The sequence below is a fragment of the Mauremys reevesii genome, unplaced genomic scaffold (genome assembly GCF_016161935.1).
Source record: "Mauremys reevesii isolate NIE-2019 unplaced genomic scaffold, ASM1616193v1 Contig16, whole genome shotgun sequence".
Taxonomy (NCBI): Eukaryota; Metazoa; Chordata; order Testudines; family Geoemydidae; genus Mauremys; species Mauremys reevesii.
Window position 1 is genome coordinate 209,004 of NW_024100782.1, and position 128,844 is coordinate 337,847.

Genomic DNA, 128,844 nt, shown 5'->3' on the forward strand with positions numbered 1-128,844 from the left:
TTGCTGAAAGCCGCTTGCCTGCTGCCCTCACAGTGACTGGCAGGCCACCCCCCGCGGCTTTGCCACCCCGGGTATGTGCTTGCTGCACTGGTGCCGCCTCAGTGGCTCCAGCCATGGAGCACCCACAGGGAAATATTACTAGTGCCAAGCTCCCCACCCCACCCCTGAGCAAACTCTGTCCTTGCTCCTCTGCCTACCTCCACCAAACAACTGTAGCAAGCTCTGGGAGGGAGGGGGCAGAATCATAGATTATTAGGGTTGGAAGGGACCTCAGGAGATCATCTAGTCCAACCCCCTGCTCAAAGCAGGACCAATCTCCAGATCCCTAAGTGGCCCCCTCAAGGATTGAACTCACAACTCTGGATTTAGCAGGCCAATGCTCAAACCACTGAGCTATCCCTCCCCCCAGGGGGACAGGAGCGGGAACGTGGCACACTCAGGGGAGGAGGTGGGGAAGAAGCAGGCCTGGGACAGGGATTTGCAGAAGAAGTCAGAATAGGGGCAGGGCAGGGGGCAGAGGGAGATTGAGCACCCACCAGCGCCAGTAGAAGTCGGCACCTATGCCTCTGGTGATAGACCCTGATAACAAGACCAGGAGCCCATACCTGTAAAAGGGAAACAGAGAGGCAGATTGGGGTTCATTTTGTTTTGATTTTTCCCTGGACACACAATCACTGTGAACAGCAAATTCTCACCTAAAACCCTTGCTAGAAATCACACACCTGAGAGACAAACCAAAATAGTCTTTTCTTGGGGAAGAGGGGTGGGGAATGAGCTGGGCTGGGAGAAGGGCGGGGGGATGAGATGGGGGATAGGCAGGGGATGGGGGCTGAGGATGGGAGGGGGATGGGGCAGGTGACAGGGGAGGTCTGACCACAGTGATCGATTACTCAGGCGGCTGAGCCAAGCACCCACCGCACAACTGCACCTGCCCGGCTGTTTACAGGCACTGGCACACAGGGGCGGCTTCAGGCACCAGCACGCCAAGCACGTGCTTGGGCCGGCAAGCCACTGGGGGCACTCTGCCGGTCACCGCGAGGATGGCAGGCAGGCTGCCTTCGGTGGCATGCCTGCGGAGGGTCCGCTGGTCCCGTGGCTTCAGCGGACCCTCTGCAGGCAAGCCGCTGAAGGCAGCCTGCCTGCCGTGCTTGGGGTGGCAAAATGCCTAGAGCCGCCCCTGCTGGCACGGGTCTGTCTGCACGAGCTGCGTTGCACCTCCCAGTTGCTGTGGACACGAACTTCCCCATCGTGTCCATCATCTGTGGGCCCTGGCTCTGTGCACACACTGGTGGGGTGTCATTTCCGTGGCTGCTTTCAGATTTGGGCTGGGTGTTAACAGCCTTATGAAGCGCACAAATGTTCTAGATCCAGCTTAGAGAGGGGCAAACTGAGGCACCCAGACAGGAGGGGACCTGCCAAAGACAGCGGCAGAGCTAAGGCTGGAACCCAGGTGTCCAAGCACCCAGACCCCTGTGTAGCCCCCAGGATCATTCTTCCCACCCTCTGCAGCGGAAGGGCCGGTGTCTGGTCAGTGCCCTGAACAAGCATCAAAAAATCAAAATGTAACCAGAGGCTGGAATCTGTCTGGATGAGGTGCAGCGGCCGTGACACCAGAGCTAGGGTTGTGTGCAACACCTTTGTGTTTGGACAGTGGCAAAAATGCTTGAATAGCTCGTGTGGCTGAGGGAGTTTTAATAAAATAAAACCTGAGTTGTCAGTTTTGGCCCACGATGGACTGTCTGGTGAGTTGATTGTACAATTTGAGGATCTAGAACAGTGATGAGCTGCCAAAATATTAACAACCGGTTCCCTCCTCCTCACCTCACGAGGGGGTCTTGCCCCCCCGGGGGGGTCATGCCCCATCCAACCCTCCATGTTCCTTGACACACCCCCCAGGACCCCTGACTCATCCCCCCAGTCCCTGTCCCCTGACTGCCCCTTGCAGCCCCATCCAACCCCTCCTCTCATTCTTGATGGCCCCCTGGGACCCCTGCCCCATCCAAACACCCCTTCTCTCTGTCTCTGACTGCCCCCACCACCTCATCCAACCCCTGCTCCTTCCTGATTGCCCGCCGGGACCCTTGCCCACATTCAATCCCCCGGTTCCCGGTCCTCTGACCGCCCTGACTCCTATCCAACCCCCCACAACCCACCGAGCACCCCCTCCCTGCTCCCTTCTCCCTTACCACACTGCCTGTGGCCGGGACCGGGTCCGCTCCGCCAGGACCTCGACCGGCGCCGCAGGGCCAGACTCCCCGGGCCGGACTGGGCCGGAGCCGCATGGCCGGCACCGGGGCCAGAGCCATGGGGCCCGACTCCCAGGGCCGGGCCAGGCTGGAGCCACTCAGCCGGCGCTGCGGGCCCGACTCCTGGGCCGGAGCTGCTCGGCCGGCACTGGGGCCGGCGCCGCGGGCCTGACTCCCGGGCTGGAGCCGCTCGGCCGGCACCAGGGCCAGAGCCACGGGGCTCGAATGTCCGGGCCAAGTGGGAGCCGCTCGGCAGGCACCGGGGCCGGAGCCGCGGGTCCCGAGCTGGGCCGGGTCCGAGACGCTCAGCCGGGACCAGCCCGAGCCGGCAGTGCTTGGCTGGGGCGCTCAGCCGGGGCCAGGGGGAGCTGCTCAGGTGGAGCCGGACTGGGCCGCACATGCCGTCCCCCCCCCCCGCCGCACCAGGCTTACCTGCCTGCTGCGTGTTTCAGGCTTCCCGCGAACATTTGATTCGCGGGAAGCAGGGGAGGGGGAGAAGAAGAAGGGCGGAGCATTCAGGGGAGAGGGGGAGGTGAGCTGGGGCCGGGGGCCGGGTGGACAGCTGCCCGAGCCTTTGTTAAATTTAAAAGCTTTTTAGAACCGGTTGTCCTGGAACAACCGGTTCTAAAAAGGCTTCTAAATTTAACAACCGGTTCTTGCGAACCGGTGCAAACTGGCTGGAGCTCACCACTGGTCTAGAATGTTTACAATAAATTGTTGAAAAACAGGTGTGTTGGTGATGTGTGTGTGTGTGTGTATGCGTGCGCTATTTTCTTCATACTCCTCTAGCAGCAAGATCCCATCGCTGACATGGTCCACATTTGCATACAGCATCGTTCACATACAAGGTAAAAAGCAACAAAGAGTCCTGTGGCACCTTATAGTCTGTTTTTACAGATCCAGACTAACACGGTGACCCGTCTGATACTATACAAGGTAAAGTACTTTAAAGTGATCGTGGTAAATTTTGTGCCTCAGTTTGAAGGTGCCAAATTTTAATTTGATGGCCAAAATGTGGTGTTGGAAAAATGGCTAAAAATGAGTGAAAGGAGGAGCAGCCCAGGACCCAGGGCTCTAAAATGACAAAATCCACTTTGATCTGCTCCAGTCCGACACTGTTTTCAGAGTGATTAACCCAGGTTGGGGGTCAGGTTTCTAACCAATAAGCCATGCTCCCCTCCCAGAGCTGGGGAGGAAAATCCAGGATTCCTGGGAACCAAAACGCTGCTGCTGACAAGTGAGTACTTGGGTACATTGGCGCCAACTCCATGGGTGCTCCAGGGCTGGAGCACCCACCAGCAGCCCCTCTATCAAGACCTCTCCCTCCCCGCCAGTGCCGCCCACCCACCACCCGCCAGTCAGCGCCTCCCCATCCCTCCCAGAGAGCAGCTATTTCGTGGCGTCAGGACAGGAGGCGCTGGGGGGATGAGTGAGGGCACAGCACACTGGGGGCAGAACTGGGCAGGGAAGAGGTGGGGCAGGAGCAGAGCCGGGGTGGGAAGAAGCAGGGCAGGGGTGGGGCACTGAGGGAAGGGGTGGAGTAAAGGCAGGGCCTGGGCAGAGCCGAGCTGTAGCACCCTCGGCAGTTTAGAAACTCAGCACCTGTGCTTGGGTAACCCACTGAGAAAACATTGCTCGTGTCCGCCTCCAGTAGCTACTTGAGGAAGGGGCTCCTGGAGCTCAGAGAAAAAGCTGGAGATCTGAGGGATTGAAACCCTGCTGCTGATCTGTGTAGGGCCTGAGTGTCTTTTCTTTTGGGGTTTGTACAGCACCTAGCACAATGGAGCCTGGTGCAGGACTGGGGCTCCTAGGTTTGTGCTTCACAACTCTGACGCTGGGTCAGTTACAGCGTGAATCCCACACATACACACACGTCAGGTGTTTGTTGCACGTTTTGCCTGTGGAACCCCCCCGGTGTGGGGGTGTGGTTGGCTCCTGCCCTGGGCCCCACATGCAACCCCGCTCAGCCCCTTCCCCGCTGCTCCATGAACTTCTGTCCCATCTGATCCAGCCAGTGGGGGCTGGCAGGAAACGTAAACTAGGGTCTGCTCCTTGTGCTCGTGACATGTCTTCCTCCCACTCACCAGCAGATGGCAGCAGATGGCACTGGATACCCAGGTTAATAAATCATCAGAGGGGTAGCCGTGTTAGTCTGGATGCAAGCAGAGAAGAAGTGCATCTGAAGAAGTGGGTATTCACGCACGAAAGCTCATGCTTGCTGCTTCTACAGGTTAATAAACAGCGAGCTCGGCGCCTCGCTCCAGCACTATCCGGGTTGACTCCGGATTCACCCCCAGCAGGAGTCCAAGTAGGGCGGTACACCCCAGAACCCCCTACCTTCAAGAGATTTCTAGCCGGTATAGGGTACCGGAAAGATGTGGAGCTAGCCCAGCCTCCCCGCCCCCACCTCCCATTGGAGCACACTGGTCCATTCTTCCTTCTTTCATTTAAGACGTTTTCAATTTGCGGTGCTGCTGGATCCTCAGTGACACCTGGAAGTACAGGTGGCCACCTGAGGCCCAAGGCATCATTTTATCACTGATGCAGTTGTAAAATTTTAGACAGGTAAAGGGGGTGTCAGAGGGGACGGGGAGAGCGTGGGGGCCCCAGGCTGGGGGTGGGGCAAGGAGGAATCACATGAAGGGTCACGTGGGGAGGTCACATTCCCCCCTTCCTGTCCCTCCCATCACGAGTGCAGTACTGGCAAGAAATGATTTTTACATGCACCACTGGAGCCAGACTCCATGGGGGGCTGCCCTTAGGGAGCCAGCACCTCCAGGGGACAAAGTGAGACCCCCTCCCCCCGATGCATGGACGGAGATAGGAGACCCAGACACATGGACAGAGACATGAGGCTCCAGGATGCTCAGAAGCTTTATTGGTGTCAATCGCATGGCAGCGAATCGGCAAAAAGCATCACTTGCAAAAGGGAACAACCCCAAAGCAGCCCCCAGTGACAGATCCCTGCGCTCTGAGATCCCTACTGCCCCAGTGTGGCTATGGTCCATGCCCAGGAATCCCCTCACCACCATTATCTGAGTAAGGGGCTCCCCCACCTGATCCAGCCCCAGGACACTCACCAGAGACAATGTGCCCTGCTCCCATCCACTCCCTTCCCCCCACCCCCATCCTTGTACAGGAATGGAGGTTGGGTTCTAGGTCCGAGTTCTGAGCTCACTGGATGTGGGTTCTAGACTGCAGCTCAGAGATCACTGAAGGATGGGAGTCATGTTCTCAACTGTAGCTTGACATGCATGAGGCAGTGATGAAGGTTTAGAACAGAGCTTGAGATGCACTGTGGTGATGGTGGCAATTCTGGATTGGAGCACGCTTGGGGAGAGGGACGGGCTTCTAGATCAGGACACACACACAGGACTGAGGTTCTAGATTGGTGCTTGGTGCCCAGTTGAGACGTGTTTCTGTTACACTCGGTGAGCCAGAAGCCCATGCAAGGAGGACCAGTGGCAGAGCGAGCCCCATGCGCTTCCTGGCTCATCTCCATTGTCTACCTCTTCCCAGCCAGGCAGGGGTTGTTTCGGGGGTCCTCCAAAGCGCAGCGCTGGCAGATGTTGTTGTCGCAGCGCAGCAGGGGCACGTCGGGCAGCCGGTGCCAAGCATCCAGCAGGTCCTGGCGGGTCACTTCAGGTGCCGTGTCGTCATCTTCAAAGATTCGCTGGAACACAAAGGCCTTGTAGTTGTTGTCGATGTCCGAGAAGGCGATGCTGGTCATGCCGAGGATGTTGTAGGGCCCGTTTTCTACCAGGCACAATGTCATGCAGGGCGAGTAGCGGGTGAATAAGATCAGGCAGCAGTTCAGTCTGCAGGTCCTGGCCTTGAGCTTGCCCACCAAGCTGTTCTCGCCCCCATAGAGCAGACGCCTCTCGCTGTGCTGCCAGTGATTCTTCAGACGCCTAGGCCGGGCAGCTACGATAGGCCAGTCAGCTGGGGCGTACGGCGCACCTTGCCTAGCGAGCGCCTGATTCATGTCATTCAGGGCTTCCTCGGGCAGCTGCTCCTGCAGGTTGTTGGGCTGGTCACACGTCTCACGGGGCAGGCTCACAACGAATGTATATTGAGCTTCACCTAGTGTGAGGGGCCTGAGAGGGATCAGAGCACAGCGGGGTCAGGGGATCCTAGGCTCCCAGCAGCCAGGAGATGCCAAGTAAAAGGGAGAGAAACAGGAATTGTCCCCCCCAGATACCCTCCTACCTGAAGGCTCCATCTCCCACTACACCCCAGAGTCACCCCTCCCAGCTCAGGTCCCCATCTCCCCTCTGTACCCCCAGAGTCACCCTTCCTCAGATATGGGCCCCATCTCCTTACACCTCTGAGAATCACCCCTCCCAGCTGTAGGCTCAGTCTTCCCTCTGTACCCCAGAATCACCCCCTCCCAGCTCTGGGCTCCCTCTCCCTCTGCACACCCCAAATCACCCTTCTCCCAGCTCTCGGCTCCAATTCCCCCCTGCACCTCTGAATTGCCCCTCTCCAGGACTAATCCAATTCAGGGGTGAGTTCATCACCGGGCACGCTTGGTGCTCTCCGACTACGGTCAGGATCTGGGCAGAGCCGGGCACAGTGGGGCCCCCTGACCTTGCTGGGCGTCCCTACAAGCCAGTGGGATCCAACCAGGACCATTCTCTGCTGCTCTTTGCAGCTGGGCTACAGGGGCAGGGAAGGACACAGACAAACCCCAGGCTGGTCACTCACTGGTTCACATAATTCACGATCACGCTGAGTGCGGCCGGGTCAATGCTCCCGGCGGTCTCTGGCCCGAAGCAGAGGAGAAGGGGCAGCAGCAGGAGTCCAGCCCTGGGCATCCGTCCTGGCACCTGCACAGGACCCCGCAGTGTCAGCGCCCCTGAGCCTGGGGCACAAACCCAGAGCCACCAACCCCCATCTCCTAACCCCTGCTGTGCTACCGACAGGAGAGGGGGCAGGGGATACACCCCTGGGGATCCATGGGGCAGCAGGCAGTGGGGGAAAAGGGGGAGTCACCAGGGTTTCCATGGGTAGTGGAGGGGCATGAAGCACTCCCCTAGTGAGCCATGTGGCAGGGGATGTGGGGGGCAGAGGGGACTCCCCTGGGGATCCACGGGGAGGGGTATTTGGGGGGAAGGGGCACCCCTAGGGCTGCATGGGGCAGGGGTAATTGGGGGACAGGCGAGGACTCCCCTGCTGCTTCATGGGGCAGGGAAGGTGGGGAGAAGGAGTGCTCACCTGGGGCAGGGAAGATGGGGGGCAGAGGGGACTCCTCTGGTGCTCCATGGGGCAAGGGTGGTGGGGGAAAGGTGGGGCTCACCTGGGGCTCCATGGTGGGTGGTGGAGGGTCCGTGTCTCTGCTGACAGATGCTCACACTCACTCCTGGTGCAACAGGCTCCCAGCCCTGCTCGGTGCGGCCCCTGGCAGACCAAGCAAGCGCTGTGGGGGGGCGGCTGGCTACAGACACTGGGATCTTGGGGCAGGGAACAGGGTGAGGAGCTGAACAGGGGCTCTGAGAACTTCCTCCTGCTCCTGAATTGGGGAGCAGCGCTGGGCGGGGGGGGGGGTGTTCACTGCTTGAATCAAACCTTGGCGAGTTAACTCCCTGGGCTGGCACTTCCCACACCACCCTGAGAAAACTTCGTGGGGCTTCTGCGGTCAGCGCCCAGACAAAGACACGTCCCCATCAAGGAAATGTGGGGCCAGACCCCCACCTGGTGTAAAGCAGGATCACTGCCTTGCAGTCAATGGGCCTACCTATGGGAGAGGGAATTTGGGAAATATGCGTGTAGGCGCGCCTCAGTTTCCCTCTGGGCTTTGCCTTGCTCTGCACGGAGTATAAATCGTTCTTGGGGCAGAGCGAGAGACTCGGGGTGTCAGGTCACGCCGCTGTCTGGGGTGGAACCAATGGGTCAGTAAAGGCCTGGCAGAAACCGACCCAGATCAATGAAGAAGCTGGGAAAACAATGGGCTAGTAACCAACGAGCAAGAGGAAGGGGATTTTCCCACCTCTCTGCAGGGAAGCCGGGCAAAGAACTCAGCTGGAGAACCGAGGGGAAAGGCATCAGCTGGCTGGGTGAAGAACCGGCCTTTGCAGAGAGAGAGAGAGAGAGAGAGAGACACACACACACACACATACACCCACACACACACACACACTCCACCCCAGGAAATCAGAGCAAAGGGATGGAGACAGGGACAGACCCAAGGTGGTTTTGACAGTCTCATGGTTCAAGGCAGAGTGGGCCAGGCTGAACTCTCTTATCTCTGCCTCTGACAGCCTGAACAGTGATTACACAGGTTGTGTATTGGGGGGTGACCTGCCCTTGTCACAGACAACAGGTTCTTTTCCTAGGCGGATACTTTACAGTTAACTGAGAAGCTAGAAGCTGGTGAAACACACCCAGAAATGGTATTTAATACAGACAATATCCTGGGCAAGGATCAATACACAGAACAGGTAGAATAAGCACAGTAAAGTAGGTTCTGGCATGGCTCATACTTCCCGTCCTGCATTGCACATACTTACAGCTTACGGAGCCGAGGGGGAAGCAGAGATGGAGGGGGAAGAGAGCGGTGCCAACCAGAAGGTAGGTCCTGATTCCGTTTACACTGTCTCGGGGACCCGACGAAGCCAAAGAAATGGGAAGTGGGGATGGTATTTTATACCTTTTCTTCTGGTAATAGCACAGCCATGAACTGTATTTGATCTTTAACCCTGATTATAATAAGGTCACTAGCTGGCCCGATCCATATGAGGCCTTTGGGGTGTCTGTAATTAAGCATCAAGCATTAATATTCATGATTCGCAACACTTATTTCTTAATTCCTGTATGTAAATGTGGTCTAACGGCTTAGCCATTGCATGGCAACCTAACTGCTAAAGGCCCCCAGCACTCCCATCTTGCAGAATCCTGTGGTGAGCTGGATCTGTTTGTGGTTATCGGTTTGTCTCTCAGGAGGAGAATGCAAAATATCTGACCTGGGGCAGGTCATCTCCTTAGATCTGCAGTGTTCAGCTCCCTCCCAGCCTTCAGCATATCTGTACATGGTTTATTAGGTATATTACGGTAGTGCTAGCAGTCCTAGTCATTCCCCAGGACCCCACTGTGTTAGGTGCTGCACAAACTCAGACCAGCTCCATCTCACCCCAGGATCTCCATTCCCCCCGCCCTGGGAACATGAAATACAGCAAAGCAACCTGCAAAGACATGGCAGATGATTCCTCCATTGCTGTTGTGATGCTGGCAGACCAGGTCCCAGCTTGTGCCAAGGTCCGCGTGTCTCAGCCAAACTGTGACGAATACTAAGTTGGGCTCAGTCCGGCTCGCCTGTGCATTGGCGCTGGTCATGCAGGTATTAGAATTCCAAACAGCTGTTTGGGGTTTAGACTTTACCGAGTGCTTGTCCGTTGCTGGGCACATTAATCTCACTTAAAGCATCTGGACCCCATAGTGTACAGGAATATTTGAGCATGATGGTGCAAATCACCAGACAGGAGAAGTCTCCAATAGAAGGTGTCATGTCCTGCCCAATAAGAAATGTCCATTTATACCCATGGACCATTGTGGGTTGTTAAAGAGAACAAAAGCCATTGGTTGTTTTGCCTCCCTCCTCCCCCACGAAGATGAGTCATGTAAGTGGATTCTGTCCATCAGCAGAGTTTGCACAAGGGAGGAAGGGGTTAAAAATCCATGACAAGAAGCAACTGGAACTCTGTGCTGCTTGTACTCTGGGGTGCAAGATTTTCATGGCATAAGCAAGAGATCCCCAGCTGCTTAGCTCTAGTTAGCCTTAAAGGTGACACAGAGCTTGCTTATTACAGAAGCTTCTATGACCTTTTGAAACTGAAAATTGTAACTCCTTTGTGTATCTATGTTCACCTGCTTTAACCTTGAAAATAACTCTTGTGTTTCCTGTTCCTAGTTAATCAATCCGTACATAGTTTATTATGGAACTGGCTACAAGTGTTGTCTGTGGTGTGAGATCTAAGACGTTCTTGTCACAGTCTCTGAGCAGGCCCTGCCTCTAGTCACAGCCTGACTTTGCTTTATTGTAACAAAGCTTTGACCACAACTTTAGCCCAGGCCTCATGCCTTATACCAGGCCTCTGATACAAGGGCTTATGTTTCAGGCCCTCTTTCTATTACACCTATTATATCAATATCCTCATTTAATGTGAGGCGCTCTAGTTCACCCACCTTATCATTTAGACTTCTAACAAAACCTCATCTAGACACAACGTGATCTGCACAAAGCTACTCCAGGGCGGGCAAGCAAATTGGCTATTTACTCTGGAAAATTGAGGCTGCCACTCATGGTGGGCTTTGGGGCAGAGAAGTGGGGTTGTTAGTTCCAGGGATGGACGGTAGCAGGGCCGGAGATGTGCAAGGGACTGTCTCAACCTGCGAGGGCTCCGAGCATGGAGCAGCGTAGCTGCCAAGGACCGATGTGTCTCTCAGACAGCCATTGTGCTGCAGGGTAGGCCAGGAGACCCTGTGCTGAGCAGGCATTTGAGAACAGCCCCCAGCAGAGCACACGGGGTGCATGGAAGGAGACTCGCAGTTGGCACTCTGGATGGAAAGCAGCCTAACCCTAACCCTCTATTTCCTCAAGGGTGATGGGGTAAATGATGCCTTGCCATAGGGACCATCCACAGGCTGGCATATGGCCCTGCCCACTCCAGGGCAGAGTGATGGCAGCACCTCCATGGGAAAAGTCGGTTACTCACCTGTAGTAACTGGTGTTCTTCGAGATGTGTTGCTCCAATCCATTCCAGTTACATGGCGCTGAATATATCCCAGCCGCCCGTCCGCTCCTCAGTTCCTTCTTGCCCGACAGTGGGGAAGGAGGACACATCTCGAAGAACACCAGTTACTACAGGTGAGTAACCGACTTTTCTTCTTCGAGTGATTGCTCCAATGCATTCCAGTTAGGTGATTCCCAAGCCTTACCTAGGCGGTGGGGTCGGAGTGAGACGTGGCAGAGTGAGGCTGCATCGTCTCTTGATTGTTGCACCAACGCATAGTGTGCCGCGAAGGTGTGTACGGAGGACCAGGTGGCTGCCCTGCATATCTCCTGGAGCGGAATATGGGCCAGGAAGGCAGCCGAAGAGGCCTGAGCTCTGGTACTCGGAAATCCTCTGTGAGAGGCGTGTGGCCTGAACACAGGAGGAAGATGTCCTGGTTTATATGGAAGGCGAACGACCTCGGGAGGAAGGCCGGATGCGGTCGGAGCTGGACCTTGTCCGTGTGGAAGACCGTATAAGGAGGACCGACCGTCAAGGCACTGAGCTCGAGACCATGTTATCGCGACAAGGAAGGCCGTCTTCCACGAGAGATGGAGCAAGGAGCAAGATGCCAGAGGCTCAAACGGTGGACCCATGAGCTTGGCCAACACCAGGTTTAAGTCCCAGACCGCGCCGGGTGTCGGACGGTGGAAACATGCGGTCTAACCCCTGAGGAAGCGGGAGACCATATGGTTGGAAAATATGGAGCGCCCTCAACCGGGCAAACGCAGATAAAGCTGCCAGGTGAACCCTTAAGGAGGAGACCGCGAGGCCTTGCTCCTTAAGAGACCAAAGGTAGTCCAGGATAACCGGAATAGGGACGAGAAAGGGGTTGTGGCCTTCTGGTTTCCATTTTGCTAGATAGGTGGACCCGCTGAACAGCCCGCGAGCAGGATTGCTCGGCGCAAGTCAACCAGTCAGGTACCAGGCTGTAAGATGCAGGAGCGGAGGTCCGGGTGGCGGAGCCGGCCGAGTCTTGTGTGATAAGGTCCGCCACAACGGGAGAGGAATGGGTTCTCGGACGGACAGCTCGAGCAGCAGGGTGAACCAATGTTGCCTCGCCAGGCCGGAGCAATCAGGATGAGGAGGTGATCCTTCCATGAGCACAGGAACGCGTCCGACAGGGACCCACGGAACGTCCTGGAAGGAGCAGAACCGGCGCACTTCCTGTTGATCTCCGACGCAAAGAGGTCTAGTTGGGGAAATCCCCACCTTCGAAGATCGTATGCAGCACGTCCGGCGAATGGACCACTCGTGCGAGGAAGGATCTGCTGAGGCGATCGGCTATTGTGTTCTGAGTGCCCGGAAGAAAAGGTGAATGGAGCGGCTATGCAAAAAGTCCCACAGGCGGCGCAAAGCAGGGAGGAGCGTGCCCGCCCTGCTTGTTGACATAGAACATCGCGATGTATTGTCCGTCAGCACGGTGACACAGCGCCGGAGATGGGCCTCAAGGCCTGACACGCCCATTGATGTGTAGGGCGAGGGACCAGGTGCCTTGCGTGTGAACATCGCCCCCAACCCATGTCCGAGGCATCTGTGGTCAAGGTAATGGAGGGACACGGCGGGCGGAAAGGTACCCTGCACAGACTACCTGAGGGATCAGCCACCAATTGAGGGTGTCGACTGTGACAATCAAGTCCATGGGGTCGCGATGTGGACGGTACACAGAGGCCAGCCACGTCTGGAGTGGGCGAAGGTGCAACCGGGCATAAGTTGTCACAAAGTGCACGACGCCATGTGGCCTAGGAGGCGAAGACAGGACCGGGCTGTCGCCGTGGGAAAGGCTTGGAGCTCCGTGATGCAAGCCGCGAGTCAGGTACCGAGGAAGATAGGCCCTGGCCAACTGGGAATCCAGGACGCTCCGATAAACTCCACCCTTTGAGCTGGAGTTAGGCAGACGTTGATGAGCAGACCGAGCTCCCAAACAGCGACAGGATATCGGTCACTTGGTGTGCTACCAGCTGACGTGATGGACGCCACCACCGCCATACACTTTGTGAACACTCGGGCGGTGGAGAGGCCAACTGGTAATGTCTGTCGTTCACCATGCATGGAAATAGGCGGGCGGCAAACCAGTCTCCCGGATCCAGGAGGGAATAATAGTCCCCAGGGATACCATGCGAATTTGAGTTTTATCAGGTACCGTTGAGCTTCCGGAGGTCCAGGATGGGACGGAGGCCTCCTTTGGCTTTGGGGATGAGGAAATAATGGGAATAGAAAGAGGCACCTCCTCTATGGCACCCAAGGTTAGGAGAGTCTCGATCTCTTGTTGAAGGACCTGCTCGTGAGCAGGGTCCCTGAAGAGGGATCGGAAGGAGGCGGTACCCTGACTGGACCGTAGACAGGACCCAGCTGTCCGATGTTAAACTGGCCCATGCAAATAAGAGAGGCGGTTCAAACAAAGGGGTAGGATCCGATGGAGAGACTGAAGAGTCCCATCAAAACGCCTGCTTAGGCCCTTGGGGGCCTTAGCGGACGACTGGGACTGATTGCGCCTATTGCCTGATGGTGTTGTTCGATCTGGCGTGGGTGAACGTGGCTGTCTACGGAAGGGTTGCCGCTGTGTCGCCGTGTGCATCCCCAGAGTCCGGATGGCTACGCCGACCGTCCTTAGGGTTTGTATACGGGCGTCCGTCTTCTCTGAGAAAAGTCCGTGCGTTTCAAAAGCAAGTCCTGCAGAGAGTACTGTACCTCCGGGGCCAAGGTGGAGGATTGGAGCCAGGAAATCCTCCGCAGTGACGCCAGAGGCGAGAGTGCGGGCTCCTGAGTCTGCTGAATCGAGCGCTGCCTGGATGGAGGGCGGTGAACTCCTGACGCGAGGACGCCGGGACAAGATCTGCAAACTTGGAGAGGAGAGCAGCATTTTGTATCGGGCCAGCAATGCCGATTGATTGGCTATGCGTAGCTGCAGGCCTCCAGCCGAGTAGATCTTCCGACCGAAGAGGTCCATACGCCTCGCCCTTTGACTTACTCGATCATTTACCGACTGGACGACGAGGAGTCTGGAGTCGGGTGAGTATACAAATACTCGTATCCTGTAGGGGAACCTGCCAGATGGTATTGGCATTACGCTGAATTGTCCGAATAAAGGGAGCGCCACCGACTGGAGCCTCTGACCCGATAACGTTGGTAACGGGTCGTCGTTCTCAACTACCTCTGCAATCGGAGGTTAATGGATTGCGCGACCCTGCGAAGCAGGTCCTGCGCGCTTTTAAGTCTATGGGTGGCGGGTCCGCTGTTGGAGATGAGGCCGACGACAGGCCCTGGCCCGTAGGCTCTGGAGGTGGTTCGTCCACCAATGGGGCAGGGACCTCACGGCTGGCTGCACCGACGGGGTGGCTCCTGTTGTAGGTGATGGTGGGGCCCTACTAACAGTTGCTTCGCGCCAGAACCCGGAGGTCGAGTGGGCAAGGGGTGCTGTGCCCAAGGGACCCAGAAACCCCACTGCTGTGGGCCATAGGCTGGACCTGGGGTATCCGCTCTGAGGCCCGCTGCACTTCCACCCTGGGACACGACCGATGCTTGGCGTGACCACTCATGTCTGTTGTCCCGGTACCGAGCATGACCGGGACCAACGCGACCTGCTGCGCTTCTGTATCGAAGCACTGCGGTCGTGGCGCCTGGAGTAGCTGGTCCCGTCGCCTGAGTGGCTGCGGGTGCCGAAGGACTGCGGTCACGGTGCCGAAGGACGTGCCGCGACCTGTCTCTAGAGGCCGACCGTACCGAGATGGGGAGCGGTGGCGAGGTGTTGATCGGCGCGGAGCGAGGTCGCCGAGATGGTGATGTGATCGCCGGTGCCTGGGCGCTGCATCATGGCTGGCTTCCCAGCCCTCTGTCAGCGCGTGCCGGGAGCAGGGGTGGCCGGGCTCAACGGCTCTTCTGGCGCCGGAGCTGCCGGATCTATGCACTGGAGCCACGGGAGTTGACAGTGGCTGGGCAATCGGTCCCCATCAGGATCTGCTTGAGCCTGGAGTCTCGCTCTTTCCTGGTCCGCGTTTAAAGGCAGCACAAATTGGACACTTGTCCGTGCGATGCGATTCCCAGACAGCGGAGGCAGGAATCGTGGGCATCAAGAAGGAGGACCCTCCTAATTCCTTAACTACTATTCTAACTAACCAACTATGAACTAACTAATAACTATATACAAGAAAACCGGAGAAACTGCTAGTGGAGGACTAACAGAGCACTCCACAGTTCCAGCTAACCGTCACGGGCGGGAAGAAGGAACTGAGGAGCTGGGATATATATTCAGCGCCATGGCGGCGCCACTCCAGGCGCCCAGCCCCGCCCGGGCTAGCTAGGGTAAAGTTCGGAACCGTACCCGCGTGCGCGCACACCTAACTGGAATGCATTGGAGCAATCACTCGAAGAAGAACCCTCAGGGCCCGGGGGATGCTGGGCCAGTCGGGGCTGGGCTGCGTCAGGCAGGCTCATGTGTGTCGGCAGCTGGAGGCAGCTCCTGGTCGCTGCACCTGCCCCAAATCCGCGCTCTGCCTTGGCAAAGCGAAGGCGCTAGACGGAGCCGTGTGCTCCCTCCCCTGCATGCTCTGTAGCCCCTGTGAGAGCCGGGTGCCGGTGTCGTGGGGGTGGCGTGGCCCTCACTGCTGTATTCCCTGGGCTGCAGAGTCTGAGTGTCGCTGAGCAAGATGTTCTGTGCAGGCACGAGGCCGCACCGGGCACCCTTCACTCTGGGCAGTTCATTTCCGTGGTTTTCTTGCAAATTGCCCCACGGCTTCCCCAGGTCCCACACCCCAGCTCTCGCCTGCCCCGGCCTCTGCCTGCTCTGGGAGGGTCACCCCGGGCTCAGCAAGTCCTGGCTGCATGCAAGTCCCTTCGCTGCCGCAGCACCATCTCCTTGTCTCCTGTCTCTGCCTGTCCAGCCCAGCCCGGTCCTCCCCCACACCCTGCGCCCCAACCAGGGACAGGGTCATCTGGGGTCCCACAGGTCCAGGAGCTGGGGAAGGATGCAGGAGCAGGGCAGGGATTAATGTGGAGTCAGCAGGGGGGACTTTGGGGGGGACACTAGTGGGGGGGCACAGAGGTGGGGGTAGGTGACACCAAGCTAAAGCCTTCCCCCAATCCCCCATTGCACTGCTCTGACCCCCCATTTCCATCCAGAGGTGGGGGAGCCCAGAGCCCCCTCCCTTGGCCTGGGGCAGCAGCGATGGAGAGGGACTGTGGGGCGATGGGGGTATCAGTCGAGGAGGGAGGGGAAAGGGCCCAGCTTCCCCACTTCTGTCTCTGCTCCATCGGCGCGTTGGAACCCCTGGAGCAAAGGCCCTTTGAGGACAGGCCCTAGTTCACCGAGGGATTGTAGAAAAACAGCACTTTTCAAAACCCAGTTCCTGGGCAAAGCTGCAGCCGTTGAACTGGGATTTTCAGAACCCAGTGGTGCTGGGATGGTCCCTTCCCCTGAATAAGGGTCCTGGTGCCAGAGCACAGCCCGATGGGGTGAAGGTTGGCCCAGGGGGAAGAGACTCCACCCTGCACCAACCCCCACACCATGAGTGCTGCTTGAGCACCCCCCACACACATCCTTTTCATTAACGCACACCACACACACACACACCCCGCTTTCCCCAGCTCGGCGCTTACAAAGTTACAAGAATCGGAGCGTGTGGCTGAATTTGGGCTGGTTGCCACCAGCTGGGCCCTGGCCCATTGAGTGGGTCAATGGGGCACAGTTGGAGCGGGGCAGTTTATCAAAGGCAGGGGCCAGGCGCCAGCCTCAGGGCTGGAAGAGGAAGATTTGCCTCTCCCTGCACACCCGGGTGGGTGGAACAGAAACATTGTGCAACCGGGCAGCTGTTAGCAGGTGGCTCTGGGAGGGGCCCACCTGGCGATTCCATAACGGGAGAGCGACTCCAAGGGACGCCCAGCGCGAACCAGGGAGATGCCATCCAGCGGGAGGCTCCTGGCTTGGGGCTCAGTCGCCCTGGCCCTGTGCAGGGTAACGCCTTCCCCCTGGGTAGCCCCAGGCTGTGCCCTCCAGGACCCCAATCTAACTGCTCCCCTGGGAGGGGGCTGGGGGAGAACAAATGAGTCCACAGTGTGCCCTTGTTGCCAAGAAGGCTAACGGCATTTGAGGCTCTATAAGTAAAGGCATTGCCAACAGATCAAGGGACGTGATCATTCCCCTCTGTTCGACATTGGTGAGGCCTCATCTGGAGTACTGTGTCCAGTTTTGGGCCCCACACTACAAGAAGGATGTGGAAAAGTTGGAAAGAGTCCAGCGGAGGGCAACAAAAATGATTAGGGGGCTGGAGCACATGACTTATGAGGAGAGGCTGAGGGAACTGGGATTGTTTAGTCTGCAGAAGAGAAGAATGAGGAGGGATTTTATAGCTGCTTTCAGCCACCTGAAAGGGGGTTCCAAAGAGGATGGATATAGACTGTTCTCAGTGGTAGCAGATGACAGAACAAGGAGAAATGGTGTCAAGTTGCAGTGGGGGAGGTTTAGGTTGGATATTAGGATAAACTTTTTCACTAGTAGGGTGGTGAAGCACTGGAATGGGTTACCTAGGGAGGTGGTGGAATCTCCTTCCCTAGAGCTTTTTAAGGTCAGGCTTGACAAAGCCCTGGCTGGGATGATTTAGTTGGGTTTTGTCCTGCTTTGAGCAGGGGGCTGGACTAGATGACCTCCTGAGGTCCCTTCCAACCCTGATATTCTATGATTCTATGAATATAGAGGGGAATCATCCGGAAGCTTTTCCTTCTTGTGGAAAAACTTTTGCTCTGATTTACTGATCTGCTGCAAATAGCTCAGTGTGTCCAAACTCAGCTGCAGAACATCCAGGAGGCAGATACAGGGTCTCTGCGCAGGGCTGGGGGAGTGCAACATAAAGTACAGGCAATAGCTAATGGGTGTGTAGCTTGGACACCCCAGGGCAGCTCAATGGGTGAGGCAGCTGCCTCTGCACCCCCCCCCCAAATGGTGAGCAGAGGCAGCGGAGAGTAACAGCTGCTCCCTGTACTATACAGCAATGTCGGAGCCGTGTCAATCCCAGAATATTGGAGAGACGAGGTGTGGGAGGTAACAGATTTTATTGGACCAGCCTCTGCTGGTGAGAGAGACACACTTTGGAGTTTACAGGGCCCTCATCTTCAGGTCCAACCTGTGCAGCTTATAAAAGATGTTACCTCACCCACCTGGCCTCTCTGACTGTTCTATAGACTCTTCTCCACAGCTTTAAACCTTTTATGTAGGGAGGGTAAATAACAGATTTGTCATATGGGGAAACTGAGGCAAAACCTTGCCCAAGGTCAGCAACGGTATTAGAACACAGGTTGTTAGCCTCCTAGTCTAGCACCATCTCCACTAACTCACTCAAGGGGTCATCGCTTTCCTCCCAGCATCGATTCCCCCTGCCCCCAGTGCACATTGGGGAAGAAAACTACTAGAGCTTCCCCTGGGATAGTGATTGGGGTGTGCTATAGACCGCCGGGATCTAGCCTGGATATGGATAGAGAGCTCTTTAATGTTTTTAAGGAGGTAAATACTAATAGGAACTGTATGATCATGGGAGATTTTAACTTCCCGGATATAGATTGGGAAACAAATGCTAGTAATAATAATAGGGCTCAGCTTTTCCTAGACGTGATAGCTGATGAATTCCTTCATCAAGTAATTGCTGAACCGACGAGGGGGGATGCCATTTTAGATCTGATTTTGGTAAGTAACGAGGACCTTGTTGAGGAAATAGTTGTAGGGGACAACCTTGGCTCGAGTGATCATGAGCTAATTCGTTTCAAAATAAATGGAAGGATAAACAAAATTGCATCTGAGACTAAGGTTTACGATTTCAAAAGGGCTAACTTTACTAAATTGAGGCAACTAGTTAGGGAAGTGGATTGGACTAACATATTTAGGGATCTAAAGGCGGAAGACGCCTGGGGTTATTTCAGGTTGAAGTTGCAGGAGCTGTCAGAGGCATGTATCCCGAGAAAGGGAAAACGGTTCATAGGTAGCAGTTTTAGACCGAGCTGGATGAGCAAGCGTCTTAGAGGAGTGATTAAGAAAAAACAGAAAGCGTACAAGGAGTGGAAAATGGGAGGGATCAGCAAAGAAACCTACCTCATTGAGGTCAGAGGGTGTAGGGAAGCAGTGAGAAAGGCAAAGAGCTGGGTGAAGATGGACCTAGCGAAGGGGATTAAAACCAATAGCAAAAGGTTTTTTAGCCATATAAATAGGAAGAAAACCAAGAAGGAAGAAGTGGGACTGCTTAAAACTTTAAACGGAGTGGAGATTAGGGATAATCTTGGCATGGCACAATAGCTGAACGAATATTTTGCCTCGGTCTTTAATGAGGCTAATGAAGGGCTAAGGAATAGTGATAGAGGGACTGATGGGAATGAAGATATGGGGGTAGACATTACGGTATCTGAGGTGGAAGCCAAACTTGAACAGCTTAACAGAAGTAAATCGGGGGGCCCGGATAATCTTCATCCTAGAATATTAAGGGAATTGGCGAGTGAAATTGCAAGCCTGTTAGCGATTATTTTTAATAAATCTCTAAACTCGGGGGTTGTACCGTTTGACTGGAGATTAGCTAATATAGTTCCTATATTCAAGAAGGGGAAAAAAGGTGACCCGGGTAACTACAGGCCTGTTAGTTTAACATCTGTAGTATGCAAAGTCATGGAAAAAATTTTAAAGGAGAGAGTGGTTACGGACCTTGAGGCCGATGGCAACTGGGACAAATTACAGCATGGTTTTACGAAAGGTCGTGCCAAACCAACCTGATCTCCTTCTTTGAGAAAGTAACAGATTTTAGACAAGGGAAATGCGGTGGATCTAATATATCTTGATTTCAGTAAGGCGTTTGATACGGTACCGCATGAAGAATTACTGGTTAAATTGGAAAAGATGGGGATCGAAATGAAAATCCAGAGGTGGATAAGGAGCTGGTTAAAGGGGAGACTGCAGAGGGTCGTATTGAAGGGTGATCTGTCGGGTTGGAGGGGGGTTACCAGTGGAGTTCCTCAAGGTTCGGTTTTGGGTCCGATTTTATTCAATCTATTTATCGCTGACCTCGGAACCAAAAGTAGGAGTGGGCTGATAAAGTTTGCGGATGACACAAAGTTGGGAGGTATTGCCAATTCGGAAAAGGATCAGGATATCCTCCAGGGAGATTTGGATGACCTTGTAAACTGGAGTATTAGTAACAGGATGAAATACAATAGTGAGAAGTGTAAGGTTATGCATTTAGGGATGACTAACAAGAATTTTAGTTATAAGCTGGGGACGCACCAGTTGGAAGTAACGGAGGAGGAGAAGGACCTAGGAGTCCTGGTTGATCGTAGGATGACTATGAGTAGGCAATGTGATGTGGCCGCTAAAAAAGCTAATGCGGTCTTGGGATGCATTAGGCGAGGTATTTCTAGTAGAGATAAGGAGGTGCTAGTCCCGTTATATAAGGCATTGGTGAGACCTCATTTGGAGTATTGTGTGCAGTTTTGGTCTCCCATGTTTAAGAAGGATGAATTCAAACTGGAACAGGTACAAAGAAGGGCCACTAGAATGATCCGAGGAATGGAAAGCCTGTCGTATGAAAGGAGACTTGAGGAGCTCGGTTTGTTTTCCTTAACCAAAAGAAGGATAAGAGGAGATATGATTGCACTCTTTAAATATATCAGAGGAATAAATACCAGGGAAGGAGAGGAATTATTTCAGCTCAGTGCTAATGTGGACACGAGGACAAATGGATATAAATTGTCAGTCAGGAAATTTAGGCTTGAAATTAGACGAAGGTTTCTAACCATCAGAGGAGTGCAATTCTGGAACAGCCTACCGAAGGAAACAGTGGGGGCAAAGGACCTCCATGACTTTAAGATTAAGCTAGATAAGTTTATGGAGGGGATGGTATGATAGGATAACGGGTTTAGTCAATAGGTCAATAACATGCCACAATGGTAATTAGTACAAAGGGTCAATGATAGGATATTGTTAGCCTTTTTCCAGAGGGTCTGGCTGGAGAGTCTTGCCCGCATGCTCGGGGTTCAGCTGATCGCCATATTTGGGGTCGGGAAGGAATTTTCCTCCAGGGTAGATTGGCAGTGGCCCTGGAGGTTTTTTGCCTTCCTCCAAAGCATGGGGCAGGTGTCGCTTGCTGGTGGATTATCTGCTACTAGAAGTCTTTAAATAATGATTTGGAGCATTCAACAGCAGAGTCAAGGGAGAGAATTATTTCAGGAGTGGGTGGATTGGCTTATGTGGCCTGCATCTTGCAGGAGGTCAGACTAGATTATCATAATGGTCCCTTCTGATCTTGAATTCTATGATTCTATGATTCTATGATAATAGTTAAATGACAAAAAAGTTTGGGACCCACTGCGGTCAGCTGTGCCACTAGGCAGATGCAGGGGCTCCTTGCCATGGGGACTGTCAGCAGTGAAGTGGGAGAGGAGGGCGGTGGGTAAGTGAACGTAGAGTGATGGTCTTGTGTAACCAAAGGGAGGCAAGAGCTTTCACATTCAGTAGTTGTGGTTGTCTTTCTGTGGTGTAGGTGAAGGATTTGAGTGTAGGGAGCTGCTGGTCAGTGCCAGGTGAGGACGTGGTGCAGGTTCACTGGAGGCATCGCTGCAAGAGGGCAGGGTTTAGGTGGCATGGGCACTTACCTTCACTCCATGCTGCCTGGTGCTCACCAGTTTGAATTTTGCTGAATTTGACATCCTGAAAGGGCATGAACTGGTGCTGGACAACTTTAACGCTGCGTTAAAAAAACTTTTTGCTATTTAATTTCCCAGCCTTTGGACCAGAAAGAGAAAAGTTGTTGATTGGAGCTAGTGGTCCCACAGGTTGTTGTAATTATCATGTAGGCAGGTCAGACACCTCTGCGGACAGGCAATGACAACGCTGAGCTCTTACAGAGTACTTTTCAGCTGTAGCTCTCAATCAGGGGAAACAGCATTATTCACCTAGTTATGATGGGGAAACTGAGGCACAGGATCATTCAGCAGGCCAGTGGCAGCATCCCAGGCTTTCTGAGTCCCAGTGCGCTGTTCTCTCCACTAGGTCACACTGCTGCTGTGAGGCATTGTGATTCCTAAATATGCCCCCATCCTCTGTACACATTGCAGTAGCAGTCTGAGGATAACAATCGTGTTTTAAAACAGTTGGAATCTATAACTGCTAATAGAGCCAGTAAGAGAAATCTCTGATGTGATCCATGTCCCAAGAAGGTGACAGTTTTATTACATGGTGGTTACAGTCACTTTATGCCAGCAGTTCCAGCTCAGCCCCCTCCCCGCCCCCCGTCCCATTAAACCATTTGTATTTGGGAATCCAGATGTGCCTCCCAAAATGCTGGGAGAATCTGTGAACTTTAAGACCAGCCTGTTTGGGGTGATGTCTCAGGAACTTCTTGCTCAAATGACCTCAGACTTGGCTCTCTAGCCTTGTCCCACACACCCCTGGAGGCAGGGCAAAGTTCTAGACAATCTGGATGTGCATGTGGATTTTGCAACACTTAGGGGAAAAAAAACCTTTAAACAGAAAAACATCCCCGGCATCACCGGGGCAGGGCTGGTGCAGAGGCACTGCACTACGATACTGATTAAATTAATTAGCAGCAACTGCTTTGCTCTCTGCAGATCCCCAGCCCGGGGTCAGCCTGGAGGCATGGGAGTTAGGTGACCCATTCAGCATGGTGAGGTGTTGTCAGCGGAAGGAGAATGCCCCCTGGAGGTGAACACAGCTGGACACCAGAGCCCTGAGATGCTTCTGTTCATCTCCATGGGTGGTCCCCCTCCCCCACCCCAGTGCTAGAGAGCCTGTGAGATGCACTGAGCACACCCATCCTCAGCTCCTCACCCCCGGATCAGCTGTGTGTTCTTGGGGCATAATACTAGGGTGGCTGTTCTTGGTTCCCCATACACAGGGGTGGGGCTCCCCCACATACTGGTTTTCATGGGGGGGGGCAAGGAGAGGATCTCAGACACCCCAAGAAGAGCAAATCACCCAGAACCTGCTCACATGAGCCTGCCACACAAATGGGTTGCAGGGAGTGGGGCTCAGACCCCCCTTAGGGGAACAGGGGTTCCCCACATACAAGCACACACACAAAGGTAGGGCGAGGGGAATCAGATCCCACCCCCAGATCCTGACACACACATGGGAGGGGAGAATGTGGGGCTGACAGCACCTATTTCTCCTCCAGTCCCTCAAACCATGTCCACTTCCCAGTGCCCCATTCCACCTGACCTCCCACCCACAATCCCCACTCCCCTTGCTGTCCCCCCAAAATCTTCTTTATTCCAACTTTCTCTTCCACCCCTAATCACCCTCCCCTCCCAGTGGGGATTTGCACCTGTAATTTATTCTCTGTTCAAAACTCCGTTCAGCACTACCTGGATATTCGGCTGTGGTCAGATTTCATCTCCACTGTGGCAGAGGCAGAGCATAGCATGATGCCCCCTTGTTTAACTTCAGATTTCTGCCTTGGGTTTGGTTTGAACTCATGGTGCTAATTCTGTGTTGCACAGATCCAGTGGCTGCTATAGTCCATGCTGACCTAATCACACACATTGCAAAGTGTTCCATGCATGAGCCTTAAAACTGCTCAGCACGTGACTAACTGGAGACCCAAGCTTTGGCCAATGACACTGGACTTAGATTTCTCCCCAGAGGGCTAAGTGGTGCCGTGGCCTCGGTTGGGAGTGATCCTCAAGCGGCTGAGGCCCCGGTGCGATGGTCTGGGCCCCGGCTTCATCTCTAGCCGCATGCAAAAAAAAAAGTTGCCAAAAAAGTCAACTTTAAGCCAAGCTGTTTTTTTCAGGGAGGCTGTAACTTGGGGACTCCTTGGTCAAGTGGGACCAAGTATGGATCAGAAGCCGAACCCCCTGCCCCCCATTAGACACACCAAGTTTCAAAGCAATCTGAGTAACTGTGCAGATTTTAGCATAATTAGAGTTGAGCTTTAGACAGAAAGCTGGTCTGAGCCTTCACGAGAGCAGAGTGTCTCGTTTGTCTGTTCCTCGATCTCTCTCTGCTTCCCTCACAGGCTCAGGCTCCCCACGCTGCACCTTCCCCTTTATTTACAAGGGGAGATCGGTACTCCTCATGCAGACAAAGGGACAAAAAGCTCTGGTGCGCAACCACCAGCAGCTATGCCAAGGACGGCCGGTGGAGGTTCTGCTCTCCAACAGGTGAGGCCTGGCTGCCTTCGCTTCTCGCTCTTTTCCTCTGCCCGGCACAGCAGCCGTTCCGCTGGGCCCTAACAGCAGGGAAGCCATCCCACTCGCTGCAAGGAAACATCCCAGCTCCAAATCCACTGGCCAGCCTTTTCTGAGACCATAACTTCCAGCTGGAGCGAGGTGCCTTGGGAAACGCCCCTGCCTACGTCTCTGTGAGCCTAAAGACCTTTGAAAATTTAGCACCGGGCAACTAAGGTCCGGGTATGCAAAGGTATTTAGCAGTTGTTACCTCCGTGTTCCAAAGTCAACTGATTTAAAAGATCCTAAATGTCATTTCCAAAAAGCATTTTCACATTGACAATGTGATTTTGGTATCCTAAGTGCCTAAATCCCTTTGGAAGAGATTTAATTTTGCACCTCAGTCGGCTTTGCAATGCCGAGTGCAGCAACGCCTGAATACCTGTAAAAATCTGGGCCTAAATGACTTGGAGAATGGGAGTAGGCAACCAGCAAAAACAAACAAAACCACAAAACCCTGTGGCAGCAAGTCTCAGAACCTGGGTTAACTGACTCAATGACTTCCTTGTGCCTCGGTTTCCCCTCCCACCCTTTGTCTGTCTCACTCAGCTATTTTGGCTGTGAGCTTTCTGAGGCATTGTCTGTCTCTCCCTGTGGGTCTGGGCAGCGCCTGGTACAGTGGGTTTCCTGATGGACAGTTTAGTTGCGGAAAAAAAGCAGTGTCAGCTGACCTAAAACTATTCACGATTTTGTGTCTAGGTCCCAAGAATGACTCTTGCCGAGGCTGTGGGAGATTCAAGACCGTGCTCTAGTTATTTCATTCCCATTCGCTTTTTCCACTTTTTTCAGGCTGCCGAAAAATCTGAAACACGTTGGTTTGGGTTCGACCCAAAATGAAACATTTGCAAAACACTTTCAGAACTGCCAGCGAACCGAAAAGCCATTATCGGACCCGCTGTGGGGGGAGAGGGACGACAGTAACAATAAATCCTGAGATCAGAACATGGGTCTGACTCCATTGTAGTCAGGGGTGCCTGCAAACTGATTCTAGAGTCACAGTGCTCGGCTTCTGGCCCCTTGTGCCGAGCTGCAGTTAAATCCCTGGGGTAGATAATCTGCACTAACAAACCAGATCAAAGCCAGTTGGCACGGGACAGAGAGGAGTTGGGGGTCAGATCAATTCTTAAATGAGAACGGAGAACTCCCTGTGAGTGGCAGTGTAGCTGTCTCTGGGAATCTGGGTGGTTCCTTCCCCCACCTCCATGTTACCTAGGGCCAGATCCTCAGCTGGTGTAAATTGGCATCACTCCGTGGGTTTCACTGGATCCACACTGCTTTACACCAGCTGGGATCTGGCCCCATTTGCACCAGTGGAGCGGGGCTGATTAACACCACTCCTGTCACTTGCCTTTCCTTGCTCTCTCCCCATTTCACTCTCAGGTCCAGACTCTCTGCCCTGCACCTTCCCCTTTAAGTACAAGGGGAAATTGTCCTTGGCCTGCACCAGGGATGGAAGCACTGACAGGTGGCTCTGGTGCGCGACCACCAGTGACTACGACAAGGATGGCAAATGGAAGTTCTGCACCCGGAAGGGTGAGTCCTTGTGTCTGTGCTGCCTAGAGCGGGTCGCAGCTGAGAACGCCCAGACTCAGGCCAGATCAACAGAGAACAGGGCAGACACCCCCCAAACTGGTGGGCTATTCTCTCATTAGATTCACCAAGCCGGTAATAACGGAGCACGCCTTGATCACTAGGCTAGTTTTACCACAGAATACAGACAATCCCCTTGACATTCCAGCCCCTGTTTATCACCCAGACAAGCTGGACTTTATGGTGTAAGGTTATTAAAACCCCGAACACCATACAATAGGTTCGTCTAACCTCAAGGGGTTCGTCACTTACCACAGGTCACTGGATACTTTAGGGTCTCACCAAAAGAACAACGCAGGCAGCCAACCCTTAGTAAACTAACTCAAGATTTATAAATTAAGAAAAAGAAATGAGAGTTATTACAAGGTTAAAAACCGATAAAACACATGACAGTGGGATCAGAATAGATGAGTCCAGCTGTCTGCTAATTCCCAGTACATCTCTTAGAGTCCCTTCATGCATTATACAGGGCAGCCCAAAATGATTATTTGGGGGATCTCAGTCCAGTGGCTCAAACTCTCCTATGTAGGTGAGCTGTGATGGCAGGATGGTGCCCAGGGCTTCTCTTTTATAGCTGAAGCAGGCCCACAAGCTGACTGTCATCACCTCCACGTGAGAACTGGCTTTGATGAAGAAGGCAGCCATACAGAGAGCTTGAGTTTCCATTGGTCAATGCCATGACCCTTGCTAGTGTTCAGTCCAACTCAGGCAGCCATTCAAACTACAAAGCTGGTTTACAGGTGGGTTTTCAATGTAAATCACATGTTTCAGATACACCAAGACAGAGGTTCTCAATCTATTTACCACTGCGGGCCTCATATGCAACTCTCTGTGGGTTATGTGGGCTGCAACCACACAATATATATACCACCTGTATGGCCCTGAGGATGTCACATGGGACACAGCTGTGTGCTGAGTGGGCCACAAGCGAACCACAGGCTGAGAACCACTGGAAGACAATAACATCCTCATTCTAGTAAACATCTAACTGATAAGTGCAGGCCTTTTGATCTAGTGGCAATTAAGTGTACATTGCATACATCATGTAGCAGTAACTGCAGAATGACATCAGAGTATGTTACACAGGAAGTCGGGGAATACAGACAAATACAATTAGCACCTACTCTTGATTCTTATCACACAAGTGAATGGGCTGGATTACACCACAGTGCCTCTTGGCCTGCCTTTAAGGATTATACACACACGTGAATCAGCCTGTTAACTTTATCCTGAGCTGGTTTGCCAGCCCCACAGTCCGCACCTCCTGCTCCCTCCCCCTGCAGGGCACAGCGTCATTCTGCACTGTGGTAATGCCAGGGAAACAGCCTCGCTGCAAGGAAACAGCCCCAGCTTCAAATCCATTCACCAAGCTTTCCCGGGGCACCAGTTAATCCTCTCCGAGCGGCATTGGGTTTAAGAATCGTTCACCTTCTCTCCCTCTCTCCATTTGCACAAATATCTGTCGCTCCCACTCAGCACAATCAGACCATGAAGCTCCTACAACTCCATACCGTTCAGTTACACACAGAGAAGGAATGAGATGGGGCGGGGAATGCGTGGTGGTGTCACAGATATCAAGGTATTCAGAAATACGTCTCTTTAATCTAGCAGGCCAAGGTTTAGCCAGATCCAGTGGCAGGCAGCTGAAGCTACACAAATTACAACCGGAAAGAAGGTTTATAAAATGTTTTGCAGGATGGGTAATTAATCACTGGAACAACTTGATGGAGACTCTCTAGGTGTCTTTATCTGGAGACTGGGCATCTTTCTCAAAGATCTGGTCCAGCTCAACTATAAGCTACTGGCTGGATGCAGGAACCACTGTGCTATACAGCAGGGCCGACGAGATGACCAGAATGGTCTGTTCTGGCCTTAACATCTATGAATCTATAAAGGTCTGAGCCACACACATTTGATTTGGCCACATTAGTCCAGAAAGAGGAGGCAGGAGTTAGTGCTTTTCATCCCGAAGCCATGCTGACAAAATCTCACCCACACGTCCCACCCCAGCATTGTGTATCTCCCTGCCACACATCCGGTGGGAGGTAGTTTAGCAAAGTTTCAAGGAGTGTGTAATATACAGGAGTGGGTGACTTCCCCTGGGACTTGTGCTGCTTAGTCACAGAGATGCTGCTGAATCTCCCAGCCAGGTCCGAGCCTTCCTATCTCTGCCTGGGAAACCTTCCGGCCATTAGCCCAACTCCAAGCAGCATTCCTGGGGAACCAATGCAATGGCTGCGTTTGGGAAGAGAGAGCGGGGCTGTGGGAGATGCGGGAGGGAGCGGGAGAGAAAACAGGATTGAGGATGGAAAACAAAGGCTGGGAAAATACATGTGAATGGGAAAAAAGAGAGAAAAAAAGAGAGGAGGGGAAACTGAGAGAGAGACACTCAGCCTGGCTGCAGCTACCGCAATTCTAGCATCACAGCAGGGGGGAGCTCAGATCTTCAGAGACTGGAGAGCATGATTCAGGATCCTCGGGGCTTGTTATTTTTAATCGTGAGTCTCCATCCCTGCTCGTGCTGCAGGACTAGGGCTCTGCCCCAGGGGTCAGGACACCTGGGGTTCAGCTCTGACCAATCCACGACTAACTCTGTAACCCTGGGTCAGTCACGTCACCACTCTGTGCCTCAATTTCCCCCCACACACCTTGTCTATCTCATCTGTTTGGATTTTAATCTCTCTGAGGCATCCCATGTTTTTTTCCACTAGCACAATGGGGCCCCGATCTTGGCTGGGGTCTGTGCAGCACCTGGCACAGTGGGGCCCTGATCTCAGTTAGGGTCCATGCAGCACCCGGCACAGTGGGGCCCTGATCTCGGTAGAGAGTCATTCTAATAATAAATCCTGAGATGAGGGTCAGAGGCTGATTCCAGCTGCCATCACTGGCACGACTCCAGCCGACCAGCACCAGCTCTGGGTCCGGCTGCCTGTTTCACAGAGGGGAAGGGCTCTTCGGGAAACCTCCCCATGGGATCCCTAGGGAATTATGCCCCCTATAGGATCCATGGGGACTTGTGCCCCCGTTATAGGATCCCATAGGGAAGGGGCTTCCAAACTGTGGGCTGCGACACAGTCCCGGCTGGTCCCCCGTGGGCAGAGTTGGGGAGTGCGGGGGGGACATTGGCACACGTTGGCAGAGTGGCAGTTGGCAACGGCCCCCTCCCAGGACCAGAGGAGCCCAGTGCCCTGGTGGGTGGCAGCGGGCAAAGCGGAGCTACCAAGCGATGGGCAGAGGGTGAGGAGAAGGGGCTGGCCCTGAGAGGTGGCGGCTCCTAGCGTGGCTGGATGGTTCACGGCTGCTCCCGCTCCGAGCCGCTGCACCCCGCACCCCGTGGCTGTCGGGCCCCCTGGAGTGTCAGGCCCCCTAGGGTCCAGGCTCAGTGGTGGGTGATCAGGACCAACAAGGAAATGGCCAGGCCCTGCCCGAGCGTCTGCTGCTGCCGGCACCAGGGTCGGCCTTAGGGAAATGGCAGCCTGGCTTGGGAGGAAGCCAGGGAGGAAGCTGTGAAGCATCCTGCAGCCAGGGGAGGTTCCCAAGGGTGGGTCTGATCTGGCTTCAGGAGAGGGCACAGGCCGGCAGGGGAAGAGGGAGCCGGTCCTGCCCCAGCCCAGCCCAGCCAGGACTAGCAGATGGAACCCGGCACACGATAGGGTCCCCCGGCCGGGGTGTCCCAGGCTTGGGAACTAGGGGTGCAGCGGGAGCTGCAGCACCGGCCCCAGGTTTCACTGGGCAAAGTTTGAGGGCTCTGCCAGAAGGATGGGAGCAGTACTGGAGCTCGGCTGCACCCGTGTGGTGAGAGCGGGAACTGCGCTTTTTCACACGGCTTTTGAAAACACGTGGATGATTTTCAGGTTCATTAGCTAGGGGAGAAGTTTGGGAACCCCTGTCATAGGGAATGGTGCCCCCTACTAGATGCCAGAGGGAATGATGCCCCCATAGGGGCCCCCTGAACCCCTGAGCAAGGACTCCACTCTCTCGCTCGCTGCACTCCCAGGGGGTGGGGTCTCATTCCCAGCGAGCCCCGTTCACTCGCCATTGCTCCCCGTGGAGCCATCCCAGGCTGGGTCAATGTTCCTCACCCCAGTGACTCCCACTGACCTGCGCCGACTGATTCCCCAAGCGCAGGATCGGGGCCCAGAGCCTGAACCCGTCACGCTCACTGGGGATTTTCCCAGGGAGCGGAGAGCTCCTGCCTGGGGCTGCGGGGAACAAACTGCAGGATGGGCCCCCAGCTCCCCTCCTCATGGTATCATCCATGCGGCATGGGGAGGGGCTGAGCTGGAGACTGGGTCTCTGCAGGCCAGGGCTGTGTCTGTGTTCAGTTCGCACCCCCCTGGCGTGGGGAGAAGCAGAGGTATTGCATAGCCAGGGCCAGAGTCCCTGTGGGTGGCAATTAGCCCCGCTCCACTGGAGTGAACCCCCGTGCCCAGGAGGCCCCCTAGTGGCCACGTGCAATAGGACGAAGAGACATAGGGGGTGAGGAACGCATGGTTCTGTGGGTGAGTCTCCGATGCCAGATCCCCCGTCTGACGGGAGCTGGGCCAGTCCCCAGGTCGCTCACTATCCTGCTCCTGAAACAGGTAAGGGGCACGTGGCACTGGACAGACACTGCACATGGAGCTGGGCCTCAGGTGCCGCTTGCTTAAGTCTGTGCGGGACGGGGCTGCACTGGGGCAGAGTCACCGTTCAGGGGACGTCCTGGCCCGGACAAGCAGTTAAAATCAAATGGTGAACTTGGAGGTGAGCTGGGGGGAAATCTCTGGGCCCCTGAGTCAGCTGCAACGTGCCAAAGATTCTCTCTGGTTCCAACCCGAATTGCTTATGAAGCCAAGCGGTGCCGTGTGCGCTGGAGATTTTATTCAGCTAATGAGCAAAGAAAAACCAAATCAGAAGGACACGGCGTGGAGGGGAAACTCCTGCAAGCCTTCCCCAGCTAACGAAGGGTCCAACCAGCCCTGCCCCAAACCAATGGCAAAGCACGGCCGGTGACATGAGCACGCAGCGACACCTGCGTTAAATCGTCGGCAGCATCAAACCACGGGGTGAACACGGCCCAGGGCCAGTCCCTTAATGGGAAAACGGGAGTCCAGAGGGGGCTGGCCACACCCCAAGGAAGGCAGCGACATTGACGGCCGCGGGGGAGACGGACTAGCACAGAAACCACATTGGTTATGACTGTCTACACGCCCATCGCAGAGGGCAATTGTCGCTTCCTCCGTCCTGTTAGCCAGGGGCCTGATCGATCCCCCCAAAACACAGGACAGGCTTCACCCACCGGGGCCTCCCTCTCCCCTTGGTCGCCGTGGGGGGCTCTGTCTGTGTCCGGGCTTGGCTCGGTGCCTCACTCTCTCCCCTCCAGCGACTGGTCTCTTGGCAGGAGCCGGCTGCCGGCCGGCCTCCATCTCTGTGCAGGTATCGCTCTGGGCCGGGATTTGGGCTGACACCAGCAGGGGCCAGAGACCTTTGCTGTGACTGGCCGAGGGAAGCAGAGGCGGAGATGTACAAGTGCCACTGGCCCTGAGCGTGACACAGCCACCGGTGACTTGAAGCTCCCTCCCCCCGGGGCAGCTGAATTCCCAGGACAGGCCCCAGGGCCGGGGGGAGCCGGGATGATCAGCCGGGCCCTCGCCATGGCAGTGCCAGTGCAGTAGCAGAGTTCACAAGTCAGTCCACGCCAGCCCCTCACAGTGCCCTCAGGTCTGCCCAGGCAGAGCCACATCCCCAGACATCCAGGCTGCAGGGCCCAGCTGTCCACAGAGCAGGGGGCTCCGAGGGTCTGTGTGAGCGTGGGAGCTGGATGCAGGGGGTGTATGGCTGCCAGGGGGAGCAGGACAGGCAAGGGGACAGAGACAGGAGCAAAGCCCAGCAAAATGCAGGCCGCTAGGGGCTGGATTTTAACACCCTTTTCTCTAGGCTTTCGCGGCTCCGGGTGCAGGGGGAAGGTTCTGGAGTAGCCACGCAGCCACGTCACATGTGTTAATGGCTGGATCTTGACTGGCCCGTGGACTTTCTCGCCCAGCGTCTCTTCCTCCCCCGCCGGCCCTGCTCTGCTCCCCACCTGCTGGCTCTGGAGAAAGGTGGGGGGAGCGAGGCCAGGGCTGGGGTCTCCACTGTGTCAGCCGGGCGCCCATCTGTAACGAGCCATAGTGAAGGGAGGCTGGATTAGCGCAGCATTCGGCCAGTCTGGGGAGCCCCCCCGGGGGAATTACAGCCCCATACCAGGGCCACGGCCAAGACTTGGGATCCTGGGAGCCCAACGTGAGTCACGGCAGCGTTTGTATCAGAGCAGCGCCCAGGGCTGCAACCAAGATCCAGGACCCACAGCGCCAGGCGCTGCACAGACCCATGACAACAGACAGGCCCTGACCCAAGCAGCTGAGAATCCAAATCGACCAGACTGACACCGGGCAGGAGGGGAAACTGAGGCACAGCTGGGGAAGGGACACACCCCTGCTCATCCGGCGGAGGGGTGGGGGGTGGAAGAGCTGGGAGCAGAATCCATGTGTCCTGCATCACAGGCAAAGGCAGCACTTTCTGTCAGTCCAGCCTCACTGAGGTGTCTCAAGTTGGGCGCCCAAAATCCTGGGTCATTTGGGGGAAATTTGGTCAAAGTTACAATGGGTCAAAAGGAGCCGGGCCGTCCCTAATCAATGACATCCCCCCCAGAGCACACTGCACCCCCCCACCGACACACCCACCCCCCGGAGCTCCCATCAGCCCCCTGCTCTACAAACCCCCACCCCGGACCCCACAGAGCCATGCAGCACCCACTGCGGGTCACCCAGCCCTGCTCCCACATGCCCCGGGGCCCCGGCTGTTTCAGATCCCCCCTGCAGCCTTCCCTGCCATGGTCCCCAGTGTGCCACACCCTGGGGGGTCAGCAGGGCTGAGGGAGCTGCGCCCCCCCACCCGAACCCATAGCCCCCTCCCCTAGAACCTCACGGTTTGCTCCCCTGCATTGGGGTCACTGGTGGGGACATCGGGGCTTGTGAGTGATGGCAACAAAGATGGCCGCCACCTCCCGCTGATGGGGATGAGCTGTGCAGGACCCACCCAAGGGGCTCCGTGACCCCCACAGTGGAGGGGCGGGGACACCAGGGATCTGCTGACCCCTTGGGCCCACAAGCAGGGAGGCCCCAACCCCGCACAGGCCGGACCCTTGACGTCAGTGCGGCCAAGCAGGGGGGGCTGGGCCAGTCACCCCCATGGGCTCTGGCCCAGGCTGCCCCAGTCCCACAGGCTGGGGATCCTTGCACCTCTCCTGGCCCTGTTTACACATCCCCCACTGGGCAGCAGGGGGCACAGTGAGGCGCTCATGCTGCCCCCGGGCGGGTTTTGCTGCCCCAGATGATTGCAATGCAGCAAAGCGGGGTCTGTTATCTCCCCACTTCTGTCTAAAGGTTTGGCTACACTAAGGGATCCCAAGGGCTGGGAAGACTCACTCCATGGGCTGTGGGGATGCTGGAGCTAAGTGGGGGACATTTGTCAAACAAAAGGGTTTTTTTTCTCCCTCGAAAGTGGCCTTTTTCCTCCCATAAAAATGGCTATTTTCACAAGACACTTGGGACTGTCCAAAGTTTCCTTTTCAATGAAAACTTTGGTAACTTTTGCCATTGAGATTCCTATGGAAAATATTCCTGGGATCCCGCGGTTATTGGAAACCGGGACATGGGTGTTTTTCACGGGCCAGGAAGCCCGGCTTTCGGTAAGTGTCAAGAACCGTTCCCAGGAACGTTGTGATGAAAACATTTTGCAAAAACTTTTTGGGGAACCGCCCCTCTCCAAAGCCAGCCCATTTTCACCTTACGAAACAGGAACAACAGGGAAACATCTGTGGTTTTTTTCTCACCAAGGCTGGGCCTGTTGTGTTTGACAGCTCAGTTCTCAGCCACCCAAATGCCCTGGGATGTGACACTCCCCAGTTGCAATTTCCAGTCTATCTACTCACCATACTGCTCTGGCCCCATTGGTGGAGCTCACGAGGTATTTACCCTCCTAACTCCCTGTGAGGCAGGACAATTATCCTCATTACATGGGGGGGGGAAACTGAAGCACGGAGCTGCTATGTGACTTCTCTGAGGTTGCACAGGAATGCTGCGGCAGAGTAGGGAATTCATCTCATAGTGACCAAGTCCTGGGCTAGGTATGTAACCACTGGGCCACCCGTCCATGCAAGATGCCAACTGCAGTTCTGTGCAGAAACTCTACTGAACTCAGAGCTGGGCATCTCTCTCCCTCTGGACACCCCGGACAAGTGTCTGAGGCTGCAGTGGGGCTGTCTGGGGCCGACCAGCCCTAGAGGATGCTGGGTCCCCATAGGCCGAGCCAGGCAGCAAAGCCCCATGTAGCTCTGCCCTTCTTCTCCCCGGCCCCTACCTGAGTCCAGACAGTACATGCGTTTCTGGTCCACGTCGTAGTTTCTGGTCAGAGAACACCAGGGCCTCCCGCTGGCGTCCCCATGTGCCGTGCAGCCCAGGTAGGTCCGGTTCTGGTAGGTGAACGGGAAGGCGCAGGGAGCCGTGGAATTGCCGGCCAGTACTGGAGAGACAGAGAGAGGGAAGGGGACAGCATGGGGCAGAGGTTAAGTCACTGCATTCAGAGCCAGGACTCCTGGGTTCCCTGCCAGTGACCTGGGGCAAGTCACTTCCCCTTTCTGTGCCTGTCACCCCTCCTGCTCGTAGGCAAGTTAGACTGTGAGCTCTTTGCAGCAGGGACTGGCGCTCACTATGTGTCTGTGCAGCGACAGGACACTGATCTCGGTCGGGCTCTGTGCAGCGCAATGGGGCCCGGTGACACAGAGGCCCATCGGGGAGGCACCGCAGTGGGTCAGCAGTGCCCGTCAGGCCTGGCGTACTCACTACACCTCACACACCTGGCAGAATCTGCAGCTAACCAGGGTCATGGGCAGATCACATACAAATGGACAACACACTGATCCTGAAAATGGTTGCATGGGGTGTGTACAAAGAGTTATAAAGAGGGGCTGGAATGATGTTCCTCAGATGTGTTTGGTAGGCAATGAATAATCCCTAGAGTAAGGAACAGGCATTTGCTTCTCTGGCAGCCTGCTCCTCAGGCAGAGACAGTGCCAGTCCATTTACATCTAAGGTAAAAAAAGCCATCAAGCTCCCAAGCAGGGGAAAAGACAGCCCGGCCTCTGCAGCAGAGAGAAACTTTGGCTGGACCCCAGTGGCGGATTAACAAATTTGCCACTCCTAGGCCCTCACAAAATTGCCGCCTCTCCCCTCCCCTTGGCGGCAAGCCTGGGAGGGAGGGGGGAGAAGGGGAGTTGTGGCGCTCTCGGGGGATGGCGGAGGTGGAGTGATGGCGAGCTGGGGCAGAGAGCTGTTCCCTGCCCCCCCCCCCGCCCCCCCGGAGAGTTACTCCCCGCACCCACCAGCCCCAGGTCACCTCCGCTATCCCCCGAGCGCGCCGCTACTCGCTTCTCCTCCCTCCCTCCCAGCGCTTTTGCGCGGCAAGCCTGGGAGGGAGGAGGGAGGAGGCTGGCCGGGGAGTTGGGGAAGGGGCAGAGTTGGGGAGGGGGCGTGAGCAAATTTGCCGCCCCTGCAAATTTGCCGCCCTAGGCCTAGGCCTTGTTGGCCTAGGCGATAATACGCCGCTGCTGGACCCACACTGCACAGAATACATTGCAAAGATTTTCAGGGCTATCAAAAGAAGGGGAAAGAACCCCCTGGGGTTATCCATGACTGGGCAGCCACAAGAGGCCAGGGCTCCTGGACATCTGTGGATCCTTCAGCCAAAGGGAACAGAGCACAGGTGAGAAACCTGCTTCGGCAAAGATCATAACTGGCTGACATTCGGTGCTAGCCTGAGAAGTATGTTTCTACTGGTGTTTGTTTGTGACTGTTTCTGTCCTTATTCCTGCGGCTTGCCACCACTTCAACCCATGTCCTTTACTTCATAAACTTGTCTTACTTTTACCACGGACCAGCTCGGTGTTTGGATTGACACGGAGGGTTTGTCAGTCCCAGTTCAGCCAGTAAGCGGCTGGGTGCTGTCTCTTTGATGGAGCAGCGAAACGGATCAGGTTTTGTGCATGCCACCGTGAGAGGCTGTGAGGTTTGGACTGGCAGAGTCTGAAGAGTTTGCTGGCAGGGCAGATAAGCCGGCTGGGGAGCTGACGCTCAGCTTAGCCGCAGCAGAGTGGGGTAACAGAGAGGCTCACAGTTCTGGGAACCCCCGTTGGTTGTCAGAGGCCCTGATCTCGATCAGGGTCTGTGCAGCGCCTGGCACAATGGGGCCCCTGAGCTCTGGTTTACATAAGAACAGCCGTACCGGGTCAGACCCCCTAAGTTACCAAATACTACATCAGTGTGAGAGTGCAAGGTTGTACCAGCCTGTCCGCAGCCCCAGATCCCTGTCTGTCTAGTGCAAACCCTGCTCCGGGAGGGACCCCTGCGCTGTTACACCTATAACACCCCAAAGCCGCCCTACATGTCATGCCTGGGGCAACAGGTCTGCCTCACCCCGCTGAGCTCCTGGGCACGGTTTGGGATAGTGGGCCGTATTGTGTCAGGCAGATTCAGTGTCGCCAAACCACATGTTCATGGGGACTCTGGCCCCCAAAATCGCAAGGTTGTCAACAATCAGGAGGGTCTTCTCACTTCCCGACTGGTTCCCAGGCTGTTCTCCCAGTCCCAGCTTCTCCCTGAAGCCCCAAGGGGCAGAAACCTCCTTTCTACGTTTAAACTGAAAGTTGAGCTTCCCCCATAGTCACAGGATTCCAGGAGCTGGGGTTTGACACACGGAGCTGCCTTTATGTTCTGGGTATGCCCAGCGCCAAGCATGGTGGGGTTCTGGGCCATGGCAGGGGCTCCCAGTGCTACCGTAATACCCCTAATATATAATGTACAGCACCTAGCACAATGGGGCCCTGGGTCATCACTGGGGCACCTAGTGCTACCATAATACACCTAATACATAAGGTACATCACCTAGCACAATGAGGTCCTGGGGCTTCCAGTGCTACCGTAATACACCTAATACATAAGGTACAGCGCCTAGCACAATGAGGTCCTGGGGCTCGCAGTGCTCCCGTAAGACACCTAATAAATAAGTAACAGGGTCCTGGCCATGAGTGGGGTTTCTAGGCCCTACCACAGCACACCTAATAAATAATAATGTTAAGTGTGGGGAGACTCAGGATAAACCTGCTAGAACTGCCAGTGCTGGGAAATGGGTCTGACGTTTCTGCTCAATTGTCTCGGGCTGAAATGTCCCTGACAGCGGCACCCCGGCACCCCTGCACTGCGAGGAGGATGGGGTAGGGAACTCGGATGGGATTCCACCGGGGGTGGCTGTGAGATGAGTGGCCCCCGACTGCCCTGCACTGATCCCCTCCTCCCACCCCTGCTGCCCATCCTTACAGGTGTCAGCACAGTAGCTCCAGCGCCGATCCCGGTCATAGCTCCCGGTGGTGGCGCACCAGAACCTGCGTGGCTTGGCGGCCTCGTCGGTGCAGGTGTAGAACGCCCGGCCCCGGTACACGAAGGGGAAGACGCAGGGCTGGCCATCTGTGTTGCCTCCATACTCTGGGAGGGGAGAGACAGAGACAAAGAGGTGACACCGCTGCATGGGGGGCTCTGCAGGGCTGCGCTCATTGCTACGCCCCAGGGAACCCCACAGAGACACAAAGCCAGAGACTGTCCCTTCCCCAGAGAGCAGCAAACAAAGGGCAGGGGGTGAAACTGAGGCATGGAGAGGAGAAAAGCCTTCATCACCAACCCACTCTCCCCTCCATTAGCACAGCAGTGTCCACCTGGAGGGACTGGAGCATCCCCATCAGAGCCTGCTCTGCCACTGACCGACATCCCCTCACACACAGAATATCAGGGTTGGAAGGGACCTCAGGAGGTATCTAGTCCAACCCCCATGCTCAAAGCAGGACCAATTCCCTGACAGATTTTTGCCCCAGATCCCTAAATGGCCCCCTCAAGGATTGAACTCACAACCCTGGGCTTAGCAGACCAAACCACTGAGCTATCCCTCCCCTCCGTGACAGTGGCTGCATCTCACCTGAGCCTAGCCCTGGCAGGACCTGAGAACAGCCCATCGCCCGGGGAGCCCAGGGCTCTGGGGACACTCGCTGAGGTCACTGCTGAGATTCCTAAGCAACATCCCCTCTACTGCCCCCACTGCTCAGCCGACCTCTGGGCATCACAGGCTGAGGCAGGGCAGGACTGTGCCTGTTCCATTAACTGCAGCATGTCCCCACCTCGCTAGAGCTGCTAGCCTCAGCTGCATGGCACAGGCAGGACACATGGCACCGGGGACCAATGCACATGGTTATTACAGATGTGCATTGCCTTAGTGTCCAGAGGCCCAGCTGAGTTCAGGCCCCGCGCTGGTGGCCGCAGCACAGACATAGTAGAAGTGGATCTGGGTAAAATTCTTTGACAAATCTTTTTTTCTGTGAAATTTCTGTGAATTAGGGTCGACCAAAACGTTTCACAAATCCACGTCCACCTCAGCGGGATGTTTCCATCAGGCAAAAAAACCCTAAAACATTTCCCTTGAGAAATTTCCTTTCATTTTATTTTGTAAAGTAAAATGTTTTAAAAATGCTTGAAATTGAAAAGAAACAATTTGTTCAACCTGACAGGATTTTTTCTTTTTTTTTTAACTTTTCGATTCATCAAAAATTTCAAACATTTCTTTTTTCGGATGGACCAAGAGGAATTTTTTGTTGCGTTTGGGGCGAGGAAGGAACAATAGATGCTCCAATGCCTGGAAAGACAGAGAGCAACCGAGAGATCATTGAGTCCAGCATCTCTAGGAATCAGTGAACTATTGTCCTAGAAAAATGTTCTTTGGAGCTGAGACAATTTCCTTGTAGGAAGAAGGTTTTTTTGGCCTAGAACCTGAGCGGGAGGTGGAGGGATGCAAGGGTCACACCCGGAGACATCTCCACTCGCTTTGTTTCTCTCTGCTTCTCACCTTTTCATTTCAACAAAAAATCCCACCTCCCACCCTTATGGGTGTGGAGAGAACCTCAAAATAATGAACAGAGACTCTGACTCTGACTCTGACCAATGCAGAGACTCTGCCTGAGTCTGCTGAGAGCCTGAGCCCATCGCTGTGAGAGGGGGGGAGCTGCCCTGAGTGTGACTGACACAGCGATGCTGCCTGAGTCTGCAGAGAGACTGAGCCTGTTGCTGTGAGAGGAGGGAGCTGCTCCAAGTGTGACCAATGCAGTGATGCTGCCTGAGTCTGCCAAGAGCCTGAGCCCATTGCTCCGAGGGAGGGAAGCTCCAATGTAACTGACCCTGTCTGAATCTTCAGGGAGCCTGAAACCACAGCTGGGAGAGGTGCAAACAGCCTCGTTCCCCTCAGTCCAGTCCCGTGGGCTCTGCGATTGATGCACCTCCCACCATGCTTTGTGTCAGCAAAGGAGTGTGGGACGCATGTGGTGGGTTCCTGGCTGTTCTGTGGCCAGACGCCCTGGGGTTCTGGCCCTGCAGAGGGAGCGCGGGGAGCCAGAGGGTGCCCCCCACCTCAGGCCGAAGGGGGAATGCCCCAGCCCTCACCCGTATCATAGCAGCGCTTCCAGCGGGAGTCCTGGTCGTAGTTGGCGGTGGTGGCGCACCACAGCGTCCACCCGGCCCAGCTCCCATCCTGGGTGCACGTGGGGTACGATCGCCCCTGGTAGATGAAGGGGAAGACGCAGGCGGCACAGTCTGAAATGGGAAGAGAGCGGGTCAGAGACACAGACGCAGAGTGACAGGAAGCACAGAGCGCTGGGGGTGCGGGGCTGGTCTCTGCTGGGGGGAACATGGGGTGGGAGCTGGGGCTGTGCCAGGAAAAGTGGGGGGGGCTAATTTGGGCCAGAGGGATCATGGGGGGGGGGGGGGCTCTGGGCTGTGCCAGGCGCATCTCGGAGGACAGGGCGGGCGGCTCTGTCAGTGCCTGATGGAAGATCCGGGCAGAGGGTCCAGATGCGACTGGCAGTTGCGCCCGACAGCTCTACATTGCCCATGCCCAGCACCCGTGCACTGTGCCCCTCCCCTGCACCCCCCCTCAGCCATGCTCCAGGGTCCCGTGTCTGCCAGTGAAACACGCTTGCTCCCAGCCCTGCCTCCCTGGGAGCACCCGGATGCCAGGGTCCCACACACAAGAGTGATGGCCAATGAAGGGCAAGACACACACACACACACCCATGCTGCCCCCTCACTGCCCCAACTGCACCCAGGTGGCTCCATTGCAGGCGTCGCATCACACAGCTCCACGGAGCCGGGACTCACCTTCCAGCGCCCTGCAGACGGGCAGGAGCAGCCAGCCCCAGGCCAGGAGCCTGACACCAGCCGGCATCATCCCAGCCTGCACGGAGCCTGCTAGAGCCAGAGACGCTGCCCCCCACCCCGAGCCTGCTAAAGCCAGAGACTCTGCCCCCTGCAGCCTGCTAGAGCCAGAGACGCGGCACCCCCCCCCCCCGAGCCTGCTAGAGCCAGAGACACTGCCCCCCCGAGCCTGCTAGAGCCAGAGACGCTGCCCCCTGCAGCCTGCTAGAGCCAGAGACACTGCCCCCTCGAGCCTGCTAGAGCCAGAGACACTGCCCCCTCGAGCCTGCTAGAACCAGAGACGCTGCCCCCTGCAGCCTGCTAGAGCCAGAGACACTGCCCCCCCCGAGCCTGCTAGAGCCAGAGACACTGCCCCCTCGAGCCTGCTAGAGCCAGAGACACTGCCCCCCCGAGCCTGCTAGAACCAGAGACACTGCCGCCTGCAGCCTGCTAGAGCCAGAGACGCTGCCGCCTGCAGCCTGCTAGAGCCAGAGACACTGCCCCCCCTGAGCCTGCTAGAGCCAGAGACTCTGCCCCCACGAACCCGCTCAAGCCAGAGACACTGCTGCTCCTCCCCAGAACCTGCTACAGCCTCCCCAGTGCCACGGTCTCTATCTCTCCCAGCCGCATGGCGCAGGGCGTCAGCTCTGGAACCTGCTGAGCAGGTTCTGCCAGGAAGGCGTCTCCTCCTCCCTACCCAGGTCCCACGCTCACTGCAGCCTCGGCTGGAGACAGAGCTGGGGGACCAGCCAGGAGCAGGAGGGATGCAGGGAACCCAGCGACTGACCTGCAGACCAGAAGGGCCCATTCAGCTCCACTGAGTCAAACTCCCAGTTCACCCCCCCCCTCAGAACTGCCCTGGGATCAGGGCCAGAGCCTGAGCTCAGCAGAGTCAATCCAGAGCAGGCCGCAGGGATGTGGGGCGGCCTAGTGACGAGGGAGAGCACAAGACCGAGGCTCTGCTACAGGAACTTGCCTCGGTTTCCCCATCTGTACAATGGGGATAATGACTCTGACCTCCTTTGCAAAGAGCCTGCAGATCTACTGCTACGAGCAAGGGATTATTATTGTTTAGCCAGAGGATCAAAGGGGGAAAGACGCCGTACCAGAGGCACCAACTCCGTATAATATTTTGTAATTATTGGACTGAAACATTTTACTTTATTACAAAATACTGCTTGGAACGTTTCCTTCCAAGGAGGGAGAAATGGTTCATTTTGCATTTATCATTTCGGTTCTTGTCATTTCAACTCTTACATTATATTGAAATCTGAATTTTAATATGACAACTAGATATTACTGTATATTACCGTTTAATTTTCAAAATTATCAGAACGCAACATTGTGTTAATTTAATTACTGTGATAGCTGTATTTTAAATTATGAGAAAGCCCCATTTTGATTATATAGATACGAACTGCTGTGCCGTTCTTGAGACAATCCGACACTAGCCATCCCCCGCCCCATCTTCCCTGCCCCGCGCCACCTCCCATCCCATCCCCCATCTGCCCAAGCTCTCTTGGGACTGGGAGTTGCTGTCTCACTACAAAAGTAATTTTCCCTCTCTTGGTATTGACACCTCCTCATCAATTATTGGGAGTGGACCACATCCACCCTGACTGAATTGGCCTTGTCAACACAGGTTCTCCACTTGCAAGGTAACTCCCTTCTCTTCATGTGCCAATATATATGTATGCCTGTATCTGTAATTTTCACTCCATGCATCTGAAGAAGTGGGTTTTTTACCCATGAAAGCTTATGCCCAAATAAATCTGTTAGTCTTCAAGGTGCCACTGGACTTCTCGTTGTTTTTGTGGATACAGACTAACACGGCTACCCCCTGATACTTAGAGGATGAAGGGTCTGCAGGGTTAACTCTGCCCCCACAGGTGACACCTGTGCTCCCCCAAGCCCATGTTGTGTCAGCCCAGAGCAAGATTCCCTCCCAGTAGATCGTAGTTAAGGCGAAGGTGCACTGGGCTGGGAGCCAGGAGCTCTGCTCCCATGTCTGCTGTCTAGTGCACATCATAGACCTTGGTAAGTAGCAGGGCCCTGTTTCTCAGTCCTGGCAGGCAGGCAGCTATGAGCCCCCAACCCTCTCCAAATCAGCTGCAAAAGGCCACTTCAGGCAAAAGTGGGATGAGAACCCAGCACTCTAGCGTGGCAGACCCCAGCCTGAGACACAGCCTTTCACAGGGAATGTGCCACATATCTGTGCTGTTGTTAGCTTCTCTTTAACCACAGTCACAGTCCCCTCCCAGAGCCTGGGGGAGACCCGAGGAGCCCCAATCTGCAGGATTCTTCAGCTCTCCAGCAAATCGCTGTGTATCCCAGCGGCCAACTGTGTGTCACATCCCTGCCTTGGGGTGGCTCCGTGTAAAAGCTCTGACTTGCTCCTGGAGCTCAAGTGGTAACACTCAGGTCTGTGGGGCTGATGGACCAAAGCTCACACCGGGCTGATGACCCCGTCCCCAGGGGGCGTCTGTGGCAGTTTCTGATCTTCTTAAAACCGCCCTCCAAGTGTATTTCATTCTCCCAGGGCACAAACATGTCCTGGCCCAGGCTGGAGCCCTGAGAGCCTAGAACCGGCCAGTGATGCCACCAGGTGCGACCCAGCCCGAGTGTCCTGCACTGCAGCCACTTGCCGCTCAGGGCTGGGGGCAGAGCCATCCGGAGCCTCGTCTGCCCTCACTGCCCTTTGCTTTGCCTTCCCTTAGGTATGAGGTGAGGGCTCAATTCTCAACTCTCTGCCGGCAAAGCTGAATCGGCAGCTGCCCAAGGAGCAGCTGCAGAACATGCTGGAGGCCATTAATAATCCCAACAGCCTGTACAATCCAGGCCAGGGGAACATCATGGCTGCCGGGGTCAGCCGCCTGCTCAGCGGGGTGGGGCAGGATGCCGAGTGGCACCTGCTCCAGGGAGGCCGGAAGAGCCCCGTGCAGAAGCTCCTGGCCCAGACCTACAAGAATAGCAGATGCCTGATCTTCCCTCTCGACCCGCCCTGCATCGAGAACAGGCCCTACAACATCCTACAGATCGTGAGCAACACCTGTGGCCTCATCGACAACAACTCCAAGGCCTTTGTCTTCCAGCAGATCTACCAGGAGGCCGTGACGCCCCAGAGGAGGCTGCAGGCCTGGAACCGGCTGCATGACGTGCCCCTGCTGCGCTGCGACAACAACGGCTGCCGGGACTTCGGCAGGAACAACCCCAGCTCCAACACCTGCCTGGCCAGGATGTGAGCCGTGGGGCAGCGACTGCACCAACCATGCGACTTCCCTGCCAGCAGCCTCCATCGTGTCCTAGAGGAGTGGGGGTGCTGGGGCAGGCAGTGCAGGGGGGTGGGGATTGGTGGAAGATGAGATACAGTTGGGTGGGGATGGCAGGGCAGGGGACACCGTCAGGGGGATGGGGGATGGCAGGGCGAGGGCACAATTGAGGGGATAGAGGATGGTGGGGTGGGGTGCACCATCAGGAGGATGGGGATAGTGGGGTGGAGGGCACCATTGAAGGGATGGGGGGTGGCAGGGGGCACTATTGAGGGGATGGGGGTGGGAGGCACCATCGGGGGGATGGTGGGGCAGGGGACACCATTGAGGGGATGGTGGGGTGCAATGTCGGGCAGATGGCAGGGTAGGGGGAACTGTCGGGAGGATGGGAGATGGCAGGGCAGGGGGCACTGTTAAGGCAATGGGGGATGGGGGTGGGGGCACCATCGGGATGTTTGGGGTGATCTAGGGATGGAGGTGGTGGCACTTTTCTTCTTACAACTTGTGGCTTTACTAAGTCCACCACTCCTCCCCCTCCTCCCATTGTGATTAACAACAATCAAGTGTCAGAGCATCCTGGGCCCTCGTGTCTCTGTCTGTGTCTCTGGCTCCCTCATCTCTGTCTGTGTGTCTCAGCTTCACAGGGCGCGCGAGGCCTCCCAGTCTCCCTGGCAGTGCCCCCTCCATCGGCCCAGGCCTGGGCCCCCACTTTTTGTCTGGGGCTCCCCCTGAGCCCAGGCCTCCCAAGCCAGCCGTCATTTATCAGTCGCCAGGGGCTGGGGTGGGGCTGGGACAGGGACAGGTAAGTGAGCGCCCCAGACCGTCAGTGTCTCACCCCCACCCCCCAGCCTCCCGGGGGACACTGGGACAAAGGTTTAGTTTGCGTTGGTCCCCTCCAAGGGGTTGCTGTTTGGTACCTGCAGGTCTGCTTCCCAGGTGAGGGGAAACTGAGGCAGGGCTCATCCACTGAGCCATGCCTGGCCACAGGGGTCTGTGCTGGCAGAGCTTGCACTATGACCGAGTGGCTTCTCTCCAGCACCTGGCTGGCCATGGGGGCTCGGCACACAGGGATCGGGCCCCAAGCGGGCACAATATTGTTCTAACGCAGGGTTAATGTGGGGCAGATTGTAGGTGCCGGGCAGGGTAAGAGCACAGGAAGGGCCAGCCTGGACCACAGCTGGGGCCGGGCTCCCAGGCACTGTCCCGTCCTTCAGGGGCTGTGACATACCAAAGTACAATCCAGACTAATCAGCAGCTGTGTCACCCCTGCCCTGCACCCTCGGGTGCCTTACAATGCCTTGCTGAACTAGCCCCCACGCAGGCCACTCACAAACAGCCTCCAGCACGCAAGCTCCACCCTGAGTGTCTGTGTGTAACTGCCGCCTGCCAGCTACACCCTGGCTCTCACCAGCCTGGGTTATACTGCAGGGTGGCCCCGACACACCCCCAGTCCCATATATCCCCCTGAAAGCTACGTCCTGTGCCACCCAGCCCTCTCCTGGACAGCGCAAGTTACATTCAGTCCATTGTTCCTTCCAGAGAATAATATGCACCCAGCTCGTCACCCCAAATGGAGTTTCCTGAACACTTCAGTTTAAACACACTGGATCAGCTAAAACCTAAAGTTTATTAACTACAAAGAGAGAGATGGTAAGTGAGTACAAGTCAGACTTGGATACAAGAAAACTATAGATAAGACGTTTACTAATCCCTAACATAAACTATATCCGGTTCAAGCAAAGTTTCTCCCTCCATGCGTTTGGCAGTGTTACTGACCCAAACCCCGGTTCGGACCCCTCTCCCAGAGTCCAACAAACGCTTCCTTTGTCACTTCTGGTGCCGTGAATGAGATGGGCAGGGAGAGAGAGCGGGGTCCTTGGGATATTTTTCCCTCCTTTTTATAGTTTCTGTCCCCCTCATGAAAAACATTCCAAGCTGGGCACTAAGAGACAAAAAATCTGTGTGGAAGGATATTCCCTGCTGGTTTTGTTTCCACCTGTTTGACCTGCCTTTGTCTTCCCTTCCTGCTTGATGACTCTGTTTACTGCTTAAGTGCAAATTATGCAACACACACATTCCTTTGCTTAGGACAGACTTGTTTGCCGACTGTCTGCCTGGGACTCTGGGATTTGGCACGTGTGTTAATAACACCATACAGATCTAACTGCACATACCGTGTTGCCACACATATTTTACCAGGACAATAATGACCAAAACGTATGGCTGTTCAAGGGAGTCCTTACAAGCCAGACTTAGTATGAAGATTGTTACAATAGTGTGTAGGGTGTGAATACAGCGGGGTAGTCTGACACTGGGGCTCCAGGCGCTGCCCAGCGAGTGACAGCCCCATAGCAACAGGGCTGAATGTATGGCTGGGGAGCTGGGCTTTTGGGGGTCACACATCCATCGGTGCTTGGGAGGGACCCACTGAATGTCTGACAGACATGGGGAGACTGCCAGTCTGCGTGTCCCTTCTGCGCCCCAGTGGTGCCCCCTGGGACTATGGGGCAGGGCAGTTCATGCCCCTTAGTGGCTGTGCTGGTGCCTGGGCCCTATGGGTGCTCACCCAGGGACGGGATTTATAGCCCAGCCCAGCTGATCCGGATGCTCCCCCCTCGCACTGAGCTGCCAACGGCCCCAGCTGAGCTTCCTCGACTGGCACAACTGCAGCTTGAGAAATAAACAGCCCCATTCAGCCGTGATGGTGGCACAAGAGCCATGGGGCTGGCAGCCTCCAGCCCACGAGGGACCAGCCTCTGGCAACCTTGTCTGTGGCACGGAGTGGGGAGTGGGCGAGGGCCTCCCTCCCAAGCCCCTCATCCTTTCTGTGGAGGCAAAGGGACCTCCCTCCCCCTGGCCCCAGCCCTGTGACCCCCTGGGAATCCGGCTGGGATCCGGGTTAGAAGGAGGCAGCAGGGTGGGGGTCCCCAGCGGGGCAGGAGGGGGTAGAGCAGCATGGCGAGGGCATCTTCGGGGGGATGCAGAGAGGGGATCTGTGGCAGGTGGGAGAGAGCAGAGGGGAGAGCAGGAGGGTGGGGGAGAGCAAGGGGCATGGGCGGTGCACACTCTGCCCTGCAAGGGAAGGTCGCGAGACACCGGTGTGGTGCTCTGTACCCCTGTATTCACCCATTGCACACTATTACAATACTCTGTACAAAGATGCCTTGGGAGGTATCGTGTGAGAACTCATAACCCGCTGGTCAATATTGTCCTGATAAAATATGTGTGGCCACATTGTACGTGGAGTTATCAGATTCCCCGGGATGGTGAGACTGAGACATATTCCCAATCTGGGGAGCGGCGAGGGACGAGGGACAAACTGACGCCTCAGCCAGGTGTAAACAAGGCCACTGGGCCATCACCTGCTAAATGGCTCTTCATGGGCAGGAAAAGGGACAGGGGCAAAAAATTTCCATCTTAAAAAGAAGCAGGTTGGGATTCCCGTCCATTCAGACGTGGTGTCTCCTGGACATCAGCTGGAGCTTCTCGAAGAAGGGAAAGAGCTGTAATAAGGAAGGGCCGAAGCCTCAAATCATTCCTCCCTTTCGCTCGCCCATGGCACCCACGACACCTGAAGAACAAAGGGAGCAGCACTGGACTGGGGGGAGGGATCCTGACTAAACAAAGTTCAGTCCATAGGACCTGCTGGGACATGTGGTGAGAGAGACCTGGCTGTGGATTCACTCTAGTTTGTTAAGTTGGGCCTTTGTCGTGTTTTACTTTTATTTTTCTTGTAACCCAGGGGTAGGCAACCTATGGCACGTGTGCCGAAGGCGGCACGTGAGCTAATTTTCAGCGGCACTCACACTGCCCGGGTCCTGGCCACCCATCCAGGGGGCTCTGCATTTTAATTTAATTTTAAAGGAAGCATCTTAAACATTTTAAAATCTTTATTTTACTTTACATATAACAATAGTTTAGTTATATATTATAGACTGATAGAAAGAGACCTTCTAAAACATTAAAATGTATTACTGGCACAGGAAACCTTAAATTAGAGTGAATATCTGAAGACTCGGCACCCCACTTCTGAAAGGTTGCCGACCCCTGTTGTAACCGATTCTGATTTTTATGCCTCAGAACTTGTACTCGCTTAACATCGATCTCGTTGTAGTTAATACATTTGTATCATTGTTTTATCTACACCAGTGTGTTTGGATTAAAGTGTTTGGGAAACTCCATTTGAGAGAACAGGATTGGTGCATTTCATTTTCTATTAATAAAATGACAGACTTTATACGAGCTTGTGTTGTCCAGCAGCGAGCCGGGCCGTACAAGACTCACATTTCTGGGGAAAGTCTGGGACTGGGAGTTTACTGGTGTCGCTCTGCTGTGTAATCCAGAAGTGGCTGGCAGCACTCACACAATATAACTTCTATTAAATTACTGCAATACAGGATCTTCAATCTATTCAGAAACTGTAGCTAATGCAGAATTTAGCTGGGAGTGACTTACCTGCTGGAGGCTGATCTGAGCAGACCAGATCACACACCAGAGCTACCACAGCACAGCAGTGCAAAAGGCACCTGGGATGCTGTAGGATTGAATATGACCATTTATTCATTGATATTACCACTGCTATACAATTGCAGTAAATCTTGTACAGATTATGTCATGTGAGGTGTCACTGGAAAAGTGACACTCTATCAAGGCCTATGGAGCATGAGGGGCTGCAGTTTGGGTGGGGGGGTAGGTGACACTGCCCACAGAGGGGTTATCCCAGAGGAGCTGGCACCTCTGGCGAGGAAGGAGACAAACACAGAGACGTGAGGCCAAGGGCTGCTCTGAAGCTTTATTGGTGTCGATCACCAGGCAGAGAATGACCAAAACTGGGTTCGTCAGGCACAGAGTTAGCCAAACCCGACCCCCAACATAGGCTCTGGCATCTGCCCTGGTACAACCCTCCAACCCCTGCCCCCATCCTGCACACCATGCTCCGGACCAGAATCCCATCCCCTACTCCCTGGCTGGACTGGAAGCGGGCGGGGGGGGGGGGGCAAGTTGCAGGAGAAACTCAGAGCCCAGATACCAGGGCCATGAGCACCCTGGAAATGAGATACAGAGAGAGATGGAGGGGAGATCACAGGGCAAACCCAGTGCCCAGATGCCATGGGGATGGGCACCTTGAAATGAGATTGTAAAATTGAAGGAGAGGTATGTGAGAGGTATGGACAGATGGGCTGACAGATGGATGGGCTGACGGATGAAAGGATTGGTGGGTGGATGGATGGATGGGTTGACAGACAGATGGGTTCATGGATGGACAGGTTGAAGGACAATGGACAGACGGGTTGATGGATGGATGGGTTCATGGATGGATGGGTTGACAGACAGATGGTGTCAAGGCTGAACCCCTTTGTTCATTCCGTCACTCCGAGTGCAGAAGGTGGGGGCCCGCAAGGATTTTAAAAATTAATACTGGCCACTCCAGGCTTGTATTAAACTCCCAGGGTTACAGCTTCTCTCTGACCTTGGCTTGGTAAACGCTGCCACCACCAAAATGCAAAAAAAAAAAAAACCCTTTGAACCCAGGAAGGAGCACTTGGGAATTCCTCCCTGTGGGGTACCCTCAAGCCCTTTCTTTCTCACACCCACCCACCCTGGGGAACAGCTGAGAAAGAAAATAAAGGAAATTAGCTGTGGCCAGGGCCGGCTCCAGACCCCAGCACGCCAAGCGCACGCTTGGGGCGGCATTTTGCCAGCAGGGCGGCAGGCGGCTCCGGGGGACCTTCCGCAGTCATGCCTGCGGGAGGTCCACCGGAGCCGCGGGACCGGCAGCGCGCCCCCTGCAGCGTGCCGCCGTGCTTGGGGCAGCCAAATTCCTAGATCCGCCCCTGGATGTGGCTACCAGCTAATCAAACAACATTCACACACCTCTTAGGACACCAAAACTCCAATCCTCGTCTTAAAAAAGGTAAATTTTATTAAAAACAAAAAGGGAAAAAATACATCTGGAACTTAGGCTTTTTGCTAAACCCTAAAAGAAACAATTACAAAAATTAAGCACCCAAAACAGCATTCCTGGGGATTCAGCTTGAAGGTTACAAGCAAACAAAAGCATCTGGGGCTAGCACAGAGGAGATCCACAAGAAAATAAACCTGATTGCGTCTAGCTAAACATCCCTAATTTACTTACATATTTGGGGAGTTCAGAAAAAGTAATTCTGGGTCTGATCTGATGAATTTTCATACCTGGTTCAAGCCTTAAACAGCATCACTGCTTACAGCCTGGCTGCTCTGTCCCTGCAGCCCACAGAACAGACCAAGGGAAATTTTTTTCCCCCATTTTAAAATGTTCTAGCCTTCCCATTGGCTCTTTTGGTCAGGTGCCTACTTTTTTTTTTCTTTACCTGGGAGACTTTTTAACCCATTACAGCAGGGGCAGGCAAACTTTTTGGCTTGAGGGCTGCATTAGGTTTTGGAAATTGTACAGAGGGCCAGTTAGGGGAGGCTGTGCCTCCCCAAACAGCTAGCCGTGGCCCGGCCCCCTCCCCCATTTCTTGCCCCCTGATGCCCCCCTGGGATTTCTGCCCCATCTAACCCCCCTGTTCCATGACTGCCCCCCTGCAACCCCTGTCCCATCCACCACCACCACCCCACTCCCAGTCCCCTGACCGCCCCCGGGAACCCCACCCAACTCCCCTTCTCCTTCCTGACTGCCCCCCGGGACCCCTGCCCCACCCAACCACCCCTTCTCCCTGACTGGCCCCGGAACCCCTGCCTCTGACTGCCTCCCACCACTGCATCCAACCCCCCACTCCTTCCTGACGGCTCCACCGGGACCCCTGCCCCATCCAGCCACCCGGTTCCCCATCCTCTGACCGCTCCAAGCCCTATCCACACCCCCACTCCCTGACCACCACCCCCTCAAACTCCCCTGCCCTCTATCCAACCCCCACTGCTCCCTGCCCCCTTAGAGCACTGCCACCCCCTGACCACCACCCCCAAACTCCCCTGCCCTCTATCCAACACCCCTTCCCCCGTTCCCTGCCCCCTTACAGCGCTGCCTGGAGCTGTGACACACGGCTGGAGCCAGCCACGCGCAGCGCAGCACAGAGAAGGGGCAGCAGCAGGAGTCCAGCCCTGGGCATCCGTCCCGGCACCTGCACAGGACCCCACAGTGTCAGCACCCCCGAGCCTGGGGCACAGACCCAGAACCACCTGACCCACATCCCTTAGCCCCTGCTGTGTTACCAACAGGAGAGGGGGCAGGGGGTGCCCCTGGGCAGGAAGGAGACACCAGGGTTTCCATGGGGCAGGAGATGGTGGGGGGAGGGATTCACTAGGGTTTCAATGGGGCAGGAGGCAGAAGGGAGGACTCACTAGGGTTTCCATGGGGCAGGAGGAGGTGGGGAGGATTCACCAGGGTTTCCATGGGGCAGGAGAAGGTGGGAGGGACTCACCAGGGTTTCCATGGGGCAGGAGGAGGTGGGAGGGACTCACCAGGGTTTCCATGGGGCAGGAGGAGGTGGGGAGGATTCACCAGGGTTTCCATGGGGCAGGGGGAGGTGGGGAGGATTCACCAGGGTTTCCATGGGGCAGGAGGAGGTGGGAGGGACTCACCAGGGTTTCCATGGGGCAGGAGGAGGTGGGAGGGACTCACCAGGGTTTCCATGGGGCAGGAGGAGGTGGGAGGGACTCACCAGGGTTTCCATGGGGCAGGAGGAGGTGGGAGGGACTCACCAGGGTTTCCATGGGGCAGGAGGTGAGGGGCAGCGGGGACTCACCATGGTTTCCATGGGGCAGGAGCAGGAGGTACCGTCACTCACTGACAGAGGCTCACACCAGCTCGCCAGTGATGGGCTTTCAGCTCCCAGCCCCTCTCTTTATAGCCCCATTCTCCCTCCCTTCCCCGCTCCCATTCTAGAGGGGGGCAGTGCCCACTCCTGCTGTCCCTGTGCCCAGCCCAGGAGAGGCAGCACCAGGCGCCACTCATCTGCCTTATTCAATATTGCCTTTAAAGGAAACTCCATGGGGCTGAGCCAGGAGGGGTGGAGAAGGCAGCAGCGGGGACCCTCCCCCCAGAATGATGGCGGGGGGTGCGTTAGCATTATCCACAGCTGCCAGGCTGTAACTGCTGGGGTGAGGCCGGCAGACAATGCCCCACTTAAACATAGGGGGCAGCTCACCTCTTTCCCAGCAACTGGTTCAGGCTCTCTGCAGACTCCGACAGCTTCACTGCATCCATCACACACAGGGGATTTGACTAGTCTGGGCGTGATTGTCTCAGACAACGGACAGGGATGGCAGGTGGCGAGGGCCAGGGTAGATGTGGGATCGAGGGATGGGGCGTGGGGGCATGGCGAGGACCAAGCAAATGAGGGATGGCAGGTGGCGAGGGCCAGGGTAGATGTGGGATCGAGGGATGGGGCGTGGGGGCATGGCGAGGACCAAGCAGATGAGGGATGGGAGGTGATGAGGGCAGGGCAGACTCGTTGGCCCCAGCCGGGTGGGCCTGGTTTGTCTTATCCTGGGAGTGATGGGGTGAAGTTGCTGATTTTTCCACCATGTGAGTAAGGGCCACAAAGCTTCGGCGCACCCTGGGGCCTCACATCTCTGTCCTTGTGTCCGGCACCCACATCTCTGTCTGTGTGTCCAGCTCTCTCCCAACCTGTCCAGTTGGTCACAGAGGGCTGGGGATGGGGCAGGAGGCCGAATGGGCCCATCTGTTGCTCAGCGAGATCAGGTTGCCACTGTCTGTGCCAACAACACTGTGCAATGAAATAGGACGTCGGGCAGGTCCCAACGGGTGCCAATCGGCCCTGATGTCAGTGGACCTGCTCCAGCTGGGAATCCTCACGCAAGGGTGACCCCCGTGGCTCCCCTGCTCCAGATGGGAACCTCCAGCACCATCCCCCCCGCTCTGTCAGGCACAGATGTCCTCCCTCAGCAGCCAGGTGCCCAACCAGCCTTTGCCAAACCAGCTGGCGTTTATCCATCACCAGGATCCAGGCCAAGCCCTGGGAAGGGGGGTCCTAGCCCAGCCTGGCTGAGCGGGACACTCCCACCCTGCTCCACCCGCCCACACCGAGCTGCCAACGGCTCCGGCCCAACTTTCCCCGCTACCGCAACCACAACCACAGCTTGAGAAATAAACAGGCCTTGCAGCCTTGATGGCCTTGTCCCGGGCAGGGAATGGGGTGCAGGCGGAGGCCTCCCTCCCAATCCCTTCACCCTTCCTCTGGGAGTGAAGGCACCTCTCAGCCCTGTGACCCCTGGGGGAATCTGGCCAGGATCCGGGTTAGAACGAGGAGCAGGGCAAAGTGGGGTTCTCAGCAGGGCAGGAGGGCAGGAGAGGGTGTCTCCGGGGCAGATGTGGAGAGGGTGTCTCTGGTGGGTCAGGGGGAGCAGGGGGTGACGGGAGAGCATCTGACACACAGGACAGGGGAGCTCAGGATTTGGAGAAAGATCCTCGTCGAGAAACAATCCTTGTCCCGTGGGTCACAGATGATTCCAGTGGGAAGCTCTGGTGAGGCTGTGACAGCCCTCGGGGCACATCTGCTACACGGGTGGGTCCCCGGGGACATAAGGCTGCGACCACCAGTCATCAGCAATGTCACCTTTTCCCTGCCAGCCACAAACCCAACCCACACTCAGTGGCCGAGCCTCACCCGCCCGTCACGTCGGGCTTTGGCCTGCTGCTTCAGGTGACTCGGGGCTCGTTTCATCCCACCTGCCTCCTTCGATCGATCCCTCAGGCGAGTCACATGCCCCACATACGATTCCGGGAGCGCCCCAGCTGACGACACCTGCAACAGAGATCCAGGGTCTCACCCAAACTTCAGCCTCCGTGGCGTGTGCCCTGTGGCATCAGGTCAAATGCTGTTATAGACTCGGCCAGCTGGCCACCGGCTGGATCCAGCATTTCCTCCGCAGAGGCTCCGGGGTTCCCAGCGTGCCGAGCAGCGCGCGGGTGACTGGTTCTGGCAGCAGGCGGCGAGGGCTGGCGGGAAGCTTTTTGATGCCCAGAACCATGCACAGATCTTGCAGGCTCTCGTGGGGCCAAGTGAGCGAGTCATCAACTGATTTTCCAGAAAGTTTCTTTGCTCTCGGCGGTCCATGACTTCCCGAAAGCTGCACCCAGGTGGGCTCCTGCGTCTTGTTCTCAGGGGGTATCCACAGGACGTGGGGAAAATTCCTTATGCGCCTGCGGTGACAGCTGCAGAATCCCAGAAACGCCGGTGAGCCCTGTTCTTCGGGGGCTGCCCAGCGAGCGACGGCCCCATAGTAAGGGGCTGAAGGCACAGCCTGGGGGAGGGTGTTTGGGGTCACAAAGCCATCAGGGGAGACTCCGGTCTGCGCACCCCTTCTGCACCCAAGTGGTGCCCCTGGGGACTATGGGGCAGGGCAGATCCTGCCCCTTGGCAGCTGTGCTGGTGCCTGGGCCCTGCGGGCGCTCGCCCTGGGGAGGGGGTTTATAGCCCAGCCTGGCTGAGTGTGACACTCCCCCCCGCATCGGGCTGGCACAATCATGGCTTGAGAAATAAGCGGCTCCTTGCGGCCTAGATGATTGCTCAAGAGCCGAGAGGTCAGCAGCCTCCAGCCCCCACAGGAGCAGCCTCCGGCAGCTTCATCTCCAGCAGGAGGAGAGCAGGCGGAGGCCTCCAGCCCTCCTGAGCCCCTCACCCTTCCTCTGGCCCCAGACCTGGGACCCCACGTGAGATTCCGGCTGGCATCCAGGTTAGAACAAGGATCCAAGCAGGGCGGCGCCGGGGTCTGCAGCGGGCAGGAGGGAGGTGGAGCAGCACAGCGAGGGTGTCTCCGGGAGGGATGCAGAGAGGATGTCTCGGGTGGGTGGGGGAGAGCAGGGGGCATTGGGCAAGGCAGGGGGCAGAGCGGGGCGCAGGGGAGAGGAGGGGGCGCAGGGGAGACCAGGCTGTGCAGGTGTTGCTCAGTCTGCCCTGCAGCCCCACAACTCGACCCAGGGAAGTCTGGGAGGTGCCAGGCACCCAGACACCCTCCCTTGACCCCTGAGGGCCCCTTCCCCCAGCCGGCTAGACCAGGGCCACAGCCACAGGCCAGGGCTCCAGGGTGCTTGAGTGCTTGGGGAGCCAGCTGCCCAGGGGCCAGTGGGGGGGGGTCTGGGCTGGGGCAGCTCCCCAGAGGGATGAGGCGATTCCCCATTGCTGGGGCTCCCTGTTGTTCTCGCTCCGGCTACGCCCAAGGCTGGGCTGGACACAGGGAGCACAGGCCCAGGACTCAGGAGTCTGGCTGGACAGCCCCAGCCTACTCCTACCCGTGGACCCCGCACTGAGGGCAGGACGCTGGCTGGGCTCCCCGCCAGCCCCCGCCCTCTGGGGCTCCCAGAGCCGTCCCTGCCAGCGACAGCCTCGTGGGGACCGGCTGGACGTGTGGCCGAGGAGAGGGAGGCACGGAGCCTCTAACCACCGGGGGAGCCATTGGGCTGCATGTCCCATCTGCGCCCAACCAGTGCCCACGCCCCGGCGAGGCTGCGTGTGGGAGCCAGGCCCCCACTGGGGCCAATGGGGCAGGGCGGGCACCATTCCAGACACTGGGCATCCCTGCCAGATGGCCCTTCCCCCTCCCCCCCCATTGCAAATGCAGCTTGGGAAATAAATGGCCCCTTGCGGTGGTGACGGTGGATCAAGAACTGTGGGGCCAGAAGGCCTCGCTCCTGAGTCTCACACCATGCTTGGGGGCACAGCCCCCTCCCCCCCTCCACCCCCATCCATAGCCTCAGCCCTGGGACCACTTCCAGGGGAATCCAGCTAGAACAGGCTTTGGCCTGAGTCAAAACTAGGGAACAAGCAAAGCGTGTCTCACACGCCATGTACCCATCATGACCACTGGGGGCACTGCTGCCCCCTCACCCATTAGCACACGCAGCATTTACACTGCATGTAGCAGCATGGCTACTGGGGGCACTGCAGCTCCCCATTAGCACATGCAGCATTCACACTGCATGTAGCAGCATGGCCACTGGGGGGCACTGCAGGTCCCTATTAGCACATGCAGCATTCACACTGCATGTACCCAGCATGGCCACTGGGGGGCACTGCAGGTCCCTATTAGCACATGCAGCATTCACACTGCATGTACCCAGCATGGCCACTGGGGGCACTGCACCCCACATTAGCTGTGGCTGTGTGGATGGCAGTGTTGCATAATCCCCAAATGACTCAGCTATTCATTCTGCCCTGGGGGCGCCAAGGCCTTTCCTGTCTGTGCCAGGATCGCTCCCCTGCTGCGCCTGGCTCTGGGGTGCGGCGTGCCTGTGCCAAGGCCCCCACCTGGGATGCAGGGCAGGGGGGAGCAGGGCAGAGGGGGTGGCATTGGGCAGCACATCGCTGGTTGGGCACAGCTGGAGCTGGTAGGGTGTGGGAGGGGGCTGGTTTGGGGGCTGGTGGTGGGCACCCTGGGGAGTGCGGGAGGGAGCTCCGGTGTGAGGGGTCCATGAGCCAGCAAATCCCAGCCCACTGGAGCGTGCAGCCCCACAGCTCCACACGGCCCTGTCTGTGACCCACCCAGCCCCAGTGACCTGGGCTGAATCCCTCAGAGCTCACTGAGAGCCATCCGGGCCCCATTACACCTTGCTAAAACCCTTGCAAACAATCTGCTGCACACACACACACACACCCCAACATCCCCTGCACACACACCCCGCAACACCCTCTAAGCACATACACACACACACTCAACACTCCCTGCACACACACACTGCAACACTGTCTATGCACACAATCCCTGCAAACACACTCACAAACCCCTACAATCCCTACACACACACACACACACACGCCCTGCAACATACCCTGCACACGCACACCCCAACACCCCACACACACCCCAATACCCTCTGTCCACATGCTCACACAACCCCCCCCCCAACACTGCAACACCCCTGCACACACAGTAACAAAATCACACACACACCAGTACATATGCACACCCTCTGATGAGGCGGGTGCCCTGTCCATCACCCCTGACCCCGACACCGTCAGTCCCTGTTCCCACAATGCAGAGGCTGCCCCACTTCAACCCAGCGAGTCTATGGCTGGGATCCGTGACCGCAGGGCTCTGTGTTTCAGTGGGGAGGTGTGAGGGGATGGCCATGGAGGGGGAAGGAGTGTCTGGGGGGCAGGTCCCCAGAGACCCGTTAGGGTTGCCACCCTCTAGGATTGTCCTGGAGTCTCCAGGAATTAAAGATTAATCTTTAATTAAAGATCAAGTCGCATGATGAAACCTCCAGCCCAGTCCCCGGCTAGGTTCAGCCGGCAGTGAGAGGGGAGGGCAGGGCTGGGGGGAGGCGTCTGGCCCAGGCTAAGCCGCTGTGCATTAACCCCGGAGCAGTTATGACATATCTCGAATACCCAAGCGCGATCCTCCACCCCCTGCCGCTGCCCGGGTACCGCTCCCACCCTGCGCCCAGACGGACGGACAGACACACGGCTCAGCATGTCCGACAGCCCCAGCCCAGGAGGGGCCCCCGAAGAGGGGGCCCCCGATGAACCCCAGGGGCAGCCCCCCTGCGCCGAGCTCAAAGCAGCCATGGAGAAATGGTGAGTCCCAGAGCAGCTGCCACGATGCAGGGGTGGGGGGTGGGGAGCACTGCTGGGGGGAGTCTGGCATCCCGCCGACCTGATTCACAGGTAGCTGCTACAGGGAATGGAGGGCAGGGGCTCCAGGCAGTGGAAGCAGGGCTCAGTGGGTCTGCAGTCAGTGGGGCAGCAGGGTAACTCAGTAGAGTGGGGTCAGGGAGCTCAGTGGGGCAGAGGGGCTCAGTGGGTTAGGGGATGGGGGCCTAAGTGGGGCAGGGAGGGCTCAGTGGGTTGAGGGTTCAAGGTTTTCATGAGGCAGGTGACTCAGTGGGGTGGGGAACTCAGTGGTGCAGGTGGAAGTCAGTGGGGTTGAGTTTGGGGGCATTTGTGGGGCTGAGGGGCTCAGCGGGTTGGAGAGATTCATTGGGGTTACTTGGGAGCTCTGTTGGGTTGGGGCAGGGGAGATTAGTAGGGGTCTCAGTGGGGTGGGGGTCTCAGTGGGGCAGAGTGTCTCAGTGGATTGGACACAGGGGGGTCTCAGTGGGGTTTGGGCAGGGAAACTCAATGGGGGGGCTCAGTGGTGTAGAGGTCTCAGTGGATTGAGCACAGGGGGTCTCAGTGGGGTGGGCACAGGGAGCTGTGCCATGCACTCCATACCCAGTGCCCCCAGCCCAGGTGAGGCAGAAGGGTGAGAGCCGGTGGGTCCTGGCTCCGCAGTTCCCCAGGCCGGGATAGGCAGAGGGGCCCTCGGCGCTGGCCATGTGGTGCAGGGACCGGAAGGGAACGGCAGGACGTGACCTCGGGGAACCGGCCTGGAGAAAGCTCTGTGGCCTCAGGGCACCCCCAGGAAGCAGCCAGCCCAGCACCCCTCCCAGCACGACTAACTCCATGGGGAACGTAGGGGCTTCCGTGGGGCAAAGGCCCTTCCACTTGGGAGAACGAGCCCCAGCCACCCAGCGGTTCCAGGCCCAAACCCCGCCCCACCCATCCAGCCCCAGATATGCGGGGCACGAGGGGCGGGGAGAGAGACGTGTAGTGACATAGATTGGTTGGGGGGTTAGTGAATGGGGCTGACAGAGAGAGTGAATGAGGGGTGTGAATGGGGAGTGGGTGCCATGGGTGTGCATTGGGAGCGGTGCCTTGTTACAAGGTGTGAATGTGGGGGCCTCGCAGGGGGGGGAGTGAAGGCAGCTGGAGTCAGTGATAGACCCGGTGGTGTATTTGGAGTTGGACGACTGAATGGGGTGTGTATAGGGATGCATGGAGGGAGGGTGTGTATGGGGACTGAGGTATGGCAGGGTGTGTATGGGGATGGAGGGTGTGGGGATGGATGGAGGCGTATGTTTGGGAATGGAGGGGTGTGTATTGGGATGGATGCAGGGGTGTGTATGAGAATGGGGTTGGGGTGGACGGAGGGGTGTGTATGGGGATGGCTGGAGGCAGGGTGTGTATGGGGATGGCAGGGTGTGTATGTGGATGGCGGAGTTTGTATGGGGATGGATGGCGGGGTATGTATAGGGATGGTGGGATGTGTATGGGGATGGGTGGGTCACCCCGGCCCCCCAGGTGCTGTCAGTCCCATCACCCCCTACTGGTTCCCCACCCCACTGTCAACTAGAGTTGGGGGTGGGGCTCTGTGGGGAACGGCTCAGCGATGGTTGGACGGGGGCTCAGTGGGGGTGGGGCAGGGGGCTCAGTGTGGGAGGAGGCTTAGCCAGGGGCAGGGAACTCAGTGGAGGTGAGGCAGGGGCTCAGTGGGGTGGGGCAGGGGCCTCAGTGGAGGTTGGGCAGGGGCCTCTGTGGGGGTGAGGTGGAGGGCCCAGTAGGGGTGAGGCAGGGGCAGGGGTCTCAGTGGGGTGGGGCAGGGGCCTCTGTGGGGATTGGCAGGGCTCTCAGTGGGCATGAGGCAAGGGGCAGGGGCTCAATAGGGGTGAGGCAGGGAGGCAGGGGGCCCAGTGGGGGTGGGGCAGGGGCAGGGGCTCAGGCAGTTACCGAGTGGTGTTCCCATCCCGAGTCAGTCCTCAGGACACAAGCTCAGTAGGGGTGAGGCAGGGGCGGGGGCTCAGTGGGGTGGGGCAGGGGCTCAGTGGGGTTGGACAGGGGCAGGGGACTCAGTGGGGGTGAGTAAAAGCAACAAAGAATCCTGTGGCACCTTATAGACTAACAGACGTTTTGCAGCATGAGCTGTGGGTGAATACCCACTTCTTTGGATGCAAGACCTCAGTGGGGGTGAGGTGGAGGGTCCCAGTATGAGTGAAGATTAAAGAGGGCAGGGGCTTCAGTGGGGTGGGGCAGAGGAGCCTAGTGGGGGTGAGGTGGAGGGCCCAGTAGGGGTGAGGCAGAGGCAGGGCTCAGTGGGGGTGGGGCAGGGGATCAGTGGGGGTTAGCAGGGGCAGGGGGCTCAGTGGAGTTGGACAGGGGGCTCAGTGGAGGTGAAGTGGAGGGCTCAGTAGGGGTGAGGCAGAGGGCAGGAGAGGTCTCAGTGGGGGTGAGGTTCAGGGGTTCAGTGGGGTTGGCAGGGGCAGGGGTCTCTGTGGGGGTGAGGTGGAGGGCTCAGTAGGGGTGGGGCAGAGGCAGGGGCCTCTGTGGGGTGAGGCAGGGGCAGGGGTCTCAGTGGTCATGAGGCAGGGGATCAGTGGGGTTGGCAGGGGATCAGTGGGGTTGGCAGGGGCCTCTGTGGGGTTGGGCAGGGGGGCAGGGGGCTCAGGCAGTTACCGAGGGCGTTCCCATCCCCCGGAGTCAGTCCCTCGGGGTCCCGAGCCCAGTGCAGTGGCTGTCACCCCCCAGCCATGCCCTGTCCCCATTCACCCTCCGCCCCAAGAGTTGGCACCATCCCCACAGCTGCCCTTGGGCTGCCGTGCCCAGCTCTGGCCCCAGCACGTCCCTGCTCCCCCCTCCCCCCGCAGGGGAGCAGACCCCATTGCCAGATCCTCACCCCCAAATACCTCCACAGCTAAAGCTGCCATGGGGGGTTAGAGCAGGGACACACCTACCCTATGGGTGCTGGATGAGGGGGTAACAGAGCCCAGGGCCGCGGGGGGGGGGGCACAGCAGATGAGGTGCCCCTCTCCTGGCCCCAGAGTAACAGTGGAGACCCACAGGGAGACAAGCCAGGACTCCTGGGTTCTGGCCCCAGCTCTGGGAGGGGAGTGGGAGCTAGTGGTTAGAGCAGGGGGGGGGGCTGGAAGCCAGGACTCCTGGGTTCTCTCCCTGGCTCTGGGAGGGGAATGGGGGCTAGTGGTTAGAGCAGGGGGGGCTGGGAGCCAGGGCTCCTGGGTTCTCTCCCTGGCTCTGGGAGGGGATTGGGGGCTAGTGGTTCGCGCCGGGGGGGCTGGGAGCCAGGGCTCCTGGGTTCTCTCCCTACCTCTGCCCCCGTGTGACCTTGGGCATGTGCGTGCCCCCCCCTTTGGGTTGTAATTGGGGCTGAGCGCCCCCCGCAGGGTAAGGCGCTTTGCTGGCGGTGCTGCCAGGAGTTATTACTATGATTTATAAATCTCCCGCTCACGTCTCCTGCGGCTGGGCTGATCCAGCCAACGGGCTGTGCGTGACCCCCAGGTGCCCCCTGGTTATGCCCAGGCCATACCCCATTCTCCCCCATGAGGTGCCCCCAGCCAACTCCACCACACTCAGCCCCACTGCGCCCCACCCCACATTGGCACGCAGGCCGCAGAGCCCACTGGGCAATGCCTCCCCCGGCAGCACCTTCCATCTCCCAGCCCTGGCTAATGTAGCTTGACAGGGGCGTGCCGTGACCCAGCACCTGGCACCACCTGCTCTGCCGGGCGCTGAGGAGGCTGGTTAATTAGTGCGAGGGGGTTAGCGAGGCCATCGCGCCCTCCCCCCATCCGGCCTGATCCCCACAGCTCCACCTGGGATGTGCCCAAGGTCACAGGGGAAACGGGGGCACCATAGAACCCAGGAGTCCGGCCTTCCACTTGCCTGTCCACCTGCTAGATCCCCTCCTCTCCAGAGCACTGGAGTCCTGGCTGCCAGCCCTCCTGCCTCTAACCACTAGACCCCACTCCCAGGGCCAGGGATTGAACCCAGGAGTCCTGGCTCCCAGGCCCCCACCCACGGCCACTCCTGCTCACACACACACACCCCATCCCCGGTGTCAGCAACCCCTTGACCCCGGTGCAGTGGCTATGCTGAGACACGGCCCCACGGGGCAGATGCCCCCTATGGCTGGCACCCGCCGGGACACGTGGGGCTGGCTAAGCTGCTACCAGCATGGCCGCCAATGACCTACATTCAGCTGTGCCACCCCGTTCCCATGGCAGCAGGGAGCGGGCATGCCAGAGGAGGGGGAGGAAATGGAAGCTTGCCCCACAGTGCCCCCGAGAGACCCCCCTTACACCCCCACCTGCCCCACAGTGACCCCCAGGGACACCTCCTCCACCCCCGCCTGCTCCACAGTGACCCCGAGAGACCCCTCTTCCACCCCCACCTGCCCCACAGTGACCCCCAGGGACACCTCTTCCACCCCCACCTGCCTCACGGTGCCCCCAAGAGACCCCTCTTCCACCCCCACCTGCCCCACAGTGACCCCTAGGGACACCCCTTCCACCCCTGCCTGCCCCCCAGTGTCTCAGAGCGACACCTCCTTCACCCCACTACCCCTACAGAGTGACTGGAGCCCTCGCCAGCCCCCCAGGTAAGGGCTGGTGGGACCAAGCAGAGCTGGGGTGTGTGGGCCGGGCAGCCGTGGGGCAGGAGGGCGCGGTGCTGCTGACTCAGCCCCGGCCTCATTAGCTGTGGAGAAAGGAGCCGCCGGGGCAGCCAGGCGGGAGTAACGGGGAGGCCAGGAAGGGGGTGCGGGCACATGGCGGGCATTAACCCCTCAGTGGCCGGGGTGGAAACACTCCTCCACCCTCCATTAACCCCTCTCTGTCCCTCCCCCACCACTAACTGAGACCCTGGCAATTCAGGCCCATCACCCACCCAGCCCCCGAGGTGATGGCAACTGGATACTCCCTGATTCCCACCCGGGGCCATCCCCGGGCCCCACACATGTGTATAGTGGGGCTCAATCCCTGGCGTCCTGAGCCCCAGCTCAGGGCTTTAACCGCACAGCCTGGCTCATGGCTGGGGGGAGGGGACAGGCACGGTGAGGGGGGGCGTTTGTATTGGCTCCAAAGAGCAGCAGGCTCCAGCCCCCTGCAATTGTGGCTCCTCGGCACCCCGCCCCTGCCCTGTGACCTCCCTTCCCCCTCCCCACAGCTCTGCTGCTGCCCCTTATCTGCAACCTGCAGCCCTAACCGACTGGTGGGGCAGCCGCACCTCCCAAGCAGCCTGGCTTTGGGATGAAAAGGAACCCGGCCTCCCCACCCAACCTGCAGGTCTGGGTCCCCTCTTATCAGCTCTAGGGCTTGTGCAGCACCGCCCACCAGCAGATCTCAGAGCACCTTACGGAGGTCAGTTATTCCCCATTGTACAGATGGGGAAACTGAGGCAGGGGTGGCTTACCCACTGTCACCCAGCAGCTTAATCCCAATCCTGTGCTCTCTCCACTAGGCCACACTGCCTCTCACTAAACTATGATTATTATAATGTATTAGGTGTATTATGGTAGCACCTAGGAGTCCCGGTCATGGCCCCCCATGGTGCTGGGCACTGTACATTATTTATTAGGGGTATTACGGTAGTGCCTAAGAGCTCCAGTCATGGCCCAGGACCCCACTGCACTAGGCACTGTACATTATTTATTAGGTGTATTACGGTAGAAGTAGGATCTCTCCTCTCCCCCAACCCCCAGCAGCCTGAGCATGGGCCAGGATCTCAGTCAGGGAACAGGGGCGCATGGAGGGACTCCGCTGCACGGAGCAAGAAGATCCTATGTGGGGCACCCCTTGCAGCACCAAGCTCCCCATTCCCACCAGCCCTGGCAATGGGGCATCTCCAGCTCCGCCGGCGCCCTGCTGTCCTCACGTGGCCCTGGCCTGCTCCGAGCGCAGCACCCCGAGCCACTCTCCCTGCACCACGGCTCCCCCAGCCCCATATGGGCACCATGCCGGACCCCTGGACAGGCTGCAGGGGGTGGGGTGTGTCTGACTAATCTAACCCACCCGCCAGCCCTCCCCATACGCACCCCTTGCAGATAAGGGTCTGACTGGAGGGAGGCGGGTGTAGGAGGGAGGGAGAGGAGAGCCGAGACTTGAGGGGCTTATTGGTTTCCCAGCCTCTTGGTTCAGCTTTTAGGGAGGTGGGCACAAAGGATACTGGGCTAGATGGGCCTTGGGTCTGATCCAGGGAGGTGATGGGATACCAGGGTAGAAAGGCCCGTGGGTCTGATCCAGGGGTCAGGGAGGGGGCAGGATACTGGGCTAGATCGGCCTATGGGTGTGAGCCAGGCAGGTCCCCCTCCCCATTTAATGACACCCCCCCCCATGTCTTCGCAGCGTGCGTGAGAACGGGGAGGATTCGTGCAAGGAGCTGATGGCATCATACCACGAGTGTCTCCGTGCCCTGGGCATCAAGGTCTAGCAGCCCTCCCCCACGGTGAGTTCCCCTCCCCCAGCCTCATGGGGAGCCCAGGGCTGGGATAGCAGGGGGGAAGTGCTGTGTCCCCCACCCTGCACCACACCCCTAAGCCCCTGCTTTTTCTCAGCTGCCTCTCTGGGCAGCCCCAGAGGGGCACAGCCTCAGCCCAGGGCCCATGTCCACAGCTGGGTCCCCTCTCCACCCGGGATCAGCCAGACTTGAGTTTGGCTTGGCCTCCCCAAAGCAACCCCTACCCCCGGAGGTGCAGGACAGCTCCCGCCTCCCAGTGGGTTCAGGCCCCCAGCACTAGTTGCCAGGTGACCGTCTCCGCAGTGATAACATTGGAGGTACCCGGGTAATGGAGCTGCTTGGCACGTGGCTGCTGGTCCCGCTGGCCGCACAGAGAGAGCACCAGGTTTGCAAGAGAACCGTTGTGTGTTAAAGGGACAAGTTGCTTTTGATTTAACTTTTTTAATCGTTAAGAGGCAGCTACAGTCACACCCCCTCACTCACATCCACACCCCCAGGTTGACTTTACACCCGTGATTCACAGCCACACCCCGTCATTCACATCCATACCCCCTGGTTCAATTTACACCCCCTGGGTCACACTTACAACCGTCCCTGGTTCTCACACCCACACATCACATTTATACCCCCTAGTTCACATCCGCATGGTGTGGAAGTGCAGAGAAGGACTAGACAGTTGAAGTCCTCATGCACACGTGTAAGGTGTAGTCAAAGCAAGCCCCTGTCCCTCTCCAGCTGCTGGCGCTGGATTCCTGTGCGTTCACACAGACTTGTTTGGGGGCAGAAAGGGATTTTTCTTTTTAGACCAAGTCTCACACTTTGTATTATCTTGTTCCCCCATTTTCTATCCCAAGTTCCTTCTGATGTGGAGCATCTCCCAAGTTTCTAGCCCAGGGTCCAGTTTTACCCCGTTGTGGTTAAAGGGAGTTTGGAAACGGAGCGCCAGGCTGGGGGGGGTGGGGAGCAGGGGGCCTGGTGGGGGGGAGGGCACTGCCCTGCCCCGCCCCGATGGCCACTCCAGGCAAGTGGCAGGCAGAGATGGGGAACCCGAAGGGACCAGGGTCTTTCCCCTCCCACCAGGCTCAGCAGTTGCTCCTCTCTTGCAGGCGCTGGTGTGGCCAGTGGGTGCAGCGTCACCCAGGGGAGCCCAGCTGTGAGAGTGAAGAGCGGCCAAGACACGCCAGTGGCCGTGGAGGGGGCAGCTGCTCTGGATTCGGGGGGCATGGGGGGGGCAGGGTAATAAACTGGCAGCGTTTTACCTTGGCTGGGTGTGCGTGATCAGTGAACGCGAGCCATACACCACCCCCACTCAACACTCCCCCATAACGTGCCTCCAGTGCCCCCGCCACCAACCTCCTACCCCATTCAGCCCAGCCAACACTCCTGACCCATCCCCGTCAGTCCCTTCCTGCCCAGCACTAGGCAAGGGGCACCTACCTCCCCCCCAGGAACAATGATGCATCCAGCTGCAGGGGGCAGGGCTCCAGGATCCCCTGGAGGAGGGAGATGTGGTGAAGCCAGCAGCAGAGCGGGGGATCCCCATAGCCCTTCCTCTGCTCCAAGCCAGGGGGAGGCAACCACATAGGACAGCTCCCCCTCAGCCCCCAGCTCACCGCAGAGGAGAGCCTCTGCCCCCTCCCCCAATCTATGGGGCAAGAATCAGCCAGCAGGCACCATGGATACAAATCTACAGTCTTTATTACAGCCCCTCCCCCAGCCAGCCAGCAGATGGAGGCAGGAGGGCCTGAGCGCAGCCCCCCCCCACCCCACCCCGCCCGGTCCCTGTGCACAGGATGGAGAGCTCTGTGCCAGGAGGGGAGGAAGGGGGGCTCCCAACCTGTGCCCCCCAGATCCAGGCTTTAGTGAGTGCGCCCAGCTGCCCCCATCCTATAAGCCCAGCCCCCGCACCAGCACAGACACACAGAAACACACACACATATATATCCCTGGGCTGGTGCATCTTCCAATCTGCTTCTCCCCAGAGCCAGCCTCCCGCTCTCTGTGGGGGGGATGAATCCAGCCTGAGCTGGCAGCTCCTGGGGGGTGACGGCCATTGCAGAAAAGACACCCCCCACCTGTAGTGTACCTGTGCTGGAAGCTAAAGGTTAGAGCCCCCGAAATGATTCCCCTGCCCCCCAGAGAGCCGCAGCAGCCCCATAGCCAACCCCCACATTAACTTGGGGTGGGGACTTGCCCTCCCAAACTGGCAGGGACCCTCCACCCCACCACCTAGTCCCCCACATAGGCAGAGGGGTGGGGGAAGGAGAAGTACCCAGAGAAGGGCAGAGGCAGCAGTCGCAGCCCCTGGAGTGTTGAGAGCAGAGGCCAGCAGTGGGTGGGGTGCCTGGGGGAGCACAGTGTGGGGAGGGAGGGGGGCAGCCCCAGCCCCTCAGTCCCGGCGCAAGTTCTTCAGCCGCTCCTCCAGGTCGGCGTCGGCATCCGCCAGCGCCGCGGAGGGCTCGGCCTTCTTCCCGGCCGTCACGCTGAGCGAGGCCCCAGTCGAGGGCAGGTCTGTGGGGAGAGGGGGGTCAGCCCGCCCAGAGCACCCCACAGCCCCCCACTAAGCGAGGACCCCTGCCAAGGGCAGGTCTGCGGGGATGGGGGGTGTCATCCCACCCAGAGCACCCCACAGCCCCCCAACTGAGCGAGGACCCCTGCCAAGGGCAGGTCTGTGGGGAGAGGGGGGTCAGCCTGCCCAGAGCCCCCCACAGCCCCCGCTGAGCGAGGCCCCCATCAAGGGCAGGACAGGAGAGAGGGGGGTCCAGTCCACCCAGAGCACCCCACAGCCCCCCATCTCCCAAGCACTGGTAGGGTCAGGCAGCAAAGGCCTCCCCCGCACTGCCCAGCCCCAGAGGGGACCTGGCTCCCAGCCCCCCCGGGCCTGCCAGAGCCCTTCCCCCCCGACACCCACAGCTGGGATACTCACTGGAGAGCTCATCCGTCAGGGTCAGGCCCAGCTCATCCAGCACCTGGGACACCACAGCATCGCTGGGGGGCAGAGATGGGCAGGTGAGAGCAGGGACACGGCCAAGCCCCGCCACACCCGGAGAGGAAAGAGCCACGCCCCAGATAACCAGGCTGGAGAGGAGCCAGCGCCCCACACACCCAGCAGCCGGGTCCCCACACACCTGGGGAAACGTGCCAGGACAATGCGCTGGGTGTATCCCTGGAGCGGGCACCAGCTGGGTGAACTCATCCCCACCCCAAGGGTGTCGCTCGGCCTGGGGAACCCCCCTTGGGGGCTCAGTCTGTCACCTGTCCTGCTGATAGGCCCTGGGACCAGATGGGAGCCGGCACCCCGTGGAGGGGGAAAGGCCCCGTGTCCCAGTCCCTGCCCCCCCACCCCCAGCCAACCAGTCGCCCCTGCCCTGCTCCCCGCACCTCTCCTCCTCGTCATCCTCGTCCCCCATGGCGTCATCGATGGCGTCATTCATCATCTCCTCCTTCATGTCCATGATCTCCGACTGCTTCTCAAACTCCATCATGATCTTCTGGATCTGGGGCAGCTTCAGCTGGGGTAGGGGAAGGGGAATATACAGTCACTGCCTTGGGGAAATCGAGTGGACTGGCCCTACAGCGCCCCCTGCTGGGAGAGGCCAGGCTGAAGTAGCCAGGAGCCCCGACACCGTGGCCAGCACACACAGTACCCCTGCTCCCCACAGTACCCCTTGCTGGGACAAGTGGGCCTGAAGTAGCCAGGGACCCACACACGGCTCAGAACCTTGCCCCGCACCCCACAGCGCCCCCTGCTGGGAGAGGCCTGGCTGGAGTAGCCAGCTCCCCCATGGTCCCTAGGTCAGGCCTAGCAGCTCCTGGGAGAGGGGCCAGACTCCCAGGCTGCACATGCAATAAGGACCTGCCTGGCAACCCCGCAAGGCAGGGCACAACCCCAGGCAGCCCCTGCTCCAGCCTGGGCAAGGGAGGCACAGTGAAGGGGGCTGGCTGCCTCTGAGGGAGGAGAGGTGTCAGAGCAGCAGGCAGCTCCGTTGGAGGGAGGGAACCTCCTGGACCTCACCCCAGGGAGACCCTCCCCTGCCATGCTCCATTCACGCACCTCCACAGACAGGACAACCTGCTCTGCAGGAGCCGAGCCGGGCACAGACCCCACCCCATTGATTTGGGGCCACAGCTGATCCCGCTGCCCGGCCCGGCTGGCGGAAGCCCACGTACCTGTCTGTTCATGGTGGCCATGGCCTTGGTGACGCCCTTCATGGCCTGGGCCATGGAGTTGTTGGACTTGAGGGTCTGGATCTTGAGCGACACGGCCTGGATGTTCGCTCGCATCATGATGAATTTCTTGACGTAGCGCCGGGTTCGCACCAGGTCCTTGGCCATGATCTTCACCGCATCCTGCCGGGGGGATGGGTTACAGCCAGAGACCCCACACCCCCTCTCCCCATAGCCCTCATCCCCCCTGCTCTTCACCGCGGGCTGGGTTACCGCCAGAGACCCCACACCCCCTCTCCCCATAGCCCTCATCCCCCCTGCTCTTCACCGCGTCCTGCTGGGGGGGGGGGGGGAGGGGTTACAGCCAGAGACCCCACACCCCGTCTCCCCATAGCCCTCATCCCCCCTGCTCTTCACCCCGTCCTGCTGGGGGGGATGAGTTACAGCCAGAGACCCCTCATCCCCCCTGCTCTTCACCACCTCCTGCCGGGGGGATGGGTTACAGCGAGGAACACCCCCATGTACCCTTCCTTCCCCACGCCCTTCACTGTGGGTTACAGCTGGAGACACCCCTGTCCCCCATAACCTTCACCCCACCATGCGGGGGGCAGGTTGGGCTCAAGCTGGAGATGCTCCCCCCTGGCCCTGCCCCTCGCTCACCATCTGCCCCTGCTTCGCCATCTTCTTGATGTCGGCGATGATCTTCTTCTCCTGGGTCTCCAGCTTCTGCCGCTCGCGGTCCATGTCCCGCATGGCCCGGTTCAGGGCCCGCTGGTTCTGCCGCAGCATCTCCTCCGGCGTCTTCCGGCGCCCGAACAGCAGATCCATGCTGAGCGGGACAAGGGGCGGCCTGTGGCCGTGGGGGACAGCAGCAGCTCAGGAACTTGCCAGGAGGGGGACAGCTAGGGGAGCCCCTGAGCAGCCCAGGCTGGGAGATGGGGAGCGAATCCTCTGGATCGGACAGTGAGTGGGGCAGGCAGCTGGTCAGGGCTAGGCTCCGCCCCACACCCCAGGGGGCAGGGCAGCTCTACCCCCTTGGGGGCTCAGATCTGGGTTCTCTGGACCCAGACTCTTCCCCACAAAGCTGGCTGGGCCAGGCTGTCCCCCTCCAGGTCATGCAATGGTAACAAGGCAGGAGTATCTGTGGGGCTGGCTCCATCATCTACGGCTGTCTTGGGTGCACAGGCGGCTCCCTTTATCCCGTTACCCCCTCCTCCCACAGCACTTTTCTGGGTCCACCCTGCCACAACCTCTGTGCATTTCCCACCAGCAGCCCAGCCTGTCCCGACACACCCAGGGCACTGCTGTGCCAGTCCCGGGGTCAGGCCCAGCGGCTCCTGGGAGAGGGGCCAGACCCAACTCCAGGCTGCACACGCAATAGGGGCCTGCCTGGCGACCCCGCAAGGCAGGGCACAACCCCAGGCAGCCCCTGCTCCAGCCTGGGCAGAAGAGGCACGGTGAAGGGGGCTGGCTGCCTCTAAGAGAGGAGAGGTGTCAGAGCAGCAGGCAGCTCCGTTGGAGGGAGGGAACCTCCTGGACCTCACCCCAGGGAGACCCTCCCCTGCCATGCTCCATTCACGCACCTCCACAGACAGGACAACCTGCTCTGCAGGAGCCGAGCCGGGCACAGACCCCACCCCATTGATTGGGGGCCACAGCTGATCCCAGCTGCTGGCAGCACTGCCCTCGAGAACAAAGGGGAATCACTACCCCCAACCCCAGGAGGCGCTCAGGGCCAGCCAGCACAGTACTCACCCAGGGGAGAAAGCAGGCTCGTTACAGGGGGTGGCGGCTGGAGGAGGCAGGAAATGCTGGAGTCAGGTACGCACACACAGAGTGAGCTGCAGAGACAGGAGGGGAAGGTTAGTGGTGATGGGAAGGTCTCGCTGAGGCCTGGGTTTGGGGCACTGCTCTGGCGGAACACGCTGCCAGAGGGAATGGAGCCCAGTGCCACTGCAGGAGAAGGCACAGCCTCGGTGGCCTAGGAAGACTTATGCCCCCAAGACCCCCTGCTCCCATCAAAGTGCTCCAGGCCCCAAACCCCCAAGCCAGGCTGGATAAAAACCAATACGTTTTGCTGAAATCAGATTTTTTTTTAATTTAAACCAGAATTTGTTTTATTTTGTGTTAAAATATAATTATAATAAATTATTATATATTTTTCTTTTTAAAACAAAATCTGAATTTAATACCAAGTATGTTAAGGCCTGAACTTATGATAATCTCTTCAAATGCTTAAATATAAAGTAATTATGCTAAATCCAAGAGCCTCTGCCAAAAACACTGCATTCAAGGTGGTTTTTCTACACAAAGAATTGGGGGGGGGGGGGGGGAGAAGATACCAAACACCTGAGGTCAAGCTTTATAAATACAGCCCAATGGCTCAATCAAAGTAATCACAGACTCATAGACTTCAAGGTCAGAAGGAACCATTGCAGGCCACAGAATCTCACCCACCCACTCCTGTAATATACCCCTAACCTCTGCCTGAGTTACTGGAGTCCTCAAGTCATGATTTAGAGACTTCAAGTTCCAGAGAGTCCACCATATACACTAGTTTAACCCTGCACGTGACCCATGCCCCATAGGAAGGCAAAAAAAACCCTAGGGTCTCTGCCAATCTGGCCCCGGGGAAAATTCCTTCCCAATCCCAAATATGCCGATCAGTTAGACCCAGAGCATGTGGGCAAGAACCACCAGCCAGACACGAGGGAAAAGATTTTGCTGTAGTAACTCCCTACCCATGTAGTGTCCCATCACCAGCCATTGGAGATATTTGCTGCTAGCTCTTTAGGAAAAAGAACAGGAGTACCTGTGGCACCCTAGAGACTAACATTTATTTGAGCATAAGCTTTCGTGGTCTAGAACCCACTTCCTCAGTGTTCTTTTTGCAGATACAGACTAACACGGCTGCTATTCTGAAACCAGCTATTTAGGAGACTCATTTTCAAGAGAGGGAAGTAGGAACTTAAGCTCACTCTACTTTCACTTGGGGACATCTGAAAATTTTCCCCCAGGATGATTTGAAATAATCCGTTTAATTCACTGAGGACAATTAAACCCTCTGGTTAATAATTAATCATTTTGCTGTAATCATGAAAACTGTTCTGATATGAGACATTTATGGATCTAAAGCATTTAAGGTTGTTTTGGTTAATAAAAGTACATTTTAGATGTTGTTTTGTGCGGGCAGTTAAACTCCAGTTACCATCCAAATGCAGCTTGACACAAATCCTGAGTGAACAGTTAATTCTCTAGGAGATAAGCAATTTGGCATTTGCTATTTGCTAACATAGTGGAAAAGACCAATTAATTCATAAGAATTTGAGAGTATTAAGCTACATAGTTACTTGAAGGTATATAATTATAGGGAGCCCTCCTAGGTAGCACAAACATCCAAGCTCTGTCATTAGCTGTAAACTGATATGTGTAAATGTGTCTAGTGACCCCCAACCAGGGTAGCTCATAGAAGATCAGGGTTGGAAGGGACCTCAGGAGGTTTGAGTCCAACCCCCTGCTCAAAGCAGGACCAATCCCCAGATTTTTACCCAGTTCCCCAAATGGCCCCCTCAAGGATTGAACTCACAATCCTGGGTTTAGCAGGCCAATGCTCAAACCACTGAGCTATCCCTCCCCCCTTTGAAAAATTACTGGCACCCAAAGAGAAAAGTTTTATTAAAATCGATGGTTTTAATAGAGGCTTCACATGAGATGATTTCAATTAAGCCACCTGGCCCCCTCCCACAGCTGGTCCCTCCAGAGCCCGCCCCTCTACCCCCCCCCCACTATGCCCCAACCCTCCCCACCCCTCTGCCCTGCACCCAGTGTCTACCTACACCCAGCCCCTGCCCCACCACCGACATCCACCCAACCCACTGTGCCCCCCACCTACGCCCCAGCCCTGCCCCACCCTACGCCCCAGCCCCGCCTACACCCCCCCACTGTGCCCCACCCCACGCCCCAGCCCCCACCCCACTATGCGCCACTTCTCCTCCCTGCACCCCCAACCACTCTGGCCCAACCCCACCTGCTCTGCCCTGCGGCCCCGGGCCGGACTCCCCCAGCGGGGCCCCCCCATGTCGGGGGGGAGGGAAGCAGCGCTGACCCCGCGCGCCACACGGAAATGAAGGAGGCGGAGACACCCCCCCCCCCACCAGGGCCCCCCTCCCGGGACCCCCCGGGTCTCACCCGCCGCCGCTCTCGGTCAGTCTGTTTCCTTCTCTCACTTCCGCCTTGGCCCGATGACGTCACAGAGCACGCGAAGGGCGGGGCGTCAGGTGACGGTGGCGGTGGGCGGAGAGAGAGAGAGAGTGTGAGTGTGTGTGTGTGTGTGTGTGCGCGCGTCCCCCTCCCGGAAGTCACCATCGAGAGCAAGCGCAGAGCGACCCCGCCCTCCGGCAGAGCACAGAGAGGCGGGCTAGAGGGGCACCCCCGCGCTCTAGCGCCCCGCCCCCAGCAGGAGAGACACGGGGAGGGGCTGAGGGCGATGGCGGGTGGGCGGGGAGCCGGTGGGGGCCGGGGGGAGTGTGAGGCGCCACCTTTGTAATGGGAGAAAACCGAACCCTCAGCCCCGCCCCCTGCCCCGCCCCTTTCCCGAGGCTCCGCCCCCACTCGCTCCATTCCCCCCTCGGGGCTGGGGATTGGGATGGGGGAGGGGCTGCGGGCTCTGGCCTGCCTAGGGTGACCCAATGCCCCGCTCTTGTGACCCGACATTTGGGGCTTTGTCTTATGTAGGCTCCTATTACCCCCCCCACCCCCACCTTTCACCCTGGCTGTCTGGTCACCCCAGCAGGGGGTGCTGGAGCCAGGGTGGGGCCAGAAATGAGGGGCTCAGGGTGCAGGAGGTGGCTCCTGGCTGGGGCAGGGGATTGGGGTGCAGGAGCAGGTGAGGGCTCCAGGCAGCACTGACCTCAGGCACCTCCCAGGAAGCGCAGGCATGTCCCTCCGGGCCCCGGCTCCTAGGCGGAGGGGCAACCAAGGAACTAGGCATGCTACCGCCACAGCTCCCAGCCAATGGGAGCTGCAGGGCCAGCACTCAGGGAGGCACCTGCAGGCAGGAGCAGCGAATGATGCCGCTACGTGTAGGAGCCAGAGGAACATGCCAGCCACTTCCCAGGAGCCCTGATGTGCCACCAGCTGGGCTTTTAACTTCCCGGTCAGCAGCGCTGACCAGAGTCACCAGGATCCCTTTCTGACTAGGAGTTCCCGTTGAAAACCGGACACCTTGCAATCCTAGGGTGGGGCAGAGGGAGGGGCTGGGTTGTGAATGGAGTGGGAGCAGGGGGAGGGGTGCGGAAGCTGGGGTGCATTGGGCAGGGAGCTGATAGAAGTCTGGGGCAGAGGAAGGGGCTGGATAGAGCAGAGGGAAAGGGGCTGGTGGCAGGATGGGAGGGAGGTGAGGGCAGGGGATACATTGGAGAAGGCTGGGGTGGTTGGATTGGGTTACAGTCTGTCTGGGAGGCGGGTTAAGTGGGGGTTGAAATGGGTCAAGGGGACAGGACTGTGTGGGGCTATGATGCAGGGGGTCTGGGGGCAGGGAGAAGCAGGAGCTCAGTTGAGAAGGTGTGGAAAGCAGGAGGCTGGTTAGTGGAGGGCGCCGAGTGGGGGGGAAGGGGACAAGTTGAGGTGGGACTATGGGTAGGGCTGGGAAGCAGGAGCCCAGTTGAGAAATTTGTGTGGGAAGCAGGGGGCTGGGGAAGGGGACAAGCTGGGGCAGGGTGGGACGGAGGAGCCCAATTGAGGAGATTGTGTGGGAAGCGGGGTGGGGGGGTTGGTAGTGGGGGGAAGGGGACAAGTTGGGGCAAGGCTATGGGGGTGGGGAGCTGCAGGAACCAAATGCTGTTATTGCAGGGTCACTGCTGGATCAAAATTGACACCCCCCTCCCCTGGTTCCTCTCGCCTCATGATCATTGCACCTGCCCAAGGGAGGGGCTTATAAACCCCATTTCCTCTCCCAAGTGGTCCCTGGGCCATATACACACTTGGGTCATCCCCTGGCTCTTCCCCACAGCCCTCTGAAGCATGTGGCTCCCTACCAGGTCCTGGCATCCCTCTGGGGCAGCCACTCCCACTCACCCAACCTGGCCCCTGGCTGCTACACAGCCTCATCCCAGGGCCCAGTGACAGCAGCAGTCACCAGGGCTCTGGATCCATAGGGCTAGAAGCCCCTCTGGGCAGGGACTGGGCCTTCCTTGCATCAGAACTGCACACACAAGCAGTACACCAGCCACAGCAATGCAAGGGCCGACCCCCATCTCCCCAGAGGCCACCCAGGGGAGCGGCGGCATGAGAGCCTGGGCTGGCCAGCGATGGGACGAGATGATCACAACCATCCCGTCCAACCTTAGCACCCCTGGATCCTCAGCCCAGTGAGGACAAGGGGACAAGGGGCTGCCCAGTCAGGGCAGGGGGGGAAAAAATCACTTCATCTGCGAGCGGGGCTCCAGCACAAACAGCCCAGCGTGAGGGATAACAGGACAGCAAAGTGACACTTCCCTGCTCCTGGGCAGGAAACTGCCCTCACAGCCCCCACCCCTCCGCCAGCCCTGCTCCATGCAGAACCGAGCCCCCCGCCACCATGGCTCAGCCCCTGTGGGACATGGGGAGACAACATTTCACACTGCCTCAGGCCTGGCGACGAGGCCCGATCCCAGCTTCTTGGCAGCCTCCTTGCCACAGGGATCGCCACCCCCACCAAGTCACCCACGCGGTGCTGGTTCGGCAAGGGGTCATGTCAGAGCTCAGTCCACACCCCACCAGAGAGGAGCAAAGGCAGCCCTCCAGGGTGCCTGGAAGGCGGGTCGGCAGCAGGGCCCAGAACCTGCAGGAAGCAGGTAAAGGAGCTTAGATTGCAAACATCCCCCAACCACCACCCCCTTAGTGCAGCTGGCTCCACTCTCTCCCCTCCGAGGGTGCACACAGGGGCAGAGGATCCCACAGAAGCTGCTGCAGCACCCAGGCTGCAGGTTACATGCAGACAGAACTGGCTACCACGAGCCAGGCAGCTGTAGGAACAGGCCACCCACCCGCCCTACACTTTCCTTCTGATGGGGAATTCTCCCTCCATGCTGAGCCCCAGGCAGCTCCGCAGCAGGGGAAGAGGCAACAGTGACTCAGCCAGAGGCTGGATACCCATCCCCCACTTCCAGGCAGCTGGGCCCCCTCTTGGCCACTTGAGTCTCACCCTGGCACCAGAGATCAGCCCTTCCCTTCCTAGCCAGGAGGGGGCAGCAGTTGCATCTCATGAGCCCATATTATGGCTTTACCCCTCCACCATTGCACATCTGTCCTTCTCTCAGGCCTGCTTGGGCAGCCCCGGGGCAGCGAACACCCACCAACAAGGCTTGGCGGTTTCTAAGCCAGCCGCAGAAGTTCACAGAGAGGGAGGAGCTACCCGCTGTGCTGGGGAGCAGGGGGGGGGGGTCAACCCCCACTTCTTACCCACAAGCCACTTCAAACAGCACAGCAGGCCAGAGGCCTGGGGCCCATCTTGATGCTGGGGCTAAGTCAGCAGTGTGCCTTGGTTGCCAAGAAGGCTAACAGCATATGGGGCTCTATAAGTAGGGGCATTGCCAGCAGATCGAGGGACGCGATCATTCCCCTCTATTTGTCATTGGTGAGGCCTCATCTGGAGAACTGTGTCCAGTTTTGGGCCCCACACTACAAGAAGGATGTGGAAAAACTGGAAAGAGCCCAGCGGAGGACAACAAAAATGATTAGGGGGCTGGAGCACATGACTTATGAGGAGAGGCTGAGGGAACTGGGATTGTTTAGTCTGCAGAAGAGAAGAATGAAGGGGGATTTGATAGCTGCTTTCAACTACCTGAAAGGGGGTTCCAAAGAGGATGGATCTAGACTGTTCTCAGTGGTAGTAGATGACAGAACAAGGAGAAATGGTCTCAAGTTGCAGAGGGGGAGGTTTAGGTTGGATATTAGGAAAAACTTTTTCACTAGTAGGGTGGTGAAGCACTGGAATGGGTTACCTAGGGAGGTGGTGGAATCGCCTTCCCTAGAGGTTTTTACGGTCAGGCCTGACAAAGCCCTGGCTAGGATGATTTAGTTGGGTTTGGTCCTGCTTTGAGCAGGGGGTTGGACTAGATACCTCCTGAGGTCCCTTCCAACCGTGATATTCTATGATTCTAAGCAGGGAGGGGAGGCTGGGGGGAGATATGGACTCCTGTGCCCCCTGCTGGGGCAGCTGGGTGGGCAGCCCCTCGAGGAGAGACCCGTCGAGGAGTGGGCGGCGGAGCAATAAGGCACAGACAGGCCCTGGGCAGTGAGGTGCGCTAACATTCCCCTTTAATAACCCGACACGCTAGAGTACAGTGGCTTCATGGCCCCGGGGCTGGCAGGAGGCCCCAGCGTGGCAAAGAACCAGTTCATTGGGGGGGTGAGGCCTGGGGCAGAAGGGGGCGGGGTTCGATCAGCCCCGGCCCCACCTCCAGCCCAGTCCCATTGGATAATCAGCCTTCGCTTTGCTGTAAGTGGGGCGCTTTGTTTTTAAAAACCAGACACAAGAGGGATGTAAAAGGGGAGGGGCGGGCCCGGCCCCCCCCACGGCAGGACTGCATGCACCCCCGGCCTGCCCTACACCCCTGCTGCAGCCCCCCGCCTAATAAATAGATGTGCTCTGCGAAGCCAGGGGGAGCCAGTGCGCTCACGCTGGGCCACGGCTAGAGGGCGCTCTGCTTGGGGCCTGAGCGTGCTGGGAAACCAGCAGGAGAGCGACCAATAGGGAAGAGGGGGCTGTATGGGTGGGGCAGGGGATGCAAATGTAAGCCCTGCCCCATCCCTCAGCAGCCACCTCCCCTCCAGCGGGAGTGGGGGGAAGGCTGCCAGGGGCAGAGGCCGTGAGCAGCGAGGGGGGCCCTGCCGGTGCCAGGCTCCCATGCCCCCCGGTGGCTGAAGGCAGCGGTGTTGGCAGAGTCCCTCGTGGGAGGGGTGGGGGCGGCTGGTCAGTTCTATTTGAGGCAACGCTCGAAGTAGGTGGAGCCGATGTAGCCGCCCCGCATGGAGCGCTGCACGTTCTGCTCAAACAGGCGTCTGTTGTTTTGAAGGACCTCGGCAGCCTCTTTGTTCAGGGGGTCTTCAGGGTTTGGCTCCTGCGGGCGGGGAGGAGACAGAGTTAGAGGCTGGCCATGACCCTGATCACCACCCCACCCCCCCCAAGTCAGGGGTGCACCCCCCTGCCACACGCCAGCCCTACCGTCCTTCCCCGAGTTCAGCCGCAAAACAATCCTTAGTCTCACTTCCGTGGGCCCCTCGCTGCGTCCCTCACTTCCATTCACTTTAACCAAAGGAGACTCTGAGACACCTGGTTCTATTCCTGGTTCGCCATCGCCCCTGTCAGTGCCTCAGTTTCCCCACCTGTAAAATGGGGGTGGATACTGACCTCCTTTGTCAAGCTCTAGATCAGCGCTAGCGTAACAACAGAGTTGTATCACCAACTACCCCGCTACAGTTAACGCAGTACATCACATACAGCGGATGCCATTATAGTGGTATAGGACAGTATAACTGCAGCCAGACTAAGGTCATACCACTGTCAGTGCGCGCGTAACATGTCACTCCTCTAGCTGACGGAGTGACAGTGGTACAATCTCTGCATGTAGCCCAGGCCACAGTCAGCTTGTTTGAAATCCCTGCAGCGTTACCTCTAATTATGTTGTCAGAGACCATTCAAGGTGAAGTGGGCACTTAACACACCTCTGCAGGCGTAGGACAAAGGAGGGTTAGCGCGTCATCGGTTGCTGTAATAAGCCATAAATCCAGTGTCTTTATTGACTTTCCGTGTCTAACAAAGACACTCCTACGGCACACCCCTGGTTGTTCCTACCGCTCCAGGGTCCACACGGGATATCAGGTAACAATCACAACCCATACTGGATGGGGATCACATCCAGAAAGAAATCTTTCCCGAACCCCCTCCCCTGGTCTGCAAACAGCCCCCCACATCCATCAGAAGCAGGTTCCCCATCCACTCAAAGCAGCACCAGACCCTCTCAGAACAACTGATGCAAAACCTGCAGCTGTATCTTCACTGCTAGGAGGATAACTACCCCACACACGCACCCGCCAGTCACAGAATATCAGGGTTGGAAGGGACCTCAGCAGGTCATCTAGTCCAACCTCCTGCTCAAAGCAGGACCAATCCCCAACTAAATCATACAGGAGATGAATGTAACAATTAAGTAAGGAAACTGATGAGCAGACAAATAGGATGCCTCCCAAGGCAAATAAACCAAAACGCTTAACACAGGGGCTCTTATTTGCCGGGAGGGAACAAATGCATCCCCAACTAGCTGCTGAACAGAAGGGGGAAGGAACAAATGCATCCCCAACTAAGAAGCTGCTGAACAGAAGGGGGAATTGCCTGGCTTTTCCACAACTCCAGCACAGTACTGAGGTAAGATCGGTCCAGCTGGCGACATCAGACTGCAAGAGATGGTGACAGTGGGCCCCTCTCCCCTTCCGCCCACCTCCTTTTCCTCCAGACAGACCTGAGTAATTGCATTAGACAAAACCCGGGCGGGGGGGGGGGGGATTTCACCCCAACCCTCCCAGCAGCAGGGACAGACATGATGGACTCAGGGGGTACCCGCAGCAGGGCCGTAGGTTCAATCGGGCCCTGGCTTGATATTCCCCCCTTCCTCTGCGCTGCCTTCCCGGTCCCCCTCGCCCACCACCAGGAGGAGCTGATGACCCAGCCCCCCTCAGCCCCGCCCCTCACCAGGTGGAGCTGGCTGATCTCGTCTTAGGAGAGGAAGCTGAGGATGCTCTCGATGGCCACGATGGACGGCCCCACCAGCACGTTGCTCTGAGGGAGCCGCTCCAAGGGCGCCGGGGAGAGGCGCGCCAAGCCCATGGCACCTCCTTCCCCTCCGACAGGAGCCGCTCCTCCGCCACCGCCGCCATCTTGGGCCCTGTCCCATGGATTGTACACACGCCTATTACATGTGCTGTACCTCATCCAGTGCACTACACGCCCCAACAACAACTACATGGGCAAAACAGGACAATCACTATGATTGCTAATGAACTCGCACAGAAAAACGGTGAGAGACAAGACCACCCTTATCTCTGAGCAAACACTTTTCACACAGCGATCACTCTGTATCTGCAGAAACAACAAGGAGTCCAGTGGCACCTTAAAGACTAAACAGATTTATTTGGGCATAAGCTTTTGTGGGTAAAAAACCCACTTCTTCAGATGCAACTGAAACCCACGAAAGCTTATGCCCAAATAAATCTGTTAGTCTTTAAGGTGCCACCGGACTCCTTGCTGTTTTTGTAGATACAGACTAACACAGCTACCTCCTGATACTTGACTCTGCATCTGGCCTCTCGATTCTCGTCCTCTAAGGAAACCTCTGCAACACCTTCAAAAGATGAGCCTGGGAGCTTAAATTCATAACTCTGCTAGACACGAAAAATCATGGACTCAAAGACACTGGATTTACGGCTCATTATAACAATCTGTTACCCACTAACCCACCTTTTTGGTGCTATAACTGCAGAGGTGTTAATAGACTACTTCACTATGAATGGGTCCCTTGTTAATTAATTCCTTATACTAAACAATCTGCTGTTCCACCTTGTATTAAGCTGTTACACCTGAGAACCTTTCCCAGATCTGAAGAAGAGCTCTGTGTACGCTAGCAAGTTATCAGAATCATAAAATATCAGGGCTGGAAGGGACCTCAGGAGGTCATCCAGTCCAACCCCCTGCTCAAAGCAGGACCAATTCCCAGACAAATTTTTACCCCCGTTCCCTAAATGGCCCCCTCAAGGATTGAGCCCACAACCCTGGATTTGGCAGGCCAATTTGTCTCTCTCACAGAGAAGTGGGTGCAATAAAACAATGGTTCTCAACGAGGGGTACGTGCACCCCTGGAGGTACACAGGGGTCTTCTGAGGGTACGTCAACTCATCTAGATATTTGCCTAGTTTTACAACACGCTACATAAAAAGCACCAGCAAAGTCAGTACAAACTAAAATTTCATACAATGACTTGTTTATACTTCTCTATATACTATAAGTACAATATTTTACTATGTGGTAAAAATGAAAATGAAGCAATTTGTCAGAACTATTGGCTGTGACACATATTTTTAGGTCTGATTTTGTAATCAAGTCATTTTTAAGTGAGGTGAAACTTGGGGTACTCAAGACAAATCAGACTGCTGAAAGGGGTACAGTTGTCTGGAAAGGTTGAGAGCCACTGCAATAAAAGATATTACCTCACCTGCCTTGTCTCTCTGATACCCTGGACCAACCCGGCTACCACAACAAGGCAAACAACCCATAGTTATGTCAAATATTCAAGATCCATTTAACTCCAATGCCTGAAGACCATTTTGGAGAAAGGACAGCACTGTTAAAACATCAGCACCCCCACAGAAGAAACATCCCAAAATCTTCCCATAGATTCTCCAGCCTACACCAGGAAAACCCAGATCTGACATTCCCAACCTTTTTAAGGTGGAAAAAACATGGAGAAAATCTCCAAAATTCACTATAAATGTGTGTGAGGGGACAAGCCCCATTTCTGGTTTTTAAACCCCTTTGTGGGTCACTTTGAAAGGGGAAGGCTCACACCCAGCCAGGCTCACACCCGGAATCAGGCTCCAAACAGCTGCTGAGGCCGAGGGGGTGCTGGGTGTGACCCATTGTGGTGCAGATTCAGAACCAAGGCCAAGCTCAGGGAAGGCTGGAGGCTGTTCCCATAGACCCCCTCCCCCAAACCATCGCACTGTGAAAAGACTAGATTCCAGCACACACACTAAAAGGTTCTAATCTAGCAGGGAAAAGCAGAACAAGAAGGTTTGGAAGCTGAGGCCAGACAAATTCCAATTAGAAATAAAGGCACAAAACTTTAACAGTGTGAGAGCCATTAACCACTGGAACCAACTACCAAGGCAAGCGATGGATTCTCTGTCTCCTGATGGCTTCAGATCCAGCCCAGATCCCTTTCCTGGGAGATGCTTTAGCCAAACTCAGGTTATTGGGCTCAGTGCAGCAGTGAGAGGATGGAATTTAGCAGCTCGGCAGGATCACATCGCAATTGGCAAGTGTCAGTAAACGTCACTGTCACCGCGCATCCACCAACCAATGAAAAACGTTTCCATTGAGCATCAAAAATTACAGGAGGCAAAGAAAGAAAAATGTTGCTTAAGAATTCACTGGCGTTTGATTTCAGGCTATTTACTTTGTATCATTTGACATATGTGGACAACTAGGTTTTAACAGTGATAAAACTAACTTCAAATCTCAGCCTCTAAGGTCACTACATAATTGTCCGGCCCTCTCCAATCATTTTCTACACGTGTGAAAATTGTAAACAATAGAAACGCTTAAACCCCGTCACTTTGGAAAACTGTCAACACTGAAATGGATAAAAATTGAAAAAATGCGTAAAAGAAAAACAACATGATCCATCAAAATTACAAAACACCAACAATCGAGGTCTGCCAAACCTCGCTGTATGGGAGGTCAGCCCAGATTTAATGGTCTCTTCCTGGTCTTAAACTCAAGGAGAAGCATCGGTTTCTTTTTAAGGAAGTTAGAGGGTGTCTTTACAAGCTAGCACATCACGGGACTTTTATCCTGCAGCCTCCTTGGAATGCACGCGACAGGGCAGAGTTCAGACCTAATCCCCTTGCACTCTGCAGGGCCTTGGAAATCGTGCCATTGCTGTCCATTAAAGGGGCAGGATGGCCCAATGGTTAGAGAACTTGGGAGCTGCATCATCTCTTCCCTGCGCTGTCACTGCCCCTGTGTGACCAGCCATCCCCGTGCCTCACTGCCCCATCTGTACAATGGGTATAACGGCCCGGCCCTGCCCCACAAGGCTGTGTGAGGATAAATCCACGGAAGATTGTGAGGTGCTCAACTACCACAGTGATGGGGGGAGAGAGGAGGGATAGACGGGAATGTGTGTATTGATTTCCACCTGCAGGATGTATTTTAAGGTTACATTGGACTCCACTGATTCTGCCCCTGGGGATTTTAATCGACTGTAGAACTGCCTCAAGAAAGAGACAGATAAGGGGTTGTGGGGAGAAGCACATTTGCTGAACGCCTCTGCTCAAGAGAACGGCAGCGAAATATTTCACGATGCTACTATTTAAAGCTGCCTGTCATTAGGGTTCAGGGTTAACAGTCCACCAAGCTCACCCATTTCAGGCTGCTGGCAGATGCTGCTCAGCCCGTTGCCCCCTGTCCCCTTTCGGGCGGCTCTCTGCACCCATCAGGTTGACCAGAGTCTTTAGGGGAAGCTCCAGGACCCCCCAAAGGCTCCATCAATTGTGTCAGAGTCAGTCCAAGGCACACCAGGGATGCAGCAGCTGAACCAAAGGAGAGACCCCACATCCCAATGGTGCGCGATGGGCTCTTGGCAGGCTGCCCCAGGCTGGGTGGCAGCTCCGCCCCCCAAGGACACAGCAACCAGTCATGCCTGCGGGAAGAGCCACAGGGCACCCAGCCTGCGCCAGGGTGAGGGAGCCCTGGGCAGGGCCGAGCAGAGCACCAGGGACCTGAAGAGATGGAAACACACAGGAGAGCCGGCCCCGGGGCCTTGCCAGGCAACAGGCCATGCGGACTGGAGCATGGCACTGCAGGCAGCTCAGCACACAGCTACGCCAACCCCCCCAGCCCTGGCACAGAGTAACCTGCCAGTGCCTCCCTCGGCTCTCAGGGGACTGCCCCCACACACACACCATAGCCTGCCTAGAGACCCTAGGAAGAAATCACCCCACCGCTCCCCCAAACTGCAAGGGGACAGAGATCAGCACCCCACGACCAGCCCTCAAACTCATTGCAGGAAGCAACCACGCCCCTTCCCAGCCCTGCTGAAATGCCAGGGCTACCTCCACTCCGAACAGTGCAGGGGACACCAGGTCCCTCCCGCCTCCTGCCCCACGGCCCCCACAACATGTCCCCCCCACACACACACCTGCCCCCCACCCTCCAGCGGTGCAGGTGAAACATTCACCCCCATCCGGTACTCACCAAGAAGAGGTACTGCAGACCATAAATTATAGAGTTTATTGTTAGTACGGGTTTCCAGTCCTCTCTGCGGGGCAGAAAAGAGCCATGAGTGAGGACCCTGCGGCCAAGCCCAGGAGAGGAGCGACACCACACTTGGGTGGCAGGGGATCATCCCAGGTTCTGACTGGGGAGGAGAGCCAGACAGGTGGCATGAGGGGGGAAGGAGGTTTTGGGGTGGGGATCACATCGGAATCTGACTGGGGGGTGGGGATCATGGAGATTATGGGAGGAGGGGTTGCCCCAAGACCTGTATGTAAGGAGAAGGGCAGTGCTGCTGAAGGGGAATCCCTCATATCCCTCCCCCATCCCTGCTCCCTGTGGGCAGACCACAGGGGATCCCCCATATTGCCCCCCCCAGCTCCATGGGGGTGGGCCACAGGGGATTCCCCCCGTGATGCTGTAGGATTGAAGATGACCATTTGTAGCAGTTGCTACCACTGTTATACAATTGCAACAAATCTTATACCGAGTCTATCATGTGAGGTGTCAATGGAAAAGTCAAATACAATTATCCTGGTTAAATCCACGGATCACCACGGCATCTGAAGGTGTGAAGACTGGCTAGTTATCTGTATCCCACATGCGTTTGTCCTTCGGGTAACACCCACAAGGTAGTTAACATTCAGTCTCCCCAGCCCATTGTGAATGGACTACTCAGAAGAACCAACTCTCTTCCGGAGGACACCTCAGAGCGCAAGGAGCCAGTGGCCAGCCCTGTGATTCAGTAAAACATGTAACGGCAGGTGATGTGGACATGTGATCTCAGACTCCATCTTTGTCCATACACACAGGCTCTAGGCTTTGTTTGGGACAGTAACTTTCCATACACATGGCAGAGGATATAAAAGGCACCTGAGACATCTCCAGTTTGCCTCTTTCCTCTAAAACAGAGGTGGGTAAACTACAGTCCGCGGGCCACATCCGGCCCGTGGGATCGTCCTGCCCAGTCTTTGAGCTCCCGGACGGGGAGGCTAGCCCCCAGCCCCTCTCCTGCTGTCCTCCCCCCCACCACAGCCTCGCCTCACCACACCACACTGCCAGCGCTCTGGCCCGCCGCAGGCTCCTGCGTGGCTGTCTCTGGCTGGGCAACAGGGCTGCAAGCTCCTGCCGCTCTGAGCAGCATGGTAAGGGGGCAGGGAGGGGTTGGATAAGGGACAGGAAGTCCCAGAGGGCAGTCAGGGGACAGGGGCCGGTTGGGTGGGGCAGAGATTCGGGCGGGGGCAGGGAGATCGGGGTGGTGGGGTTGGATAGGCATGAGAGTCCCAGGGGGCCTGTCGGGGGGCGGGGGTGTGAAGAAGAGGCAGGACGCACGCGGGGTTGGATAGGGGGTGGGGGGGCTCCCAGGATGGGGCAGTCAGGGGCCAGGGAGCAGTGGGGGTTGGATGGGTCAGGAGTTCTGAGGGGGGCAGTCACAAGGCGAGAAGTGGGAGGGGGCGGATGGGGGCAGGGGCCAGGCTGTTTGGGGGGCACAGCCTTCCCTACCCGGCCCTCCGTACAGTTTCGCAACCCAATGTGGCCCTCGGGCCAAAAAGTTTGCCCTCCCCTGCTCTAAGAGGAGCATTTTGAACAACGGACCGAGGACCGTCCAATCTTTTGGATGTTACCAGAGAGACTTTCCAAGCCAGCCGTCTATTCCATCACTGCTACGAGCCTGTGGTCAGGACTTCGCAATCATTTGTATGTATACGATCGTTTAACCATTTATAACTATTCTTTTTATTAATACATTCTCAGTTAGTTTACTAAGGATTGGCTGACAGAGTGATACCCGGGTAAGATCTGAGATACATTCTGACCCGGTGTGGGACTGGTGGAACCTCACACAGGGTGAATTGGGTTTTCAGTAACCTTTCACTATATCAGACCAGTTTGTTGGGATGGGAACCACTGGCTGGAACGCCTATAAGAGGGCTGTGTTGGGTTTCTTATTAACCGGTGTGGTATTGCAGCTCATTTGCTACTGGTTTGGTGAATCTACCTGTAGTTAAAACCACCAGTTTTTGGCATGTGCCTGCCCTGTTTCTTGCAGTCTGCTCTGAGCGTGCACTCTCAGTGAGGTCCATTCTAGGCACCGGGTCACACCCCATATCTCCCCACCCCCGATCTGTGTAGGTGGGGCAGGGAAGGATCCTGATGCTGGAGAGGGGCCGCCCTCCTCCCCGATCTGCGTGGGTGGGGCAATCCCCAGACCGGCCTGGGGATAGCAGTGAGAGTGGGGCGGCCGGGTGCGCTCCCTACCTGAGGATATTTAGGCAGACGTTGCCCTCTAGGTCTATGTTGGGGTGGTACACCATGGTCTCACACTTCACCTTGGGAGGGTCATGAGGGTAGCCTTGGCCTACCTGCAGACAGACAGACAGATAGGAGAGTCATTCCCAAGGCCCCCCCACAGTAGAGCAGCTGGGCCCAGACTCCCTGAACCCACCAACTCACAGGAGCTCTGGAATCCCCCCCACCCGTAGTGCTGCTCCCTCCGCAGCAGGAAGGCACAATCGGCCCGGACTCCTGGGTCCTCTTGCCAGCTCTGGGGGACTGTGGGCATGTCCCCAGCTTCCTGAACAGACACAGCACCTTCCTCCCTCCCAGGAGAGGGGACACCAGATTCGTGGGGCCGACACTCCCTCCTTGGCTCTCACACAGCGCGAAGAGAGTCCAACACGGGGAAGCCCCAAGGGCCCCCCTTTCCCCCCCAGCCGGGCAAGGCTCCTGTGCAAATCAAGGCTCCTGTGCAAATCCCCAGAGGCAGGGAAGGGACTTACCTTAAAACTGAAGACAAACTTCCCCCCTTTATAGAAACCCTGAAAGAGAAAAGACCTTCAGCAAGGGAGGATCCTCATGGGGGCCCCCCAGCACCCCAAGGGGCCTGGCCTCAGCCTGGCCCCATGGAGCCAAGTGCAGGGTAACAGAGATGCAGCAGCTAGGGGGTCTGATCACACTCCCTCCACGTGCCATTCAGCTCAGCTGGCATTGTGGGGCCTGATCCAGGGTGGGGTTGAGGGACACTGGCAGCGCTGTGGTGAGCGAGCTGGGATAGCAGTGGGGGGGATAGTCAGGAATGAGGGGCACCAGCAGGGCTGGATCTGGGGCTGGGACAGCAGAGGCATGTGCAGAGCCATCAATCTTTTGCAGCCCCTGCCCCCATCTCACTCCCCGGAGTACTGGCTCGGGCTCCAGCACCCCATCACCTCATGCACACGGAGGTGCCGCCCAGCTGCCTCTCCCCCCTCCCAGGTCTGCTGTAGCACCAGCTGTGCCCCTGGCAGCCTGGGCCTGGGCCAGCAGGAAGCAGCAACCAGAGTCTGGGCACAGGCTGAGCCCATCAGCTGAGCAGCAGCTGGGGCTTCCCCGGGAGCAGGAAGAGAAAGTCAAGTCCCGGCATGCAGGACTCCCTGCTCTCCACCCACATGCGGGACCCCCTCTCCATCCGCCCCCCTCACCTCGTCAGGGCAGATAACTAGCTTGAAGTTGAGGAGGTCGTCCTGGTCGGAGAAATCTATTTCGCATGTTTTCGGCAAATTCAGTTCGTTAATATCTGGGAGGCAGGAGGGAAGCAGGGAGAGATGGGTCAGTTCAGAGGATAACCCCAGATCCCTCCCCCCACGGAGGAGCTCCATGCCCACCGCACTCTCCATAGGGGGCAGATCTCTGGATCAGAAAGGGGCATTGCAACAGTGGGTGGGACAATCCTGACCTGCCCCCCAACCCAGGAGGGAGACAGACCTGGGGCCTCCTACTAACTCCTTTTCACTGGAGGTCCATGATACTCTGGCTGGGGTCAGGACACTGGCTCTCAGGGAGCAGACTGGGGGAAGTGCCATATTGAGAGCAGCCCCCGGGCACTCAGCCCTGCCCCACAGCCCTGCCCAGGCCCTACTCACACAACAGGACGAGCTAAGACTGTGTCCCAGCTCAGCCTGGCGCCGGGTCTCCAACTGCCCTCCCTCATGGGACGGGGCCCCAGCAGGATCAGGCCCATGGTGATGGGCGATGCACAGAAACGTGCCAGGGAGGGGGCACACGTTCCCAACAGGACATAGGCTGAACCTCACTGGGCACGTCCCCGGAGCACAGCCAGGATCCCCCATCAGCTCACGATGGGGCAGAGGGAGCCAAGGGCACTGACCTGCCCCCTCTGGAAGAGTGGATTGGAGCTCCAGACTGGGACACAAGCAAATGGGGATGGACCCTGGTATCTTTCTGGGCACAGCCAGAAGTGGGGAAAACCCAGGTTTCTGCCCTGTGCAGACTCTTGCACAGCTGGCGCTGCCTGCAGGTGTGCCTGATTTGTTATGTGGTGGGATTTGCATCAGAGACCCCCAGTGGGTTCACCCCTCCTCCCATGAACATGGGTTCCCATTGGGTGGGGCTCCCATCCCCGCCAGGGAAACCCCAGGAGACCCACACACACACAGGGGAGGTCCTCTTTCCCTGCTGAGGAACCCCGGGAGCCACACACACACACTGGGGGCCCCCGCCCCCACCAGGGAAACCCCATGAGACCCTCCATGTCTAAGGACCTCCACAAGAACGCCCCCATATTGAGTCCTGCCACACTGGCCATCCCCTCGCCTGTTCCCACCCCTCCAGTGAATATTCCTCTCCCTGTTGCATTGAGAAGCCCTCCCCAGCATGTGTGTAGGCGGGGGCATCTCAGTATGCATGTCTTGGGGAGGCTGTATGAACCCTCAGCAGTGAAGAGCATGGGCCCCATTGGGGAAGACCTCCATGGAGGGGTGGCGCTCAGAGAAAGTGGTGGAGGGGGGAGCAGAGCAGTGATCCCTTTAATTTTTCCCACTCCTGACTGGTCCCCAGGCAGATTCCCATAGTACCTGCCTGGTGCTAAATAGGCTGCTGCTCGGCCACACGGCTTACAGGGAACTTAGGAGCAGAGCCCCAGTGGGGGTAGATGAGCAGGAAGCCCTTTTGGAGGAGGAGGGATTTCCCCATTCCCCAGCAGGAGGATCACCGGGCTCATGGGATTCTGTAATGGGCAGGAGAACGTGGAGGTCTGCCCAAGATGTGAGCAGGGGATGCCGGGCCCCCACAGCATAGAGGGGTTTTCACTCATTGGGGGGGAGTAGCCACCTTCCAGTGTGCGTGTAGGATTGGGGAATCTTCCCATTGTGCTCCCCCCCATTGCGAGGCATCTATGGGGTCTGAGCGCGGGTGCCTCCCAATGAGTGGATGGGGTCTCTCCCCACCAATACAGGCTCTAGGTGGGGGCGCAGAGTGGAGGAAGGAGGCTGGCACCCCACTCCCAGCACCCACCTGAACCAGGCAGTACCTTTTCACTGAAGGTGGGGGGGGGGGATCTGTGGATCGCCCCAGGATTTGCACCAGCTAGTACGTTTCTGAGTGGGGTTTCCCTTGTGTCTGGGCGGGTCTCTCCCCTAGGAGCAGCATCAGCTGGGTTACACCTTTTGAGCTGAGGGGATCTGGGCCCATCCTAGTGGTACCAGTAGGTGGGTCTGGGCCAGATGGTGGTCAGGGAATCTGGACCAGGCCAGATAGTACCAGGCCAGATAGTACCAGTAGGTTAGGGCCAGACAATATTGGGACCGGGAGGTACCAGGTCAGGTGGATAGAAAATTTGGACCAGGGAGGGGGCTGGTACCAATCAAGATTTGGGCCAGGCCAGACAGTACCATGCCAGGTATTGCCAGGGTCAGAGCATCCGGGCTGGATCTGAACTGGGCCGTACCGAAGTGGGGGGCGGGGCGGGGTCTAGGCCGGGCAGTTCCCCACGAGGGTCTGGTCTGGGCAGTATCGGGATGGGGGTAGAGAGATCTAGGCCGGGCGGTACCGGGGAGGGAGAAACGAAGGGGATCTGGGCCAGTCGGTGCGGTACCGGACCGAAGTGGTAGGGGAGGGACCTGGGCCGGGCGGTACCAGGGAGGCTGGGCTGGGCCGGGCGGTACCGGGCCGGGGGAGGGACCTGGGCCGGGCGGTACCAGGAGGGGGAGGGACCTGGGCCGGGCGGTACCAGGGAGGGGGGGGACCTGGGCCGGGCGGTACCGGGCCAGAGGTGGGGAGGGACCTGGGCCGGGCGGTACCAGGAGGGGGCTGGGCTGGGCTGGGCCGGGCGGTACCGGGCCAGAGGGGGACCTGGGCCGGGCGGTACCAGGGAGGGGGGGGCTGGGCCGGGCGGTACCGGGCCGGGGGGGGGGGGAAGGGACCTGGGCCGGGCAGTACCAGGGAGGGGGGGGGGCTGGGCCGGGCGGTACCTTTCTGGATGCGGAGCTGCGCGGCCGACGCCTTCTGGCTGCTGCCCTTGGGGCCTCCGGCCGATTCCTCCTCCTTCTTCTGCTGCTTCAGCGAGAACAGCTTGATCAGCCTGCCGGGCGGGCCGGGCCGGGAGCCCGGGCGGGCCCGGGGGGCGGGGCTCGGCGCGGCCTGTGCGGGGTCCCGGCGCTGGGCCGGGTCGGTCGCTCGCTGCTGCCGGGCCCGGGGGGAAGCGGAGCGGGGCCGCCCAGGCTGCTGCCGCTGCGGGTGCGTCGGCAACGGCCGGCCCGCTCGGCTCCTTCCGGAAGGGCTTCGGCACTTTCCGGAAGCGCTTCGGCTGCTTCCGCCGCCGACGGATTGGACCTGGCTGCATTCCGTCCCGGGTCTGGGCCCCGCCCACTCCCAGCCTCGCCGCTTTCCGCCACAGCATCGGCACTTTCCGCCGGACGCCCGGCATCCTACGTCAGACGCTCGGCACCGCCCACCCGGGGCTCGGCACTTTCCGCCACACGCTCGGCACTTTCCGCCGGGCCCTCGCCTTTCCGGTGCGGAGAAGACGCTGCGTTCCAAAAGGCTGGGGGCGGGGACCCGCGGGTCGGGTATGGTTCAGGGCGGAAGTCCGCGGGCCGCCATCTTTAGTGAGGGCAGAATGACTTCCGGTCCATGGGGTTTTTAGGGAGGCTGACGCTTCTGGGAGGGGAATTTGGAAGAATCCCGATCCCAAACGTGCCTCAGCCTGCTGGGAACCCAACCTCTGTATTATGGGGGATGGGGTCCTCTGGTCATTGTACTACCAAGGCTGGGGTCAGAGGTCACCAAACTCATGCCAACTGGCCGCCCATGCCAGGCCCACCGAGCTGTTACATGGCTGGAAGGCCCTGTGGCCGTCGGGGGAAGGGGGCGGCTGGGGGGACGACACAGCCGGAAGGCCCTGTGGCCGTCAGGGGAAGGGGGAGGCCACTGGGATGATACAGCCGGAAAGCCCTGTGGCTGTCGGGGGAAGGGGGCGGCCACGGGGATGACACTGCCAGAAGGCCCTGTGGCCGTCGGAAGGGGGCGGCCACGGGGACGATACAGCCAGAAGGCCCTTTGGCTGTCGGGGGACGGGGGCGGCCTGGGGGATGACACCGCCGGAAGGCCCTGTGGCCGTCGGGGGAAGGGGGCGGCCAGGGGGACGATACAGCCGGAAGGCCCTGTGGCCGTCGGGGAAGGAGCGGCCATGGGGATGACACAGCCGGAAGACCCTGTGGCCGTCGGTGGAACGGGGTGGCCACGGGGACGATACAGCTGGAAGGCCCTGTGGCTGGCAGGGGGATGGGGAGAGAAGGGGGCAGCAGTGGGTGTCGCACAGCCACCTAGTGCCATGGCCTTTGGGGATGGCAGGAGGTGGCCACAGGGATGACCCAGGAACTGCTCTGTGCCCACTGGCAGAGGGCACAAGGGAGGCATAAAGTTTTACAGGTAAATACATAACCGTCCAACAAAGGGTGGCATGTGAAGTACCTATTGGGAGCCAGTAGGCTACTGGTCATCATAATCATTCCGAAATGTACACCAAGATGATAATTTCTGTATCTGTACTGGCAAAGATGTTCTTAAAGCCATGGAGATCAGGCAGGACACCCAGAGGTGACATCTCCCTCGCTGGGCCTTACGTCTGTTCACTTCAGAAGTGTGATCTGTTCACATTACAGAGCCTGATACCCAGCATAAGGTTGTGAGATCTGCAAGAGAGAAAATGTACAAGAAAAACAAGGGGGGTGGGGGAGTGTTTGACTAAGATGAAAAAACTAGTTGGGTATATCTGGGAATGCCGAGGTGTCCCCTAAATCCATTATCTCGTGGACAAGCTGGCAGCATATTTCATTCCATGAGAAATGCATGGCCTGGCAGAACAATGCTGGAAGGTCTTTGTGCTGCGTTGTGCTCCAAAAGACATGAAAGTATCTAGTTAAATAAGTCTAGGCTGGGGCAGATAATTATTTTTTCTCAAGGTTCACATTTCTTGGGCAAGGTATTGTCAGGGTCCGGTTCCAGAGAAACAGTTTTCACACCGCAGATGCCCCTATTCAATGAACACATACAATGCTGTGTAATATACCCAGGGTAGTCGATGGGTGGACTGCAGGCAGTGGGCAGTTAGTGCTACGGGGGTGGGGGCTAAAGCAGTGACGGGCCAGGTGCTGGCAGGTTTGGGGGAGCTGGCACCCAGGGCTGACAAATCAGGGTGGCAGGTTTACCCCGTAAATGGAGCCCCACTCCTGAGAGACTGACAGTGGGAGCCCCTGCAGATGCCAGGGCTGACTTGTAACTCGGGGGGGAGGGGGGCAGGTGTCCCCCCAGTCCTCCCTAAATGGAGCCCCGGCAGGTGCAGGCACACAGGGGCTCGGGGCTTCACCTCCACAGAGTGCACCAGATCTTGGGGCTTCAGCCCCATGGAGAACGGTGGGGTTCGGGCTTCAGTCCTGCAGGGCACACAGGGGCTTCAACCGTGACCCCAGCGTGCCTGGCAGGGGCTGAAGCCCCAGCACCTTCACATGCCTGACGAGGCAGCCTGGGCTCCATTTATGGAAGGCCGGGGGGACACCTTCCCCCCGGTTATGAGTTAGGCCCGGGCGCCAGCTCCCCCAAGCCTGTCAGCACGCAACTACCTGCACTAGACACCAACTTCCCTGTCCTCAGGCACTGCCCCAGCTATTGGTTCACGGCCTATAGGAGCTGCGGAGCCGGCACTGGGGGGTGGGGAGGCAGCGTGCGGAAACCCACTGACTACCCCTGTGCCTACGAGCCGGAGGGATATGCCGGCCATTTCCAGGAGCTGCGCGGAGCCAGCCATTGCGGCCAACTGGACTTTTAACAGCCCGGTCACCGGTGCTGACCGGAGCCGCCAGGGACCCTTTTCGACCAGGCGTTCTGGTAAAAAACCAGACACCTGGCAACCCTAGCTGTTGTCTGTGGTCGCTCAGCCCCGTTTCAATAAGAAGGCCTCGTTTAATTCCTTGTTTGTGGGTTTCAGAGTAGCAGCCGTGTTAGTCTGTATCCGCAAAAAAAAACAAGAGTACTTGTGGCACCTTAGAGACCATAACAGATTTATTTGAGCATAAGCTTTCGTGGGCTACAACCCCACTTCATCGGATGCATGCAGTGGATGTTTGTGGGTGTAACCCAAAAGCTTTGCCTTTGAACGGCTGCTGCTACTTTGCCCAGGAACAGAGTAAAACGAGGGGCTCGGTTTGAAACAAGCCCCCCGGCCTGTGTAACGCTGGTGAGGGGGAGAGTTTCCAACCCCCTTGAACCCGCTAGGCCTGTGAGATCCTCTGCAAAGTGTAGCGTTTGGGAGGACAAGCTGAGGGCGAGGCGGGAGGCGGATGGGGGTTTGAGGAGAGATGGGCTGAGGCTGGGGCAGGGGGGTTGGGTAACAGGGCAGGAGCTGGGTGGGGACAGTGTTTGGAGAGGGAATGGGGTGGGGGGAGGGGCTCCACTGTCACAGAGTCAGGGTCAGCAGATGGGGTGGGGGGTGGGTATGTGTTTTCCTGCCAAAACTCTGGCTGAGCTGGGGGTGGGGGAACGAGGGGCAGGCGCAGCCCCCCAGCACCACCCATAGCCATGGGGCAGATTCACCCTGAAATGCTCATGAGCGGGGTACCCAGGTGCTCCACAACCCCTTAGGGCAGCTTCCATTGTGCTCCCTCTCCCCGCCCCAGGTCCTAACCCTTCAGCCTCAACCCCCGGCCCCCAATGTTCCCCCATATTCTCCCACCCCCATATTCCCTGCTCCCTGCACTGCCCCCTCCTTCCCAGCCCTAGTGGCCACCATTTTCCAGAGGGCAGCCTGGCACAAAGCCCACTGGGGCCACTGAGAGATGACGGCCATCTTAACTGAGGGGGGGGATAGGCATTTGAGAGGAAACAGGGCTGGGGATCAACCGATGGAGTTGTGAGGGGGGATGCTTGGGGGGGGTGAGATGGGATGGGTGGTGGTGGGGGGGGGAAGGGTTTGAGGGGGTCTAGTCCAGCAGCCCCTTCCTTCCAGCCGATCACCCTATTTCACCTTCCCCAACAGCCCCACCCTGGGCGGCACGGGAACCTCCTCTTCGGGGAGGCGCGTGAACCCCCCCTTTGGGGAGGCTCACCCCACCGGCCCCCACTTCCGCCTGAGGCCCCTCCGCCCTCCTCGCCCACTGGAGCCCGAGCTTCACTCCCCACCCGCCGACTATGGCTGGAGGAGCACCGCCCCCCCCTCCCCCAGCTGCCCTGACCCCTGGGCCGGCCCAAGCACCGGCCTGAGCTGAGCCACCGCCGGCCTCAGGGGGATCAAGGGCGGAGCCTCAGGGCAGAGCATGGGTGGGGCCATAGCCTGGGTTAGGCCCATGATACCCTCCACCCCGGAGCCCCTCCCCCATCCTTTGTTCTCTCACTGGCTGGTCAGGCCACCGGGGTCCTCTCTTCTCAGCTCTTTGTCCAGAACCGGTGGCCTGCCAACCTTGGGTGGGCCGCCCCAGTCACCAGGCCATTGTCTGGGGTCCCAGCTCCTAGGCAAGCCCACACCTGGTCCTCTTCAACAACAAACTGGGAGGAGTGGTAGATATGCTGGAGGGTTGGGATAGGATCCAGAGGGGCCTAGACAAGTTAGAGGACTGGGCCAAAAGAAACCTGATGAGGTTCAACAAGGACAAGTGCAGAGTCCTGCACTTAGTACGGAAGAATCCCAGCCACTGCTACAGACTAGGGACCAAGTGGCTGGGCAGCAGTTCTGCAGAAAAGGACCTAGGGGTTACAGTGGACGAGAATCTGGATATGAGTCAACAGTGTGCCCTTGTTGCCAAGAAGGCTAACGGCATTTTGGGCTGTATAAGTAGGGGCACTGCCAGCAGATCGAGGGACGTGATCATTCCCCTCTATTCGACATTGGTGAGGCCTCATCTGGAGTACTGTGTCCAGTTTTGGGCCCCACACTACAAGAAGGATGTGGAAAAAATGTCCAGCAGAGGGCAACAAAAAGGATTAGGGGGCTGGAGCACATGACTTATGAGGAGAGGCTGAGGGAACTGGGATTGTTTAGTCTGCAGAAGAGAAGAATGAGGGGGGATTTGATAGCTGCTTTCAACTACCTGAAAGGGGGTTCCAAAGAGGATGGATCTAGACTGTTCTCAGTGGTAGAAGATGACAGAACAAGGAGTAATGGTCTCAAGTTGCAGAGGGGGAGGTTTAGGTTGGACATTAGGAAAAACTTTCACTAGTAGGGTGGTGAAGCACTGGAGTGGGTTACCTAGGGAGGTGGTGGAATCTCCTTCCTTAGAGGTTTTTAAGGTCAGGCTTGACAAAGCCCTGGCTGGGATGATTTAGTTGGGAATTGGTCCTGCTTTGAGCAGGGGATTGGACTAGATACCTCCTGAGGTCCCTTCCAATCCTGATATTCTATGATTCTACGAAACCCTCTTCCACCACCTCCTTACACACACAGCACACAGGGGAAACTGAGGCACACACCGTAGTCATGCAAACCATTAAGAAAATCCCCCCTACTTCATCACAGAGTATGACTCTGCTAGGCAGCAAATCTGCTGCTCGTCCCCCTCTTGTTCCGTGCAGCTGGACACAGCCTAGGGGGAAGGCTCCAGAGCGGTTGGGGAGCAGCAGGTGACCAGTGGGGTCAGGGATTTAAGAAGGTCCATTGGACTATCTGGCCAGGCAGCTGAAGCACCTTTAATGCTGCCCCCAAGTCGCGTTGTCCCTGGTGTTACCCAGCAGTGTGTTACCCTCACCTCCCCACCGCTCTAACCATTAGACCGCTACCTTGCCCAGGCCAGGAATAGAGTCCCCTGATCCACAGCTTTCTACTGCCCTCTAGTCATTGAATGTAAGGTACTGGGTTGTGGCGGCTCTGGTCCATACCGCGGACCAGGATGTTAAAAGTCCCATTGGTGGTGCTGCCCAGCTAAAGCAGGCTAGTTCCTACCTGTTCTGACACCGTGTTGTGCCCCGGAAGCGGCCAGCAGCAGGTCCGGCTCCTAGGCAGGGGGGCCACGGAGCTCCGCGTGCTGCCCCCACCCTGAGCACCGGCTCCGCACTCCCATTGGCTGGGAACCAGCCAATGGAAGCTGGGTGGGGGGCAGTGCATGCGGGTGAGAGCCGTGCAGAGCCGCTTGCGCACCTCTGCCTAAGAGCCGGACCTGCTGCTGGCTGCTTCTGGGGTGCAGCACGGTTCACGGTGCCAGGACAGGCAGGAAAAGACGGTTACTCACCGTAGTAACTGTTGTTCTTCGAGATGTGTTGCTCCTATCCATTCCAGTTAGGTGTGCGCGCCGCGTGTGCACGGCTCTTCGGAAGACTTTTACCCTAGCAACACTCGGTGGGTCGGCTGGGCGCCCCCTGGAGTGGCGCCGCTATAGCGCAGGATATATACCCCTGCCGACCCATCCGCTCCTCAGTTCCTTCTTGCCGGCTACTCCGACAGTGGGGAAGGAGGGCGGGTCTGGAATGGATAGGAGCAACACATCTCGAAGAACAACAGTTACTACGGTGAGTAACCGTCTTTTCTTCTTCGAGTGATTGCTCCTATGCATTCCAGTTAGGTGATTCCCAAGCCTTATGTAGGCGGTGGGGTCGGAGTTAGATGCTGCAGAATGCAAACTTCTGTGCCAAAGGCTGCATCATCTCTGGACACTTGGGCCAATGAGGCAAAGGTGTGTACTAGCTGCACGACACATCCCCTGAAAGGGTATGTGGGCCAAGAAGGCAGCAGGGAAGCCTGAGCCCTGGTGGAATGTGCAGTAAGGTGGCTCCATGGAACATGGGCTAAACACAGGAGGCAGATGCACCAGTCATCGAAGATGAAATCCTCTAGGAGGAGACAGGTATGTCCCTCGTCCGGTATGCCAGTACGATGAAGATTCGGGGGCGTTACGCAAGGGCTTTGTCCGCTCGATATAGATTGCGGACGCCCTATGGACGTCTAGGGAGGGCAATTGTTGCTCTCCTTGCGGTGAGTGTGGCTTCGGAAAGAAGACCGGAAGGAAGCTATCCTGGATGATATGAGAGGCTGACACCACCTTTAGGGAGGAAGGCCGGACACGGTCACAACTACACTTGTCCTTGAGAGACACAGTATACCGTGGGTCCATCGCGAGTGCCTGAAGCTCGGAGACTCGTCTGGCCGATGGAAAGGCTACAAAGAAGACTGTTCCAGGACAGGTATGCCAGCGAGCATGTCGTCAGTGTCCCGAATGGGCAATCGTAAAACTGGCGAGAACCAGGTTGAAGACCCAGGTTGTGGCGGGGGCCAACTGGGGGGGGGGGTAATACCGCTCCAAGTCCTTGAGGAATCTAGAAACCACAAGGCGTAAGAATACGGAGCGGCCACTCCCCGCTGGGTGGAAGGGAGAGATGGCTGCCAAGAGTGCCCTTAATGAGGGCTGCGCCATGTGCTGCTGTTTGAGACCAGAGGTAGTCCAAGACGGACTGGATCGGGACCTCGGCGGGAGAAACATTGTGCGTTTCGTAGCAGCAGGAGAAACGCTTCCACTCTGCGAGATACGTTAACCGAGTGGAGGATCTCCTATCACGCAGGAGAATCCTGTAGAGCCGAGGCAGAACAATGTAATTCGGATCGGTTTAGCCACACAGCAGCCCTGCTGTGAGGTGCAGGGATTACCAGTCTGGGTGGTGAAGCTTGCTGCGATCCCGCGAAATGGGGTGTGGGCCAAGAGGTAGGGAAATAGGGTTGGCTACCGACAGGGGTAGTGACCTGCTGTACCAGTGCTGCCTGGGATACGCTGGAGCGATCATGATCAGGTGCGCTCTGCCCCTGCGGAGTTTTAGCAGGGCCCTGCAAGCCAGCGGGAACGGTGGAAATTGGACAGCCGATGGCTCATCCACGGCATCAGAAACCTCTCCAAGACTGAGCCCGGGGAGAGGTCTTGGAATGAGGAGGACTTCTCTCTGTTTTCGCTCTCGCGGGAGCGAAGAGGGCTATGCGGGGAAAGACCCACTTCCGAAAAACGGAATGGATACCGTCCGGAGGGAATGACCACTTGTGAGACCGGAAGGATATGCTGAGGTGATCCGCCAGCTGAAAAGCCTGGCATACAAGGCAGACTGCTCCCAGCTCTCGGACACTGATGCGTAAGGCCAGCTCTTGGGCCGACCAAAGGCCGTGAGTGCGAAGCTGACCCAGGTGAGCACGCAGCCGAGAGATGGGGTTTCCGTCATGAGGGACCCCGAGGGGTGAATGGAACAGCATCCCTGGATACACCAGGGAGGGCACTGACTCTCGGTCGAGGGAGCCTAGGATGCTCAGGGGGAACGAGACGACCAGGGTGGTATCTCTGCCCGGGTGGTACACCAAGGTGAGCCATGATTGGAGTGGACAGAGGCGAAGCCTGGCATGTTTCGAAACAAACGCGCAGACAGCCATGTGACTCAGGAAACCTAGGCCTGGGCGAGCCAAAGTTGTCGGGAAGGTCCGTAGACCTTGTACAATTGTTACCACCGCATGAAACCAAGGCTGAGGTAAGCAGGCTCTGGTGAGATTGGAGTCCAGGGTGGCTCCAATGAATTCTATTCCCTGTGTGGGAACCAGAGTGGATTTTACCATTGATGATCAGGCCTAGACCTCGGAAAAGACGGTTACTCACCTGTAGTAACTGGTGTTCTTCGAGATGTGTTGCTCCTATCCATTCCAATGTAGGTGTGCGCGCCGCGCGTGCACGGCTCTTCGGAAGATTTTTACCCTAGCAACTCCGGCGGGTCGGCTGGGCGCCCCCTGGAGTGGCGCCACTATAGCGCAGGATATATACCCCAGCCGGCCCGTCCGCTCCTCAGTTCCTTCTTGCCGGCTACTCCGACAGTGGGGAAGGAGGGCGGGTCTGGAATGGATAGGAGCAACACATCTCGAAGAACACCAGTTACTACAGGTGAGTAACCGTCTTTTCTTCTTCGAGTGATTGCTCCTATGCATTCCAATGTAGGTGATTCCCAAGCCTTACCTAGGCGGTGGGGTCGGAGGTAGATGTCGCAGAATGCAAACTGCTAAGCCAAAGGCTGCATCAGCTCTGGACTGTTGGACCAAAGAGGCAATGGTCTGGATAGAGGACCAGGTAGTAGCACGACACATCCCCTGGAAGGGTATGTGAGCCAGGAAGGCAGCAGAGAAGCCTGAGCCCTGGTGGAATGTGCAGTAAGGTGGCGCTATGGAACATGGGCCAAAACACAGGAGGTGCGTATGCACAACATCATTGAAGATGAAATCCTCTAGGAGGAGACAGGTATGCCCTTCGTCCAGTATGCCGGTACGATGAAGGTTTTGGGGGCGTTATGAGAGGGCTCTGTCCGCTAGATGTAGATTGCAGACGCCCTACGGATGTCAAAAGGAGGGCAATTGTTGCTCTGCACCGGAAGGAAGATATCCTGGTAGATAAAAAAGGCAGACACCTCCGTAGGGAGGCAGGTCGGACGTGGTAATAACTGCCCTTGTCCTTAAGGAACACAGTATACCTTGGGCCTATTGTGAGAGTCTGAAGCTCGGAGACTCGTGTGGCCGCAGGAAAGGCTAGAGGAAAACTACCTTGCAGGACAGGTATATCAAGGGGCATGTTGACATTGGCTCGAAGAGGGCAGTCATAAAACTGGGTAGAACCAGAATGAAGAGCCAGGTTTAAGGCGGGGCCCCACTGGGGGGGTGTATAAACGCTCCAAGCCCTGAGGAACCAGGTGGAATGGAGCGGGATCTCGGCGGGAGAAACATTGCGCGTTTCGGAGCGGCATGGGAAAGGCTTCCACTCGGCCAGATACTTGAACCGAATGGACGATTGTCTACCACCCCGGAGAATCTCGCAGAACCGAGGCCGAACAACGTAACTCGGATCGGTTTAACCACGCAGGAGCCCTGCTGTGAGGTGCCGGGATTACAAGACCGGGTGGTGAAGGTTGTCGTGATTCCGCGTCATGGGGTCTGTGCCAAGAGGGTTGCTACCGACAGGTGTAGCAACATGGTGTGCCAGTGCTGCCCAGGTTACACTGGAGCGATCCCAATCAGGGGCGCTCTGCCCCTGCGGAGTTTGAGCAGGACCTCGTGAACCAGCGGGGACAGTGGACAGCGTACGGCAGATGGCTGATCCACAGCCTCAGGAAACTCCTCCAAGACCGAGCCTGGGGAGAGGCCTTGGAACGAGGAGAGTTTCTCTCTCTCTTTCCGTTCTTGCGAGAGCGAGGAGGGCTACGCGGGGGAAGACCCACTTCTGGAAAACGGAATAGATAAAGACGGGAGGAAACCACCACTTGTGAGACAGGAAGGATCTGCTGAGACGATCTGCCAGCTGAATCGCCTGGTACACAAGGCAGACTGCTCTCAGCTCTTGGACATTGATGTGGAAGGCCAGGTCTTGCGCTGACCGAAGGCCGTGAGTGCGAAACTACACCAGGTGCACACCCAGCCGAGAGATGGGCTGTCTGTCAAGAGGGACCCCGAGGGGTGAATGAAACAGCAACCCCGAATACACCGGGGAGGACGCCGACTCCCGGTTGAGGGAGCCTAGGCTGCTCGGGGGGAACGAGACGACCACGAGTATGCCACCTCTGCCCGGGTGGCACACCCAGGTGAGCCACGATTGAAGTGCACAGAGGCGAAGCCCGGTATGTTTGGCTGCAAACGTGTAGACCGCCATGTGACTCAGGAAACCGAGGCAAGAGCGAGCCCAAGTTGGCGGGAAGGTCCGTAGACCTTGTACAATTGTTACCCGCGCTTGACACCAAGACTGATGAAAGCAGGCTCTGGCGAGTCTGGAGTCCGGAGCGGTCCCAATTAATTCCTTTCCCTGTATGGGAATCAGAGTGAATTTTACTATTGATCATCAGGCCTAGACACAGGAATAGGTTCGTGTCGATGCCCATATGACTGGTACTTTGGGCCTGGGGGTTCTTCGAATGAGCCACTCGTCTAGACACGGGGAACGTGTATCAGACGGTGGTGAAGAAAGGTGGCGACTACAGCCATGCACCTTGAATACCCCTGGGCTGCAAGAGGCCAACCGGGAGGACCGTATACTGGGAATAACGGTGGTAGGCCCCAAACCGGGGGTACCTTCTGTGTGGAAGAAAAAAGGCAATGTGAAACACACGTGCCCTTCATATCGAGGGCGGCGTACCAGCCTCCGGGATCCCAGGACGGGATGACGGTCGCCCTGGGTACCATGCGGAACTCATCTGCATCGTGACTTGTTGAGTTCCTGCAGACCTAGGATAGGTCTGAGACCTCCCTTCGCTTAGGGGAATAGGTTTCGCCCTTAGGTACCTCCTGTATAGCTCCGATGAGGAGGAGCGTCCGCACCTCTTGCCAGAGGAATCGCTCGTGAGAGGGGTCCTTAGGAGGGGCGAGGATGGGAAGGCTTTTGCCCCATTGGTGGTCAGAAGGACCCTAATTCCGGCTCCTTTGGGGTGCGGATTGATGGCCACGACCGTGTAAGCCACGCCCGCTGGCCATGTCCCGACCTTGTCAAGGCGTAGGGTAAGAGCGGAGGTTGGGGACGGAAACGTCGGCGCTGAATTACCGGCGTGTGCAAGCCGAGAGAGAGCAAAGTGACCCTGCTGCCCTTTAGGTTCTGCAGCCTAGGGCCAGCGTTGTCAGAGAACAGGCCCGTGCCATTGAAGGGCAAGATCTGTATAGCGTGCTGCAGCTGCGAGAGAAGGCTCGATAACTGGAGCCCTGAAACGCGCCACGTGGCAGCACCCGAGGCCAGAGTCATGGCAGCGGAGTCAGCTGCGTCCAACGAGGCCTGGAGGGAAGCTCTCTCCAGCTCCGTCTTTTGCTGCAGGAGGGCCTCGGGAGTTCCGAAGAACCGACTCTGAAAATTTGCCCACCGCCACCCACAGTAGCGGATAAGCAGGGCTTGCTGCTGCGCTACACGAAGGTGCAGGGCCCCCTCCGGGTACATCATATGGCCCAGTAAGACCACATGCCCAGCCTCTTTGGATATAGGGGCTGGTCGCATTTCGATCAGAGGAGGGCCGGAGGGGTATGTTCCTGCCCCCGCCTCATCTGGGGAGGACGAAGAAGAAAGGCCCGGGACAAGTGGGTCCTGTGTGGGCTCGAGCTCCTGGACAACCTCCTGATCCGGTGGGATCTGGGAGCCCGGTGCCGAACCGGGGGTTGCTCTGTACCGGTCGGACGGGGACGACTAATTGTCACCTCTGGCCCCCAGAGCTCGGAGGGAATGGAGCGAGATGGGATCACCGGTATGCCTCTGGCACGGTAGTACACCCACGGCGTCCAGGATGACCACTGATAGGTCTCCTGGAAGACCCTGGAGGGCACATCGGCCCTGGAGGAGCAGCAAGCTCTTGGTAGAGTGTCCGTCTGTAACTGACGTCGCTCGTTGCGGCACCGGGGATCGGTACCGGTAGGCAGACCGGTACCGAAAATGGGACCTGCCACCGAAGCTGTGCCGGGCGGTCGACCGAGGGTGCGAGGCTCGATGACCAGGAGTGGCTACGAGTGTCCCGGTGCCTGGGGCTTGATCGGTGCTGAGTGCCCCGGACCGGCGAACGGGATGCTGACCGGTGCCGCGAGCACTACTGGTACCAACATGGAGAACGGTGCCGAGACCTAGATCGGTGACGGGACCGAGAACATCTGCGGGACCGCGACCCTGAACGGTGCCGCTGTGCGGTGCCGAGGTAGGGTGGCCTGATCAAGGCAGGCTTGCCCATCGACTATGCAACCCCCACCGGCGGTGCCGGGGGTTGAGGCAGCGTAGATGCTGCCGTTGCAATCAGCCCCCTCGCCGCGGACACTGTCTCTGGCGTGGAGGGAACAGTGAGCTCGACCATAGCCGGCACCCCGGATGCAGCTTCATAGCGAGCTCGACCACAGTCCGCACGGGGGAGTGTTCCAGCACCAGACTCGATGGCCTTTGCCTGGCCGGAGTTAATGGTGCGGGCATTGTCGGTGCCGCGGTAGACATCGGTGCCGGGCGATCCGATGGAGCATAGCGCTCGGCTGCGGAGCAGGCGGCTCGGATGCAGCTTCAGGGCGAGGTCGACCACGGCCCGTACCGGGGAGCTTTCCGGCACCGGAGTCGACGGCTCTTTGGCTGGCCAGAGTTAATGGTGCGGGTATTGTCGGTGCCGCGGCAGACTTCGGTGCCGGCGGTCCCACCGAACATAGCGCTCGGCTGCGGAGCAGGCGGCTCGGACGCAGCTTCCTAGCGAGCTCGACCACGGTCCGTACCGGGGAGCTTACCAGCACCGGACTCGACGGCTCTTGCCTGGCCGGAGTTAACGGTGCGGATATTGTCGGTGCCGCGGCCGACATCGGTGCCGGGCGAACCGACTGAACATCGCGCTCGACTGCGGAGCAGGCAGCTCGGACGCAGCTTCCGGGCGAGCTCGACCACGGTGCGTACCGGGGAGCTTTCCGGCACCGGACTCGACGGCTCTTGCCTGGCCGGAGTTAACGGTGCGGATATTGTCGGTGCCGCGGCCGACATCGGTGCCGGGTGAGCAGACGGAGCCTAGCACTCGGCTGTGGAGCAGGCGGCTCGGACGCAGCTACAGAGCGAGCTCGACCACGGTCCGCACCGGGGAGCTTTCCAGCACTGGACTCAACGGCTTTTGCCTGGCCGGAGTGAAAGGTGCGGATATTGTCGGTGCCGCGGCAGACATCGGTGCCGGGCGATCCGACGGAGCATAGCGCTCGGCTGCGGAGCAGGCGGCTCGGACGCAGCGTCAGAGCGAGCTCGACCACGGTCCGTACCGGGGAGCTTTCCAGCACCGGACTCGACGGCTCTTGCCTGGCCGGAGTGAAAGGTGCGGACATTGTCGGTGCCGCGGCAGACATCGGTGCCGGGCGATCCGACGGAGCATTGCGCTCGGCTGCGGAGCAGGCGGCTCGGACGCAGCGTCAGAGCAAGCTCGACCACGGTCCGTACCGGGGAGCTTTCCAGCACCGGACTCAACGGCTCTTGCCTGGCCGGAGTGAAAGGTGCGGATATTGTCGGTGCCGCGGCAGACATCGGTGCCGGGCGATCCGACGGAGCATAGCGCTTGGCTGCGGAGCAGGCGGCTCCGACGCAGCTTCCGGGCGAGCTCGACCACGGTGCATACCGGGGAGCTTTCCAGCACCGGACTCAACGGCTCTTGCCTGGCCGGAGTAACTCCTCATCCTCCAGGAGAGAGGTCCATGCCGAGGGTACGTCAGCGACGGTGGTGCCAGGAGGCCTTGGCGGCACCGGCGGTCCGGTGCCGAGGGAGCGCGCCGTGAAAACGAACTAGCGGTCGGCGCCGAGAGCGGAGGAGCAAGAGCTGCCTCCCTCAGGAGCTGTTCAAACGAAAGCCCCGCTCCCCTTTGTTCACGGATTAAGGGCCTCACAACGCGGCACTTATCTGTGAGGTAAGATCCCTCGAGGCACTTAGGAGAAGATCTCTTGTCGGCAGCGGCTTGTGGCCGGCCGAGCAGGAGAAAACCCTGTGGACTGGGCACCGGACCCGGCCCCGGGTGAGGGGAAGGGGATAAACCCCAACCCCTGTAAAATAAATACACTATACTATTCTACAAACAAACAGATTTAACTACCACTATAAACAGAACGAGAGAAACTACGAGTAGCTAGGGAAGTGGAGGTCAGCTAAGCTGTGCTCCACTGTTCCAACGGCCGTCACGGGCGGAAAGAAGGAACTGAGGAGCGGACGGGCCGGCTGGGGTATATATCCTGCGCTATAGCGGCGCCACTCCAGGGGGCGCCCAGCCGGCCCGCCGGAGTTGCTAGGGTAAAAATCTTCCGAAGAGCCGTGCACGCGCGGCGCGCACACCTACATTGGAATGCATAGGAGCAATCACTCGAAGAAGAATAGGTCCGTGTCGATGCCCACAGGACTGGTACTTGGGCTCGGAGGTCCCTCGAACGAGCCAATGTGGAAGAGAAATGGGGACATGAAAATACGCGCCCCTCATATCGAGGGCGGCATACAATCTCCGGGATCCAAGGGTGGGATGACGGTCCCCCTGGGAACCATGCGGAACGTATCCGCAGCGTGAACTTGTTGAGGACCCGCAGGTCTAGGATATGTCTGAGACCTCCCTTCGCCTAGGGGATTAGGTTTCGTCCCTAGGCACCTCCTGTATAGCTCCGATGAAGAGGAGCGTCCGCACCTGTTGCAAGAGGAATCGCTCATGAGAGGGGTCCCTAAGAGGGACGAGGATGGTTAGAAGGACCTTAACCTTGAGGGCCTGATTGACGCCCACGACCGCATAAGTGACGCCTGCTGGCAAAATCTTGTCTTTGTCTAGGCGCAGGGTAAGAGCGGTGAGGCTGGGGACGGAAAGGTCGGCGCTAAGCACCGGCGTGTGCATGCTAAGAGAGAGCGGAAAGTGACCCTGCTGCCCTTCAGGCTTTGCAGCCTAGGGCCAGCTTTCTCAGAGAACAGGCCTTTGCCAGTGCAGGGCAAGTCCTGTATAGTGGACAGCAGCTGCGAGGGAAGGCTCGATAACCGGAGCCAGGAAATGCGCCTCGAGGCCACACCTGAGGCCAGGGTCGTGGCAGTGAAGTCAGCTGCATCCAACTAGGCCTGGAGGGAAGCTCTATCCAGCTTCTTCCTTCGATCCAGGAGGGCATCGAACTCTTGACGTGAGTTCTGAAGAACCGACTCTGTAAAGTTGCCCACCGCCACCCGTAGTAGCGGCTAAGCAGGGCTTGCTAGTTTGCTACACAAAGTGGCAGGGCCCCCGCCGAGTACATCGTACGGCCCCGTAAGACCAGTCGCCTAGCCCTCTAGGATTTAGGAGCTGGTGCCTGCTGGCCATGGCGTTCCATCCCATTGAGGGACTGGACGACAAGGGAGCGGGGGGGGGGTAGATGTACCTAGGTACTCGTACCCCCGGATGATGCTATGCACTTGCATTCCGATCAGAGGAGGGCCCGAGGAGTATGTTCCTGCCCCCGCCTCAGCTGGGGAGGAGGAAGAAGAAAGGCCAGGGACAAGTGGGTCCTGTGTGGGCTCGCACTCCTGGACGACCTCCTGATCCGGTGGGATCTGGGAGCCCGGTGGCTGAACCGGGGCTTGCTCCGTACTGGTCGCAGGGGGACGGCTAATTGCCGCCTCTGGCACCCAGAGCTCCGACGGAACGTTGCGAGATGGGAGCACCGGTATGCCTCTGGCGTGGCAGTACGCCCATGGTGACTAGAAGGACCTCTGATAGGTCTCCTGGAAGACTCTGGAGGGCACATCGGAAAAGAGAGTACTGCGCATATGAAGTGTCCGCACGTGGCAACACTGATGCGTGACTGGGTGGCCCTGAAGGAGCTGAAGAGCCTTTGGTAGAGTCTCCTTCTCTAACTGACGTCGCTCGACTCGGCACCGGGGATCAGTACCGGGAGACATACCGGTACCGAGAACGAGACCTGCCATCGGAGCTGTGCTGGGCGGTCGACCGAGAGCGTGAGGCTCGACGTTCAGGAGTGGGTACGGGAGTCTCGGTGCCTGGGGCGGTGCCGGGAGCGGGATTGGTGCCGAATGTACCGGGCCAGCGAACGTGACGCTGGCCGGCGCCGCGAGTACTAAAGGTACCGCAATGGAGAACGGTGCCGAGACCACGAGCGGCGTCGGGACCTCGATCGGTGACGGGACCGAGAACGATTGCGGGACCACGATCGGGGACGGTGCTGCTCTGCGGTGCCGACGCAGGGTGGCGTGAGCAAGACAGGCTCGCCAAAAGACCATATAACCCACACCGGCGATGTCGGGGGTTAAGCAGCGCAGGCTCTGCCCTTGCCATCAACTCCCTCGCTGTGGAAATGTTCCCAGCGTGGAGGGAATAGTGAGCTCGACCACAGCTCTCACCGGGGAGCATTCAGGTGTTGGACTCGACGGCTCTTGCGAGGCCGTAGTCTATGGTGCTGATACTGTCGGTGCCGTAGCAGTCACCGGTGCCGGGCAGCCTGACGTAGTAGAGCGCTCGGGCTGCGGAGCGGGCCGCTCGGACGCCGCTGAAAAGTGAGCTCGACCACGGTTCGTACCGGGGAGCTTTCCAGCACTGGACTCGACGGCTCTTGCCTGGCCGGAGTTAATGGTGCGGATATTGTCGGTGCCGCGGCAGACATCGGTGCCGGCGAACCGACTGAGCGTAGCGCTCGGCTGCAGAGCAGGCGGCTCGGACACAGCGTCTTAGCGAGCTCGACCACGGTCCGTACCGGGGAGCTTTCCAGCACCGGACTCGACGGCTCTTGCCTGGCCGGAGTTAATGGTGCGGATATTGTCGGTGCCGCGGCAGACATCGGTGCCGGGCGATCCGACTGAGCATAGCGCTCGGCTGCGGAGCAGGCGGCTCGGACGCAGCGTCATAGCAAGCTCGACCACGGTCCGTACCGGGGAGCTTTCCGGCACCGGACTCGACGGCTCTTGCCTGGCTGGAGTTAATGGTGTGGATATTGTCGGTGCCGCGATAGACATCGGTGCCGGGAGATCCGACTGAGCATAACGCTCGGCTGCGGAGCAGGTGGCTTGGACGCAGCAAGTATATTGTGCCTCTTCATCCTCCAGGAGAGGGAACCATGCCGAGTGGACGTTGGAGTCAGCGAGGGCCAGTGCCGGGAGGCCTTGGCGGCACCGGGGAACCGGTGCCGAGGGAGCGCTCCTTGAAGACTAACCAGCGCTCAGCGCCGAGAGCGGAGGAGCAAGAGCTGCCTCCCTCAGGAGCTGTTTGAGACGAAAGTCCCGCTCCCCTTTGTTCTAGGATCAAAGGCCCCGCGAATGCGGCACTTATCTGTCAGTTGAGAATCCTCGAGGCACTTAGGAGAGGATCTCTTGTCGGCAATGGCTTGTGGCCGGCCGAGCATTGTAAAACCCTGTGGACCAGGCATCGGACCCGGCACCGGGTGAGGGGAAGGGGATAAACCCCGAACCCCTGAAAATAAATCCTATACTACAAACAAATAAAGTTAACTACAACTATAAACTATACACTAAACGAGAGAAACTACGAGTAACTAGGGAGGTGAAGGTCAGCTAAGCTGCGCTCCACTGTTCTAACGGCCGTCACGGGCGGAAAGAAGGAACTGAGGAGCGGATGGGTCGGCAGGGGTATATATCCTGCGCTATAGCGGCGCCACTCCAGGGGGCGCCCAGCCGACCCACCGAGTGTTGCTAGGGTAAAAGTCTTCCAAAGAGCCGTGCACGCACGGCGCGCACACCTAACTGGAATGCATAGGAGCAATCACTCGAAGAAGAAGCCTGCTTTAGCACCCCCACTGCACAGCTGACCGGGAGCCACCCAAGGTAAGGCCATGCCCTAACCCTGAGCCCCAATCCCCTGCCTCAGCCCTGAGCCCCCCCCAACCCCTCATCCCCAGCCCAGAGCCCCCCAAACCTGAAGCCCTTTCCTGCACCCCAAACCCCTCATCCCTGGTTCCACCCCAGGGCCTGAACCCCCAGCCCAGAGCCCTGACCCCCTCCTGCACTCCAAGCCCCTGCCCCAGCTCTGAGCCCCCACAACCCAGAGCCCGCCTCCTGCACCCCAAACTCCTCATTCCTGGCTCCACCCTGCAGCCCTCACCCCCACACCTCAACCTCTGCCCCATCCCTGAGCCACCTCCCACACCCCAAACCCCTCAGCCCCAGCTCCATTGGGTCACGGGCATCAACCATTTTTTTCAACTGGGTCGCCAGAAAAAGAGTTTGAAAACCACTGCACTAGCCAATGGCTGTATAAACAAAGCCTGTGACATGTCCCTCTCTAGGGGCCTGGCCACATAACCACTAACAGTGTCTCCTTCAGCTCGGGGGACAGGGTCTCTGTGGGGGCATTAGAGGGTCCCTGGGTCTCTCCCGGCTGGTGACCCACTGGGGATACAGGATGGAATTCCTTTTCCTTGGCTTTTCTTTTGAACCTGATGTTGTATCCTTGGGGCAGCCGGTGTAGGAAGCAATCACTTGAGGCCAGAGAGCAGACAGCTAACCAAAACCTCCATTTTATTTTACAGAGACAGAGAGCTCACTCAGCCGGTTGAAACCGGCTGAGCTATCCCTTAATAGTCTAACTCAGTTGCCATAGTAACAAAACCCATGACAACCAAATACACAACATATTCCTCCCCCCCTAATAAGAACATCCCCTAAATAAAACACACACTAAACTAGAGAAGGAGGGTAGACTGCCTCCATTCCCGGCTAAACCCTGGGGATTATTTTGCCCCATAACCGTGGGTTCGCCCTAACTAAAGATCCAGCCGATGAGGAGGCCTTCTGTCTCTAGGTGGATTATGGCGAACTTCTGGTGTTGTTGCACCCGAAAGTACTAGGGGCTCAGGGTCCGCAGCACAAATAGGTGAGGAGGTGGTATCAGCTCGTGCTGGGCAAAGGGGTATCTCAGCTGCCGGCAGTAATGGAGGAGAACAGTCAGGAACAGGCGACTCATGATTTGGTGTCTCACCAGGAGGGGTGAAGTCAGACCCCTCAACTGCAGATGGGTCCTGAAGACTGGCATGACCTGGCAACAGCTGATCTACATGTCGCCGCCAGGTAAGATTCTCTGCAGTCCGGACTGTATAGGAAACAGGTCCTGTTTGAACAAACGTCTGTTAGTCTATAAGGTGCCACAGGATTCTTTGTTGCTTTTACAGGTCCTGTTTGAGTGATGACTGTGGCCGGGACCCCTTTAGCTCTGGAAGTATAATTCCGAGCCAAAACTGGCTGCCCTGGGCTAAAGGTTCGGTCTTTTGCTCTGGGTGCCCGTCTGATGACTTGATATTGCTGCTGATGTTGCACAGTTTGTCTGGGTTCAGAAGGTTTCAGCAGATCAAAGCAAGTGCGCAGCTGTCGTCCCATCATTAGAAAGGCTGGGGAAGCCTGGGTCGTAGCATGAGGTGTGTTTCTATAGGAAAGTAAGAAGGTATCCAGACGCTTTTGAATGGAGTGTTGTCCCTTTGCTGATTTCAAAGCGTTTTTCATTGTCTGCACAAATCTTTCAGCTAATCCGTTGGTGGACGGATGATATGGTGCTGACGTGATGTGGTGTATCCCATTTGCCTTCATAAAATTTTGAAACTCCTGAGAGACGAACTGCGGTCCGTTGTCACTCACAAGTTGTTCTGGCAGACCAAAACGACTAAAGAGTCCTCGGAGTTTTTGGATAGTACTCTCTGCAGTAGTGGACTGCATTATAGAGACTTCTGGCCATTTAGAATGGGCATCTACTGCCACCAAGAACATGCTTCCTTCAAGAGGGCCAACAAAGTCAACGTGAATATGTTGCCACGGGTTTTCAGGCCAGTCCCATGGGTGTAGGGGTGCCCACTGGGGTGCATTTCTTACACCCTGACATGACATACAAGCTTTTGCCTTCTCTTCAATAGCACTGTCCAATCTAGGCCACCAAAAATAGCTTCGTGCAATTTCCTTCATGCGCACTATTCCACAGTGACCGGAATGGAGCTGTTCTAACATCTGTGATCTCAGGGGTGGTGGAATAATGACACGCCTCCCCCACAACAAACAACCAGATTGGACCGATAACCCCGTCCGCCTGGACATGTAGGGAACAAGGTCGGGTGAGACCGGAGAGGTTTGTCGAGTTTTTCCATGCATCACCAGGTCCATAACTTGGGATAATACTGGGTCAACGCGGGTTGCCTTCTTTATCTGAGCAGCAGTGATGGGTGTATTCTCTACCTGTTCAAAGTAGAAGATTTCCTTTTGGGCACTATCTTGATGTTTGACCGGTAAAGGCAACCTTGAGAGGCCATCTCCATTGCCGTGCAGAGTGGATTTCGATATTTGATTTCATATGTGTGTGCAGAAAGTATCAATGCCCAACGTTGCATACGACTAGCAGCTAATGGGGAATGCCTGTGTAGGGTCCAAAATTGATGTCAGAGGTCGATGGTCTGTAAGAAGAGTAAACTTCGCCCAAACAGGTACTGATGAAACTTCCTAATTCCAAAACAATTCCTAATGCCTCACGTTCGATTTGGGCGTAGTTAGTTTCTGCTTTGCTTAGAGTGCGTGAAGCAAAAGCAATAGGTCTTTCTTCTCCGAAGGCATAATGTGTGACACGACCGCTCCCACTCCATAAGGAAGCATCGCAGGCCAATTGCAGGGGTAAGGATGGATCAAAGTGCGTGAGAACTTCAGAATTTAACAATGCAGCCTTAGCTTTGTTAAATGCAACATCACAGGCTTCAGTCCACTTCCAGGCCTTGTTCTGCCCAAGGAGCTCATGAAGTGGTTTTAGCAGTGTGGCTAACTGTGAGATGAACTTTCCATAATAGTTCAGTAGTCCTAGAAATGAGCGTAGCTGGCTTACATTTCGAGGTGGGGGAGCCTCCACAATAGCTTTAAATTTTGCAGGGGCCTTATGAAGACCTGCAGAATCGATGATGTGTCCCAAATATTCAACAGAGGGCTTGAAGAATTCACACTTGTCTTTGCGAACTCAGAGGCCATACTCTTCCAGTCTTTGTAGGGTAGCCTCTAAATTCTTTAAGTGATCCTCTTCATTTCTTCCAGTGACCAGGATATCATCCAGATAGCACTGAACTCCTGACAAGCCACACAAGATCTGGTCCATAGCCCTCTGGAACAGGGCGGAGCCGATGTGATTCGAAGGGTAGGCGACAGTATCGATAAAGCCCCTTATGAGTCACAATAGTCAACAGCTCTTGGGACTTTTCATCGACGTGCATCTGTAAATATGCTTGACTCAGATCAATCTTACTGAACTTTTGTCCCCCAGCCAGGCCTGCGAAGAGGTCATCGATGCGGGGAAGCGGGTATTGCTCTGCACACAACACTGGGTTGACAGTGACTTTAAAATCACCGCAAATCCGGAGAGAGCCATCTTTCTTCACTACTGGAACGATAGGAGTGGCCCATGAGCTATGGGTAACTGGTATTAGGACTCCATTGGTGACCAGGCGCTCCAGGTCTGCTTCAACTTTTGGCCTGATGGCATATGGCACAGTTCGGGCTTTCAGATATTTTGGTGGACTGCCAGGTTTAATGTTCAATGTCACAGTGATTCCCTTCATACTTCCCAAATCATCTCCAAAAACAGCAGCATGTTTCCTTAGTATAGGGTTAGACTGGTTTCTTCTTTAGTCATCCGGTGCACTTCTGCCCAGTTCAGCTGAATCTTCCCAAGCCAAGACCTACCCATTAAGGCTGGGTAGTCACCTCTCACCACAAACAGTGGCAATTTAGCCGCCTGTCCATTGAGCTCCACCTTAACATCAATAGTGCCCAACATGGGCACAGCTTCACCTGTATACGTCTTCAGAACAGTTTTTGTTGCCTTAAGCGGAAGATGCTGTAGCTTTTCCTTATACACAGTCTCCGGAACCAGCGAGACAGCTGCACCGGTGTCTAGTTCCATGCGTATAGGTTTGCCCTCCAATAAGGGGGTTACCCAGTATTCATGTGAGCCCGCTGCCAAAGACAAAACATGCAGTGGCACTTCCTCTTGTGAGGAGGTGTCACCTTGATCATCCTGGGTCTGCTCTAGGGTATGCAAGGTTCCTCTTTTGTCGGCCAGACCCCAGGCCTCTTTTCTTTTGTTTACAGGCATACTCAATGTGTCCCTTTTGCCACAGTGTCGACACACCAGGTCCTTACACCAGCATTCTGATGCCTGGTGACCCAGCTACTACAGCGGTAACATTCTTGACTCTGCACCATTTTGTGGGTCAGTTCTTGTGACACTTTTTGCACCCTAGGGGATGCACCGATGTATTGTGCCTCCCTTGTAGCCAGTTCCACGGAGACAGCAATATCAACAGCCTTCTGTAATGTAAGCTGAGCCTGTCAGTAGGCGCTTCCGTATAGCTTCACTGCAGAGGCCACACACTAACCTGTCACGCAGGGCATCATTTAACATCTCTTTAAATTCACAGTGTTCTGCTAGCTTTTTTAAAATGGCTACAAATTGTACAACTGTTTCATCTTCCTTTTGGTCTCTTTTGTGGAACCTATATCTTTCAGCAATTACCAGTGGTTTTGGGGAGAAATGAGACCCCAGGATTTCCACAATGTCACTGTAAGATTTAGTCTCAGGCTTAACAGGGTGTAGTAAGCTGCGTAGCAGAGAGTAGGTTTTAGCCCCTACAACAGTTAAGAATATTGGCACCTTCTTCGCTTCTGTAATGTCATTTGCAATACCAAAAAGCTCAAAACGCTCAGTATACACATGCCACTGCTCTGTATTCTCATCAAAAGGCTCCAGGGGCCTGGTCAGAGTAGCCATGATTTTTAGTTTCACTTTCACAGTCAGTGCAACAAGCAGCTTTTTTTCTTTGTTTGGTCTTTACCTTGACTTCTACTTCCTTCTGTTACTGGAGCAGCACCAGGATCCCACCCGCGTCGCCAGTGTTGTATCCTTGGGGCAGCCGGTGTAGGAAGCAATCACTTGAGGCCAGAGAGCAGACAGCTAACCAAAACCTCCATTTTATTTTACAGAGACAGAGAGCTCACTCAGCCGGTTTCAACCGGCTGAGCTATCCCTTAATAGTCTAACTCAGTTGCCATAGTAACAAAACCCATGACAACCAAATACACAACACCTGATTTATTCACATGCTAAGGAAAGACCCTTAAAACTTTATAGCATTAAGCCGTCATCACCACTCAGCTACAGCGCATGTGGCAGCAAACCCAGGTGTTCCCCATCGCGCCCGCGCCTCACATGGTGCAGGCTGAGCGGGAAGGCTGCAGAGTCAAAACCTCCAGCACCAGGAAATGCCACAGTTAAGGTTTCCTGAACAATCTTAACTCTGCCCCCTCGTGCACGTACATTGTGACTCCATTGTTCAATTGCATGATCACATATCAATGTTACCTACATGGGATGCCTGTAAAAGGTGGGGAGGGGGACTAGAATCTGCTGAAGATTGAAGACCAGACCCTGTGGCCTCTGGTGCACCTTCCCCAAGGCTGTAGGGTACATCAAGGGTGCCCAGTTTCCAGAGACACGGACAAGCTGTGAGCTGCATGATGCTTGACCAGGCTGATGGTCCCAGGGTTTTGCAGGGACCTCTGCTTACTTTGGCCATGTTGGATTTCACCTGCAGATTAGAGACATGGTGTGATGGACGCAGGAAGAGACGCGACATCATCAGCTTCCTGTAGCTGGAGCCACCAGCTGAGTTCCTTGCTCGGGGCTTGGTGGAACTGTACACCAGGGTGTTGGTGGCAGTGCTGAGGGGCCCCTTGCTGGCATCTGCTCTCACCATCCTCTTCCTCAGTATCAGAGACAAATGGGGTGTGTCCATGGGAGGGGGGGGTGACGATGTATCCCATAATGCTTTTTGGGACTATGGCATAACTGGAGTATGTTTTATGCTACATGTGCCATGTAACTTATCTCAGGATAGAGCATAACTTTTACAATTTGTACATATATATCATTTTGTACTTGAAGTTATGAATATTGGCTGCATACTGGCTTGATTTCTAGGTATGCTTTGTAAGGCATTTGGTCAGCTTCTTTAGAAAGGAATTTGCAGAAGTTAAGTGCCCAGTCAAGAAGCACTTAAGGAACAATAAAAAGAACAGGAGTACTTGTGGCACCTTAGAGACTAACAAATTTATTTGAGCATAAGCTTTTGTGGGCTACAGCTCACTTCATTGGATGCATAGAATGGAACATATATTGAGGAGCTATATATATACACATACAGAGAGCATGAAAAGGTGGGAATTGTCTTACCAACTCTGAGAGGCCAATTAAGAAAGAGAAAAAAAACTAGCAATGGCTTCTGCCTGCAAAAACTGTGAGTCATGCATGGACATGTGACTTGCCCAGGTGACTCCAGAACTCCATCTTGGAGCTGCACTTTGCATAGGAGAGAGGGGGAGGACTCCACCCACAAGAGAAAGTCTATTTAAGTCGTGGGAGACCCCTCTATTGGGTCTTCAGCTGGCTAAAGAGAGAGCCTCTCCACCCCAAGGATACCTGAAAGAAACTGGCACAAAGGACAGTAACTATGGGGGTGTGAGTGATTGCTGGACCCAGACTAGGAAGAGACTACTCTATTAAAAGGAAGCTTACTGGAACTGGTGAGGTGTTATCTGTATTCAGTTTCTTAGACATAGACTTGCATGTTCTATTTTATTTTACTTGGTAATTCTTTTTGTTCTGTCTGTTACTACTTGAAATCAGTTAAATCCTACTTTCTGTATTTAATAAAATCATTTTTTACTTATTAATTAACCCAGAGTATGTATTAATATCTGGGGGAGAAAACAGCTGTGCATATCCCTCTATCAGTGTTACAGAGAGCGAACAATTTATGAGTTCAGCATTATACAGGGTAAAACGGATTTATTTGGGTTTAGACCCCCTTGGGAGCTGGGCATCTGAGTGTTAAAGACAAGAACACTTCTGTAAGCTGCTTTCAGTCAAGCCTACAGCTGTTAGGGGACATGGCCCGGACCTGGGTCTGGGTTTGCAGCAGGCTAGCGTGTCTGGCTCAAACCAGGCAGGGCACTGAAGTCCCAAGCTGACGGGGCAGGAAAGCAGGGACAGAGGTAGTCTTGGCACATCGGTTGGCGGCTCACAAGAGGGTTTCTGTGATCTAACCCGTCACAGTGGCGTAGTTGGCAGGATCTGTGCTCAAACCAGGCTGCTGGCTGGGTGGGTGGAGCAGGGTGTCGGGCCATGAATATCTGTGGGGCTGGGGAAACTTTACTGTTAAGGACAGGGTGGGTGGGAAGGAGGGGAAAAGAGGCACTGAGCCCTGAATCTTCACCCCAAAATTCACTTCAGCCTCCTGGTATTGCCTCCAGGGGGGGCTGAGATCAGAACCCGGCCCTGCCCCCAGTGCAGTCAGGGGTGACTCCGGAGTGACCCCAGGGGCTATCAGAACCCTGCGCACAGGTTCCCTGTGGATGCAGTGAGGTGTCTGTTAGCCCTGGGGCTGAGTGCTAAGGGCAGGTTACAGACACACGGGGAGGGGCTTGTGTTGCCCCAACTCACTCCTGTTTGTGTGTGAACGCAGAGCTCCCTGCGCCCGGACCCTCCATCTCCATCAGCCCCAGCAGTGTGGGGGGAGCTGTTACCCTCCGCTGTCAGTGCTGGTGCGAGGCCAGGAGGTTATTTCTGTATAAAGATGGAATCCAAATCCAGGAGCTGGATGCTGCTGGGGACAGGGGTGAATTCACCATCCCCAGCGCTAGATGTGGAGTCGGAGGGTTCTACAGCTGCCGATCTCGCTCCGGATCGGAGCCGCCCAACTGGTCGGATCCCAGTGATTCTGTGGAGATTATTGTAACAGATCTGGGGCCTGGCTCGGCATCCCCACTCCCAGCCCCACACACATCCAGACCCATAAAGGATCTCCATGCTGATGGGATACTCGGAGCCAGGCTCTGCCCTGAGCTCTGGGCCCAGCAGAGGGTTCACCCGGCCGGGAAGCAGGGATGGAGTCACTGGGGGGTTCCCAGCTGCTGGAGATTCAGGGATGGGGAGATCCCTGCTCCCAGGGGACCTTGTGGTGTCACTTAACCTGCCTGTGTCTCCATCTCCCCTTGTATGAACGGGGTATAATCATCCTCCCTGCTGCTTGTGTCTGGTTAGAGAGTCAGGGTTGGCTTTAGGCTGGAGGCTTTATCTCACCGTGTCTGTGCAGCATCCAGCACCTCTCACTCCCAGCCCCCTCTCCCCATGCTTTAACGACTAGACCCCAGTCCCATCCCAGAGCCAGAGATAGAACCCAGGAGTCCTGGCTCCCAGGCTGCAGGGTCCCATTAAGTAGATAGATGGGTACAGAGAGTGCTCTGGATTTAGGTCCTCGGGCAGTTTCGGTCATAGCTCCCAGGAATCTCTGGGATCTCAGAGAGGGTTCCTCTGGCTGGGTTTTCTCCCAGGGGCCACATCTCTGGGACCGTGCGGCAAGGATGGGGCGCAGTGACTGTGCCGGGGTCTGTCCCAGGGCCTGTCTCCTTCTCATTACAGAGCTCGGCTACCCCAAACCATGCCAGGGTATTTCTTTGGGGTACAATGTCACAACCCCCCATCCCTGGGGGATTGGGGCTGTCTGCTCAAGGGATCCCTGCCCAAGGAGCAGGGGAGGGGGGTTCTAGGGATGGGGAGGGGAACACTTGGGGGCTCTGGACCCAGTAAAACCCAGGCTGCCAGCTGGGAGCCGGGCTCGATGAGGGGCTGCCCTTGGGGACCCTGCCCACCCAGGGGATGACATGAGACCCCCGACGCACAGACGGAGATGGGAGACCTGGACGCATGGACAGAGACGTGAGGCCCCAAGATGCTCAGAAGCTTTACTGGCAGCAATTGCATGTCAGAGAAAAAAGCGTCACCCGCAGAATGGAACAACCCCAAAGCAGCCCCCACTGACAGAGCCCTGTGCTCCGAGATCCCCACTGCCCCACCGTGGCTATGGTCCATGCCTAGGAATCCTCCCACCCACCAATATCTGAGTAAGGGGCTCCCCCCTCTGATCCAGCCCCATGATACAGTCACCAGGCATAATGTGCCGTGCTCCCGTCCACTGTCCCCTCTCCGGCCTTGTGCAGGGATGGAAGCTGGGTTCTAGATCAGAATTCTGCTCTCACTGGGTGAATGTGGATTCTAGACTGCAGCTCCGAGACCACCCAGGGATGGGGGTCATGTTCTCGATTGGAGCTTGATGCACTGTGAGGGGTGAAGGTTTAGAACAGAGCTTGAGGCCCACTGTGGGGGTGGCAATTCTGGATTGGAGCACACTTGGGGAGAGGGACGGGCTTCTAGATCAAAGATTGGAGCACACCCAGGGATGGAGTTCTAGGCTGGAGCACAACCAGAGATGGGAATGGGGTACTGCATTGGAGCACACCCAGCAATGGGGCTCTAGACTGCAGATTTTAGCACATCCAGGGATGGGGTTCTAAATGGGAACACACTCTGGAAGGGGTTCTAGGTTGGCACGTACTGGGGAATCATTCTAAATTGACACATGCCTGGGAATAGGGTTCTAGATTGGAGCACACATGTGGATTAGGGTTCTAGATCGGAGCGCACATCAGAGTGGGGTTCTGGATTGCAGCCTGGTTCCCGGTTGGGATGTGTTTCTGTTACACTTAGCGATGCAGAAGCGCATGGGCAGCGAGGGAGGCCAGTGGCACAAAGAGCCGCACGTGGTTCCTGGCTCCGCTCCATTGTCTACGCCTTCCCAGCCAGGCAGGGGTTGTTTCGGGGGTCCACCGGAGCACAGTCCTGGCAGCCGTTGTTGTCGCAGCGCAGCAGGGGCACGTGGCGCAGCCGGTGCCAGGCCTGCAGCAGGGCCTGGCGGGTCACTTCAGGCTTCATGTCGTAGTCGAAGATCTTCTGGAACACGAAGGCCTTGAAGTTGTTGTTGATGGCCAAGAAGGCAGCGCTGGTCATGTTCACGATGTTGGAGCGCCCGGCCTCGCGCAGACACTTGCTGGAGCAGGGTGAATTGAAGGTAAATAAGATCAAGCAGCTGTTCTGGCCGTAGGTCCTGGCCGTGAGCTGGGCCACAAGGCTGTTTGGGCCGGAGAGCAGGCGCCACTCGCTGTGCTCCGTGTAATTCCCACGCGGTGTAATCACTGTCTTTGGCCGAGCAGCCACGATGTTCCCGTTGGGCGGGTTGTACAGGGCACCAAACGGGCCAATCTTCCTTCTCATGTCTGCGAGCTGGGCCATGGGCAGGTAGGTGGCCACATCCTGGGGGTTGCTGCAGGTGGCATGGGGCAGTGCGGTGGCGAAGGCGTATTGCTTGTTAACTCCGCCGTTACTGAAAGAGGGCAGGACACAGAGGGGTCAGGGGGCACCGGGCTCCTGGGACTGAGCCAGGAAATGCCAAGTAAAAGGGAGAGAAAGGGGAATAGGCCCTGAAAAAAACATCCCAGCTCTGGACTCCACCTACCCCTGCAGACCCAGAATTACCCCTCCCAACTGTGGGCTCCACCTACCCCCAAACCTCCAGAATCATCACTCCCAGCTGTGGGCTCCATCTCCCCTCGAACTCCATCACGCCTCCCAGCTGTGGGCTCCATCTCCTCGAACTCCATCACCCCTCCCAGCTGTGGGCTCCATCTTCCCCCGAACCGCCAGAATCACCTCTCCCAGCTGTGGGCTCTGTCGCCTCCTGCACCTCCAGAATCACTCTTAGAATCGAGACTGTGCGTAATCTAATGCAGGGGTCAGTACATCCCTGGCATGCTGGGTGCTCTCTGCCCTCGGTTAGGTGTCTCTAGTGCCTGGCACAATGACAGCCCCTGCTCTCAGGTGGGGTCTGGGCAGAGCTGGGCACAGTGGGGCCCCCTGACCTTCCTAGGCATCCCTACAAGCCAGTGGGATCCAACCAGGGACATTCTCTACTGCTCTTCGCAGCTGGGCTACAGGGGTAGGGAAGGACAGAGACAAACCCCAGGCCGATCACTCACTTGTTCACGTGATCCACGATTTTTTTGAGCGCAGCCGGGTTGATGCTCCCGACAGTCTCTGGCCCGAAGCAGAGGAGAAGTGGCAGCAGCAGGAGTCCAGCCCTGGGCATCCGTCCTGGCACCTGCACAGGACCCCACAGTGTCAGCACCCCTGAGCCTGGGCACAACCCAGAGCCACCAACCCACATCCCCTAGCCCCTGGTGTGCTACTGACAGGAGGGGGGCAGGGGACCCCCTCTCCCGTGGGCAGGGCTGGCGCAACCCATTAGGTGACCGCGCAGACATTTGCGGGGCGGCGACCGTGGCAGCCAAACATCTGGCCGCTGTGGTCATCGGCGGTATTTCGAGGGCAGGACTTTCTGCCACCTCTGTCGGGGGTGCCATTTTGGGGGGCGGGATCTTCCACTGCCTAGGGCGTCAAAAAGGCTGCCGGTGCTCCTGCCCATGGGGCTCCATAGGTCAGCAGGCAGTGGGGCACAGAGGGGAGTCATCAGGGTTTCCATGGGCAGGACGAGGTGGGGGGAGGGAGGATTCCCCAGGGGCTCCATAGGGCAGAGAAGAGGGGACTTCCCTGGGGCTCCATGGGGCAGGTGGGGAGCAGAGGGGACTCCCCTGGGCTCCATGGGGCAGGGGTGGTGGGGGAAAGGTGGGGCTCACCTGGGGCTCCATGGTGGGTGGTGAAGGGTCCATGTCTCTGCTGACAGATGCTCTCACACACTCCTGGTGCGACCGGCTCCCAGTCCTGCTCGGTGTGGCCCCTGGCAGACCGGGAGGGGCTCTAGGGTGGGGGCTGCTGGCCAGAGACACTGGGATCTAGGGGCAGGGAACAAGGTGAGGAGCTGAACAGGGGCTCTGAGAACTTCCTCCTGCTCCCGGCCGGACAGCAGCGCGGGGCTGGTGAGTCACTGCTCAGATCAAAGCTTGGCAAGTTACCTCCCTGGGCTGGCACGTCCCGCACGCCATGAGGAACCTTCATGGGGCCTCAGCAGTCAGCGCCCAGACAAAGACACGTCCCCACCAAGGAAGTGTGGGGCCAGACCCCCAGCTGGTGTAAAGCAGGATCGCTGCCTTGCAGTCATCCACAGCTGATTCAATTGGCCCAGCTCTATTGGGGAGGGAATTTTGGTAATAGGTGTAGGCGTGCCTCAGTTTCCCTCTTTGCTTTACATTGCTCTGCACGGCGTATAAACAGTTCTTGGGGCAGAGCAAGAGACTGGGGGTGTTAGGTGACGCTGCTGTCTGGGGTGGAACAAATGGGTCAGTAAAGGCCTGGCACAAATTGACCCAGATCAATGAAGAAGCTGGAAAGACCCCAGGCTAGCAACCAACAAGCAAGACGATGAGGATTTTCCCACCTCTCTGCAGGGAAGCCGGGCAAAGGCCCCAGCTGGAGAACTGAGGGGAAAGGCAGGGCTGCCCAGAGGGGGGGCAAGTGGGGCAATTTGCCCCGGGCCCTGCAGGGGCCCCGTGAGCCCTGGCCCGGTAGCGGTCTGGGTCTTCGGTGGCATTTTGGCGGCAGGGGGCCCTTCAGTGTTGCCAAAGACGCAGAGCGACTGAAGGGCCCCCGCTGCCGAAATGCCGCCGAAGACCCGGATCGCCGCCAGGTGAGTACAAGCGCTGCAGCTCCCCTGCTTCGCCCCAGGTCCCCCCTGAATCCTCTGGGCGGCCCTGGGGAAAGGTGCCAGCTGGCGGGGGGAAGAACCGGCCTTTGCAGAGAGAGAGAGACACACACACACACACACACACACACACACACACACAGAACTCGGGGCAAAGGGACAGAGACAGCGCCACAGTGGTTTCCAGGGTCGTTAGGTTCAAGGCAGCATCGGCTTGGCAGACCCTCTCTTATCTCTGCCTCTGACAGCCTGAACGCTGGCTGATTACGCAGGTTGCGAGTTGGGGGGTGACCTGCCCCAATCACAGATAACAGGTTCTTTTCCTAGGCGGCTACTTTACAGTCAGGGCCGGCTCCAGGCACCAGCGAAGGAAGCTGGAGCCGGCCGTATTTACAGTTAACTGAGAAGCTGATGAAACACATCCAGAAACGGTATTTAATACAGACAATATCCTGGGCAAGGATCAATACACAGAATGGGTAGAATAAGCACAGTAAAGTAGATTCTGGCATAGTTCATACTTCCCATCCTGCATTGCACATACTTACAGCTTACGGAGCCCGCTGGAAGCAGAGATGGAGGGGGAAAGAGAGCGGTGCCAACCAGAAGGGAGCTCCTGATTCCATATGAGGCTTTTGGGAAGTCCACAATATTAAGTATTAATATTCATGATTTGCATCACTTATTTCTTAGTTCCTGTATGTAAATGTGGTCTAACGGCTCAGCCATTGCATGGCAACCTAATTGCTAAAGGTCCCCAGCACTCCCATCTTGCAGAATCCTGTGGTGGGCTGGAGCAGTTCATGGCTACCTGTTTGTCTCTTAGGAGGAGTGTGGAAAATATCTGACCTGGGGCAGGTCATCTCTTTAGATCTATAGTATTCAGCTACCTCCCACCCTTCAGCATAACTCCCCCACTGGGCCTCGTGCTAAGGCGACAGGTCATTAATCCCAGCAAGTTTAAGAATCGTTTCCTCGAATCAGCCCCCGCGCCAGGACCCTGTTGTGCTTGGCGCTGTACATTAGGCTCTAGAACAGGGGTGGGCAAACTTTTTGGCTCAAGGGCCATGAATGCTCACAAAATTGGGGTTTGGGTGCAGGGGGGGTGGGGGTGAGGGCTCTGGCTGGGGGTGTGGGCTCGGGGGGTGGGGCCCGAAAGGAGTTCAGGGTGTGGGAGTGGGCTCTGGGCTGAGGCGGGGGAGTGAGTGGGGGGAGGTGGTCAGGGGTGCAGGCGCCGGGCGGCGCTACCTCAAGCAGCTCCTGGAAGCAACAGCAGGTTCCTCTCCGGCCCTATGCGAGGTGTGGCCAGGCAGCTCTGCACACTGCCCCGTCCACAGGTGCTGCCCTGCAGCTCCCAGCCAATGGGAGCTGCAGGGGTGGCGCTTGAGGCAGGAGCAGCACGCGGAGCCCCCTGGCTGTCCCTCAGTGTAGGAGCCGGAGGGAGGACCTGCCGCTGCTTCCGGGAGCCTCGGCATGCGCTCGCGGAGTGGCATCCGATCCCGCTCCCCGGCTGGAGCGCAGGAGCAAGGCAAGCCCCAGACCCCGCTCCCCAGCAGGAACTCAAGGGCCGGTTTACACCTGCTGGAGGATCGGATGTGGCCTGTGGGCCGTACTTTGCCCATCCCTACTCTAGAATGTGTGTATTGATTTGAGATGTAACCCTTTGTTTCCAGTATTTCTACTTGCCATTGTCTGAGTCTCCTCTCTTTGTCCAGCAAACTTTCCCTTGCTTTCACTGTGAACGTACCCAAGTGGGGTGTGTTAGGTGGAGCAGTGAGCTGAGGGGGAACTGGTAAGCTGAGGTGCCCTGCTTCTTTGGGGGGCCCCAAATCTGTAAATACGGTAACAAGGGGCTGGTTCCTCCCTGGGCTTGGGGGTTGGAGTGTGTCTACCACTAAGGGGACAACGGAACGGTGTAGGCTGAGAGGGGAGGGCTAGCGCTGCCCATGGCCATTGGAGCTGTGGGACCGTCTCCCGGCAGGCACAGACCAAGCTTCCTCGCGTGAAAGGCAACTGCTAGCAACATGCCTCACAACCTTGGGTAGCATCACAGGCCTTTTATCTCTTGAAATTCTTCCTCCCAGTGCCTAGTTCTTTTCAGTTTGGTGAAATTGGCCCTGTATTGTTTGCACATCACACACGTGATCAAGTCATGCTCATTTGTACCTCAGAGACCATCCACGTTTTGTTCTGTGATCAAGCCCTCTTGATGTGTCAAGAGAAGATCTAATACCGAGAGGTGCCCCAGGTTGGAGCTAGGAAATGGTCATCTACAATGAGGCTTTGAAGGATTAGTTTTGTGTCAGTAAATGGAGATTTCACTAACCCGGGACGGGGGAATGAAAAAAAAAATTCCATCAACAATCATCAAAATTTAGCTGGGCAACGTAAGCAAGATGCCGCTTGAGATCTTCTTAAAGTCAAAAAAATCCAGCAATCCAGACTTCTGAAGTAAGCTTGCTAGAGAACGGTAAGAACCATTAGAGAGACGAGATGGGTGATGTAATATCTTTTACTGGACCAACTGCTGGTGAGAGACGAGCTGAGCCACACAGAGCTCTGCCTCAGCTCTGGGAAAGGTGCTCCCAGCTCCACAATAAAAAGACATGACCTCGGCAACCTTGTCTCTCTGATATCCTGGCACTGACATGGCCACAACTACCCAACAGGCGGGAACTATTAGGAATGGGATCAAAATTATCGTGCCACTCTGTAAATCCATGGTACACTCACACCTTGAATTCTGTGACCAGTTCTGGTCACCTCTTCTGAAAAAGGATGTAGGGGAACTGGACTAGGTTCAGAGAAGAGCAAGAAAGATGATCAAGGGTCTGGAACAGCTTCCATATGAGGAGAGACCAAAAAAGATTAGGACTGTTCATCTTCAGGGTTTTTGCAGCCCCAAGCAGCGAATAATGAAAAAAAAAAAAAAGCCACGATCGGCGGCAGCTCCACCGTGCCACTTTCTTCTTTGGCGGCAATTGGGCAGCAGGTCCTTCCCTCCGAGAGGGACCGAGGGACCTGCCGCCGACTGCCGAAGAGCCCGACGTGCCGCCCCTTCCCCTTGGCTGCCCCAAGCACTTGCTTGCTGAGCTGGTGCCTGGAGCCAGCCCTGTTCATCTTAGAAAAGAGACGACTAAGTGGGGATAGGCTAGAGGTCCATAAAATCATGAATGGTGTGGAAAAGTGAATAGAAAAGTGTTATTTATCCTTCCCCACAATACAAAATCCAGGAGACACCCAGTGAAATTAATAGGCCGCAGGTTTAAGACAGACAAGAGGAAGTACTTTTTTACTCAATGCACAATTAACCCGTGGAACTCATTGCCACTGGATGTGGTGATGGCGAAAAGTATAACTGGGTTGAAAAAAGAATGAGAAGTTCCTGGAGGATAGGTCCAGCCATGGCCATTAGCCATTATGGGCATAGACACATCCATAAACCTCTGACTGCTAGAAGCTGGGAATGGAAGACAGGGTGGAGCACTCCATAATTACCCTGTTCTGTACTCTCTCCCTGAAGCTCTGGTACAGGCTCCTGTCAGAAGACAGGACACTGGGCTAGATGGACTATTGGTCCCACCCAGTATGGCCGCGCTTATATTCTTATAAATAGACTAGTGAATGAATAGTGAGGTATGAGTTGTTTGAAAGATAGTTACTTTGTACATTTTGACCGGTGATGTTGACAACTTGTGTTTTAATGGTTTTTAAAGCGTTAACTTTTTTAATCTTAGCGTGCACTGATGTGAAGTAATTGTCTGACTCTCCCCCACATAATTTCCTGCAACTCTGCACATTCAAACAAATAAAAATCTAAAACTAGCTTAAAATAAACAAGGATATCTGTCAAAACTGTAACAAAAAAAATCAAATGGTTTTGGGAGAGAGAGGGCATCTCCAGCCAACCCCAATAGCAGCCCGCTGGTGTGTTACCTTTTAGGACATTGAGCCGTAAGCATTTAAGATCATTTGCTTCCGAGTTGCCAGTGACTCGGAAACAAGTAATGCCATTTTTGACATTCCTTCCCCCTTTGCGCTCCTGATCCTTCCTCGGATGGGATGGGGGCAAGGGCCTCACGCATGCCCAGTGCTCCGGGGGGCCACCTGCCCGGTGCTCTGGAGCTGGGGGGCTTGCGGCTGCAGAGGAGTCTGGGTTTGGAGGGGAGGAGCCTCAGGATGAAGGGGTGGGCTGGGCGGGGGGCTAGCCTCCCTGAGCCGGTGGTTCACCCACTGCCCATGCCCCCAGCACCTCCTGTACGCCGCTGAACATCTGTGCACAGTGGGTGGGAGACACTGGGAGGGAGGAGGAGAAGGAGGAGCTGATTGGTGGGTGGGAGGAGCTAGGGAGGAGGAGGAGCTGATCAGTGCAGCTGCTGGTTAAAATCATAGAATCTCAGGGTTGGAAGGGACCTCAGGAGGTATCTAGTCCAACCCCCTGCTCAAAGCAGGACCAAACCCAACTAAATCATCCCAGCCAGGGCTTTGTCAAGCCTGACCTTAAAAACCTCTAAGGAAGGAGATTGCACCACCTCCCTAGGTAACTATTTTTTTCCCGTGGGTGCTCCAGCCCCAGAGCACCGACGGAGGCGGCGCCCGTGCCTCGTGCAGGAGGCTTTTTTGGCACCACCCAGTGAGGTGCTGGCAGCAAACTTAGTTAATGGTCCCAAGGAAACAAACAAAAGTTCTTTTACCTTTCCTGGGCTCCAGGGTCAGTTCTCTCCCACTCTCCTGCAGAGGCCACTGACACTCTGGGACTCTCCCTTCTTCCAGGGCCAGGCACAGGGGCCAGTGGGACTTCCTGCACCCTCCTCAGCCCTCCTCTGGGCCAGCTGCCGGGGGGCTCCCCTTCTCCAGAGTCTACCGGAGAAACAAGGCCGCCGGGTTCCTAGCTGATCAGGATCAGCCGGGAGAGCCGCTCATCTGTCACAGGTGAGGCTGGGCCCAAGTCCCCGTGAAGGGCCAGCAAGCCTGTGACGAGCTCCCATAGGTCATCTCCGGGTGCCTGTTTTGGTTTCGAGTTCTCTGGGATGCTGATCTCAGTTGGATAAAACATGAGAGATTCTGTGTAACTGGACATGTGGCCCAGCTCTGCAGCGTGACTCTCTGGCTCCCTCCGGAGGCCTGATCAGATGTTGCAGACAGTGTGCGGAAGAAGTTAGGCCCATGGGTCATGCACTATCATTTTGCTTTAGACCTGGGGGCACCAGGGCACGACCCTACAGCCAGCACTGGTGGCTGTGCCGAAGGAGCGAGAGCAGAGGGACCTTGTGGGGCCTCTGCTCGCTCTGTGACACTATGGACACTGCCTCTCGGTGACCCCTAGCTTTAGAGTTTTGCTCATGGGTGCTGCCCACCGGCACAGGGCAGGGGCAGGGGCGAGGGGCACAGCCGCCAGCTCCCAGATTGTTTGGGTTCTTGATTCAATCTTGCCCCGGGGTGGGGGTAGCAGGAGGAGAGAGCAGACGTGGGTGTGGGGGGGGGGGGGGCTGTGTAAATGCAGGGGCGGGGAGGAGATGAAGGAAGCAGCAGGCCAAGGGAAGAGAGAATTATTACTTGTATTACAGAGCCCCATGGTGCTAGGCACTGTACTTTATTAGGTGTATTACAGTAGCGTGAGGTGCCCCACTCACGGCTGAGAAGCAGGGGCACCGGAACCGGGAGGGTGTGACGGGGCAGGGTTAACCCTACATTGTGGGTTGAGGAAGCCACTCCCCCTTTTAGTCTAGTGGGATGCTCCAGATGCACTGGTTTAAACGGGAGCAGCACAGCTCAGTTGGGGCTGACCGCCCGGGAGGAAGGACGTGCTCCATTGGCTCCAGCTCAGCCAAAGCCCTGGAGAATGGAGACACTGTAACCCAAGCCGATGCTAAGGTATCCACTGAGCCCCCTCTGCGTCAGGAGTTGCCAGGGTCAGCACAGACGAGGGAACCCGGAGACAGCAGCGATGGGAAATACCGTAGGAAGAAGCCCAGGGGAATTAGATAGTGGCCTGGTGGCTGCCAGTGCAGGTTCATAGACTATGAGACCAGAAGAGATGTTTGGGGAGTGGGGAGGCGTTGTGGAGACCACCCCCATCCATCGTGCACTGTCTCCTTGTTCTCCCCCGGCTGTTTGTCTGTCTGTAGCATCACTGCTTGCGTGTTTCACTTAGATTGGAAGCTGGTTGGGGCAGGGGCTGTTGTTTTGGTCAGGGTTTGAACAGCGCCCAGCACAATGAGGTCCTGCAACAGGACAGGGGCTCCCAGTGCTGTCGTAATACACCTAATAAATGTACAGCACCCAGCACAATGTACAGCACCTAGCACAGTGGCATCCTGGCGCGGTATAAGGGACGCTGTGTGCTCCCCCCAAACTCAGTTCCTTCTTGCCAGACAACTCCAACAGAAGGTGGGATGTGGAATGAGCAACACACCTCAAAGAACATCAGTTACGGAAAAGGTAACTCTTTTCTTCTTCAAGTGATTGCGCATGTGTATTCCCCAATAGGTGATTCCAAGCTATATCTGTTGGAGGTAGATGATAGTTCACAAACTCTTGTGACGGAGCACAGGCCCAGCGAACCTGGCGTCCTCCCTGGTCTGAGAGACGGTCACATAATGCGAGGTGAATGGAAGACCATGTGGCAGCCCTGCAAACATCCTGAATGGGGACATGGCTAAAAAGGCAGCCGACGAGCCTTGCACCCTCACAACTGACAGCGGAGGAATTCCTGCCAGCTCATAACAGGTACGGCTGCACGAGGTGATTGGGTTGGAGAGCCACTGAGTGGAGATCGGCCGCCCCCTCATGCACTCAGCCAAGGCAATGAACAGCTGCAAAGACGTCCTGAACAGCTTAGTCCACTCCAGGTAAAAAGCCAGAGCCTGTCTCACATCCAGCGTGTGGAGGCGGTGCTCCTCGCTGGATGCATGGGGCTTGGGGCAGAGGAGTGGCAGGAAAATGTCCTGACCCAGGTGGTAGGCGGAGACAACCTTTGGGAGGAACAAAGGATTGAGCGGAGCTGGACCTTATTCTGGGCCAGCACCAAGTTCAGGTCCGACTGTGGGACTGGGGGCGTAAAGTACGGGAAGAGACGATCCAATGCCTTGAGGAATCAGCCAGTTGCAGCATGGGAGAATACCGAGCGCCCCTGCACCGGCAGGTGGAAGGCCAATATGGCCACCAAGTGCACCTTGACGGCCAAGGGCACCAGGCCATGGGGTCTAAGGCAAAGGAGGTGGTCCAAGATGAGCTGGATGGGGGCAGCCGCTCATTGGCAAAACCGAGACCACTTTGCCAAGTGAGCTCGGTGCGCAGAGGGTTGCCTGCTTTCCAAGAGGACACACTGAACCCCTTCCAAGGACATCCTTTCCTCCCGGCCTAACCATTGAGCAGCCACACCGTGAGGTGGAGAGCCGCTAGACTGGGGTGGAGGAGGCCCCGGTCCTGGGAGAGCAGATCCGTGCGGGATGGTAACAGCCACGGTGGGGCGACCGCCAGGCTCGTGAGTGTCCCGTACCAATGTTGCCTGGGCCATGCCGGGGCAATCAGGAGGACCTGGGCCATGTCCGTCTATCTTTTCCAGGACCTTGTCGATCAGCGGGAACAGGGGGAAGGCACAGAGGAACCAGCCTGACCAGGACAGGAGAAAGGCATCAAAGATAGCGCCCTGTCCCAGCCTCCCCGGCACAGAACTGGGGACAGCGAGGGTTCTGCCGAGTTACTATCAGGTCCACCACTCTTGGAAATGTCTGTGCACCACCTCATGCTGAGAGAAGTCCCTGCTCAAGTGATCCGTCTGCAAGTTCCGGTGCCTGGTAGGCCTGTAGGCAATGTTGTTGGCTGTACCGAAGTCCCACAGCTAGAGGGCTTCAATTCAGAGGCGTGGGCCCCGCCTTCCCTGTTGCTTTACAACATCGAGGCCGTGTTGTCCGTGAGAACCATGACCACCCTGCCCTCCAGGTGCGAACGGAAGGCCAAGTATGCCAGCTGGACCACCCTGGTGGGGAGGGATAGCTCAGTGGTTTGAGCATTGGCCTGCTAAACCCAGGGTTGTGAGTTGAATCCTTGAGGGGGGCCACTTAGGAATCTGGGGCAAAAATCAGTACTTGATCCTGCTAGTGAAGGCAGGGGGCTGGACTCGATGACCTTTCAAGGTCCCTTCCAGTTCTAGGAGATGGGATATCTCCTATTATTATAGCTCCTCTATGTTTATGTGGAGGGCCAGGTAACGTGAAGACCACAGACCTTGAGTCTGAACATCTCCCACATGGGCTCCCCACCCCAGGTCCGAAGCATCGGACACCAGTTCCATCAACAGGGGCCTGCCTCTGAACGGGACCCCATGGAGCACGTTCCTTGGACCACCATCATAGGGAGATGCTCACCAGTTCGGGCACAGTGAGGACCTTGTCCAGCCTGTCTCTGGCCTGGGAGAACACCGAGGCCAACCAGAGCTGGAGGAGCCTCATCCTGAGTCTGGCGTGATGAACCATGTATGTGCACACCGACATGTGACCCAAGAGCTGGAGACACTCTCTGGCTGTTGTCATGGGAAACCTTGTGACTGTGTTGATGAGCCCTTTCTGGCCCACATGGCATCCAGGACTGCCCTGATCAACTCTATACACTGTACCAGGACTAATGTGAATTTGGGGTCTTTTACCAACAGGCCCAGAGACGTGCACGTGAACAGAAGGAGCGCCACATGGTCCCACACCTGTGACCGGGAGCTGCCCTTGATCAGCCAGTCGTCCAGATAGGGGAAGATCTGGACCCCCATGGCACCTGAGGTAGGCCGCCACCACAGACATACACTTTGTAAATACCCCGGGGGAAGTGGACAGGCCAAAACGGGAGGACCATAAATTGGTAGTGTTCCTGCCCAACCGTGAAATGGAGGAAGCACGTGTTCCCCTCAAATATATGGATGTGGAAATACATGTCCTGCAGATCGAGGGCGGCGTACTAGTCCCCGGGGTCCAGGAAGGGGATGATGGAGACCATGTGGAACTTGAGCTTCACCA

At 57.1% G+C, this 128,844-nt stretch overlaps 4 protein-coding genes and 1 long non-coding RNA gene across 5 annotated transcripts; 1 reads left to right on the plus strand and 4 right to left on the minus strand.

The window, feature by feature from the left end:
* Positions 1–30,286: 30,286 nt before the first annotated feature.
* Positions 30,287–40,151, minus strand: LOC120393187 (matrix metalloproteinase-9-like). The gene is made up of 5 exons (XM_039517763.1): positions 40,081–40,151; positions 39,367–39,516; positions 37,207–37,371; positions 34,196–34,357; positions 30,287–31,950 (listed from the first exon to the last, which is right to left on the minus strand). The coding sequence occupies exons 1-5, from the start codon at positions 40,148–40,150 to the stop codon at positions 31,796–31,798; spliced, it is 702 nt and encodes a 233-aa protein (XP_039373697.1). The 5' UTR covers position 40,151; the 3' UTR covers positions 30,287–31,795.
* A 16,399-nt stretch (positions 40,152–56,550) lies between these two features.
* LOC120393192 lies at positions 56,551–64,586 on the plus strand. The gene is made up of 3 exons (XR_005591936.1): positions 56,551–56,905; positions 63,283–63,382; positions 64,501–64,586. It is a non-coding gene; the product is annotated as an uncharacterized LOC120393192 (long non-coding RNA).
* A 968-nt stretch (positions 64,587–65,554) lies between these two features.
* On the minus strand, positions 65,555–71,860 carry LOC120393189 (charged multivesicular body protein 2a). Its single transcript, XM_039517769.1, has 7 exons — positions 71,750–71,860; positions 69,317–69,402; positions 68,222–68,411; positions 67,565–67,744; positions 66,776–66,906; positions 66,321–66,382; positions 65,555–65,905 (listed from the first exon to the last, which is right to left on the minus strand). The coding sequence occupies exons 3-7, from the start codon at positions 68,387–68,389 to the stop codon at positions 65,784–65,786; spliced, it is 663 nt and encodes a 220-aa protein (XP_039373703.1). The 5' UTR covers positions 68,390–68,411; positions 69,317–69,402; positions 71,750–71,860; the 3' UTR covers positions 65,555–65,783.
* Positions 71,861–75,837: 3,977 nt separating this feature from the next.
* On the minus strand, positions 75,838–113,044 carry LOC120393176 (translation initiation factor IF-2-like). The gene is made up of 8 exons (XM_039517748.1): positions 112,856–113,044; positions 90,014–90,135; positions 88,835–89,406; positions 86,048–86,142; positions 85,370–85,408; positions 84,849–84,952; positions 82,572–82,635; positions 75,838–76,662 (listed from the first exon to the last, which is right to left on the minus strand). Exons 1-8 carry the CDS (start codon positions 113,042–113,044, stop codon positions 76,522–76,524), a joined length of 1,326 nt encoding a protein of 441 aa, XP_039373682.1. The 3' UTR covers positions 75,838–76,521.
* A 3,077-nt stretch (positions 113,045–116,121) lies between these two features.
* LOC120393186 lies at positions 116,122–119,021 on the minus strand. Its single transcript, XM_039517762.1, has 3 exons — positions 118,875–119,021; positions 118,218–118,339; positions 116,122–117,565 (listed from the first exon to the last, which is right to left on the minus strand). Exons 1-3 carry the CDS (start codon positions 118,905–118,907, stop codon positions 116,971–116,973), a joined length of 750 nt encoding a protein of 249 aa, XP_039373696.1. The 5' UTR covers positions 118,908–119,021; the 3' UTR covers positions 116,122–116,970.
* Between the last annotated feature and the right edge of the window lie 9,823 nt (positions 119,022–128,844).

Coding starts and splice junctions, on each gene's coding strand:
- LOC120393187 (XM_039517763.1), bottom strand. CDS start 40,150: ATGATGCCGGCTGGTGTCAGGCTCCTGGCCTGGGGCTGGCTGCTCCTG. Junction 39,517..40,080: donor CGTCTGCAGGGCGCTGGAAG/GTGAGTCCCGGC, acceptor TTCCCATTTCAG/ACTGTGCCGCCTGCGTCTTC. Junction 37,372..39,366: donor GAAGCGCTGCTATGATACGG/GTGAGGGCTGGG, acceptor CTCCCCTCCCAG/AGTATGGAGGCAACACAGAT.
- LOC120393189 (XM_039517769.1), bottom strand. CDS start 68,389: ATGGATCTGCTGTTCGGGCGCCGGAAGACGCCGGAGGAGATGCTGCGG. Junction 66,383..66,775: donor GAGGATGACGAGGAGGAGAG/GTGCGGGGAGCA, acceptor TCTGCCCCCCAG/CGATGCTGTGGTGTCCCAGG. Junction 65,906..66,320: donor CCTGACGGATGAGCTCTCCA/GTGAGTATCCCA, acceptor CTCTCCCCACAG/ACCTGCCCTCGACTGGGGCC.
- LOC120393176 (XM_039517748.1), bottom strand. CDS start 113,044: ATGGTGAGAGCAGATGCCAGCAAGGGGCCCCTCAGCACTGCCACCAAC. Junction 89,407..90,013: donor GGCCACAGGGCCTTCCGGCT/GTATCGTCCCCC, acceptor CCCCGCCCCCAG/CCTTTTGGAACGCAGCGTCT. Junction 86,143..88,834: donor GCAGCTCCGCATCCAGAAAG/GTACCGCCCGGC, acceptor CCTGCCTCCCAG/ATATTAACGAACTGAATTTG.
- LOC120393186 (XM_039517762.1), bottom strand. CDS start 118,907: ATGGACCCTTCACCACCCACCATGGAGCCCCAG. Junction 118,340..118,874: donor CACCCACCATGGAGCCCCAG/GTGAGCCCCACC, acceptor GGTCCTGTGCAG/GTGCCAGGACGGATGCCCAG. Junction 117,566..118,217: donor ATCGTGGATCACGTGAACAA/GTGAGTGATCGG, acceptor GCCCTCTTTCAG/TAACGGCGGAGTTAACAAGC.